A 142,888-nucleotide genomic window follows, 5' to 3' on the forward strand; every position below is an offset into this window, starting at 1 on the left:
GGCTCCTGTTCGTCGCAGGGTACTCATGACCTGCGGCGACCGAAGCAAAGGAGGGAGCGGCCCCGTCCTCGGGTCCCGCACGCCCTCGGGCCCCGCGCAAACGGCAGTACAGGTGTGAAGCTCCCCCTCTATACACGCCATCGCTGGAGCAGCGGTATCCACCGTCCTCCCTAATGGACGGCGGGGTGACGACGAAACCGCCTCATCATGATCTAACCTGGTACCTACGAACATCGAAGTAGCTACCTACGGGAGCAGCAACACTTGGCGTCCAGCGACCGCCCCCTCCGACATGCACGACGGCACGCGTTCAGGGTCGGCAGGACATCGGGCGCCTAAAGACCTCTCCCCTCCTCCCTGTCGTACTTTTTTACCATCTTACTCTTTACTCTTACAGACCTTTTACCCGATCCCATTTGTAACTCCGGCCGGCCCCTTGCGGTATAAAAGGAGGAACCTGGAGCCGGAGGAAGGGGATCGGGACCCAGATCAACAAACCCGCCTCTTCTCTAGTACACCATTGTACACTACCACTCTGGGGAAGAACATCAAAACCAAAAGAGACTTGGGACCTGTCCCTCTCTCACCAATCTGTAACCCCCTACTACAGTACCCCCGCGTGGGCAACACGAGCACCCTCGATACTGGACGTAGGGCTTCCCTTGCCCGAACCAGTCTAACTCCGTGTCTCCCGCGCAACCATCTGAGGCTCACGCGCATAAAAGAAATTTACTAGTCTAAAGTCTAGATCCGCTGATCTTGACAACGACAGAAATGATCTACTAAACTCCGATAAACATCTCTCAGATGCAAGTCCACTTTCGATATATCTCTGCATACTGTATACACGGATACAGAATCTGCTATATCCGTTTGTGAAATAAAGGGTAAATCCCCTCAACTCCATATCCAAATAAAAGCGGCAAGGAAAAATTTTTAAAGAGAATAATCCATGGATTCATGATTAAACCCCTCCTACTTCTTGTATTTTCATACAATTTTGATTAAGTGAGGGATCAAATAGAAATATGTAGTCAACTTTATTTGAAGGTAGTTTGGAGGATTTAAAATATGACTATTGCTTTCCAATTGGCTGTTTTTGCATTAATTGTGACTTCCTCAGTCTTAGTAATTAGTGTACCCCCTTGTATTTGCTTCTCCTGATGGTTGGTCAAATAATAAAAATGTTGTATTTTCCGGTACATCATTATGGATTGGATTAGTCTTTCCGGTAGCTATTCTGAATTCTCTCATTTCTTGAATTTGTTTAGTATTTAGTAGCCCGATATAAAATAAATAAAAAGAAAGGCCCTTTTTTTGAAAAAATTCTGATCTTGATACACATTAAAATGCTATTTTCATTCCGAATTATTATATTAGCTCTTCTCCTTCATTATTATGAAATTTTGTTGCCATTAGAATACAGACAATTAATAAAAAGAAAACTCTAATAGAAAATGAAACGGTCGACCCAGACATGGACGGTCGACCCAGGTGGATATACCGTATAAAATATAGGCCGTAGCGGGCGTAGTTCAATGTAGCGAGCGTAGTTCAGTGGTAAAACATCTCCTTGCCAAGGAGAAGATACGGGTTCGATTCTCGTGGCTCGCCACCTTAATTTAGTATTTAGTAAGGTACTATGATAAAAAATGAAGTCTAGTTGACTACTTAACTACTTCTATTAAATTAAGTAGTTGTTAGTCTAGTACTGTACCCCTTCCTATCTTATCCTACCGAGACAAACTAGAGACAAACGGTTTTTAAAGGGTATAGGCTATGCTTTTCTTTCATTTTTTTTCTGCCTGCCTGCAGAATAAAAAAAGAGTTGGGTTGGATATAGCCCTCTACCATATCTATACAAATAGAATAGTCCATTTATACAGACTACTAAGTGCGGAGACGGGAATCGAACCCAAGGTTATGAGCCTCATGAGCTACCAAACTGCTCTACTCCGCTCTGTAAAGCCGAAAACAGGTGGACGAAAAAGGTTGAATACAAGTCTCTACCATGTCTAGACAAACAAATGGAATAGTCTTTTTCTACAAAATGGAACGGGTAGCGGGAATCGAACCCGCATCGTTAGCTTGGAAGGCTAGGGGTTATAGTCGACGTTGGTTGATTTATTTTAACGTCTCTAATTCAAAGCCGAACATGAAATTTTGATTTCATTCGGCTCTTTTATGGATATTCTCACCACTTAACATCTATGTCAGCTTTTCTGTCTGAATGGAACCAAAGCTCTCTGCTTTCTAGATGATCCCTATAGAGTAGGAGATATAAATTCTCCTAAATATCTATCTAATCTACTTACTTCGTTCCCTAATTTCATTCAAGAGATCCTGAGGAAAAGAGTTGGGTTTCCACCGAGCTGAAACAATATACTCACGGTTCTAGTAAACCAAAACCATCATTTTTTAGCTATTGGGCTTCCATTTCCTTTTTAAACAAAACCAAAGAAGATTTAGTTATGATTGGAAATAAACTTTTTTGTATCTTCATCCATAGATCCTTTACTCATATTTATTCAATTGGAATACTTAAATGCAAAATTATGCTTCACGACTCTGTACTCATAATTGAATTTGTATTTCCCGAGACCAATGAGACCGTGGTGTTTGAGTATTTCTTCCAATGGGGATTTGGCCTCCCCGTGCATCCTTTTCTTCGCAGTCTCCTCTATTTCTATGGGATCAAGCTTTGCCACCTCAATCCCAAATCCATCCTCCAGATCTCGATTTTTATCCATCTTTGTGAGGCATTTCTAGGCATTGAGCCCCATTTTGATCTTTTCCGCTACTTCTTCCATGTCAAACCCAACCCCGGCAGTGAGAAGCCCAATGTCATGGGTGGAGCCGTAATCCAACTCCGAGAGAAAATCTCCCAGGAGTACATTTCGGTTCCAACTCCGACCACAAACAAGGGTTGGCACAATGAGTGGTTCTATACCACCAACCATGATCCTGCCGTCCCCTGTGACATCGATGTCCGCCCCAAGGTGAAGGATTGCTGGACCGAATCTATCTCAGAGGAGAGGATAGGTGTAACAACTCTACCTTAATTAGGTGTACTCAAACCTAAACAAGTGGTTAGTCACTAAGCAAAAGAGGTGAAATGTCCATTTTGACCCTAAGAAGCTCTTTTTGGAGTTTAAAATTAAACTTGAGATTTTATATGCAAACTTAAATTTTTGCCTAAATAAGAGTGGTAAAACTTTTAATTTTAAACAACTTTTGTTAAAGACACTTTGGCTAATTTGGAGTGGGAGAAGGTCAAAAACAAGAATCAAAACAGGAGTATTATAGAACCCTACAAACAACCAAAGTCCTGGAATTCAAGTTTTCCTTCAACTTTGCAACCTGTTATCTCACAATTTCACATCTAACCTCAAGTCAGGCCTTTAATAAAAGTTGTAGTCCCTTGAGTGTGTTCCAACTTTGTTACACTAAATCAGGTACAAATCGAAACCAAGCCTCCTCAAAATCTTGGTCAAAGTCGGGTAAAATAGTCAACTTAGCTCTCTGGGCATTCCAGCTCTAAGTCTGGGAACCGTCCAGAGTGCGCCTCTTGGCGAAGGTGTTCCTCCAAATTTTTGAACTAAACTCAAGAAAAACTCTTAATAGAATTTGAAGTCCTAAGATTGAAGAGCAACTCCTTCAATAGCACCTTGCTCTAATTCCACTCGGAAGCTGCCCAAAAGTTGAGTCAAAGGTAACCAAACTCCTGAAATTTCACCCACTCGGCTGAAATGCCTAAGTCTGAAAACTTTGGTTTTTTGCAAACTTTGGTTCAAGTTATCTCCAAATCCTTTCAAAATCTGAGCAAACACTTTTAATAAGGTTTGAACTACGACCATAGTTCTACCAGTTTGCTTAAGGGGTATTCGAATGTTTAGTTTGAAAATCTTGAGAGGAGAGCCCCCAAAGCCGGTCAAGTTTGCTGCCCGATGCTGCCTCGACGCAAGCGCCCGGGCATGTTCGCCCATGCGCCGCCCGCCGCGTGGCCGCCCTCTACCGGCAGCTCGCCGGCGTCCTATCCCCGGCGGGGGAGCGACAGGGCGGGAGGCTCGACGCCCAACCTACGCCCACGACAAGACGGGGCGAGCGCCGTGCTGGCCAATCGCCGGCCAAGCACATCCCTCACCCCTGCCGCACATCCGCTCTGCCCAGCTGGAGTTTTGCCCACTCGCCAGAAAAGTCACCACGCCACCGTCGTCCCACGCCTTCGCCCACTCACCCAACCAAAGCCTTGGCGCTCCGCTTCGCCCGCCCGACAGACCGGATGCACACGCCATGCTTCGCCCGTGGCCAACCACGGCAAGAGCGCGCCCGGAGCTCCGCTTCCCTGGCAAATGGTGCCTCTAGCCAATGGCCGCCTCGCCCGTGCACCTGCCTTCCCCCGGCCTTATCCTCCCGCACCCAAAGCCCCGCCTTGACCCTCTGTTCCACTTCTACCCTATAAAAGGGCCGAGCTCGCCGTTAGCGCCACCCCTTTGCCACCTCCCGCACGTCGTGCCCTTGCTTTTCCTCTGCACCGTTGCTAGGCTCCCATGGAGCTCCCACCTCCGCACCACCTCGCGCTCCGACAACTAATCCGCCCGCTTCGCCACCCCTCCGCGCATGTCCCCGAGCAGCTCATTGCCTTCCCGACGCCGCCGGTGTGCCGGAACGCCGCCCGCACCGCCACCCGCCAAGCGCAGTCACCGCCGCCGTGTTGAGACCCTCACCGACCATCTCCGTCGCCCCAACTCCACCAAGTCGAGCTCAGGTGAGCTCCTGAGCCTCTCCGGCAACTTGTTGCTCGATCCCCACTAGCGAATCGCTAGGGATTTTGCCGCCACCGCCGTGCGCACCCCTAGGGATGACATTGCGTCTTACCCGGTCTTTCCAGGGGCCTGGGCACAAAATTGAGGGAGCCCTACGCGTTTAACCATAGAAGTAGGGGGTAGAGTGCAAGTTTGCCATGGTTTTAGTTTAAAAATTGGTAGAAAAAGGGTTAAACTTTGTAAATACCCAGTAAATCATAGAAAAATCATAAAAATGCCAAATCACTTTTGTTGGAATCCTTCTTCTGTCTAGTTTTTGACAAAAATAAGTTTTATCATGTTACTATTGTAAATAATATCCTATGATTTTATTTCTTGCTTAGGCCTTTTAAATCATAGTAAATACAAGAAAAATACTAAATAGGTAAATCCAACTCTGTGATGAATGTTTCAATAATTAGAAGCTCAGAAAAATATTTAGGGCCCTGGAGTAGAACTTAAAGTTCCTGTTTTAGCCTTATATTTGGAATCTAGGGTTAAATCTTACTTTTTACATAAGTTTTAATCCAAAGCTGAGAAAAATATGAAACTACTTGGAGTAGCTCAGTTTTGAGATATAGTTTACATGAAAAAGATGGGTTGTGCTCAGAATCAGAAAGAAACCCACCTTCCTTGTTAAGCATGTTAATTAGAAAATAAATAGGGAACAAAGTTGTCCTTCTTCAAAAATCATGAGAAATTCACCAAAGCTCTAGTAACATACCTTCAATATACTGGTAAAATTTCCACCCCAGAATCACGATAGGTTTGGAGATAGAAATAGTTAAGCGCATGCTACCTTCAATAATGAAATGCGTGTAATTCTCTTTGTGGTGATCCAATGGATTCCATAATTTTACAGTAGCTTATTAATGACTTAAGTGAGGTGCTGTAATTTTCTTAGTACCTTTGGCTACTGTTTGTTTATGAAACCATTTTTGGTTAAATAATCGACTTAAAGGAATAAAAAGAAGCACAAATCCTAATACGCTAAATAAGTGATTTTGGAAGAGGTACATAAAAACATTCATAAGTAAGTAACTCTCCTAATGCACCTAAACCACCCCAACCACAACCTCCCCCTCTCTTTGTGCAACTCTAAGTTGTAAGGATCTAAATGTGTACACAGTCACCACCAAAGTCAACCTCAAGTTTAAACTGACCACCATTCTTTATGAAGTTAAAGAGAGTTACAACCTTGTCGAGGTGAATGTGGCCTATAGGCAACTTCCTTTCTACCTTAAGCCATGCCGTGCATCGTTTGGGTACACGCATGAATACAACTAAACTCTTGCACATGCGTGTCGTGTAGAAGCTAATCTTGCCGACGGAACCTACGAGCTCCACCCTACACCAGAGGAAGAACCCGCCGCGGAGCTTCATCACTTGGAGGGCGAGCCGGGGCTAGATCAAGACCCCAAGGAACCACTAACTTTTCCTGAAGGCAAGCCCCAGTGCATGATCTTCCTATTTTAAATTTATGCAAGTTGTTGATGCTTATGATTGTGCATTTACGTTTGTAGGAGTTTATTGAAACCGTAGATGCATAAACTTAGTACCCTGATCTGAATACTAGTTGCTAAGGTCGAGTAGCTGCAATGCTTAATAGGTCTTGGTAAAAGTCGAGTGATTTCCTGTCACTCGCGAGTTATAGGAGTTAAATGTTTACTTACGCTGCAACTATAAGGACGATGGACGGGGCCGGGCTCATGTTCGGTGCTTGATGGATTGCCCCGTCTATCTAAATGAAAATGGACTAAGGTTGAAACGTATCGGCATTCGTGATCAAGTATTTGAAAGTACTAATCTCATACCTAGTATGGGATGGGGAAGCCTAGCACCTGATTGAACTGGGGCGTGGCATACGCGGCATACCCTCAGGCTGTCCTTGGAACGTCGTTCCCATGATGCATCATGTGGGTGCAAGTGCGGTCATAGTACGGCAGAGGCTGGGATTGTGGAGCATTGCATGCCAAAGGAAGTTGGCCCTCACACGTGCCAAATGAAGCGACCCTTCGTGGTGCGCGGATGTTGTGAGATTAGCTTCTTCATGCATGGTTAATAAATTCGAATCAATTCGTCTGCCTCTCGCAGTTTGGGACTACTTGATCGCTATTCTGCACTAAGTAAAGATGGAACATGATGATGATATAAATCTTGATGCTTGTTCTTTAATTGTTTGGAAACTATGCTTGTTTAGTATAAGATGCTAATCTAGACTGGTTAATGAACGTAGAACTTGAGCTAAAATATTGAAAGTAAGGACCGACTATAGACGCTTTTGGCAAAGCAAACTCAAAGCAAAAAAGCCTTGCATGTCTAGGTTTTGGTGAAAGTAGTTATCACCCGACGGGTCAGTCTTACTGAGTATTAGTTGCTCAGCCTTGTTGTGGCTTAACTTTTCAGGTGATGTTAATAGTTTGGCTGCTGGCACCACTTGGCCTACCCAGCTCCCTCCGGGCTGGACAGTCGAGTGGGATCCCTCCTCGGACGGCGAGGGCAGGGATTATTGATGTCATGATCGGCTTCGTCATGATATCGTGTATCGACGTTTAGCTTCCGCTTGTTTTACTTCATCTGGTTGAACCTTACAAACTTGTTGAATTTTGAAAACTCTGATGTAATAATTTGTTGAACTACATTAATGTGATGGGAATGTTGTAATCTCTGTGCTACTCACCTTCGTGTGAGCAATGTTTCTCGATCCTGTGTAAGTGGTTTATCGGATGAAATCCGACGGTCGACCAAGTTGACTTGCTTAAAGTGCATGATCACGTGTCAGGCAACTTAAGTGCATTTTAGTCAGGTTAATTTGGGTGGTTCCACCATAGTGGTATCAGAGCTTGAAGCACGGTACGGAGAACAACAGACCTTAAAACACTTTTTCTGAATAAAATTTGCAAGAAACTAGTTAAAAAATTCGTAAGTTCGTTAAGGATGAGTTTAGTACGAGAAGCCCTAGGGGAATTTTGGATCATTTAAGGTGGCTAGTAATTATTGGTTATTTACTGACTTCCAGCACTTGTCGCGAGTATGCAAAGGGTGATGGGAATTCGATTCCAACGAGCCTATCATCACGGTTGTTTTCGCCCACGTCTATTATATGTGCGCAAGTTCCGTATGTTAACTCATGCGAAGGATGGTATAGTTCGATTCCAACGAGCCTATCATCACGGTTGTTCGCCCACATCTATCATACATGTGCACGATTCCGCATCACGAGAATGTGAAGGGTTATATGGTTCTATTCAAAGGAACATATTTCCACGGTTGTTGCGCTGTCCATGCAGCATTAAACGCATGGGTGTCATTTCTCTAGTGAACGGTAATGATTGGGGACGCTTTCATGAGTGCTGGCATGAAAGGTAAGGTTCAAGATGTGATGTGATTTTCTGCAGGTACACTAACCACGTTTACGTATGAAACGATGCCTAGCAACTCGACTAGTTATTATAATGAGAGTCGTATTGTTATCTTGCCACCGGCACTAACTATGTAAGTCCAAAGCTTTTTGGTGATTATTTTGGTTGTGAGGATGACTAGGACATGCATGAATTGGGAAATAAAAATTGCAACCTAAAGAAATAAATCCGAGCTCATGTATGTCGTAAAAGTAATGCACCGCGATAAGGATTTCCTAGCTGTCCTTTTTCCGCCATGCAAGTTTTGATAAAAAAATATTTTAGGTTGCTCCAAATGATAACTCCAGAAACTTTATATAAGAAAGTTGTGTTAAATATCCTAAATAACTTTCTGTAAAATTTTCATAAAATGCTACCACCTAGGTTGGAAGTTATGATCAGTTTTGTGACCCCCTGTTTGGCTGTTAACCCTGAGTGCTCACCAGCTGAAGTTTTACTGTTTCGACCACCACCGTAACAAATTTTTCTGCTAGGAGTCCCTTAATCAAAGTTTCTCAGAACTTAATAAAGAACTTGTTGGTAAAATTTCAGCTCCATTAGGTCGCTAGTTTTGGAGTTATGCTCAGTTTACTTTGGCTCAGGTTTGAAAAATTCCAGCATGTACCACTTAATGGAAATCTGAGCTTATCACCTTGTTAGGTTCTGTTCTAGCTCTACCTTTGAATACCAAACTTGTTACACACTACCTAAAGAACATGCTGGAAACATTTGAGAAATTTTGGATAAGTACTTGCTGAGTTATGAACTTTTCTCTAACTGTTAGAAATCTGTTTTGATTTCCGAGTGTTGATTCCGTTTCTCACTTGTCCTTTTGTTACAGATGGCTCACCCCATGTACATTGCGGTTGGTGTGGATGGCACCACCCACTCGAGGTGCCTCCACTACGAGGGTTTTCCGGCCATACTGTGGGACACCCTACGCTCCTTTGGGTACCCGTCACCGCCTGTTTACGCGGGACGCGCGTTCCAGGACCACGGGATTCCTCGGAGCTGCGTGCACGTGAAGGTGCCCCCACCCCCGGACCAGCCACAGTGGCCACTTTTGGAGGTTGTGTCTAAGGGACACACGTTGCAGGACACGTGGGAGTTTGCAGCTTTGCAGGCACTGACACAGTTTTGCAGGGCACACCCCCTGGAGATTGTGTTAGACCCTATTAGGTTGTTTCCTACCAGAGATAGGAGAGATCTGGATTGGTTGGACCACATGGAGCACATGGACTTGCTAGGTGTTTTGGACCCACAGTGCACGATCTTTGTTTCCGCTTGCTGCATGAATGTGGTTTACCGGATGATTGAGATGCAGAGCAGGGCAATGACCACTGTGATTGGGATGGCAATGGCCAACCAGGTTGCCCTCACTACCGTGCAGAATGGCATGGTGGACTTGTCACTTGAGTTAGTACAAAAGGATGTCCAGATTTTTCGGATATGCAGAACCGGATTTCTAGTTTGGAGGAGGATATAGTAGATATGGAGCATGATATGGAGATGTTGGCCGACCAGTTCTATGATGTGAACATGGAGCTGGCGAACGCCAACGAGCACCTACAGGAGCACCACGTTGAGCTTAATGCTATCCACGCCTTAGAGATGCAGCAGGATGAGCCTATGGCTCAGGAGGAGGAGCCCGAGGAGATCAAGGGCTTTTCGAGTATGGACTTTGAGGAGGCCGCTCTGCAACCTCGAGTTGGCAACGGTCACTCTCCTGCACTCAGCTTTGCCTCCGTAGGCAACCTTGACGACTTTTAGATGTATCGGCTTGTTGTCAGCAGTCTCTTTTGTTGTACACTTTGGCGACCTATATTTTTGGCTAGTGATGTAATAGGTTAGCTTGAGTTGAGTATTCGGGTGTTGAAAAAAAAAACTGATTCCATGTATGGATTTGCCATTGCTACCGATTAGTTGTAATGTCAGAAAAATTATGGCAGAAATTTAGTAGCTGTTTCTCCTCAGTTTTACCCCTGTATCCACTCATTTTTGATCCAAAGTTTGAATACCAAAGTTGTGCGGAAACTTGTTTTCTAACTGCTCGTAAATTTTCAGCTCCTTTGGATCTATGAAACTCGCATTAGAGCCAAAACCCCACTGCTCAGCTTGCTGAAAAATCAGCCCGGACAGCAACTTACTAAATCAACTAAACAACCCCTTTTCCTTCCTTTTCGGTCAATAAGCGTAAGATGGAAGTGGTTGTGTACGATGTGTCCTAACCCTCAAATAAGGATGAGAACCTTGTATACTTCGAAGAAGAGATATGCACCTACTCAATAAAAGATATGACTGTTGTTTTCGCACTATCGGCAAGACTAGCATTTAAAGATTCAACACATAATTTTTCCTTATGATTGGACAAGCTTTTGGGATTATGTGACTAATGGAAAGGTGAATCTTGCAAATGGTGCACCGCACCCGCTCCGGCTCTATTCCCAGTAGCAGCGAGCAGAGGCAAGTGCCTCCACCGCCTCCACCCACCCTAGAGGCGATCTTGGCTGCTCAAACTGAGCTGCTGAGGCACATTGCCCAGGGGCAACAGCAGCAGCCCCAGGGAGGAAGAGCTCATCAGCAACCTCATGTTGCTCGCTATGAGGACTTTCTAGGGACACAGCCTCCTCTATTCCACAAGACGGAGGATTTGCTCGATGCCGACACCTGGATTCGTGCCATCGAGTCCAAGTTCTCCCTCCTCACCACCCATTGCCCGGATGAGAACAAGGCTCGATTCGCCGCGTAGAAGCTGCATGGTTCTGCCCTCCTATGGTGGGATCACTACCACGCCATGCAGCCGGCCGACCACGTCGTCAGCTGGGAGGAGTTCAAGATGGCGTTCAGGGGCCATCATATCCCTAAGGGTCTCCTGGAGCGCAAGCTCAATGAATTCCTGGCTCTCACCCAGGGAGGCCGCGACGTCCTGCAATATGCGCAGGTTTTCAATGACCTGTGTCGTTATGCAGGCTACCATGCGGACTCCGATGAGAAGAAAAGGGACCACTTTCACAGAGGCTGGAGTCTGGAGCTCAAGGAAAGGCTGAATAACATCAAGGTGGATTCCTACAATGAACTGGTGAACATGGTAATTTCTCAGGAAGATTGCATGAAGGCCCTCAAGGCCGACCTGAAACGGAAGGCTCCAATGCTGGCACCACTTGGCCTACCCAGCTCCCTCCGGGCTGGACAGTCGAGTGGGATCCCTCCTCAAACGGCGAGGGTAGGGATTATTGATGTCATGATCAGCTTCGTCATGATATTGTGTATCAACATTTAGCTTCCACTTGTTTTACTTCGTCTGGTTGAACCTTGCAAACTTATTGAATTTTGAAAACTCTGATGTAATAATTTGTTGAACTACGTTAATGTGATGGGAATGTTGTAATCTCTGTGCTACTCACCTTCGTGTGACCAATGCTTCTCGATCCTGTGTAAGTGGTTTATCGGATGAAATTCGACGGTCGACCAAGTTGACTTGCTTAAAGTGTATGATCGCGTATCAGGCGACTTAAGTGCATTTTATTCAGGTTAATTTGGGTGGTTCCGCCAAAATAGGGCAGGTGCGGGAGCAAGTAGCCCTGATAAAGGACCACAAGGACTACATGCTCACCGGAGTTGGGGTTGTGATCATCTTCACGACGCACCGCATACAGCCGACGAAGGATCACGACCACCTAGCGTTCGAGTCCGCCGGTGACATCGACACCACGCGGGAGGCGCCCAAACTGGCGAGGAAGGAGGACCTCTACTACCGCTTGGAGAAGTTCTTCGCCAGTGGTACGAGGATGATGAACCTAGGGTGTCCGCCGCCCTTCAACCATGAGAATCCTCGTCCAGGTAAGTTTGTTCTTTTGGAATTTATTTTGCTAGGATAGCATATGCGCCCATTGGGTGTGATGAACATATGTCTGCCAACAAATATGTGCCTCTTGTTTGTTTGATTGGGGAAGGCCAGGCTTTCATCTCCATCGCTCCCCTCCCCAAGCATCCCAGGACCAAAGAAAGGTTGTCCGGGAGGCTAAAGGACCTGGAGGAGGAGAAGACGAGGAAGGTTGTTGTGAAGGCTGGCACTTATAGTGACAGCCCCCAGGCTTCCTCCTCGACCTAGGATGAGGCCCCACCAAGTGGTGGGAGGTGGCACAACAAGGCGCTGATGGTCCCATCGAAGAAACGGTGGCGGCTGTCATCTCAGGGGCATTCAGCCGGCGGCATAAGGCTGGACGAGCGTGCCCGCACCTTCGGCGGCTCATGGTGGCCGAGGACGATGACACAGATGAGGAGATCGTGCTATCATTGCAGCCTGCTACTATGGGGACTCTGCCTCGCGTGCCTTTACATTTCTGTGGGCAGAACCTGTGGCTGAACGCCCTTGGAATCGCTTCTCAGCCCCTGGATAGTTCATCCTTATGAAGATTTTGAACCTGAACACCCCTAGTATCTCTTCTCAGCCCTAATCCTATGTGTGTGGAACTGTTTTCAGCACTACTTGCTATTCTGTTATGATCTCCGGTGCTTGTGTTATGTGATGGGATATGAGGTAGGCTACACTAGCGCAAAATAAAAAAAATTCCTACTGTGTAAACCAGGAGAAATGTCGTATATGGATCACGGGATTACCACTCAACGCACTGGTACGGAAGATGTAGAATCACGTCAAGGCAACGAAGTCGATCAGCGTAGTCGAACACATAGTTGATCACATCGACGTCGAGCAGCTCCTTAGCAGCTCGTCCATGTGCAGCAAGGTCGTCCTCGTGCTGCGGCTCGTCGTCGGCTCATCGTCGACTCATCGTGGCTCGTCCAAGTGCTGCAGGTGCAACACCTCCAAGGTATCCACACGTGCAGGGAGGAAGCGTCGCAAGCTGGACTGCTAGGTCTGTGAGGTTCAACAGGGCGAGGGCGTGGGAGGTGCAGCAGATGTGTTTTTGGCCAAAGGGATTCAACCCTAGGGCACCCCACCCCTCTTTTATAGAGGTTCCTGATGGGCCTCTGGGTCCGAGGCCCATTAGTACTTCTAAACCTGATCCAACTCGGATCATATCCGAATTGGGCTTCTAGCCCCTTAAGTGTGTGACCCTATGGGTTCGGATATGTATAGACATGGCCCGATTACTCCTACTCAGCCCAATAGTCGGTAGCAGCCTCTAGCAAGATGTGCCAACTCCTATACGCACACGAAGATCATATCAGATGAACCGTCACAACATCATGTACATGCTATTCCCTTTGCCTCATGATATTTGGTCTAGCTTCAAGCCGACCGCTCTTTCTCGATCCTGTGATTCAGAATCCCTTTGTAGGTTAACTCTTAACCGTACATAGCATGGCCATGCATTTCCGGATCCGATCACTCGAGGGGCCCAAAGATATCACTCTCAATCAGAGAGGGACAAATCCCATCTTGATTGACCATGCCTCACAGCATGCTTCTTGACAAACCCGAAAGATACCTTTTTAACTACCCTGTTACGGTGTAGCATTTGATAGCCCCTAAGTAAGTCGATCCACATCTTGAGTACAGGGAACAATCTCAGGTCTAAGGATAAAGCGTACTTGTTGTGTAAAGAGAGAACTACTTCTCGCGTTGGGTCAGTCCTAGCACATGTCTCTACATATGCCTACATTATTAGTGTGACATCTCCATGTCCATGACTTGTGAAACATAGTCATCAACTAATACATGTACTAGTCTAATATTCATGTGTGTCCACACATGAACTCCGACTAGGGACAACTTTTAGAATAACCATACAAGTAAAGAGTTCCACATACAATTCACATAATTGCAGATCAATTCAAGTAGCCTTTAATGGATATTGAATGAACACAATATAAAAATCATGGATACAATCAGATATCATCATCTCTATGATTGCCTCTAGGGCATACCTCCAACATTATGAACTTATGTGGTTCTGACTTGTCAGTTAACTAATTGTGGTGGTGTCATAAACTTGTTTTGTTTGTAACTTAATTGTAGTGCACTTTCTGCGAATTTTGCTATATCATTTGGTAAATGGTTTTGTATGAACGTGGACATGCATGATATGGACATGTGTAACATCCAGAAACGGACACGTGGTGGTCCGAAATGGACATGTGGTCCAATAAGAAACTGACATGTGTACTAATCGGGAACTAACATGTGGCCAAAACAGAAAAAAACACGTGTCATAAACAGAAATATAAACGTGGACTGATCAGAAATTGACACGTGGACCTATAAGAAAATGACACGCGGAATAGCCGCAAAATGACACGTGGAACAATAATAAAATGACTCGTGGAACACTAAGGAATTGACACATGGATATGTAAAAAAGACACGCGAACCAATAGGAAAATGACATGTGGACACACCAGGAAAGCACATGTGGACAAACGGAAAATGATACGTGGACAAATGGGAAGATGACACGTGGACAGATTGAAAAGATGCCATGTGTCAATATGAGACGGAGACATGTGGGTGCTTAGAATAATGACATGTGGACTTGCATCATCTCGACACATGGCCTTATGCTAGCTAGCCACGTGGTGGTCCTCTTTGCAACATGTGCTGCTCGACACATCACTTGCCAGCGTGGACGGTGCCATGTCACCTGCAAGCGTGGACCAGGACATGTGGATCCAGATGTTCTATGATGTTTTTGCGGCACATCATAGAATGGAAAATGGTTCTGTGATGAAATTTTTTCCATCACGGATAAAATCAGTTTTGTGACGTATGTTTTCGGCCAGTTCGTCATGGCAGAACAAACTTGACGCTCAATTTTTGACAGATTGGAATTCATCACAAATTCATCGCAAAACTTCCTTTGTGAAAAATTTGTCCTTCATAGTGACGAAATCCATTCATCACCGAAGCTACGATTTCCACTAGTGTCTGCTTTGTCAGCAATTTTAGGCCTCCAAGCCCCTGTTTCTTCAACCCATCACTCTGTCTTGGCTGTTGATTCACTTTTTGCACGTCACCTTTCTGAGATGCCTCACATTCATACCGGATTGTATCATCTTCCCCCATACTTAAGTTAACAGGAATGTAGTTGGGTATCTTGTTTGCCTCCCCCTCACCAACATATGTTGTTTCCTCATCAACTATTTTACTCTAGTCAGGTGATATTTGTTGATGGGTCTCCCTCTTTTCTATATTTTTAGCTTTTTCTCCCTGTATGGCCACATCATTTTGGTCTTCTTGGCTGGACCAGTCAACCATGGGAGCTTCTTGTGTTCCCAAATTGAGACTGAGAAACTTGCTGGGATAATTACATCTAAGTTCTGTATTACGGTATCTTCAAGAATCACTGTCAGAGATATGTTTTCTGTGAGCTCTCCCCTTTGTTCAAGGATCCACTCCCCTCAGTCTCTTTCCCTGCTGACTTGGCAAATTTGGCCTCGATGACTGCAAGAGGATCAAATTTGTTCTTATGCAGGTTAGTACCGTACTCATCTATTGCCACAGTCATGTTTTCATTTATCTGCATATTCCACATATTTCTAATTTCCATCTGCTGAAATGACCCAAAGTTTAAGTGTTCTCCGCTAGGGGAAACAATGTCATTGAAACAGAGCCCCTAATCCTCACTTTCTTCTTCACTGCTTTCCCTCTCTTTGTCTTCGTGACAGCAATTTGTTTTAGGATCTGCAGGCATATCTAGCTTGTTCTTTCTTGTATCTGGCTCAGTGGTTTTTCCATCACTTTCTATGTCAATCTGTTCATTGCTTTCCCTGCCTCCAGCATGTTGTTTGCCCTGTTGTTGGTTCGAAGTACCCACCGCAGACTAAAGGTTGGTGCTGTTGTTCTGGTGTGAATGTCCTCTGCCATTCCATCTTGGTTTCTTGGGGGATGGATTCTCTTTATTTGACCTATCGGCTGTTCTTGTCCAGCTAGTTCCAGCAGGGTTAGTAACTCCTTTAGTAGGGACTTCTCTCTAAAAAGTGAAGTCATAGAAGTGCAGGTCTAAAAGATCCTCCACCATAGCCAGGACTTTAATCACATTCTTGCAGCCAATTTTGACCCTCACATACTCCCAACTCTTGAGGTTGGTTTTGTCAACTTCTAAGGGTATTCCTACCAATGAGCCAACATAACACACCCTCTTTTCAGTTCTTCTCTCAGTAGGTATCCTAAAGATCCTAAACCAAGCTGTACTGAGTTCAGCTTTGGCACTAGCATAGGGGTTCCAATACTCAACTCTAAAAGATACCCGTGGAACTATCCTCATTTGCATCCCCGTGAAGAAGGACAAGTCTTCCACCTTACTAGCTGATGGCAATTTCATTTGAAATTTGTTGTCAGAACCTTCTTTGCGTACCACCTCCATGCTGAACTAGGACCAGCCTTGGCTTTGAACTCCCCCTCCACTTGTCTTGTAGTTGCCTCTCCCTGTGTGATGGTGATAAGTGCAAAGTTAGCCGTATCCTTAGCTGTGTCACCATAGTCATCATCCTGTATGATGTGGAATCCCTGCCCTAGGGCTGCAAATCCACAAAAGGGTGCGATACACTCCCAAGGCATGATTTCTGGGCACACTCTTGGCAGGTGCCCTTCTTTCTTGCATCTAGGATAGATCACTGGTTTGAAACAATCTTCTGCCTTATGACCAGTCTTTCCACATTTGCCACAGATCCCCAAATTGATCTTAACTTCTGCAACCTTTCTTTCCTCTTCTTTCTTCAGTTGATATTCCCTTCTCCCAGAGTTTTCTGCTATCTCTGTGTCAAATACCTCTTTGTTAGCTGAGTGCAAAGATCCTTCTTGCTCAAAGTTTCCTTTCCCATGTTGTCTTTTTGCATTCTGTTCATTTGTTCTGTCCCCTTCCCCTAGTTTAGGTTGTTTCTAAGATCAAACTACTGCTCCCTGTTGAAGTTTTGATTCTGAATTCCCTCTGAATCTCTCTGTCTTCATTGTTGGTTTGAGGTCCTTCCTCCTCTAAAATTTCGTCTCCTATCCCCCCATTGACCAACATTTGCTTGGCCTTCGAAATTCTGTAACTCATCTCCTCTACTGCCTCCTGGGCCACGCACGAGTCGCTCCCCACTCCTAGGGGCTCTCTGTGCCCCAAAGCTCCCCTTGTCATTCATATGTTGAAATTGTTTCGGATTAGATTTCACCACTTGCACAATAGATCTAGTATCTCCTCCAAGGGTCAACCACTTTGAATCCACATCGCAAAGGGGAGAAGACATGGATTCACGACTGGTGTGAGGGGATTTTGTAGCCGGATCTCAAATTTCCTGGCACTTACCTATGAATTCGCTCTGTTTCCACAGGTGTTCGAGCATGATAGGGAGGTCCCTGTCAAAATCTCCCCAAACAGAGTCCTGAGGATTGCCGCCCGAAGGATTTGTTTGGCATGGATCTCGCCCCCCCCCCCCTGAACACAAAGGGTTCACCGGGTTAGGGTTAGGGTTTGGTTGCAGCGGCGGGGATGGTGGTTGATGTGGGACTAAAGGGGCGGAAGTGGAAGGGGATGAGGATGCGGATGCAGGAGCAGGGGGAGTGGTCGAGTTGATACCTAGTTCCACTCTCCTTTCATGGAGAGACCAGGACTCTAACCTCTATGGCCCAACCGTCGGAGGGGAGGTGGAGAGGGTGCGGGTCCGGCACATGTTAGGGGTTATTTCCCATGCGCGCGATCCATGGTGTGCATGCTCCGCGTGGGGTCCTCCTATCGGAGAAGATGCCAGATGCAGCGGCGCCGCCCTCTCGTGCCGGTGCGTCGGTGATGGGCTCTCGTACGGACAGAGATAAGCTATTTCATACCTAGACCTTCACCAAAATAATTCATGAAAGTCCGAGTTCGATCCCCTACGAGGACGGCTCGAGTGTTGCACCGGGATTTATTCCTAAATTTAATTCTGCAGTTTCTGGACGTATGCGTGGAGCCATAATGGTAGCTGTGACATGCCCATCATCTATGAAGTGTTGTGCGACTTCGTCATTTGTGTGCAACGGCGGAGCTAGGGGGCCATGCCCCCCCCCCCAATGTGGCAAAAAAAAATTTTACCCCCTTCTGTAGCTCCTGCAGTTTATGTGATTATGGACTAAAATATTGCTTAAATGGGCTTAGCAACAACGCCTTTTTATTTTGTTTGCGGCAGCCTGCTGCAGCCTGGAGACAATCGCACCACCACCGAGGGCTCTAAAGGGATCGCGACAGACTCCGACTCGGCGACTCATCATTTCATTTCTGTTCGTCGCTTTCTTGTCTCCCCAGGCCCCAATTTCCAAATCTCTAACCCTATCGGACATGGCGACGAGCTCACTAGCATCGGAGATCGACGCCTCATCGCCTAATCACGTGAGACACCGACAAAATCTCAAGACCAAGACACAGCGGCCGGTGGCCCCAAAGATCTTTATTTTATTTCTTGTAGTTTACACTGCCAAGGTAACTAGTGGCACTTCGACACTTCATTGATAATTTTGTTTGGTTAATTTTACTTTGATCTAGTTCGTTCAATAGCTCATAGATGCTAATTAAGCAATTATTTTTTTTGAAGGATAATCATGGTACTAAAAAGGAAGACACTTGATTCTTTTTTCCAAAGGAAAGATAGTGTGCCTAATGCACCTGAAAACCCTGAACAGATTGATGCTGACTCTGAGATAGATGAAGTTGCTAGCTAGCCTGCGGCACAGCAAGAGGAGGAAGAAAATGAAGAGGTTGCAGAGGAAATTCCAAGGCAATCACCATCTGAAGTTCAAAGAATCAATCCTGAAGGTGTTAGTGTCCTAGTGGTGGAACAAGATCCAAGTTTATGTCAACAAATTTGGGATTATCCTCCCGATGAACAAGACCAAGTTGTCAGAGCGTACATGAAGCATGGTCCATACCAATTTCTTAAGAATGAGTACCCTTCTTAGGGTTCGAAGAAACACCCACGCAGATTTCAAGCTCATTGGTTCAAATCTTTCCCTTGGTTAGAGTACTCACCTAAAAAAGATGCAGCCTTTTGCTTTCCATGCTTTCTATTTTCTAAAAAGCCAATTGGAAAAGTAGGATTAGACACTTTCGCAATGAAAGGGTTTAGAAGCTAGAAAAAAGTCAATAATGGAAAAGAATGTGCCTTCTTGACTCACATGGGAAAGGATTATGGTTCAGCTCATAAATACAATGTTCAGTGTTACGAGAATTTCAAGAATTAGCCATGTCATATTGAGCAAGCCGTTGAGAAGCAAACCAACGAAGATATCAAGAATAATAGACTCTGTCTTAGAACATCAATTAATGCAATCCGATGGTTAGCTTTCCAGGCTTGTCCCTTCAGAGGACATGATGAATCTACAGACTCGAAGAACCAAGGTAACTTTCTTGAAATGGTAAAATTTCTAGCTTCATATGATGATGAGGTCAAAGCAGTGGTTCTAGGTAATGCCCCATAGAATGCTAAATACACTTCAGCACAAATTCAGAAAGAAATCTTGGATCTTATGGCTTGTAATCTGCAGAAATCAATTCGTAATGAAATAGGAGATGCTAAGTTTGCTTGGTTGTTGATGAATCAAGAGATGAGTCAAGAAAAGAACAAATGGCAGTTGTTGTTCATTTTGTAGATAAAGAAGGCTTTATCCGAGAATGGTTTCTTGACCTTATTCATGTTTATGATACATGCTCTGCAACTCTTAAACAAGAATTGTGCTCTGATTTAGCTTACCATAAATTGGATGTTCAAAATATTCGTGGACAAGGATATGACGGTGCTAGTAACATGCGAGGAGAGTGGAATGGACTCCAAGCAAAGTTTATGGAAGAGTGTCCTTATGCATATTATGTTCATTGCTTTGCTCATCAATTACAATTAGCTCTTGTTGGTGCATCCAAAGAAGTAACTGAGGTTCATAATTTTTTTTGAACATTTAGCTTTTATTGTCAATACTGTTTTGTCTTCCAGCAAAAGAAACAATGACCTGCATGACAATCAAGTTGTTGAAATGGAGTATCTAATTGAGCTTAATGAGCTTGAAACCAAAAGTGGTGCTAACCAAATTGGAACCTTGCATCGTCCTGGTGATACTAGATGGAGCTCGCACTATGATTCAATTTGCAGTCTTTTGAAACTATACAAGCCTACATACTTGGTACTAAAAGGTATTGCTACCGCTAAAGGTTCAGGAACTACAGCTTCTGGACGAGCAAAGGCTGTTGGTGCTGTTACATTAAGGATGTCATTTGACTTTGTTTTTATGTTGCATGTTGTGAAAGAACTCATGGGTATCACAGACCTACTTTGCAAAAAGTTACAACAAAAATCTCACGATATAGTCAATGCTATGGATGATGTTGCCACTACCAAAAAGTTGCTCCAGAATTTAAGAGATAATGGTTGGAGTGGCCTTCTTAGTGATGTGACATCATTTTGCAATAAACAAGGAATACAAATTCCAAATATGAATGGCTTCTATGCAAACTATATTTGATCTTGTGCAGCGGATGAGCTAATAGTTGAGCATCACTACAGATATGACATTTTCATGGTTGTTGTTGATCAACAAATACATGAGTTGAATTCTATGTTTAGTGAAAAAGCTACAGAGCTTCTTGTTCTGTGTTCGTCTTTGGATCCTAGGGATTCATTCAGATCGTTTAAAATTGATGATATTTGTTTGCTAGCTTAAAAGTTCTATCCTGCTGATTTTACTGAATAGGAAAGAAATAACTTGAGACAACAATTACAACATTTCGAACTTAATGTGCCCACAAATCCAAAATTTCAGAATTTGTCAACTATTTCTGAGCTATGTCATCGGCTAGCGGAAACTGGAAAATCGGATGACTATCATTTGATCGACAGGTTATATAACATGCTGCTCCCATTTTACTTATCCTCTTACTATTATTACTTTTTTATCTAAATAGTACTGAGGTCCTGTTTGGCATGGCTCCACTCCTAAACTCCAGCAACTCCATCAAAAAATTCAGCCAAACACCCCAACTCCAAAACTTCATGGAGTTGCCAACTCCATGGAGCTGTAGTGCAAATGGAGGTGGAGTTTTGGAGCACCTCTTTTGCTGCTCCAGAAACCTCTCTTTTGAACCTCCTCGTGGAGTTGGTGGGTAATTACCCACCAATGCCACTGGTTACACAAAAAACGTTTCATTCTATTCTCCCGAGCCCCACTCGCCGCCAGAGCCCCGCCCGTCGCCGCCCCCGTGGCCGGCCGGCCCCGCCGCCCATCGCCCAACCCCCAGCCCCACCGCCCATCGCCCAGCCCACTGTGGCGGAACCGCCCAACTTAAACTAGTTTAAATGCGCCTAATCGCTGTCGATACAGCAATTATCCAAAACGCACTTAAAACAGTATAAGTCCGGTCGTCCATCGAGTGTCCCTAGGACTCCTCGAATGATCCACTTCACGTCTCATAGCCATACACCAGGATTGTTTCCACGATGGGAAAACATCAACAAATATTATATTTTTACATACATACATAAGATACGAGTTATTACAAGACGTAGTTTGAAACAAACTTAACAGTGCATGTCAGACAGAGATTCTAGGATTTAAACATAAATGGTTTCAGGTGGGAGATGAGCATTCAAAGATTTCTTCTAAGGGTATTGCGAGACTCGTAACAATACCCTAGTTTTTCAGGGCTTCCTCCTCAGTGGAGTCCTGCGGTGCCTCTGAAAACAGCCACAAGGGATAACCCTGAGTACGGGGTACTCAGCAAGACTTACCTGACTAACCAATATAATAGCCTTTCCTGGAACTATATGATAGCTTTTTGGGTGTACTGGCTAACACACTTTTTGCCAAAAGAGCTTACTACAAGTGCGTCCTTAACTTTATCTTTTATTCTAATTAAGTTATTACCTAACCATTCTGAATGATGACAAAAATGATTATTTACAAGCAACAAGGTATTAAGTCATACACCAAAACATTAGTGGAAAGATGTTGCATTCATGAATTTATACTACGATGCTCAACAGTGATCAAGTGCATTCATAACCGAGAATTGTGGCGATCTGGATCAAATTATATCCTGAAGGAGAGTACCTTGATTACCAGTTATGTACGACTGTCCAGGTAGTACGTAACGACCTTTCGATTAGCAAAACCAAGGATTGGGAATAAGACTACCCGGACCCAGGGACGCACCCCCACATAGGACCCCACGTCTGGCCTGATCTCCATGTGAGTTTTAGGCTACACCCCTGCCAATCTCCAGCACGTCAAGCACGGGTACGAAGTATTCCCGATCAGAGGGTTTACTAACCTACCGGGCTTTACTGGTCCCATAACAAGCAAGTAACCAGGTGTCATTCACTTGATCAAAGGTTAAGACAACGATCGGGCCTTAGCCAAATTAACCTAGCAGACAGAACTACATCCTTAGCTTATGTCCGCTTCTTCACTTTCAAGCTATCCTTCCATAATTTAGCATGTATGACCCAACATGTTACCTTAAGGTTCGGTAAACAAGTTACTTAAGCGACTAAGCATTTCTAGACATGGGTAGTTTACTAAATGTTTGAACAAGTGGCAAAGATGTCCTTAAAACAAGGTATGATAATGCACAAGAATGGGTTTCAATCAACTCCTAGACTTAGTGCATTCATAAAGAAAATAACCGATAATTGGACACATGAAATAATAACTCCAAAATAATTAGGTATAATGCACCGGGGCTTGCCTTGTTCTGCAAAAAAGTTAGCACTGTCTGAAGGATTGGCCTCGCAGGGGACCAACTCAATGATCTCTTCGAACTCCGAAGATCCTTCTAAAAATTCCGAGAAATCCCCTTCCGGTGCTTCGGTGTCTATGATAAAGCATATGCAGGGGTTAGTGATGCAACTTTTTGAATACAAGACTATACAACTTTCCTTCATGATAAAGTTGCAAGCCAACAAAGGGACTATACAATTTATCATGATGAAGTTGCAAGCCAACACACAAACCCGAAAAGATTAACCCACCATTTTTATTTGTTTTACTAACCTTACCTTAGGCTTTTTCTTTTATTTCTAGAAAATGTTGTAATTATCTTCTAGTCTTGAAACCTAATTTCCTATAAGTTAACAATAATTTGTGATTATGAAAATGTTATTCCATATTTTATGCATTTAATAAAGATTAAGTATTTATTTAAATACCTTAAAGAAAAGGCATTAAACAAATACCTAATTTTTTTATTATTTCCCTAGGGTATAAAAATTTTAATGCATAAATGAAAATAAAACAATCCTAACAAAATTGGTTTCACTAATTTTGGACACCCCTAGAAATTTCTGTGATTTAAATGGTGATAACCGAATTTAATCTATTATTCTACAAAAGGAAATCTAAATTTTCCCGGAAAAACCCCCGGCCTACTTTTCTCATGCATCCTTACCCTACCCTCTCTCTCTTACGCTGGGCCTGCGGCTCGGACCCACCCCCTTCTCCTATTCACTCTACCCGCCAGCCATTCCTCCTTGGCCAGGCCCTACTGGGCCGATTTCTTCTCCTTTCCTCTTTCCTTTTCTTGATTCGGCCCAGCGACCCAACTTCCTCCTTTCTTTCTTTCGCACAACTTTCGGCCTGCCCTACTGGCCCATCGGCCTGCTGGACTCTACAGGCCCCCAGCCTTTTCCCTTACTGGCCCTTTCCTCGCACCGGAGCTTGAGCCAACCAGACCCCGGCCCACCAGACTTCTCCGCCTAGCCGGCCTCCTTCCTCCCCTTTCTCCCCTGACGCATGGGCCCGCAGCCACCAGAGTCTTCTTCTTTCTCGCGCCAAAACCCGAGCGCGGCAGGAGGGTGGTGCGGCTCGCCGGCCGGCGCCCCACCGGCGACGGGGCTAGGCCGGGGAAGCATCCCCATGCCCTAGCGCACCCGTGCGCGGTGATAGCTCCCCGGGAGGTGGCCGGAGCCATCCTCTCGACGGCGGCGGGCGGCGGAGCTATCAGCCGGCCGTGACTAAGCACGACGACGGCGCAGCCTACTCTGGCGACTACTTCTAAAGCTTCCTGGCACCCCAAGCGCCTACCTACGGCTTACCACAAAGAAAAATAGAGACGGCAAGAAGGTGCTCACCGTGAGCAGGAGATGCGGCGGTGGCGAACGAAGATGATGGTGGTTTAGGGCACGCCGACGGAGGGGCTGGGCAACAAGATGCTAGGGTTGCTGGTGGGGTGTGAGTGGAGGTGTGGATGGAAGGAATCGACGAGAGATGCGGTGTGGTGGAGGAATTTTGCTCAACGGCGGCGGAGTGACAGAGAGGGGCGGCGGCGGCAAAAGAACAGACGGTAAACACGGCGGCGGGAGCGGTAGTTATTCAAGAGACTTACCGCGCGCATGGACGACACCGTGTCCTAGCCATAGACTCGCGTGGCGCGGAGGTGGCCTAGCTGTTGAGCTGGACAGCGGGGCAGGAGCGCCGGCGGCGACACGTCATGCTCTGCCCTGTTCCTTTTCCCCCTTTGCTTGCCTTCGTCACAAAATTCAGACCCTCCCCACGGCCAATCTTGCATCCGACGGTCCCAAGGTCCTATAAGCAAAGTTGCGGATAAACTTGAACTCTCCAAGTTTTATTTTTGCTCTTGCCCGAGATAAGCATCCCAACATGGTTGAATTTGAATTTCTTTTCTCTGCTTAACTGAAACACTATGAAACATTAAGTTCAGTTCGTCAGTTACCCTATATGGCCATATTTCCATCTGTTGATCCACTTTCAGTGACCCAAACTCATTCTTTTTAGTCCAACTTCCATCCATTCATGTTCTACAACTTTCAAAGATTCCATTTTGCCCATAAACACTTATACCCTTTGCACTACATTTTTCTGAAATTTGCTCCAAACTCAGCTATTTATCACTGTTTTCAGACTTAGGAAAATTGGCAGCTTCAGTGACTCAGCCGAGATTGGCAAAGTGCCAACTTTAGGCCCTAAATTAAATTTGTTCCCTTTGTAGTTCCTGATCAACAACACCCTGGTATACTTGTCCAAAGTCTATACTTCAATACTGTATAGTTACCTTGGTCCACTTATTTGGAAAATTTGGTAGAAAACAATTTCCAAAATGGACACTTGTGCTGTTTTTCTGAAATCCTATTTTCGGACGGTGAACAGTACACTTCTATTTTGATTTTCCTTTGGCTTTCTTGGGATGTTTTAGGACCAGGTTTTTATCTCCAATCTTGATCTCCAAGTTTTAGACACTCTTATCCTTCCATTCCATATTTTTCCAAATTTTTCTGAATTTCGAATTCAAAATTCAAATTTCGGTCAAATTTGACTCGAATTTGACTTTTAGCCAATTTCTTCTCTTTTTCTTCATAACTTGCCTTTAATTCTTCTGAATTGCTTTTGATGGCTAAAACACCAGGTGTTACACCCACCCCGCCGCCCGTCGCCGCCCAGCCCGCCGCCCGTGGAGGGTCTCCCGTGTGCGGCACAGTGCAGTGCAAAAGGGGAAGAAGAAGATGGGATAGAGAGGATGACAAGTGGGGCCTTAATTGGAGGGCAACAATGGCAATCCACACTGAAATCGATCTTTTTTGGAGCTGAGAGTACCCATCAATCCAAACACCCCATTTTTGTTCTAAAGTTTTGGAGCGGAGCTGGCTCCATGTGGAGTTCTGAAGTGGAGCAACTTCACTCGAAGTTGGATCCATGCCAAACAGGGCCTAAATATTTTCCTTTACAGGTTGATTCGTCTTGTTCTAACCCTACCAGTTTCAACTGCAACTACAGAGCGTGCATTCTCGATAATGAAACTTGTTAAGACAAGGCTTCGAAATAAAATGGGTGATGAATTTCTAAGAAATTGCTTGATAATCTACATTGAGAAGGAGATTGCAATGGAGTTCACAACAGACACATTTATTGATGACTTCAATGATATAAAGACCCGTAGAGTAAGACTAAAATGAAAAAGTAATTAGATCTGCATATTTAGTTGAAATATTCCTCTTCTGTTTATATATTTCTCAACATTTTAGTCGTAACAATCTATCGGTCATGTTTGACCGGTCCCTCTAAGTTGCATTTCTGGCTACATCACTGTTTGTGTGTGTATCTATATTGCATTTCTGACTACGTCACTGTTTGTGTATGTAGTTTGTAGGTCTAGCGGTGCATATGGATGTACGTGAGGCGTGTGTAGGCGAAGTGTGTGTTTGTGTGTACGTTGTACTACCATAGTTGTCCACGCTAAAAAAACTCGGCGTCGGTCGGGACTCGGACGAGACGGGCACGCACAACAAGAGCGTGCAGAACAGAAGCCACCAACCGCGTGCCACGAGATAACGAAAGCAGAGGTTCATGGCACGCGGACGCTTGTGGGATGGAGATCACCGCACTCTGCTCTGCATCGCCGTACCTCAACTCCCTCCGCTTCTCCCGGAATGAATCCGCTCGTTTAGTTGATCCCTCGCAGAATCCCGCGATCGCACGCGCGCCCGATTTGCAGATAAATGCGGCTGGCTTGGCAACAACCTCACCAGTCGCCATCTATCCACGCGCCTTACCAACTCATTTATCTCCCTCGTTCTCTCGAACTCCCCGCACCTGCAAAACCCAGCAAACAAACCGCAAAGCAACAATCTTTATGATAGCCGAGCGAGATCAGCGATGGCTTATCTGGGGTTCAGCTAACACGCAACCAACCAATCTATCTCCGTTCGCTTACCGCGATGGCATCTGCGGCGGAGGGAGGAGAACCGGCGGCGGCGGGGCCGGGGCGGCGGTACTGGCGGTGGAGCAAGGGGGACTTCTTCCCGGAGCCGTCGTTCCGGAGCTGGCGCACGTACGGCGGCGCGCTCCTGTCCACGGGGCCGCGCCTGCGTGACCGCGTCACCAGCCGCTCCTCGGAGGCCGTCGAGGCCGGGACGCTCCTCGCCCAGAGCGAGAACCCGCTCCGCCGCTGCCTCTCCTGGGTCGACCTCGCCTTCCTCGGCTTCGGCTCCGTCGTGGGGTCCGGGGTCTTCGTGCTCACCGGCCAGGAGGCGCGCTTCGACGCCGGCCCGGCCATCCCGCTCGCCTACGCCGCCGCCGGCTTCTCCGCGCTGCTCTCCTCCTTCTGCTACGCCGAGCTCGCTACCGAGATCCCCTCCGCGGGGGGCTCCTTCTCCTACCTCCGCGTCGAGCTCGGGGACCTCGCCGCGTTCCTCGCCGCGGGGAACATCCTGCTCGAGGCCGTCGTCGGCGCCGCGGGGCTCGGCCGCTCCTGGACCTCCTACCTTGCCGCCCTCATCGGCCGCGACAGCGACGCGCTCCGCATCCACGTCCCGGCGCTCGCCGACGGGTTCAACCTCCTGGACCCCATCGCCGTCGTAGTCCTCTGCGCCACCTCCGCGCTCGCCGTCTCCGGCGCGCGACTCACGTCCACCATCAACTCGATCGCGTCCGTCGTCGGCATCGCCATCATCGCCTTCGTACTCGGCGGCGGGTTCGCGCACTTCGACGCCGCCAACCTCGCGCCGTCCTTCTTCCCCTTCGGCGCCGCGGGGGTGTTCCGCGCCGCCGCCGTCGTGTACTGGTCCTACACGGGCTTCGACATGGTGGCCACCATGGCGGAGGAGACCAAGAACCCGGGGCGCGACGTGCCGCTGGGCCTCATCTCCTCCATGTCCGCCATCACCGTCGTCTACTGCGCCATGTCGCTGGCGCTCGTGGGGATGCAGCGTTACAGCGAGATCGACGCCAACGCCGCCTACTCGGTGGCGTTCGCCGCCGCAGGGATGAAGTGGGCGCGCTACGTCGTGGCGCTCGGCGCGCTCAAGGGCATGACCAGCGGCCTCCTCGTCGGCGCGCTCGGGCAGGCGCGCTACACCACCCAGATCGCGCGCACCCACATGATCCCGCCCTACTTCGCGCTCGTGCACCCGAAGACCGGAACGCCCATCTACGCCACCGCCGCCGTCACGCTCGGCGCCGCCTGCGTCGCGCTCTTCTCCAGCCTCGACGTGCTCGCCTCCGTCTCCTCCATCAGCACGCTCTTCATCTTCGCGCTCGTCGCCGTCGCGCTCCTCGTCCGCCGCTACTACGTCGCCGGCGCCACCTCGCCGGCGCAGCTGCGCACGTTCCTCGCCTTCCTGGGGCTGATCCTCGTCTCCTCCATCGGCATGTCCGTGTACTACAACTCCGGCTACGCGCGGCGGTGGCCGGGGTACGTGGTGTTCGGCGCGCTGTGGGTGGCCGGAACAGGGGGGTTGGCGCTGTGCGCGAAGCAGCAGCGGGCGCCCAAGGTCTACGGCGTGCCGCTCATGCCGTGGCTGCCAGCGATGTCGGTCGCCACCAACCTCTTCCTGATGGGCTCGCTCGGGTCCCTCGCGTACATGCGCTTCGGCATCTGCACGGCGGCGATGCTCGTCTACTACGTGCTCTTCGGCGTGCACGCCACGTACGACATGGCGCACTCTGAAGGGCAGGCAGCATCGGCGGCGGACGCTGCCGTCGACGGCGTGGAGCAGGGGAAGATAGTGCCGGTGTGAGGCAGAGGATGTAATTTCTTGGTTAATTTGGCACGACGTTTCATTTTTTATTGCATTTTGCATGCCATGACAGTGTGTGGATTTGTAGGATAGAATAGAATAGATTTCAGGCGAGGCAGGGTTCATAAATTTGCTTTGGTTAAATTTTAGTTCCTCATTCAGATTAGCTCACCTGTGAGCTGCAGCTCTGCAGAGAAGGATTTGTGCAGAAGACGTCAGATTTTCGTAATTCACCTAGTTCATTGGGCTCAGACCTCGTGATTCATGAACGTCTTGTTGTCATCAATTATTCAATGCACGCGTGCTTTGATTCAGCACAGTTTGTAGAAAAAAGCGCATATCTGAAAGCTATGTTTATAAATGTAATCCTGGTGGAGATTTGCAGAAAAGAGGATTCAATCATGCAAACGAAGTCTCAAACATTGACGGGAGTCGGGAGAAGATCTGCTGAAGCAGAGTAGTACTCATTATAGTCAACTCTTCATCTGGCAAGGTCCCTTCAATTGATCCTTTTTAACGAACCCTTCAATTGATGCTTCTAAACAAGCAAGCAAGCTTGCTAATTTTCCTAAAATTGGACACAGTGTGTGTTCCTAAAATTAGAGACAGTGTGTGGATTTGATGGATAGACTAGAGACAGCTTTCTTGAATTGCTCTAGGAATTGGGTTTCTTCATTCTGATTAGCTCACCTGTGAGCTGATTCAGATTAGTTCTTTTGCATCAGACCTCGTGATTCATGAATGACATGTTGTGGTCTCAATTATTCTATTGAGTTTATACAAAAGAGCAAATTGTGCTCATAATATAAAATTAAAAAGTAATGCAGATGGAAGTTGGCAGAAAGGAGAAGCCAATCATGGCACTAACATCCATGTTGACATGCGAAGACTAGTTACATCACCTATCCTTTATTCTAACGCAATGCAGGCATGCAGCTGAAGCAGAGACGCGGAGTGCTGACCATCATCATCAACAATTCAACAGCAGTCATCTGGTAAAGGAATCAATGGTACCAAAGTTTGGTACACAAGCATTCTACTTTTCCGTCCTAACAACAAAGCAAAAATGGCTAATTTTCCTTCCTAACAGCAAAGCAATGTTAGCCTTGTTTGGATTGGCCTGCCGGCCCTGATAATGTTAAGCGGGCCATATGAGCAGCACTGCAGCACCCCACCTTTGCAGTTCATTCCTCTCTGTTTTCTGTACCGCTGACTGACTTGAGCTCAGAAAAAGTGGCAAGTATTTTATTGCTAAATTTGCTTTACTATTATCCAGAGCTTTCACGTGTTTCTTATTTTATTGATTTAGCTGTTCCACTTCAGAATTGAGAACTAAGAAATATTTGTTCTTTTCTGAATGTCATGCTCCCTCCGTCCCACGGTACTATTCGGAGGCGTTTACTTCCCTTTACTTATTTTTAGCACGTGTCACATCGAATGTTTAGATACTAATTAGGAGTATTAAACGTAGATTATTTACAAAATCCATTACATAAGTGGAGGTTAAACGGCGAGAAGAATCTATTAAGCCTAATTAATCCATCATTAGCAAATGTTTACTGTAGCACCACATTGTCAAATCATGGACTAATTAGGCTTCATAGATTCGTCTCGCCGTTTAGCCTCCACTTATATAATGGGTTTTGTAAATAGTCTACGTTTAATACTCCTAATTAGTATGTAAACATTCGATGTGACGGGTGCTAAAAATAAGTCATAGGAACCAAACACCCCCTCGTTTTGGGTTTTATAGATATATAACTTTTACTTTTACTGTATCTAGATATAATATATATATATATAGGTAGGTGTATATCAAAAGCTATGTACATAGAAAACTTAAAATAAAATGGTAATTTGGGACGGAGGGAATATTTTCATGCCAGGCTTATTAATCGAGTTGCACGTGCCATGGATTACAGTAGTTACAGTTACAGACACGAGTAAATAATGGCAAGACTATCACAAAGGAAAAACAAATAATGGCTCACAAGATTACAGGCGAATATTAGTTACTTGAACAAATCCATTTATTTATTCCAATAACGCAGTACGTGTAACTGCAGCATATAGCCATACACTACTATCATCACCATCCCTCGTATGGACTCCGGCCGGTAAAGCTTCTTCACTCAATCCTGCCAAAAGCAAAATTGGGGGAAATGTTAATCCAATGTGTGACCGGTTAATTAGCTACCCATCTAATAACTTGCTAAAGACAAGGCTACATGCTATTGTTCGTATTTCTCTGCTTTTCTTTTAAAATGATCGACCGCAGTTGTCGATAAACAAAGGCTAGGGACATATTTGTACTTGAATTTGTTTCAGGTGGATCAAAGCTCACATGGTGTGTTTCTGGCTCAAAATAAGCTCACAATTACAGTAGATAATAATTTGTTGGTGTGTACTACTCACTCTGAGCAGTCGGTGTCTGGGGAGATGGTGTAGGACAACGGGACCCCACAGAGGCCGGTCAGCGTCTGCGTGGCGTAGAGGTCGGCGTCGACAAGGTTGTAAGCCGACTTGAGGCACTTGCACGTCGCCTGCCTCTCCGCCGCGGTGTCCGCGGCCGCGTAGATGGCCTTGACGCCCTTGCAGCACCGGTCGCCGGGCTCGTCTGCGTCGCCCTGCAGGAACTCCAGGCACAGCGACAGGTGGTTCATCACGCCGGAGCACGAGACGGCGGCCCGCACCGGCGGCACGGCCATCAGCTGATGGACTGCCAGCATCGCGAGCAGGAGGGCGGCGAAGGCCGAGGTCTTCTTCATGGCTGAAGGCTCATCTGTGTCGAGACTGCTATGAGGTAGTGTGTAGTATTTGTAGGTAGAGATTACGTGGAGCCGTGGAGGTTTCCGATTGCTGTTCATGTTTTGAGCATGGGACGGTGTTGATTGCGGGTGGTGCAGAGTTTTCTTCGTCACTGCTATGGTATTGGTTCTCAGCGAAAGGGAAACACGCTGTTTTGGTTTTGGTTTTGGTTTTCGGCATGAGTTTCTAGAAGAAACGGGTTTGGTAACTCGGGACTCTCTTGAATTAGGTGTTCTGCGGAGTACTGGCCAAATACCACTATCTTTTTAGGGGGGAAAAATATCCTGGATGAGATTTCAGAAACTCTAAAAATACGATTTTTAAAACCACAATTATTTGTTACATCCGGAGACCTGCTAGTTTTCTTAAAACAATGTAAACCCTGCAGCACAAATCATCTGGCTCGACGAAAATCCCTGGTGTTTGGATCTTTAGGATCTCCTAAAATTTATGTCACATCGAATATTCGGAGGCTAATTAGGAGGACTAAATATGAGCTAATTATAAAACTAATTACACAGATGGAGGCTAATTCACAAGACGAATCTATTAAGCCTAATTAATCCATCATTAGCACATGTTTACTGTAGCATCACATTGTCAAATCATGAACTAATTAGGCTTAATAGATTCGTCTCATGAATTAGTCTCCATCGGTACAATTAGTTTTGTAATTAGTCTATATTTAATACTCCTAATTAGTATCTAAACATTCAATGTGACAGAAATTTTAGGAGGGACTAAAGAAACAAACACCCCTTACTCCGATGGGCCTTGCTGCTAGTCCGCGCCCACGCATCACGAGTTCAGGACACGATTTCCAATAGCCCTAAAACTTTTTATTTTTTGGGAATTTTATTTCCGTAACTTTTGATTTTTTTAAAGTTATAAATTCATACACAAAACCTTTTAGGAAAAATGATGAGCATAACCTTTTCTTTTGACATTAAAACTTTATAGAGACTTTCTATTTATTGACACTTTTATGTACAACTTTACAATTATACATATAAATTTTTCATTGTTCACTTGTCAAAGAACTCTTTAAAAAAATTACATAATTACTTTTTGAACTACTTTTTGCGCAAAACATGTCTATATTAGAGGAACTTGTTCAACTAACCTTTTTACAAAATTTGTTCATTCAGAACAAGTCAGTCAACTAAGTTTTATTAGAACAACTTGATAAACTATTTTATGTACAAATTTGTTCAAATAACTTTTCATTTGGGCTCTATCCATCTAAAAGAAAAAAGAAAGAAAGAAAAGGTACAGAGGAGAAAAATGAATGAAAAAACAAAACGAGAAAATGGGCAAGGAGGCTTCCGTCACGCGCCAGCAGCCAAGCTAATGTGCAACAGTGTCTTCCACCTGCATCCTCCTATGGATCTTATTAGGGGAGTTCAAGAGAACTCCCAAGTCCCAAGCTCGATTTTCCCCTTTAGAATAACTTTGTTCTGATCACTACCCTTTGTGATACATGTCCTAGTAGAGTTTGGCCTTTTTAGGAAAACAGAGGGGACTGGTAGATTGAAAATCAGCCAAGATCCATTTTCCCTTCTTTGGACAAAATTTGACTAAATTTGAAATTTTGAATGAATTTCATCTGAGCAAAAAACGAAATTGTTGGTATACATCAATACATATGTTTATTTGGATCACCGATTGAACCAAAATTCTCACCTGTTTTCAGCCGAATTTTTTGAACCCTACATACCTGTTCAGACTCTGTTTTTAAGGCTTGTTTCCCTTTCTCTCAAGCTTACTTTGCTAGCTCGGAATTTTCCTGTTGGACGACAGCAGATAGTTCCTTTCTCCCTTTTGCAAAAAAGAAAGATAGTCTCTTTTGCTTCCTAGATTTCCTTATGAAGGATCCATATCGTGCTGGAAAAATTATCATGAAAGGTTTACGTTGGTAAATTCAGTTAAAAAGTGTATCACCACACCAATGCTGCAGTAAAACAAAACAAAATAGACCAAATCGATTTGCAGGCATTAAGAAGACGGAGGATCCCTACAGCATCGAGATGTATCACATCAAGGTTTCGCTGATTGACAAATGAGATGTGCTAAAAACTTTTACTCATTTTCTAGTGATGCATCAGTCGGTTGATTGCTCAGATAACTTTAGCATTAATTTACCTACATATGCGATAGATCTTCGATTATGTTATCTTCTGTTTTACACTTGGCAATGTCTTTTGTACAGCAGTATTGATACCGCGGTAGGTGTCTGCGGAACCTGCAATTTTGTGGGTTCGTTTACGAAGTTGAGCAATTGACTAACCAGGGAAGCAGCGGCTACATGAAAATGCAATGTAGTTTGGATCTAAACACCTGAGTGAGAACGGCCCATGCATAACTTGAACACAAGCAAGATTCACACATATAACACGAACATGTTTATAGTATATAGAGGAGCCACTGATGGCTCACACACGATTACAGTCGACTACTGATTCGTCATCACCAAATCCTTTTATTCTAACAATAAAGCAGTGCTGCTGCTGCATATTAGAGCGCTGATCATCATCCATCATGCATCATATGGGTTCTGGTAAGCAACAAACGGTGTCCCTTCACTCAATCCTGCAAAACCAAAGAGGGGAAACATTAATTAGTTCTGATGTAATGTTTGATTAGCATGCATGGTGTGCTGGTAAATATGTGTGTGGTGTTGTGTACTCACGTGTTGCAGTCGATGTCGGGGGTGATGGGGTAGGACAGCGAGAGCCCGCACTCCTCCGGCAGCGCCCTCGCGGCGGAGAGCTGGGCGTGGACCTGGCGGTACGCCGTCTTGAGGCACTCGCAGGTGGCCCGCCTGTCGGCGGTGGTGTCGGCGGCCGCGTAGAGGGCCCTCACGCCGGCGCAGCACTGGCCGGATGGGCTGGCGTCGCCGCCCTGCAGGAAGGACAGGCACGGCTCCATGTCGTTGAGCACGTCGGGGCACGCGATGTCGGCGCGCGCCAGCTGCTGCTGGACCGCCAGCGCCGCGAGCAGGACGACGGCGATGGCCGAGATCGTCTTCATGGCTAGTTCCTGGGGTTAGCTCTTCCGGTCCTTCGGTGGGATGGCTGGGTGACTACGAGTGAGAGGACGGTTGATTGGTGTGTGATGCTGGTGCTACTGCCAGTACATGGTATTTATAGTACGAGATCGGTCATCAGGAGGTTTCCGATGGTTGTTCAAGTTTGAGAGCGTGGGAAGTGTTGAATGTTGGTGGAGCAGCTGTGTTCTTTCTCAGTTGCTCACTGATCAGTTCCCATTTTTTCAGTAAAACGCAACAGTCTCCAATTAGTTCAGAAGCATCATGCATGAGGTCAGAGTTGAATGCTGTTGGTGGAGGAGAGTTCTTGCTCACTGATTCAGTGCAGATGCATGAGTTTCTAGAAGAGACGACGACGGTGTGGTAGGTTTTGATCGCTAAGCTTCTCTTGAATCAGGTATTCCGTTGGAGGACGTCGAGGTTCTTGGGAAGATAGCCAAGATAAAACAGCGAGACTTGAGGCATTCTCAGGTTGCATTGGTTGGCAACAGACATTTCCAGGTGCTCTGGTCTGTGTGTAGGAGCTCCCTCGCTCTCGCTGGCCCCTGCATCCCCGGCTCATGCCGCCCACGTCGCCCATACCGGCGGCGTGTCCCGGATTTGCTCTGCCCACGCCATTGTGCCGCTCCCGCCTCTTCCAGTAGCAAGAGGATGACTTCAAAACAACCGTATCCAGATTTGAGCGTTTGGAAAGAAAATGGAATTCCGTCAAGGCAATAAGGCCTAAAGCAGATGGCTTAAAGAAACATGAAGTACATGGGCTTTGCTAAGCCCAATCCGCAGATGCGTTCTAGAACATGTTGGGCTCGAGGCATCGGCCCATATTTATCCAATAGGCCTGTGTGCGCGTAAGCTCTCACATCTTTTTTTTTTCCTAAAGAAATATGTTGGGCTTTGTCTGCTGGGCTAAAGTAGTCCGATGAGGCAACGGTATGGCCAAACATTTCTTCTATTTAAAAAGAGACATCATAGACATGTTCAATGATGTTGCTCACACATTTTCTTTTCAAGAAACAGTGTACAGATTGAGACCTTATACACACGCATTCCCCACACATAATTCTTCTTACATTATGCTTTTACAGCCTTCTAGTAAGTAGTAACTAGTATACTTCAAAGCGCGCGTGTATAACTCAGTTATGGTGAAGTCTTTCTCTAATGGGTATGTTTTCATGAAACTACTTCGTACCTACAAAAGAAGTATGTTTTCTTTACTTGTATCTATTTGCATATTGCCTATAATGGCGATTGCTACATAAGAAATCAGAAAGAACCGACATGAGGAAGGCCTGTTCAAGCCATGGAGGTGGTGACCAAGGAGTTTTTGGGCAAGAATGAGTAGTGGTTTCATCATAGACTATGTGCTTGATGAAGTACATAGTTTTTTTTTTGTTTATTTCATATTCCGATATGATACAAAAGGCTGGAACTATATCCTTTTAACTATAAAATGGTTAATTCCACAGAACACGCTAATTCTGGACCGGGCGTGACGTACTTCTAGCTTTGCAGCTCCCGTCAGCCAAAGGTGGCGAAGTGGTAGTACAAGTTACACCAAGCCGCGGCGGCGCCAATAGCCATGCCGGTAGGCGGTAGGTGTGCTGGGCTGCAGCTAGCCTTGCCGGCGACAGGGGACCTGGTCGCCGGGGCATCGAGGTGGAAGATGAGACGACGCCGATCAGGATGGCTTCGCTGCTCTGTCCTCTGAACAGGACTCCGATCGATTCGCTAATTGCTATGAACCCGACAGCTGTGACATGAAGCGAGAGCATTCAATCTTTTCTAGGATTCCAGTTCCCTGAGGCTGCTGACACGCAAGAACGCGAAGGATTTATAAGGTTTGTTCGGTTCCAGGCTAGCAGCACACCGCAACCCAACCTGGTGTAGTGTGTGTTGGATGATGTTGTGACACCAACGGACTGTAGTCCATCCAGGATCCGGCCTATCCTGTACACCGGATTAGAATAGGGCTCTATGTGTTAGCTTAGTCCACATATATGTGACATGAGTGCACGCGTAATCCAACCATTGTATTCCACCGTAACTATTCAATCTATCAGTGTGTAGCCTTCCAGGAATGCTGGACGAAGTGATGATGGGATGTGCTCGTCTGAATTTATCTCAGCAAAATCAGTAATTTATTGTGCTTTTTGGTTTTAACTCCATGTTTTAACTAGCATAGGCAGAGCAGGGTTTCATTGCTTTTGTGTTCAGTAAAATATGGTTTTGAAGAAAATTTTATTGTTTTGGTCGCAAAAGTTCTAATAATGTTTCCTCGAATAGGTGTGGAACTTGCACCATTTCCGTTTTGCGTAGAGAACTGAAAGTGATGCCTGTTTCCGGCCGGTAACTCTCATGGTGTCCATCAAGAATGAATTCAAGAGGACAGGCTGCTTGAGGTGTCTGTTTAGCTGGCTTTGTACCGGTGGCAGCCGGCAAAAGTAAGGCAAGTACACGTACTACACCAAGTTTATAGCCGCAAGGACATCCAAGAACTTGGGCGATGTGTTCTCTTAGCTGGAGATGGCGTTTACTCTTGTGAGTTGAGTTCCCATACCACTGGTATTCAGGCAAACCAGAAAATGATTTTGCGTTCCTTACAATAGACCGCACAGGGTGTCCAAAACTTCAAGTAATGCTGCAGGTGACATTTGGTTTTTTGTCAGGGCTACGTATGAGGGTATGAATGAGTGACGTGCCGTTCGGTTTCCTTGTGCTGTTAGGATGCACAGGTGTGCACTACTGCATCTTTTAAGGCTGCCACCTTGTATAACGGTGCTAACCTCCCGGCGTAGGAAATGGTTGAAATGTTGCATCACCAGCAAAAGTTACGGCGACTGCATTGGTGATGCTTATCGACAGACTTGAATCTGTTTCAGTGGAACAGAGTTTGATCCGAAAGATGATGTCTATGTAGGCAGACCATTTTTTTTTCTGAACATTCTTGGTGAAAACACATGCACCACAAGTTCAGGAAAAAGAACATTTTTCAGACATAATTACGTGCCGAAAAACTATCTTTCTCAGATGTAAGTTAACTATATGTGCTGTAAATTCTATCTGAGGCAACTGGTTATCACCGGTTATGGAGATATATTGTCTGATAAACTTGAAATTTTGGGGGTGAAGTGACTAGAATTTTGAATATTCAAATTCGATTATTTCCCTTACACTACCCAATGATTAATATTTTAGAAGTTAGAACTCACCGGTAGCCGATGATGTATCGCCAAGTCACTGGTAGTCTAGTACTAGCACTGATGCGAACTTGTAGCCTACCCTACCATCATGCTGAATGCTGATGTGTCTCCGAATCTGTGTGCACCAGGATCGATTTCATTCTTCCAACAAGATCTCCCCAATCGAGCCGGGATCTTAGCCCTCCTCTGCCCCCTGGCGCCAAGAACAATGCCTGTCAAAACTCAAATCCACCCATTTCACAGTTGAGTTTCACCTCCAAATACAACCTGAACTGAAACATCAAACATGGCAAGCATGCTATAAGAGGCACAACCCTCTTCAAATGCAAGTCCCCCTCCCTCCCCCCGGTTGCTGCACCGGAGACGAAGCGACAGCAAACGCGGCCTCGTGCTCGACGACGACGACGCCCGTTTGCATATAGAGTCGCCGCGCGCGCTCCCGGTGCTCCCGCCACCGCCACCGCCACCGCGCGCCCCGAGCCTCGCCGTCCATGCGCGCGCGAGCTCCTGCGTCTCCTCGGCGTCCCTACTGATGGCTCTTTCCTCGCCGGCGCGGCGCCCTCGGCAACCCCTCCTCCTACTGGCTCTGCTCCTCGCCGCGCTCTCCTCGCCCTGCGCCCGCGCCGCGGCCTCGGAGCGACGCCGCGTGCTGGCGCCGGCGGCGTTGCCACCGGCCCTTGCCCCCGGGCGAGCGTGGCAGGAGTTCCACGTGGCGCCGCCTACGGCGCCGCGGCTGGGCGCTGGCGTGTCCAAGAACGGCGAGGCCGCGCCACGGCCAACCAGGGAATGGCGGCGGCGGGTGCGCCGAGGCCGCGGCGGGGGCACCGGCGCGTGGACGTTCTCGGCGATGCTGCCCCGGGGGTTCGTGCCGCCGTCGGGCTCGTCCACGTGCCACAACGACATGCCGGCCACCGCCGCCGACGCCCAGTTCTTCGCCTGCAGCGGCGCCGGGACCCCGTGACGATCCATGACGGCGACGCGCGGCCGTGTCTCTGCCTGCCTGCTTCGACCAACAAGGATCCAAAGTCCAAGAACGGTTCCTGAAATCGCAGGATTCTCTTCTCTCTGCTCGTTCCTGAGGGGTTGTTGCAGGCAATTGTAAATTCGGTGAGGCTTAAAGAACTTTTCTTCTCCAGAGTTCGTGAAATAGTCCAGGCTCTATATCGGATCAACGGATCGGAAGCGAGCTTGAGTTCCTATTCCTAGTGAGTTGCCGTTGTTTCCATTTGTTTCCTCTTCCTGCCCCTGTTCTTGAACATGTGCCAAGACGAAACATCCATTCAATTTGCACGCAGAGTGTTTGGACATTTCTTCTCTCTTTAGCTACCCTGCTTCCTCTGTTTCGGTTTAGTCCCATTTTCTGTTTTCTCCTCATTTCCATGGCACGGTAAAGAAATCGCTTACTCGCGAAGCTCTTTGACAGATCAGAGGAGAGAACAGTGTTATTGTTCTTGAGACGACAACTGTAAAGCTTTGCATTTGATGTTACTCCTTGCTTCTTCTTCTTTTCCTCTCAAACACGTAGGAAAACTGCACGTCTTGAATCAGCAACGAAATTTGGGCTACAAACATGAGTTCTTTGGTTACTGGACGTTTCTTGCTTTAACTTGTCACAACTCACAAGAACTGCAACGCAGAGGGTTCGGAGCAAAAGCACTCAAGCCCTCGATCTGCCATTTAGCTCACGAGCTATCCTTTTCTTTCTTGAAACTACAGCAGCTGACCCTGCAATTTTATGGCATCATTAAACTAGGCTTAGAGTGCATGTTAAGCTCGGTGTTTCTTGGAGGCGGTTGATGCTTTTGGTGCAGGGGACTGTGGTGGTGTTCAGGCGTGCGGATTAAGAATAGGCTAAGAGGGTGGGATTACAATTTACAACAACCAAATCAGCCGGCATGTGGTCTTCGCATGATCTAGGGGGATCATTTCAGGCTGGTGATTGGCGAGTTCCCATGAACGTGATCTAAAGCAATTGTATTTTTATCGCCGTTCCGTGGCGTCTACTCCATGCACCCTCGCGCGCCGAACGCCCTTTAACAACAACGTCGCGCCGCCTCGATCTCGTGGTGTTACCGTCCATATGTGATTATGAAAGTTTCGATTCATTCCCAAGCTAAGCTTGGTTAGCTCTTACATGACTGGGCGACCGAAACTGGAAACAAAAGGGTTGGTGCCATCATGTGGAATGTGGACCATGATCAGGACGTAATTAGTTGGCCATTGACTGGATTTGTTTAACTACTGTCCTCTCCTGCTGATAAAAAAGAGGTGGTACCAAATATCCAACCACTAGTTTGTATTTTTTTTTCCAGTGATCTTCTAAAATAACAAAAAAATTCTGATTATAAAGACACAATAGCTAAGCTCACCGCTTAAACACTACACTAAGGGAAATTTGATGTCTAAGTATCAAATCCGTCACACAAGTCCCCTAAGTTCCCTTGTTGGGTTTGAGTAGTTTATTGGTTAACATGCAATTGCCATGTGAAGGATCAAGGATACAGTTGGTTTTGATAAATTGCAAGAAACCAAAAAGGAATACTAGTGTTTCTGTCTCCGTCTCTTTGCTTAGTAGCAATTAAAACAAGTAACAACTACACAATACATGCTACATCAAGGTTTGCAACACTAGAGTGACATGCAATAATTTAATTTCTAAAAATATAAATTTCTTAAAGTAAATTATACAATAAAACTGAAGACAAGAAATAACCGATTAGATTAGAAGACACAAATTTATCTTGTGGTATCGGTGGCCTATCAATCATACCTAATCTACATTAAGATGAATTCAACCCACTATCAAGTCACAATTCGATCTTCAACTGGATCGATTAATAGAACCACATAATATCCCAATTTTCACTAGAGTTGCACTTCAAACGCTCTGGTGAGAAATACACCACAACTCTTATAATCACAATTGGCCCCTTTCACAAGCTTCATGACGGGTTTCCTCCATCTCCAAACCATCTAGGAGGTGGTAACCTCCGCGAGTAACAAGTTCATCCATACACGTATCTTTGCATCTGCTAGTTCATTCTTAAATTATAGGCTGACAGACGCCGGGGTTGGGACCACCCGCGTTAGGGTCAAGCCGGCCTCACCTGGGCTGCACCGTCTGTCGCCATCATGGAGCTGGAGCCGGCTGGCCACCCGCACCACTAGTGGCCACGCCGGTCGCCTGCAACGTCAGGACCGGGATCGAGCCCGGGGTGGCAGGCGCAGCGGCGTGCCAGAGAGGTGGGAGAGAGGAGAGAGAGAGGGAGGAGATAAGGTTGGTTGGTTGAGAGGGAAGGGTGGGAGGAGAGTTCGGCCAATAGGAACGCTCGGTTTCGGAGTTGTGGATCGACGATGTGGCAAATGTGTTTCTTCTCTGAAGTTATCACACATTTTTAGACTACTAAACGATCTCAAATGAAAAGTTGTTAACTACAAAGTTTAAAATCTCATCGAGCTCTACAATTTTAATATAAAGTTTGTATTCGTCCAAGATCGTATGCAAAAATTTGTATTAAAAAAATACAGCCTTCAAACTTAATCATTCTCATTCTTAGCTTTGTTTCTATTTACGGAGCCCAACAACACTTGCGCCGTCATCATCATCATACATCTTGACACCGCTCCCATCGTAGGTCGCCTTCTACTGCGACAATGGGACTCCGAACGGCGGTATGCTACTCGGAGTTGTGGCCGCCCCCGCTTACGTCGGAACGCACGAGTTCCATGTGTGGGTCCCACGTAATAAACAGATGGCATCAAACCACCCACAAATATCTTCTACTGTTGTACTTGCAAAGAGAGGACTATTGGGGATAACACACCAACATATTGTGAAGCAAAGCCAACATATTAGGAACAAATGAATAATAACATAAGAGCAACTAAGTATCAACGGATAAGCATTTCTGCTAGTAATTTCCTTATATCTCGACTAAACATCATATTTGGGTCTTTGGGTGGCTGAACCAAGCCCCATGCCATTTAAACCACCCCCAAGGTCGAGCTCCACGTCATGATGTGGAGCATGTGGAGCTCGACCTTGACGTCTTAAACTTCATCACCCTATTTTTTATATATTTTCCACGGGCGAACTACCTCAATCTTTACATGGTCGAACTAACACCGAATGAGTTACGATGAACAACATGCTATTTAAATATATAATAATTCATTAAAAATATTATTGTTTTTTTAAAGAAAAGGATTTAGCTTGGTCACGTTGAACACCATGCCATCTAAATATGTATGATTAATGCACAGAGCATCGTATCAACTTAGTCAGTGAATTTAATAACCGTGATTTTTTCTTATCGAACTAAAATATACTAACAAGTATCATCACCATTCAACATTCATGAATTTTACTCGATCACCTCTGAAAATTAGCAAAAAGTTAAATTAAATCGTCCTAACACGCGCGTCTTGATCTAGCAGTTCGCGGGCCGTGGGTTCGTGGGATACTCCCGAGTCCTAAGCGAGGGCCCGTGACCGTGAGAGCGCTCCATACACCCACCACCTGCTCGACCAAAAACCCAAACGCGCCTCCCGCGCCATGCCGCCGCGCCCGGCGGCGCTCCGCCGCCTCCTCCCCACCCACCTCCACCACCCCGCCGCTCGCCCCGCCCCGCGTCGGCCGCCTCCTCCGTCCCCACCGGCCGACCAGGGCCCGCTCCCCGACCCCTACGCCCTCCTCGTCCACGACCCCATCGACCTCCTCTCCTCCCTGTGGCGACGCGCGTTCGCGCACCCGCTCCCGTCCCCGTTCCCCAACCTCTCCGGCTACGCCTCCCGCCTCGACCTCTGGCTCCTCTCCTACCAGCGCGCCTGCGCCCACGCCACGGGCACCTTCCCGCCGCGCCAAGCCGTCCCGCTGCCCACCCTCCACTGCCTCCTCCGCCTCCGCGCCGCCGCGCTCCGCCGCCACCCCGCCTTCCCCTGGGGCGCCTCCACGCACCTCCTCCTCCGCTCCCCCGCCGACCCGCCCTCCACCGTCCCCATCTCCCGCCGCAAGCTCGAGGCCCGCTTCGCGGACGCGCCGCCGCCGTTCCAGGACCGCGTCGTCCAGGAGCTCCTCCTCCTCCTCCTCGAGCCCGCCTTCGAGCCGCGCTTCTCCCCAAAGTCCCACGCGTTCCGTCCCGGACGCGGGCCCCACTCCGCCATCCGCTCCGTCCGCTCCCATTTCGCTGCTTACCTCTGGTTCGTCTCCGCGGACCTCACCTCGGTGGTCGATGGACTCTCGCCGGAAACCATCCTTTCATGTGTCCAGAAGGCTGTCTCCGACCGCAAGGTGCTGTCGTTGCTCAAGTCTGCCCTCAACGCCCCTGTTCGGCCTGGGTCTGTGCCGCCACCAGATAAGGACCTCGACGGGCTGGCCAAGAAGAGGCTGAAAAGGAAGGTGCTCAGGAAGAGCAGGAAGAAGAAGGTGCTTAACGAGAATGAGCCGAAGCCTGACCCTTATTGGTTGAGGCTGTTCTTTGGGTTTGCTCCTGAACAGGCATGCCATGTGCCGAATTATGGGCATTGTGGTATAATTAGTCCTTTGCTTGCTAATGTGTGCCTTAACGAGCTGGATTGGTGGATGGAGGAGAAGATTAATGAGTACTTTTGCCCGTCCAAGCATGATTCGATTTGGAAGGAGGCAGGTGATGAGGGGTGCCACAATCCCGCTTGGCCTGAGTTTGTTCCATCGGCTGGGAAGGAGAAGACAAGGAAGATGGATTTCCTTCGATTTGGTTCGCATGTCTTGATTGGGATCAGGGGGCCAAGGGAGGACGCAGTTGAGATAAGGAGACAACTGATGGAATTTTGTGAGAGAACATTTGGTTTAAGGCCAGAGAATTCGATGGTGGAAATCGAGCACATCACAAGGGGGATTGAATTCTTGGATCATGTGATCACGCGCAGGGTCATCTACCCGACCTTGCGATATACTGCCAGTGGAGGTAACATTGTCAGTGAGAAGGGTGTCGGAACATTGTTGTCTGTAACAGCGAGCTTGCAGAGGTGCATTAGGCATTTTAGGAAACTTGAGCTTGTAAAGGGGGACAGGGATCCTGAGCCATTGCCATGTTCACCAATGTTGTATTCTGGGCAGGCACACACTAACTCGCAGATGAACAAGTTTCTCGAGACCATGGCTGATTGGTACAGGTATGCAGATAACCGGAAGAAGATTGTAGGGTTCTGTGCATATGTCATAAGGAGCTCACTGGCAAAGCTCTATGCGGCAAGGTATAGACTGAAGTCTCGAGCTAAGGTCTACAAGATCGCTTCACGGGATCTTAGCCGTCCTTTGAGAGAAAACACAAGGAATGATGCACCGGAATATTCTGATCTTTTGAGGATGGGACTGGTTGATTTTATTGAGGGTGTACAATTTGCACGCATGTCATCAATTCCATCGTGCGATTACACACCTTTCCCTAGAAACTGGGTACCACACCATGAACTTGTATTGCAAGAGTACATTAAGCTGCAAGATCCAAAGTTCTTTTTTGAACTTCACAAGACTATCAAACGTCAGGAAATAAGTTCACCACAGGATGATGTATCAAAGATGGTGTGGTATTATAAAGTTCATGGTGTTTATGATGACAAAGGATCTTTGATGAGAGCCAAAGAATTGAGAAATGGTGAAGTTGTCAATGGGTACAAGCAACTTCTATTGGATACATAGTCTGTGACTCCTATGTTCCTGATTGTTAATAGAAATATTGATGGGTATGCAATGGTGCATCAGGCAGATTCTTCTATATTTTTTGTTGTACGAGTGACCCTATTCTCATGGGTATCTATGAACAGCATTTCAGCTAAAGAAATGCACCAAAATCATTTATTATGGCATATAAGAGTATAAATTTGAATGCTTACAGCAGCGGTTCACCTTATATCAAGGTAAACTCATCTGCTCTCATGTCATGCCAACTTTACAGTTTATTTTTATATTCCTGCTTCTAACAGTGGAGCACTTCTGAAGCTTCTAGATGCCACTTACAATAGCATTCTTTTGGATGAACTTCTCTATAGAATTATACAGAAAATGAGAAAAAGATAGCCCAGTTCACGGATTTCTCTTAAAAGTTTTTAGAGCAAATATATACGAAATTCCTGTGTTTTTTTCCTTCTTACCATATTCCATTAGACATGACATCTACTTTGTTTACTAATACTATTTCTGTGTCTTTGTATTCTTATACTTCAAATTGTTGAAAGCTTTGAGTGAGGTACTGACATAGTAAAATTTCAGACTTCCACACATTGGTCAATTCAATTGTATTAGGTGTAGGGGTGAAGCACACCGCACTGGACAGGTGCAATCATGCAAGTTCCTGTGTTTCTTGGTACACTTCTGGAGAAAATAGAAATTACATTTGCCTTCCTAATTTTTCTGCTTAAATTATCATTACATTTTACTAAGTCTTTTCAAACTCTTAAGAACTCAGTAGTGCATAGTTTCTTTAGTATTTATATGCTTTTTTTGGACCTCTAAACTAAATCTCTTTTGACTTTTTGAGGACCATTCACTGATAGAAAGCTCATGCTCAAAAGCTAAGCAATAATCAATTGAATAATTAACAAAGCAAATCTTAACCTGATTTCTGCATTCCTGTCAGGATTCTCAAACTAAGGACTGTGAAATGAAATGTGGAATGTTCTCACTGGGATCATTCCAGTCAGTTTTTCAGAAAGTTTCCGACTTTTGGTTTCTGTCTTTTCTCCTACACATCCCTTAGTATTGATTCAGTTTCTCCTTTGTTGGCTAGACTCTATGTTATTCATCATGACTAGACTCATTGTTATTCAGCATGACTAATTAGTTCATATTTGAATATCTGTACAGGAGAAAACTAGGAATTGACGTAATTGTGCATGAACTTGCTAATTTTTTATTATACATTTTGTGTACAGTAATCCTTGTTGTGGCCAACTAATTCTCATCTTAACTCCTGATCTTGTTATACTTAATTGATGTTACACTAGTATTCTTTCTTTCACTATTTCATGTGGTTACAGTGGATCTTGTTGGAGAGCATAATTACCCTTCGAAACAATAACCTTTCATGATTGCTATTGTGGAAATATCGCTGATGAGTTTGCTAGTACATTTCTAGCCACCAGTATTTTAGGATGACAGCAGCATCCATTTCAAGTGCAACTATTGTTCTTATTTTATCCTTTCCAAACGAATTCTTTGTCCTCCTTTTTCATTTGTATTTTCTTTTAGAAAAATCTGGAAGATTTTACCATCTTAGACATGGTTAGTCTGCAAACTCCTTTTCCATCATTGCATTTTTTAGCTGCATGCCAACTTCTGTAGTTGCATGTAATATTACTGTTCCTAAATTACTCATTCAATTGACCATGATGTGTATATCCTTTTCTTGTTATTGTTGGTTGGATGATAACAAAATATGCTCTTGTTTAAGTTATCACTGTGCAACCCTGTGTCTCTCTAGCAGCATGGGCATGTTATAATGATTGTCTCAATCGTATGGTAGTTCTGATGGTGGTCACAGCTATCATATCGTTCCTTCTATTCTTTTTATTATTTTGAAAATATTTTTTCTTTAGTTAAACCTGTTGTGAGTTGGAGACTTGGATGTCTAATATTCTTGACCAAAGTATTCCATCCTAAAAGGATCTTATTTAAGTAGTAATAAACCTCCCCAGTCTGCATTCCTCAGGAGGACAGAAAAAGAGATCCATCAACCAACCAGTTCATTAGTTTGTATCTGGCTCTGCACCCACTGAAAGATAACATACAAACATAAAGTCCTAAGTAACATTTTGCAAAAGCTACTTTGGTGTTCATGACAAGTAAGGAACTCCTATAAACTGATTGTACCTTGTTTTGTTATGTTAACTGCTTGGAAGCTCTTTGTGATATCATTGATGGTTTCATGCTGATTTTGACATTTTGGGCCCCCACATAGCGAAGTAGGTAGAAGTTGGTTGGTGCTAAATGCTAGATGTAGGACACGAAACAATGCTTTGTGTTCTTCTTGGCAATCTGTAACCTTATATAGTTTTGCACCTTGTAGTTTATTTTGTGGCCCAGGAACTAGGGAAGTGGTATCTATCTTGATGTACATATCTTGTATCTGTTCCAGTTGCAAAGTAGGAGCATTCAGGCTAAGAGAGTTCTAGTAATTAAGGGATGCTACATTAAAATGTCTGGATGGTTTAGCTGATCTAGAAAACTAGGTGCCCTACTTGTACTAACGAGATTAGTTGTCTACTGGGTTTGTGATGCATTAAGCATGTCATGAAAATATGATTTGCCAGGGGTTATACCTCTTCGTTCTGTTAACAGGGGATTTGGTTTGTGAACCTTGTAATTTTGGAATCCAGTTCACAATAGTGCTTCATGGCTCGTGAACCTTTAGTTTTTGGTTTACTAAACCCAATTTGTAATAGCACGCTGTGATATGAAAAAACGATTGTTTAATGTCAATAATTCCAAAAACCACTTGCTAGTACCAAGAGTCAACTAACAGATTATGATAAGACATGTATAACTTAATGTCTTCATTCTGGACTAAAGTGACAGTAACAGATCATAGTAGGGTTCATTATTTGTTTCCTTTGGCTATCCTGTGAGAGCACCCAACAGATTCATGTTGTAGTTGGACCCCTCCATTGATGCTTTACCAGTGCCTCAGTTATTCCCTACCACATAAGCCCTCATTGGCCTACACCAACTTGGAGGTGGGGTTGCTTATCAAGTACCACGAATGGTATGATTTTTGCGGGTCATGGGTTTCCTTTATTGTAGGTCATATTGCAACTGACAGCATGTGGTGAGCCTGTTTCTTCCTGTACAGGATCATTTGCCTACAACCACTGGAAGAAGGTAAGTGCCACATCCTATTCATATGCTACAGGAAATGCTACTTGATGTTTGCCAGTGCTATGCTACAATGCTACTGTCACTGCAAAAAGATTGTTACTGAAATGAAAATACCTTGCTGCGCATATGGTGTAGGTGTAGAACACCTTTTTTCATTGGGGAGCATATATGATCATTCTCTTCCTGTCCTTTCACAGATTCATTGATTGAGGAGTATTAAAACTTCACAAAGTTTTCTTCAAATTTTCTAGTGTTTAAACTAATAGTACAAGTGGATCACATTCAGTTAGCATGGGCTTCCATAGAATTCCTATCTTTCAAGTAAGGCAGATGGTTGCCCTAGAATCTATCCTCCTTATCTGTTGACTTTTTCCCCCTTTTTATGTTTCCCCCTCTTTACAAATTCTGAAGACAAATATCTATATGTATAGCCCAAATGGATGTTAAGAAGATTCACCAATAGGATTTATCTTGCCTTTGTTTCTTCAAGTTTATGCAGGCAAATAATCTGCACACACTATTTATATTCACGTCCCATCCTGTTCCCGCATGTTTCTTTTCCTTCTTGAATGTGGGGGTGTCATAAGTTGCTGTTGTTAGTTTGCCATCGGATTGTTTAAGCATACAGTATCTTGGTTATAAGTTGGGAAGCATTTTTCATATGGTTGGAACGCATATGTCAGCTACTACCTGTACTGGATGGCCCCTTGCAATTATTCAGATCAAGGATTTTGTCCTGGCTGCAAAGCTTTCACATGTGTCGACAGCCGACTCTTTTTCCGTTAGCTTATCGTGCTGGTCTTTTATTCTATTTTTCATACATATCTTCAGTGATACACCCGTCCGTTTTTTCCCTTCTTCATTTGCGTTATGGATTTGTTTTCGTATGCTATCCTCAGTGCTGGAGTCCCCGTTGCCATGCCAAATATCCTTGCGTGCTGATCGATCTGCTGTGGTTCAGTTCTTTTTTTCTTTTTTCTTTTTCTTGTGCGGAGGGCTCGGGTTCTGTCTTTCTCATGGCAATATTGATGTGAATAAAGTTGCATTTGTTCTGAAGAATATGACATATTCGCGATGCGAGAAGAAGAGCCCTATCTTTTTTCCCCCCTCTTGATGATAGTCCTTGATTCTCTCCAGTTTGGTCTATTGGGATAATCATGAATCCGTATAGAGAACAGTGAGGTAACCTTGAAAAGTTCCTCCTTTTCTTTCGGTCACTGGAGATTGAGGAAAAAGGGAAGTCCTTTGTTGAAACTTTTTCTCCAGATAATTCAGGTCAGAAGCATTTGATCACGAATTCTTGGTAAATGTTAGTTTAGCAGTTAATCTAGAGCAATGTGGAATTAAATGTCGCGTCAGTTCTTGAACCGGACCGGAGAAATTGACCAGAATGTTGAATTGATGTGATGCTTACATTAGTACATGATGGAGTAGTACAGTATGCTAGTACGACCCCTTCTTTAAGTTTAAATTGACTTCTAATCCACTGACCAAATTTAATTTCTACCATTACGGATTCAGAACAGTAATCACGCTCCAGATGTCAATTTTTTCGGTCTGCTACGATCCATTCTCCTTACGTTCTTGCCTTTTGTTTTATATTTCAGAAATTTTTGTAAAGGCGTTTGTCTTTTTCCTCAAGAAGAAGAAAGAAAAACAAGGAAAGAGTATATCTTCTTCGTGAGCAATTACGCGCATGCCTTTTTATCTGAACTCACGTGCGTCAGCACTTATTAGAGGCCCGAGACGTTGTGATCCCCTGCAGCAGCGAAATTTTATAACCCTCGTGCGGCAGGATCACACGTGACGCCATCGCGCCCGAGCAGCATGGGACAACACGAACTAGCTAAAATATTGTTTGATCCTTGTCGTGAAAAACTTGCGTCCAGATCAAATAGGACAAAAGTGCAAATGTAATTAGGTCCCGTTCCTAAAATTCCTGTCATTTAATGTTTAGATACTAATTAAAGTATTAAACATAGACTAATTATAAAATCAATTGCACAGATAGAGGCTAATTTGCGAGATGAATCTATTGAGCCTAATTAGTTCATGATTTGATAATGTGGTGCTACAGTAAACATGTGCTAATGATGGATTAATTAGGCTTAATGGATTTATCTCAGAAATTAGCTACCATCTGTGTAATTAGTTTTATAATTAGCTCATGTTTAGTTCTCTTAATTATCCTCTGAATATTCGATGTGACATGAATTTTAGTCCGGACTAAAGATCCAAACACCCCCTTATTATCGAATTGGGTGTATAAGTGGGCACCAACGATTTAAAACCTTATGATCTTACTTATCCTACAGCTGAAATCATAGTTCACGAGCTCTATCTAATTCTCTTTTATATAAATTTCATCTTTTAGAGATGACTTCGCAAAAAAAATAAATTAAATTTATTGGTAATAAAGATTTACAAGATGGCAAATTAAATCATGAACTCTACCAAAGCGATATATACATTCGCATTTTTGAATTCTAATAAATCTGTTGCGATGATTACGATTCTAGATATGATTTTGTTAATCACATGTGGTGCTATTCAATCTCCCATTGGAGATCAAGATTCTATAAAAAGTAAGATGTACAACCAGACAATTCGCGGCACAATAACTCCATATGTTTGCAGGATAATGTCATACCATTGCACCAAAGTTTATTGACCTTATATCGAGCATTTGCTGTGCTCATTTTCTCTCCTGGAAGCTGCAACTTTGTGGAGCACGACAATCGGCTAATCTAGTTATAGCGTTATTAGATTATCATAAAATAGAACCCACAAATCAAGTAATGGTTTAACACAACAACTAACAAACTCTTATTTTGACAAGGTTTTGGGCACATCGTATTTCAATTTTCGCCGGTGCACAACTAAGTACCACATTGGTTAAGAGATTATCGATGATTAAACTCTTCAATGCCGTCCTTAATTTCATATAGAACAACAAAAAACAAAAGATTCTTTAAAAAACGCAACACGATCTCTCATTACATATCACAGTCAAACACACCTTTACTATCGGCGTCTCCACCAATTTAGCTTAGAGCTAGTAGAACTAATTTTTTTTCATTGAACAGTGCAAAAGATAAAAGGCTAGCTAGGAGTGGAGAGATAAGCTCTACAATATTCAAAACCGCCTGCTGCACACTCTTACCGGCACTTAATCCTCCCAAATAGCCACGTGGCATATTCTTCCCTGTTCCACCGTATACGTACACCAGTGACCAGTCAAAAGTCCTAGAAAAATCCTAGAGCTCACACAGCAGCCATAGAAGATCCACACCGTCCGCGTCGCAAGCCCGTGCCAAGGCCGCTCATCCCGACGCCGCCGTGCCACACTCCCCACGCCCCCCTTCCAAGTCGCGAAACATTTCTTTCCAAAAAAGAAATCGATTTCCTTATCCAAATTAAATTATTTTCTAGCTGAGAGAAAATACGGGAGCGGAAGGAAAAAAAATTGGAGGAAAAGGGCGGAGGCTTTTGCCTCGGGCTCCTATTTATAGCCAACCGCCCCGAAAGCGATCTCGCCTCGGCTCCTCGCGTTTTTCTATTTCGCCCCCTCCACTGTTCCAATAATAATAAGGAAGATTCTCGATTCGGCTTCCTCGCGAATTCTTCCGGCCAGCGGCGGCGATCGGCCTCGATTCGGCCCGGCTCGGCGGAGCGGAGATGGTTGCCGTGGCGGCGGAGGGCCCGATCCGCGGCGCGGACGCCGTGCCGGCGGCGGAGAGGGAGGCGGCCGCGGCTGAGGCGGCGGCGGCGGCCAAGGGCGGCGACGGGGAGGCCGGGAAGGAGGAGGTGAGGGAGTACGAGAGTGACATGAGGAAGCTGGAGGACCTGCTCTCGAAGCTGAACCCCTCGGCGGAGGAGTTCGTGCCGCTCTCGCGCCGCCGCGGGGATGGCGGCGCCCGCCGCCTCTCGGCCGACGCGCCCGTGTTCGTGTCGCCGGCGATCGACTACTACGCGCGACACCACCAGCTCCCGCCGCCGCCGCCGCAGCAGCAGCCGATGCACGTGCTGCAGCTCGTGGGCGGCGGTGGCATGGGCGGCGCCGGGGGGAGGGACTCCAGCAGCGACGGATCCGCCAACGGCCAGCCGAATCGACGGGTAATCACTGAATTGCAGAGTCCGATTTGTTGCGGGTCTCTCCGCGGGTAGGGGTTAGCAGTGGACTGTTTCTGGGTCGATCGGTAGGTTTGGAGGTTTCCTGATGTTGATGGCTTTGGATTTTTAGCTACTCAAGTGCGATCGACTCGAGAGCTGATCTTTTACTGGGAGGGTTTTAGGTCTAGACTGGTTGTCATATAAAATTTAATCAACCTGGTACCATTAGTTGATTTTGATATTTCCCTATTATAGATTCCTGTCGGTTGATTATTCTCGGATCCTTGCTCTGCACATGTTTTTTCAGTAATTGGATTCACTTGATCGTTTCGTTCTCTTTATTTGTTTCTTTTGTTGTAGTTATATTTTCCCAACATATTGTTTGCCAGTGCTATGAATTGGGTAAATGGGTAGTACAGTACAGTGAGGGTAGTGTCTTGAGAATAATCAGCTGCATTTGACCTGTGTGGTTATAGAGAAGGAATGGCTTCATTCAGGGGAGGAGAAGGATGATGGGAGGCCGCCCTCGTCGAGCTGATAGGGAGGCCAGTGTGCAGCGAACAGTCTATGTCTCTGACATTGATCAGCATGTGAGAATATCATAGAGTTCTGTTTTGTATATTTTGTTATAAGAATATCATAGAGTTCTGTTTGGTATATTTGTTTTCCTTTTTTTTGATATATTGGGATTTGCAGGTAACTGAACAGAAACTCGCCGAAGTTTTTTCAACCTGTGGGCAGGTGCGTTCTAAGATTCCTAATATCAACTCCACTTGAGGTCATTAATTTTTTGTTGCCTATATCCTGAAAACAAAAAATAATTGACCAAATATTTGTTTTTGTCTCTCCTGGAGGTTCAATTTTTTTCCTGCATCTTAGAAATTAATAGTTTAAAGTTGTTTTTTGACATATGCTTTGTTTGATGTTATCTACCTTGTCAGAATACTGACATTTTTGCCTATAATGTGTCGTAACAATTGAACTCTTGAGATCTGTAATTTCTAGGGTAGCTGAACGAAGAATGAAGTTGCATTATGACTTAAAAACAAGTAAATCAGTTACTTGCCATTTGCACTGAATTCCAATATTTAGGTTTGCCTTGATTTCTTTCTTGTTTTCTCCATGAAACTTCTAGGGTTTCATTCCCTGAATGTATCATGCATGGTTGTTTGAAAAGAGAGGCAGTATGGGTTCTTGAAGTATTCCTGGGTGGCTACTAATCCTAGAAAAGATCAACTTTGTAAACTAATCCCTAGTTCTTCCTAAGATTGGTTAGACACTTGAATTGTTAAGGAAAGATGGAAGGTTGAAATAGTTGGTGATCAGGTTGATAAGCGTGGAATTGATCGTCTTCATATACCATTCCAATATGGTGGTTAGCATAAAGCAGGGGGCACATGGGTGATGTTCTTCCCCTGTCAAACTTGCATAATTGATATTTGTAAGCAGATGGCTTTCTCGGACTACGTATTAGGCCACACCCTACTAAGTTAGTCATAGTGATGCTTACTAGTTTTGAGGATATGAAAGATACATGAGACCATTGTTCCATTAGTGATGCGGCTGTTGTGATGTTGCTAGCAAATGGTCTGTTCTCTGTTGTGATGTTGCTAGCTAGTAATTTACCACATTCTGTTAGGTACGGAACAGACGACCATAGAGAATTGCTGTCTGCGCTGTTTTAGTTATAACTGATTCAGTTCATATTTGCAAACTTAATGCATGTACTAATTTTTCTATAGCTCTTGCACTCATTTTTAGTTATTAAAGATCAGTAGTATCTTTCATGAAACATGATTAATATCCTTATGCAGAGTTTAAACTTAAAAGACATATGATATAACCTGGTAGCTCATACATGGATTTATCATTGCTCCCCCTGTCCTCTCTTGCTTTAAAATACTTCATAATGTGGATGGTGTTGGGTGTTTCTTGAATTTTTACTAACTTCGTTTCACATTTATCTCTCTATGGTTTACTTCTTATGACACATCTTCTCTTGTAGGTGGTAGATTGCCGTATCTGTGGTGATCCTAACTCAGTGCTGCGTTTTGCCTTTATCGAGTTTGCAGATGATGGTAGTAGCTTCAATACACCAATTGTTATTTGATAGTCCTATGTTTGTGTAAGCAGCAGTCCTGAATGAAGCTGCTTTTTCTGCAGTTGGTGCAAGAACAGCACTAACACTTGGTGGAACCGTTCTTGGTTTTTATCCTGTCAAAGTTTTGCCATCAAAGACAGCAATTTTACCTGTGAACCCCAAATTTCTTCCTCGAGTAAGTAGACAGATATAAATTATATCATCTATTGATGTTAAATCTGTAACAAAACAAGCAAATCTCCTTTTCCTTCAGACTGAGGATGAGAAAGAAATGGTATCCAGGACTGTATATTGTACTAACATTGACAAGAAGGTATGCTGTATGGTATAATTATTTCTTATTTCTGTTCGCATCTTATTGTAATTGTATCCTGGAACAGTGCACATGAAATATTTCTAATAGCTAATCTTCACAGTTGGGCATTCTTGTGAATATGTGCTAAGTTTTCTTATCACCACCATTCAACATGATCTGTTAAAGATGTTTGAAATGAGAGAGATGTGTGAATTGATACCAGTGAATCCAGTGTATTTGTTACAATTGGCCAATATTTTGTGTGTAGTAACAAATATTAATCAATGAGTAGTTCTCGTCTGAAGTCAATTTATGATCTCATCTTTCTTTCAAAATGGCAATCCTTTATCCATAAGCTTCAGAAGCTTTTGCACCTTGATGTTTAAGATAGCACTTGACCAGTCAATGAAGCTGTATTAGGTTCACTGTTTTTTTTGGGATAAAAACTCTGTTCACTTTGAAGATGAAATGTTGCATACTGTGTAGTAGCTGTCACTTGTGAATTTTGCTGTTGAGTTTACATTTTTGTGTGGCTGGAGTTGGAATCATGTTGATGCTTGCTAATTCTTTCTGATTTTGAAAGTCCCGTGAGAAAACAGTTTCACCATAAAATTTGAAAAACAGTCAAATTCAAAAGTGGGTTCTAGGAGTTGGTTATGAGCTGATATTTGACTCAGTTCGTACTGAGGATAACACCATTATTTTTTTTAGAATCCCAATGGTTGAGGATATTTGTCAAAGTGGTACCTGAGATGTTGTGATATTTAGAATTTTAGATCCAAGAGTTATATATCTATGTTGTGATTGTATTGTGCCATACCTGAGTATATATTTGTATTATTTTCTTTGTCTAAGTATTTGAAATCTGAATGGTAGTAGGGTAAATATAAATGGTGAAATTGAGGAAAAAAAAATTCAAATGCTAAGTTCTAGGTGTCGTTTTTAGGTTTTATTTTTTTTCTGTTCAAATGTTAAATATAATGATTGTAGTACGACTTATTTCCTTTATTGTGTAGGTTGCAGAAGATGTAGTGAAACAATTCTTTGAGGGAACATGCGGTGAAGTATGTTACCTACTTACCTCTATGTTTTCGTTGTAGGAATGTGTTTCTTTTACATGGCTAAGCATAAATAATTTGGTTAATAGTTATGTTCCTTTTTTACTTAGGTTTCTCGTCTGAGGCTACTTGGTGATTATGTGCACTCCACGTGCATTGCCTTTGTTGAGTTTGTCCAAGTAAGTAAAACAGGAGACTTCAGTATGCTAATTGTCATCAAGAATAAATCAGTTTCTATATCAGAAATGATGCCAATAACATTGGAAAGAACAACACAAACACTTTCTCATGTGAACGAATTCCTGTTAGAAAGGTAAACGTGACAATATTTTGTTTGTCAAACCCATCCAATGGGTAATTTCGGTGTAGCCATTTTGTCTTTAAACTAAGCTTTTCAATCCTTCCACATCTGGTTTTCTCATGATTGGAGGATTCACTTTCTGATTTATCTCAGATTCTATTTCTTCAGTCTTACATAGTTCATGTTTGGATTATTTATTTGCTTTGCAATTGACATTATTTGCTAAGCATTTAAGTTATTCGAGTAAAATAAGGCTGTTAACATGCGTTTGATTTTTTTTCTTGTTGCGCTGACAAGGCTTTCTACTATAGTACAAAGCCCTTATAGATTCTCACCATGTAGAACCAATGTTGTGCTATATGTACTTTCCATTTCCTCATGGGTAAGTTGATTGCTATTAGATATATCACTAATTCACAACACTGATATTATAGATCCATATGCATCTTTCTGCTCCTAGCTGTATCTCACCTTTTTCCTACTGCTTTTATTCTGGCAGCTGTCAGTCTTCTGCTAACTTGCTAGATATTCTGCATCCTCTTTTACAACACATGTATCGTTACAAGCATAATTTCAAGATTGCTTGAATTATTTATGCTAGATAGTCCTAATCATTAGAGCATTCTATGCCTAGTCTCACAAGCTTTTGAGCAAAATACAGATGAGTCAAATTACATATGTTTGTGGTAGTTTCTGATTTACAGAAATACTAATATACAAGTGCCTGAATGACAAATTGTGGGCTTACTTTTAACTGGAGATGTGCTTAATTAAGCCAACTTTGCTCACCATGTTGCAAAGCAATTACCTTGCAAGTCGTGCACTAACAAACTAGGAGCTTCCTTAATGTTTATGATCCCTTCAGCTATCTAAAATGGTGCTATAATCATTTACTTTGCATGCAGGGAATTGAAATACATGCTTGTAGGCTGAAAATTTTTGAACGAAACATGTAGTTGGACTGGTCACCCATGGACTTAACCTCAACCAGTCATTTGTGTCAATGGTGTTGCCAGATCTAATAACACTGCCACGTTTTAACCTGGGCTAGTCATCTGTGTTGGTGATAATCTTGCATTATATGTTTAGACCTAATCAAATTATAACTTATGAAAGTCTTTTTTAGAAATATGGTAAAAAATGTATGGTTGGTCAAAATTAAAATAGTTCATCTGCACGCATCCAAAAACAACCTTTATTTTTTAGTGTTCCCTGAAGGCATGACGCTAGACAGGTGGCTCTGTCTTTGTCTACCTCCTGCAATCAGGCAGGCCTGGTTTGCTGTGTAGAGTAGTGTTGCCTAGTGCCTAGGAAGGCTAGTGACATCTTAGGTAACAATTACTCGATACCAGATGAAGTGAATTTGTTGCCTAATGCCTATCTGGTGCCTAGGAGGGCTAGTGACATCTTAGGTAACAATTACTTGTTTATCAGATGAAGTGAATTTCATAAAGATAAATGGTACTTATTTGGGTGGCATTTGCAAAGGAAGTGTAGTTACCAGAAGAATTTACATTGATTTTCTCAATTATGTGGGCTGTACATTGCTGAATTTTCATTTAATAAGAAATGCTTCTTTTGATACAAAACAAGGATGCAAAAATTATTTGTTCATTTTTTTGGAGCTTGGCCAATTTATAAATTCCGTTTCTGCAGGCAGATAGTGCTATTCTAGCTCTGAACTGCAGTGGCATGATTCTTGGCACGCTTCCCGTCAGGCAAGAACATACTTTCTGCATGAGTTCGAAGTTCCTACCATGCTAAGGGTGCCGTGTTTTCCATCCTGTGCTTACTGTATACTGTGCTATTGGTTTTTCAGGGTGAGTCCGTCAAAGACCCCAGTCCGCCCTCGTTCGCCCCGTGTGACGTCGTACTGAATCCCGTGTGACGTCGTACTGAATCCGGCTTATGTGAAGCCGTCGTCCAGGGCAGCAGCAAATTTCCAGGCAACAAAGCGAGTCGCGCAGCCTTAGAGACTGTCGCGTTGCGGATCAGCAATTGTCGTTGAAGAGAGTTGTCGTTGATTAAACCCTAGTTGTCTAGTTGAAAGCCCCTCGCTTATGTTTCTCAGACCCATCTGTATGGTTGCTGGGAGCTCTATTTTGACCTCCTTTTTCTTTCTTTGACCTAAAGGTTGATTATGTATGATGCTATGGCAGCCTTGACAGTCATTCGAACAAATAATGTCTATGGCTTCTGTTATTCGCCTTTGCCTGATCATCTTAATCTCTTCGGATGTAGATCGTTCACAAAATTGCTAGTAGTCTGGGTGGTAGTAGTTCACTATCTTGAGGCGGACAGCAGGCCTATTGGCTTGGCCCGTGTCTGATGCCCAATTTGTGACCTGATGCTGATGGCCGAACTCAGGCTTTCACCCTTTTTGCATTTCTAACGTTTTAATTTGTGGGAGCTCTGTGCATATAGTCGATGCCAAATGTAAGTGAGGGAAGCGACGCAATCTTTTAGCCTTTTAGGCATCAATCCTGTTTGGTGTGAGAAATGAAGAGAGATGGTGATACAGTTTTTCTCAGCGCAGAAACACGTATAAATAAATCTAGAGTATGAAAATGTCACCTGGAAAATGTAAATTGCAGTCGACAACACGTAAGCCATCTTCTAACGGTTTCGATTTAAACGGTCTTTTTCTTTTTTTTTAATAACGAATAAGTTTTATGGGTTGGGTTTGTGTGGTGACGGGTTGGATACTTGGATTTCTATGTTGATTGGGTAAATAAAATGTATTTTTCGTATCTTAGTAATGCAAAAGTGTGACATTCATCCCTCATGTTTCATTTGATGCAAATCATTCTCTTAATTAAATCGGTGCTTTTATCATTCCTACTTTAGTTTAACAATAATTTAGTATCATATAATATAGATTTTGGTCATCTCTAAATCACTTTTTTAGCAGCTCCAGGGCCCGTTCGACTCGTGCAGTCAAGGCAAGTCGAACATAACTTGTGTTCAATAGCTGCTGTGTGAACATTGATTGGTGGGATCTACGTATCTCTATCTAATATTAAAATGCAGTTGTTTCTTCCAACCATCGTGATTGTTTTGAAAAAAAATTCTTCAACTTTTTCGTACTCAACCCACGGTTCTTGGAATAGTTCTTAATGATGGAAGGCTGGAACTCTCCCGTCGTGGTCGGCCAGGACTCGTAGGCAGCAGAAACAATAGGGAGGCCACCCTCCGCCGCCCGCTCACCTTGCCCCATGCACGCCGCTTATTATTGCTGCTCCCCTCTATGTCCATCTGCTTCAGCCATGAGCCCATGGTGCATTGATCCTCAACGTGGTGACGAGTACAGGAGTAGCTCGTGAGGCTACACGTCATGCTTGAGCTCACCCTCAAGGCCCTTGCATGGACATGCTGCACTAGCAACCACAAGAAGACTTGGAGACGAGTAGTTGAGAGAGGGAATGAGAGAGATGCAGGTGGAGCCAATGCTTGGCATGGGTGCTCTGCAGTGCAGCTGCCATTTGCCTATTTGAATGATGAAGGAGCACAGAAGAAATCAAGAGAGAGGTAGGGATGGTGCTTGGTACGATCGCCTCTTAGATGTGCTTCGTGTTTTGGGCAAAAAAAAATTTAAACTGTGAAGTACATTTAACTATAAAAATTAGATACAAATGAATAAGAAGAGAATTAAATAGCAATAAAACTAATCCAAAGAATAAAAAAAAATTGTAGTTCAAGGATCTTTCCATAGATAAAAAGTTAGGAACCGAAGGATTTTTTAGAACACTCGAACTTAATGTGCGAATAATTAAGAATTTGAGCGAGAGCTCTATATTGAATCTTTTTGAAAATTAGATACCAAAAGAGATGGACCATATCCTCCATGGTGAAGTGATGCCACTCTTGATCGAAGCACCTACAAAATGCTCCTTGATGCAGCTCATGTGGACGGCTGAGTAAGGCGAAAGTTGAGTGAGCAAAAGTGGTGGCAAGGCCATGACAATCAACGATAGCAATTGTGTTTAGCCAATGGCGGTGACTTTACGCTCAACAAATGACAGCTGAATATCATCAAAATAAGACAACTTGTGAATAGCAACAGTTGGATGCTAGATTTTTTTTCCCTCCGTTGCAACGCACGGGCATATTTGTAAAATAAGAGCCTATTTGGCAGAGCTCCACGCAGCTCCAGATCCTCAAAAACAACAGCTCCACCACAGAGCAGCTCCAGCGTGGATCTATGCTCTCACCGTGGAGCTGAGGAAAAGTGTTTGGCTGAGACAACGGCTCCAGATCCAGAAACAGAGTTTTTGGTTGGATTGTCCACTAATGCCCTTGGTGTTTTCCCAATTTTTTCTCATTTTTTTTCTCTTCACGTGGTGTTTTCCCAGAAATAGAGATTTTCGCTGTACGTGGTGTTTTCTCAATATAACTTTGTTCCAAGCAACATAATTTAACCATTGTTGTCATATGACATAAAATTAACCTTGTTCATACATAAATTAATTGTCCATACATAGAAAATTAATTGCTCATGGCATCGGAGGATCGTGAGCCGTCACCCTCTACTTCATGATCATGAAGAAGCTTCAGGCTGCTGCTGAACCCAGGAATGGTAGTCTCTCAGCAGCTGCTCCCCCAGCATGGGAACAAGCTTGTCCAACAGGCCTTGCATCAACCTGCAATAAAATTTAGTGCAAATGTCAAATCGAAGGATCACTAGTAACTGTGAAAATTGATCTCCTCACAGTAACATTAGCCAGCATAATATGAGATGTATTATGCTGTCTACTCGGTAAAGCGTCTAGACAGAGTCTTTCAGAGACAGTTTTTATTAAGATAAGATTCGGGTGGGAACTGGTGTTCACTTTCAGAGTTTGTTCTTTGTGAACTTTTATTTAAGAATCTGAAGAATGTTGCAAAGGCCTACGTACAGGTTGTCTGGTTTCTCCACTGCTGACAATGGAAGCATGCTGAACGGCTTAGTGTAGACCTGTCAATTTATAATCAACAGATGAGCTTTTACCTTTCTTTGAAGTTGATAAAGAATAAAGAAATTTTACAAAAGAATTTGCTCGTATATAGATGTTATATGCTACACAATTTGCTGAAGTACCGAATGCAGTAAGCACATCATACAGAATGCTCCAAGAACTGTGAACTAGATCTGGAATGGTTGATGCACATCTGAAGAATGCTCTCAAAATGCACCTCAGGGGGTGTCAATTTGCTCCAAGGTATACGGTTACTCATAAATACTGCAAGAATTCAGTAGATTCGGAAACTCAAAATGATGGTTGAAGAACAGACACATCATACATTTTGCAGGATAGCTAACCGATGGCATTGTTTCGCAGTTGCACGACAGCATCTCGATGGTGCAGTCAGTGCTCGTCGGGGCGACGCGGAGGTCGAGCACCGGAGCGGAACTGTTTTGAGGATCTAGAGCTGCGTGAAGCTCTACCAAATAGGCTAAAAAACCGCTTTTGCGTTGCTTTCTCTCGCTAGAACTGACGGAGTGGCAGTTGCGCTGCTCCCGCCGCATCTGCCGTGCTGCTGATTTTTTAATGCGCCTCGCGTCGAACCGAGTTTCGTGGTCGATTTTCAAGTCTCACAACGAAATGTCCTGTCATTATGTGTATGGTTCGATTTGAACTGCTCACTGTTCTTCATAAAAAAAAAACTGCTCACTGTTCGATTTTTTCACGCACTGGAGCTTGCCTTAGCCACGTTTTATGTCAAAATAGGTGTAGGTACGAGTCGGTTCCGTTAATTTTCTAATTTTTTTTATGGATAGCTATTTTAGAGGATTTACAATTTTTTATAAATTATATATTTTTTATCTTATTACATCGCTAAATGGTAATTAGATAGATAATTATGTGGCATAAATCACTATTAGATAGCACTAAATCATTGTTAAGTCGAGGTGGGGATGATTAGTGCACTGATATTTAGTTATTGGATCGTCGCACTAATTAAAATATGAGGGACGAATGCCACACTTTCATAAGAAAAGTGAGAAAATTTCTTATTTTGCCCTAGTAAAGATGATGTTTCCTTATTTGACCCTGAAAATTTTAAACTTCCTTATCTGACACTGAGTTGAACTTTCGTTACGTATTTGACACTGCCGTCTATTCCGTTAGTTAACTCGTGTGAACAGTAACTTATAAATTCTTCCTCCCTATTTTCTTGACCAAAATGCTATCCAAATCAATAGATGGAGATGAACCAAGTTTGCATAAAAACAAATATATACCATTTAACATCTTAAAACTAAAATTCACCGAATTATGCTACTTTAAAATATTATCTAAATTTTTTGAGCACAAAAGCTTTCAAAAAATGTCTAATATTTTTATTGTGGGATGAGGTGAGTTATAAAATTATTACCTATCATAAGTGACACGAAGACATTTGTATTTATTAACAAAAAAGTACTTTTTATTAAAAACTTGAAATATCTCTTTGTCACTTATGATATATAATAATTTTATAAATTACTTCATCCCACAATCCAAATATTAGTTATTTTTAAAGAATCTTTGGAAAGTTTTTTATACCCTAGGAATTCAGATAATCATTAAAAAGATCAAATTTGGTGAATTTTAGTTTTAAGGTTTATTAAGTGCTACATATTTGTTCTTATGCAAAATGGGGTCTTCTCCCTCTATTGTATCACTATTAAAAGTTTCATGAATTTTAGAAATGATTTGGATGTTGTTTTGGTCAATAAAAGAGGGAGAGAGAATCATGGGTTACTGTTTACCGTAGTTAACTGACGACGGAATAGACAATCATGTCAAATAAGTAACGAAATTTCAATCCAGACAATGTCAAATAAGTAACGAAAGTTCAACCTAGTGTTAGATAAGAAAGTTCAAATTTTTCAACGTCAAATAAGAAAGTCTTATTTTTACTAGGACCAAATAAGAAATTTTCTCAGGAAAATACACTTTTTCAAAAAAAAAAGGCGGACACTTTAATGACCTGTTGGTTCACCAAAACACTACCACCACGACAAAAAGGGGTCCATGACTATCATCTCCTTCCAGAATTGCATTATCTTGCGTGTATAGGCTTACCAACTAGCGGAGTAGCATCTAGCCTGTGTTAAATCATCTGGAAAACTTTTAAGGTAATTTTATAAAATAATATAATGTGAACACAAGCTCCAACTTTTATCATGGGGTCTAAATCAACCCACTGCCTTTTTTTATAAGAAAAAAACTTGTTAAACTGCCACGACCCGACACCCTGATGTGTGGACCCCACCCGTTCACCAACTGACACCTACTCCGTACCATACGCTTCGCTTCGCGGTGCACGACGCGCGAACCGTCGGATCACGGAAGAAAACCCTAAAGAACACATCGGCGTTCCGTCACGCGGGCGCTGCCGCTACCAACCAAACCAAACACGCCGGTCGGTCGATCGCCGATGGCCTCCTCGCTCCGCCATTTCGCCGGCCCCAGCTGCTTCACCGCCACCGCCGCCGCGTCGTCCGGCGCCAGCGGCTTCCTGCGCCGCTACGCCCCCAATTTCTGCGCCTTCGCGGCGCTCCGCCCGATCAGGCCGGCCGCCGCCGCTGCCTTCTCCGCCGCGGCTGGCGCGGCAAATCCCTGCGCCCCTCCGGCGGCCGAGCACGAGCAGCACCAGCTCCGCCACGATAGCGATCAACCGACCCCGTCGCCGGCGCCGGCGGCCCCCGCCCCCGCGGCGCTGCGGGTGGGGATCGTGGGGTTCGGGAACTTCGGGCAGTTCATCGCGGGCGGCATCCAGCGGCAGGGCCATGCCGTGCTGGCGGCCTCCAGATCTGACTACTCCGCCTACTGCGCGGACCACGGGATCCGCTTCTTTGGGAGCGTCGACGCGCTCTGCGAGGAGCGCCCGGACGTGCTGCTCATCTGCAGCTCCATCCTGTCCACGGAGAGCGTCGTCAGCGCCATCCCGTTCCACAAGCTCCGCCCCGACACCATCGTCGCCGACGTGCTCTCCGTCAAGCAGTTCCCCCGCAACCTCCTCCTCGAGGTAAATTTGCAGTTGCAGAGCCGGATAAATTAAGCGCTGTAATTAACATCTAACAAATTTCAACACCTACAGACCTACTACCAACCAATGCAATATTGCAATGCAGTAGTGAGACGAAACTGTTGGTAGCTGGCTGAGGAGGTACGTAGGAGTAGGTGGCAAGCTTGAGTGGCGGAGAACACTATGTCAAATCCCCCTGGCCAGAATTCGTAGCTTATGGATGGATTCCTCTGTACTGACTACGACGTTGGCCTGGTCTTTCAGAAAAAAAGACTACAGCGTTGGCCTGAATGCCTGCTGTTGGAACTTCAACTGCACTTTCAAAAAAAATAATAAAGACTGTGTGGTCCATTGCTGTGGATTGAGGATTACTGTTTTGTTGATGTAATGCCAACTTGTTAGATTCTTCCACCGGGGTTTGGGATAGTCTGCACGCACCCGATGTTTGGGCCGGAGAGTGGTAAACATGGCTGGGGCAAGCTACCTTTTGTTTACAACAAGGTCAGGGTCGCGGAAGGAGGAGATCAAGCAACCAAGTGTGATCAGTTCTTGAGCATATTTGAACAGGAGGTAATTCTATTGGGACCATGAGCATTTTATTTCTTTGATGTTCACAATGGATAGTACTTTTGTGTGAGAAGTAGCAACTGACTAGAGTTAACATATGAAGCTTTTGTTTCATTTTGTTCTAAATGATTCTGGTAGGGATGTAGGATGGTAGAGATGTCATGTGCGGAGCATGATCGCTACGCCGCGGGAAGTCAGTTCATCACGCACACAATTGGGAGGCTAGTGACATTACGTATCTAAAATATTTATACAATAACTCGTCATTATGCAACCGCTAGCTGACTAACATTGTTGACTACAGAGTTTTGTCACAATTGAATCTGAAGTCAACCCCAATAAATACCAAAGGTTATGAGAGCTTGCTACAACTTGTAAGTATTGAATGTCATGGTCTTGTCCACTATTGATTGCCAAGAGCTTATTTGTGACCTTGTTGCCTATACCCTTTGCAGACACATAACACCGTAAGTGATAGTTTCGATCTATACTACGGGCTCTTCATGTATAATGTTAATGCCACGGAGCAGGCAAGTAAACTCTCCCGTCTTCTCATGATGCACCATCATTATCCTTCACCTACGTTACTATAGAGTATACGTAACATTTGCTAATAGTATGTGCGCCTAAAGGCTCCAACATCACGCCTTTCATAATTTTACGCACAGCTTGACAATTTGGAGAGGGCATTTGAGAAGGTGAGACAAATGTTGTATGGTCGGCTCCATGATTTACTACGAAAGCAAATCGTGGAGAGGGTCCCTATGCCGGTGGTTTCTTCAAGAAAATTGGAAAATGGCAGGTCTAATTCTTTTGCGGGCCTCTCTTATCGCCTCTAACTACAAAAGAGAAGAAACATGTATCCTCCGATCCGTTGCTTTTGTAGCCTCTACTACTACACGTCAACCGGTCGCTTCCATCCCAAGTCAATGCTAAATCCATGCCTCTCCCTATTGTTGTTTTGTTGTGAAAGTTGTATGTGTGCAATTAACATAGTTGTTAGCATCAGTGGGAGAGTAAGATCATTGCTACACTTTAGTTGTTATGACTCCTGATCTCTCCCCTTCCTTTCAGACCGCCTGCCTAATGTAATAATACAATTCAAGAGATGTGATTAGAAATGTTCATTGTAGATTGAGAGGACACGAGGGATGAGGCAGAAAGGATATCTTGTTTTATAGAAATAGTATATTATTGTTATAAATAATGAACATGTTGCAGCCACTATAGTTTGACAAAAGAATCATGCTACGTAGTGTAAAAGTAGTTATTGTTGTGTACAATTTATAGGGGTGAGTGTGTGCATGTGAGCATTTACATTTGTGATATGCTTTTTATAGAAAAAGTTCGCATTGTATTTGTGTGCCATAACAACAATAATATCTTGCAAACATGGTGCGACAAAACGACATTGACGTTGTGGAGGTGTGCACCATGATCAACCATCAAGTTATCGCACCATTGTCTCAAGGAACACATGAGATGGATGCACAATTGTGTGATGAAACTAAGAGGTGGAGGTGTGGGACAAAGTTATTTTGTTTGTTTGTGTCGGGGGTGGGAGGCAAGAGGCATGGTGAAAAATGATAATCTGATCTATACTTTGCCATGTAGAGATCTATATCCTAAACTCTTTTATTGTTCTTACAAGTGTCAGGACTAGGAAGACTCATTCCAGTACAAAGTGGTCACGAGGGAAACAATACTTGGGGTGTCATAGTAAAGTTAGCAAACTAGTTATAATAGTCTAGCTACACATTCTTCAAAACTAGTATGTTTCCACAGGTAAACAGGGATATTGAACGCTCCCTGTGTATTGAAGTATGTTATAGACTGTCTACTAAGTTGTAGCGAGCTTTTCTTTCCCTCCATTCATTCTTCCTGCCATGCAGGATAGGTTGCGATGTTTGTGCGGGCGACCGGTAGAAAAATATTCCATAGGCAATATTATATTCCATTCAGCCACCTATACCATTGTATAAGTAGTCCATACAAAGAATATAATAAAAGTCACCCATAGCACTATGGGCTGCTCATAGGGCATTTAAAAATTATATTTGTATACTGCAGCTAATGGGGTAGATGATTCTTTTTTATTGATACTGTGTCAAACAATCCCAAAAAAGAACGGTGTGTGTGCGTCTCTAAGTCCAACGAATGGATATAGGCCTCTGGGCTGTAACCCAAACCAGGCACAGAGCCAACCAACCAGACCAGCCCAACTAATAACCGAAAACGAAACAGAGCTGGTGTGGGACTGATCTGAAACATTGAACCCACTGAGCTCGCACTTGCACTATTGCAGGGAACAAGTCAAATATGTAGCATGACCTTTGAAATTTACATCACCACGCGTCTTCTTCCCCGACAAAATTTAAAGTACTCCTGTACAAGACACAGCAGAGGCCGGCGGTGAATCAATCAGACGCGGAGCGACCGATCACGATCACATCACATGATCGAGCAAGCACCAGTCGGGTTCTCATCGCTGAAGTAGTTCCGCACGGCGGCCGGCACGACGCCGGGCTGCTCGTGGTAGTTCCCGTAGAGCTCAGAGTCGTAGTACCCGTGCACGTGGTAGTTGTACGAGCTGGCCTTGCCCTGGGGGTACTGCGCCACCGGCATCCTGGCCGCCGACGAGACGCCGCCGCGCGGCACGCTGCTGAAGTAGTGGTGGTGCTGCGCCAGCGCCTGCGCGGGCTTGGCCTGGTAATGGTTGGGGTAGTAGGCCGCCGCCGGCTGCGCGTAGGCGTGGTGGTACGCCGGGTTGTTGTAGGCGGACGGCCACAGCACGGCGAGCCTGCCGGAGCGCCGCGCCGCGCGGAGCACCTTCTTCTGGCTCACCGACCCCATCACCGTCACCTTGCCGTGCATCCTGTCTATGCTCACGCTGTGCACTCCTGATCAAGGAAGAAATGAAGCGATTGTAAGGCTGAGGGATTCTAGTGTTGTTGACCGATGGATCTGGGTGAACAATTTGGTGGTGTACCTTCAAGCTTTTCCAGGGACCTCCTGACCTTGCCCTCGCAGCCGTCGCAGTCGATGTTCACACGCATCTCCACGATCTGCACGCATGCAAGTTTCAGAAGCATATACGAGAACGAACACGAGAACTTCTCAAGAAATTTGCATCAAACCAGCAAAATGATGAGATGCTACAGCAGAACAAACTTACCGTCATGGCAGCTGCTCTTTGGGTAGAAGACGCAAATCGAAGCTAGTTAATTGAGAACTGCGACCTTGCCGATGGCAAAGTATACTCACTTCGGGGAGTTCACTAGGACAGTGTACTGGTGTGTATATATGCACAAGGAACACTACTGGATCGGAGTTGCAGCCGGAGATAAGCCAATAGAAGAAGCTGTGTCGATCAAGTCACCGAAGTCAAGTCAAGATGCTTGGTGATGATGCGTGCGTTGATGACGTGCGCGTAAACAATAATGCCAGGATATTGGCGGCTAATTTCCGCGTTGCTGTAGCCCGCTGAGCCCGAAAAAGCGATGGTGCAACGAATAGTTGATCTACGACATGCAACTGTGGCCTATACTGGCCTCAATTGCCGTGACGTCGCTGGCCGTGCTGATCCCAGTATTTCTTCCCTACGAGAATGACTGGAAGTTGCCTGCCATTACTTGGATGCTTCGGTCATTGACAACGACCAGTGAAGTATAAACTATAAAAACTAAGTTGAATCGACGCAGCAGGGATAGTGTTGGTTAAGATAGATATCTGCGCAAATTGAGCAAGTAGGCAAACAAAAATATCAGGTCGCTCTTACTGCGAGATACCAGCAAAGTTTTTTTTTTCTTTTCCAAATTATCAAAAGGAGTCAGCAAAACCTATTGATGATGTTTTGGAACACACCCGCAAAGACAATGATATTGTCGACAGACACAAACTATATTGGTCTATTCATTCACTAGTAGAGAACTCACCTTCAGTCTCCCGATCGGTAGGGTGCATATCTCCCGAAAATCCATCCGGAATAAACCAATAGAAACAAAAGGGAGGTCTTTAGTCCTGGGTCCTTCAACCGGGAGTAAACCCAACCGGGACTAAAGTCTTACTTAAATTTTAGGCGCACGCCATGCAGGCGCCTGTATGGCGCCTGCATCACGTACGTACCCCCAACCCTTTTGTTAACCTTTAGCAATTGAGACTTTTTTTATAATGAAATCAACTAGTATTTAAACAAATGAAATTAGTAATTATACAATTACTATATACATACACAATTCTTAGTATATATATACAATTCTTAGCATACTATACAAATCGATCTTAGCGTGTATTATATATACAAATCAAACTATATATCTACAATCTTCCCGTCTAGGTGTTGCTCAGAGCGTCTAAATTGCCGCTACTCTTTCCTTCTTCAAGAGTCCTTGTTGAATATTTAACGTCTATAATTTGGAAATATGTGAATGTTACACGAACAATTAAATATAAGGAGTTAAAAAATAATTAACGAGCGGCGTCATCTTTAGTCCATTAGGTCCCATAAAACTGTGCATGTGCTCACAGATATAGTAGCCACATAGATTATTCCTAGGTTTCTGTCTTAAGCACTTCAGTGGGGAAAAAATAAGTTATGAAATATTCGTGTTATACAATGTAAAAAATGTGCAGACTTCATACGTACCGGGAAGTCTGTGTTCCATGTAATTTTTTCTTTGAATGGACCTTTGTGTGTCCACATGAATTATTTTCATGTGCTGCGGATTAGAATAATGAATGATATAGTGTAACCGGGATAAAATTTAGGAAACCAACTTTTGCATAGAGATAAAGATCCAGAATTCTTACAAGCCTAGCATATCTTGCATGTCTCGATACTCCATTAGATCTTTCCTCAACAAATCGAAGACAGTGACGTGACTTCTTTCAGGCTCAATTATAATGAGGATCCAGTGAAAGCTGCGTACATAAATGTTCATACATATTAGAGTTAACTAACATTAATCAGGTAAGAAAAAAGAAAATGAAAGTAGACGGCATACACACACTTACTTGAAGTTGTATGGAAGTAGTATGAAATCCTTGAATTTTTGTTTGTCTAGGAAATTGTATACTTCCACCAAAGTTTTTTTCAGCGATACCTGTATCTATTTTTGGTTAATTGCGGATGGATCCATGAAGCCAATATGTAGGTACGCTTCTCATCGGCACGTCTGAATTAGCATCCTACATAAAATGGAAGACGAAGTTAGTACGGTGACGCACGTAAAAAAAATAATGATATGAGCCAAAATTTACATGTAGACAAACGAACACTTACAAAACCCAGGCGCTGATCAGAGAGATGTCCAGGGCATCATGATGGTACACTTCGTATATATCCTTGAATTCTAGCCACAGAACTTTCTCGTCTTCGCCGTAAAAATCTATCAGTTTTACCTTAAGGCCGAACATCTCCCTTGAGTCGGCGGACACCTTCACGTACCATTGATGGAATTCGTACATCTTTGTTGATAGCTTTCGTACCAACTCAGGCCTTACTAGAGACTTGCCTAGCTCAAAGGTCCATCTCGGTTCAACTGGCGATGCAGCTGGCGGCTCAACTTGCCCTAAACATTCATCAAGTTTTCTTCCATGAATTTCAATACTTGTGCTTGTTGATCTAAGAGCATTGCTGCTATCTTTTGAGCGTCTTTTTCTGGTAGATGCCCGAGGTCGGGGACAGCACCACTGGAAGATGATTTTCCTCTCCTTTTGTCCCTCTCATCAGCCTTGACTAAAGCCCATTCGGAGTTTGATAGTAGTGGTATCCTCTTCTTGGCTTCTACTTCCATCCTGATAAAAAAATTTAAATCTCTTTGATTTACTGGCCGTGGCTCCATCTCCCTTGCTTTTTTTTTCTTCAGCTTGTTTCTTGAACCACTCACTGGCCTCTGCTTGGATTTTGGCCCACTGTTTCGCATGAGTCATTGCCTCCCAACGTTCCTTACGAGTCACTTCAGGCTCCTTCTTTTCTTCTTTCTCTATCTTGGCTTGGGAGGCGGTGGTCGCGACTTCTTAAGTGGTGCTGCAGGTTCCTTCATCGGGGCTGCTCTTAGTCCCGATGATAGTGATCGGGGAGGGGTGTTGTTATTGTCGTCGTCACTCCCACCACCAGGATGTGGTGCAGATGAACACCTTGATCGAGTAGAAAGCGACGGTCCTGGAACAGGTTGTGCAGGAGACTACGGTCTTGAGCTTTGAGGAGAAGGTCGCTGCTGGGGATCTGTGGGGAGCGGTCTTGAGCTCTGAGGAGATGCCTCCGTGCCGGGAATGATGATGTAGCGTTTGCGCCATAGAATGATCCCATGAAGCGCATCTCCTAGTGTCCTTTCCCCGTCGCCTCCCAGGAGGTCGAGCTCTAGGACTTCATATTGGCTATCAACAAGCTGCTCTACGCCGACGTTGGTGTAGCTAGGTGGAATCTCCACGCCATGGCTTGTCTGCCCTGCCAGGATTGGTAACGCACTCCCGTACACCACCTGTACATATAGCAGAAGTAAACAAGTTATTAAACTCTGATCCCAAGGCGTGGATCAATTGAGAAGATTGCATAAATATTAGGTCTTGTTCCATCTTCTTTCATCTGGGAATTTCTGTGCCATAACCACCTCGCCCTAGATGATGATGATACTACTTCTGACCAGCATTTGTAGTGTTGGTCTGGATCTTTTTGTAATGGCCTCGGATGAAAATCCTTCGCGTCAATCTTAATCCGAGTCCCTGATCACCTGTCTCAGTTTCCAAGCCTAAGTGTTCAACCTCCAGATCTCCCGACCCTTCGATCCGACCCCTCGCCGTGGTCTCCCCAGTTCCGACCCCGCCGACCCCCAACCCACCGTCGGATCTTCCTAAGCCATCCCTCAACGTCGCCCTTCAGTTCGAGCCGTGGACCACCAGGACTGACCGATGGGCCCACGAGATCTTTTCCCCCCAGATCTCCCGCAACAGGCGCACTCGAGTTGTATGCCCGCTTCAGAGTTCCTCTGCCACGTGGCTCAACTCCTCTGACGCCCGCCGCTCCGCCTCGTCGCCGGCCACGACCGGATGGATTCTCGCGCCCCCTTCCCCAATCGCGACGGAAGCTCCTCTGCTACCCTTTCTGCAGCACCTTGCCGCCCGCGCCCATCATCACATCGCCAGATCCCGGCTGCAGAGCCCGATGCCGCCCGTCTTTTCCGTCACCTCGCCACAGTCGCGCCTCCCCGATCCTCGCTACGTGACGATGCCTCCTCTGCCAACCCAGACCGCGGCAGCGACAGTTCCTTTTCCGCCTTGTCAGAAGCTCCGCCCCGACAATCTGTTGCTCCGCGCTCGCCCGTGCGACCGCAGCCGCCTGTCTTCTCACCTGTGCGCCCTCGATCCTAGCGCCGTTTCCCGGGTCACTTCCATCAGCTCCACCGCACGACGACGCCCACCTCCGCCAAATCTCAACCACCGGCAAACCCGCGCCTGCGCCATCCTGACGTCAGCGCCCAATGACCGCCGGTGTCATCCCCGAAAACCTGCTCCACCGCCCTCGTCGCTCAATCACCACCCCGGCAGAGCACTCCATCATTTCTTCCCCGGCCTTTGCGCCGCTCCCCCCCTTCCCTCTTCCGTGCAGCTATAAAATGGGATGCCGGAGTCCCACCGGAGTTCCCCTTTGCCAGCGCTGCCCTCTCTCTTACTCCCTGTTCGAGCTCGCAGCGCCACCACCTAAGTCCGAGGAACTCTCCTCTCTGCTCAAACACCACCTTTCCCCAATCCACCAGCCACTGCTTTCAGTGCTGCCCAAGAGTTTGCTTGTGATCCACAAGAAGCACCGCCGCCGCCGGAATACCACCGGACATCCTCTCCGCTATCCCAAGCACTTAGTCCTTCCGCTCAAGTCTTCTATGTAAGACGAAGGTAAGCTGCCGACCCTTGTTCGCCTCGTCCGACCCCTCCTATCCGCCCGACCCCGGTTCCGTCTCGCCCGACCCTGTCTGTTCCGCCGACCCTTCTCCGCCTCGCCTGAGGGCTCGGCTGTATCTTTTTCTTTGAACGGAGGGTGTAGGTGTAAAACTTGGGAACCTTTCAGCGTTAAGTCTGAGGACCCCTAGCACATCTATTCCTCTAGATTAAGGATCAGATCATAAGTTCCTCCCCATCCGACCCTTGTATCTTGATCTCCATCAACTCCATTGAACCTCCCCACCCTCCTGTAACTTGCCGCAAGTTTCTGGGCTCAAACTTGCAAGTGTTGCTGTTGAAATAACCGTCTAAATGCTAACCCATGCATTGCATTCGTGTAGAGCTACCTCTCGCCGACGGCTTCTACGAGCTGCACTCGGCGCCAGAAGAAGAAGGTGTAGCTGAGCTCCTGCCTCCAGAAGCCGAAGCCGCCCAAGCAGACGAGCAGTTTTCCTCCTCCTTGCTTGAAGGCAAGCCCCGGATGCATGAATCCCCTATATTTTACCAAACTTGCACATGCCTTCTTTAACATGCTTGTGCATTTACGTATAGGAGTTGTTTGGAACCATAGATGCATAACTTAGCTCCCTTGATTTGAACACTAGCTGTTGGACCGAGTAGATGCTTGCTTAAACAGGAAACGGTAAAAGCCGAGTGATTCCCTGTCACTCGCGAGTTGTAGGAGTTGGATGTTTACCCTTCTGTTACAACTATAAGGACGATGGACGGGGCAGGGTTTTGAGTAACTCTTTGGTGGTTGGCTGATCGCCCCGTCAGTCTTTGAAACTTGTTAAGGCCCAACAGTGGTGGTGTTCGTGATCAAGTGTTTGAAAGTACTAATCTCATACCTAATATGGGATGGGGAAGCCTAGTACCTGATCGAACTAGGGCGTGGCTTATACCCCTGCTGTCCCTGGAACGAGGTTCCCATGGTGCATCATGTGGGTGCAAGTGCGGTCACAGTACGGTAGAGGCTGGGACTGTGGAGCATTGCATGCTAAGGGAAGTTTGGACCTGACATGCGCCTGGGAATTGATGGGGACGGCCGACACAGGAAGCGACCCTTGTGGTGCGCGGATGTCGTGAGATTAGGTTCGCCATGCATGGTTAAGAAACTCGAATCGATTCGTCTGCCTCTCACAGTTTGAGACTGCTTGATCGCTATGTCACCCTGAGTAAATGAGGAATCTGATGATGACATGGTTTTGTTGATGATGCATTTACCCTTGGTTGGTTCTATGTTTGCTCAGAATAGGTTGCAAACTTAGACTGGATAATGAACTTAGAACCGGAGCTAAAACTTGAAAGTTGGGATACACCTAGCGCTTTTGGCAACACAAACCCCTCAGCCAAAAAGTCTTGCATGTCTAGAAGAGGTAGTTTAGCGCGCTCCCTGTCGGTTAAGTCTTGTTGAGCTTAGTAGCTCAGCCTTGTTGTGGCTCTTCTTTTTCAGGTGAAGTTGCTGTCTCTGAGCCTCCCTCTGCTGGCACTTGGCCGCCCCAACTCCCTCTGGGTTGGACGGTTGAGTGGGATCCCTTCTCGGACGGCGAGGAGAGGGATCATTGATGTCCCGGTTGGCCTCACCAGGGATGTCCGACCGCGACGAGTTAGCTTCCGCTAGTGGTTTTACCTTTTGTGGTTTTTCTCCTGATCTTGTAAACTCTGATGTTGTTTTATAACCAAACTAAATGGTTAATTTGTTAACTCGGTGGACTTGTTGTATTCTCTGGAACCGCTCACCTTCGTGTGGATTTGCTATTCGGTCCTGTTCAAGTGGTTAAATCGGATGAAATCCGACGGCACTTCGTGTTTACTTGGTTTAGGCGTGAGTGTCGCGTATGATGCGGCTGAATCATGTTTAATCAAGCAAATCCGAAGTGGATCCACCACACTTTTTCACACCGTCTTCGCTCCTCTTGTATTCGACAAATGCCTCCCAGTGGTCCCTCAACTTTGGCCACACATCGAAATCTAGAGTTCGGTCCTTTTTAAGGTAGTTGGCATCCAACATCTTCTTGAATATCTGGAGTTGTGTAGCCATCTTCTTCAGCATCCACGCTTTCACATCCTTTTTAATATATCCTTCGGGAAATGTGTAATGTCTCGTGACATCTTCCCATAGCATATTCTTTTGTGTATCCGGGAGCGCGTACGGATTAGTGCTTTTGCCCTTCCATGCCCTGATGTTGATAGGCACGTTGTCCCTTACGATTGCCCCGATCTGACTCACGTACTTCTTTGCTACTTTTTCAGGAGCAACCGGCCTGCCCTCTTCTGTGACTTCCGTGATGACAAGCCTCCCATCCATCACCCTTGTACGACCTCGGGTCTTCTGACATTTTGTCGATCCAGAGGGCTAACAGTTCAAGATTCGTTAATTAGTATATAGTAATAACGATGGGGTAAAATAATGGAAATTATATATACCTCGTCGGAACCTTCCACCACGGTAAGGTTTTGCAGGGCCTCGGGCTCTTTGCCATCACCGGAACCTTCCGCCACGACAAGATTTTGCTGGGGCTCAGGCTCTTCATTGCCATAGCCGGACATGTTGAGGAACATGTCCGCCTGGGTGCCCTCTGCATCGATGTATGATATGGGAAGGTTGGAGCCACTACCATACCAGCAATAATCTGCTCCATTAGATATCTTGTGGTCTCGTCGTCTGCCATCTCAACTACTGATTGAAACGTACATGAAAGCATACATGACAATCATGAATCATAGAATAACCCTGAAATAGGCAACTCACACGAAACGAAACTTACATGAAATTGCCTTAGTTAAATGTACGTTAAGGTATATACATGAAATCATAGAATAACATGAATCCCATAAAGTTCGGAATGTTTATACAAATTTCTACAAATTAGTAGTAATTTGTAAGAATTTATACCAACTTTATACAAATTTCTAGAAATTTATTGGAATTTCTAGAAAATTTCTACTAATTCCTACTAATTTTAAGAATTCCTACAGAAATTGTTCTTATTTCTAAATATTTCTACTAAATTTCTTCAAATTAGTAGTAATTTGTAAGAATTTCTACAAAATTTATACAAATTTCTAGAAATTTATTGGAATTTCTAGAAAATTTCTACTAATTTTAATAACTCATACCAAATTTCTTCTGATTTCTAAGTATTTCTACTAAATTCCTACTAGTAATTTGTAATAATTTCTACCAAATTCATACAAATTTCTACTAATTATACTAAGTTTCAACTAATTTTCTATTGATTTTTTTACTAATAGCAGAACTAATCTATTGATTTTCTACTAATATCTATTGATTTCTAATTAAAAAATAAAAAAGGCGCTTGCGTGAGCAAGGGCTGTTCGTTTCCAGCGCCAGTGCCGGTGGGGATCGGTGCCTAGCTACTGGGGCGACAAGGCCGTACGGCGGCTAAGGCAGCGGAGTGGCAATGTGCACGCTGGCAGAGGTGGGGACGGAGCGAGGTGGCCACGGCGACGAGGGGTGGAGGTGGCCGGCGACGAGGGACGGAGGCGGCGCGACGGAGGCCGTGATGAGGCGGCACAACGGATGAGGGCATGGCGGCGACGGAGGCGGTGGCGTTGACGGAGGCGGCGACGAGGCGGCACGACGAAGGCGGAGGCGATGAGGTCGAGGGGGCGCGATGGAGGAGGAGGCGGGTCGGGACGATGGAGGAGGAGGCGGTCTGGGCATGGGCGAGGTGGCCGGGGCGGCGGGTCGATGGCGGTCGGGGCGATGGGCGACGAGGACAACGGCAGCCGGCGAGGGAGGGCGCGGATCTTTGTGACGGTGAAAATTTTGCCTAAGTGTAACTAGCGTGGGAGGGGGGAGGTAGAAGAGGCTACAATTGCTTTTATCCCCTCCCCTTTTATCCTGGTTCGTAATTGAATCCAAGACTAAAGGCCCTTTTGTCCCGGGTGCCAGTACCAACCGGGACAAAAGGTCCCCCCTTTTATCCGAGTTGCAAACTGTAACCGGGATAAAAGGGTACGTTCCCGGTGGGAATCGAAAACTACCATTTTATCCCGGTTATAGTTTTCAACCAGGATAGGGGGTCTTTTATCTCAGTTGCTATTGGCACCCGGGATAAAAGGGCCTTTTGTCCCGGTTGCTGTTGGCACCCGAGACAAAAGGGCCTTTTCCCACACTTTCGTCTCCCGCCTATTTTTTGAAAATGGATTTTATTTATGTTTTCACTGCATTCAGGATGCAAAAACAAAAAAACTTTACATATTTTGAACATACAAAAATATATTAAATTAGCAAGTATATTGACAATAAGTGTGGATGAGTCATTAATTCTATACCAGTTCCTTTAGCTTCTAAAATAATTATTTTACTCCATCGCTATGATCAAGAAATTATCAAATTAAATAATTTCAATGCACGAAAAATTCAATTTATGTATGTGGTTAACTTTGTTCATGTTTATCTAATAAACCTTCACCTCAACTAATTTAAGCACACATGAAATCATACATATGTCAAATTAAAAATTGTATCAAGTAGTACATAAAGCTGAAGTAAATTTAGCGCATTACAATACAACGTTATAAAATTTCTTCTTCATGAAAGTTCCTTGATCATAATCGCGGTATAAGTACGAAGCCTTTTCTTTGGATAGCAGGATGCTTGGGTCAACTTCAACAGCGAATAGAGGCATGCCATCAAACTGATCATAATCATTTGATTGGTTTGTTTTATCCTCGACTCCCATGATTTTTTTTTACCTGGAAGAATTATGTGGCGCTTTGGCTCCCATGGCTCTTTTAGATTTCTCTTGGGTTTGCTGACATGTCCTTCACATAAAAAATCTGATGCACATCATTGGCAAGTACGAATGGTTCATCACTGTATCCAGTCTTGCTCAGATCCACTATTGTCATTCCGTCCTAATCTTTGGTTACGGCAGTTAGCTTCACCCAATTGCAAAGAAATAGAGGGATGTAGAGCGGTCCGTATTCGAGTTCCCACATCTCCTGTATGAAACCATAATACGACTCCTTGCCATTGTTTCTATCTATGGCATCTATGCAGACACCACTATTCTGGTTTGTGCTTTTCTGGTCCTGGGCTCTCGTGTAAAATGTATAACCATTTATCTCATAGCCTTGGAATTTCATGATTGTGCTACCAGGTCCCCTGGCTAACCAAGCGAGCTGTGGGTGAATCTTAGAGTTACCCATAAGTTGTTGGCGCAACCAGGAGGGAAAAATTTTCATGTGATGACGTGTAAGCCAAGCATCGGATTTCGTCGGGTTTTTGGAAACTACCATCTGTGTGTTGCTCGATATACGGAGCCACAAAGGATGACTATTGCAGAACAGTGTAGTGTGCCTTGTTGAACAAATCAGTATCATTGCTCAAACTTTATTTCCTTCTAAGGGTGCCCATTCCCCGCAGTCTCCCCTCATGGCGTGAAGTTGGAACCCCAATCGAGTCAATTGAGTCAATAAAATCAACACAAAACTCGATCACCTCCTCTATTCCATATCCCTTGGCGATGCTTTCTTCTGGACAGGCACGATTAAGAACTTAGTTTTTTAGACTGACATGAACCTCTCGAAAGGCCACATATTGTGCAAGTATACAGGTCCGAGAATACCAATCTCTTTTACTAGGTGAACCAGGAAGTGCGTCATAATATTGAAGAAGGATGGTAGAAATACCAACTCAAAACTCACAAGATATTGCACCACATCGTTCTGTAGCTTTAATAGCTTGGATGGATCGATTGCCTTCTGCGAAATCGCATTGATAAACGTGCATAGCTTTAGGAGCGACAATCAGATATTTTCTGATAGAACACCCCTCACTGCAACCGGAAGCAACTGGGACATCAACATGTGGCAGTCATGGGTCTTGAGATTTGTAAACTTTTTTTGTTTTATATTTATTAATCCCTTTATATTCGAGAAGAATCCAGATGGGATTTTCGTACTATTCAAGCATTTAAACATGCTATTCTTCTCTTACTTGCTTAGAGTGTAACTGGCAGGATGTAAGTAGTGTTGTCCGTTATCTCTCTTTTCCGGAGGTAGGTCATCTCGTTGCCCCATGGCTTTCAGGTCCTATCGTGCTTCCAATGTATCTTTCAAGGTCCCATAAACACCCATGAAGCCTAGCATGTTCACGCAAAGATTCTTCATTAGGTGCATCACATCTATTGCGTTGCGGACCTCTAAGATTTCCCGATAAGGTAGCTCACAAAATATTGACTTTTTCTTCCACATGGGTGCATGTCCGTTATCATCGTTCTGAACAGGTTGGCTACCCTGACCCTTTCCAAAGACTACATTTACATCCTTTATCATCTCGAAGACATGCTTTCCATTACGGTGTGCAGGTTTTTTACGATCGTCTGGCGCCCCTTTGAAATGCATTCTGCTCTTTCTCAGCTGGTGGTGAGATAGGGAGAAATCGACGATGACCCATATAGACGACCTTCTTACAATGCTTCAAATACATGCTGTTTGTGTTGTTTAAACAGTGAGTGCAGGTCCCATATCCCTTGTTTGTCTGCCCCGAAAGGTTACTCAGTGCAGGCCAATCATTGATGGTTACGAACAAAAATGCTCATAGATTAAAGATCTCTTGTTTATCCTCATCCCACACACGTACACCTTCTTCCTTCCAAAGCTGTAAAAGTTCATCAACCAACGGTCTTAGGTACACGTCAATGTTGTTGCCGGGTTGTTTTGGGCCTTGGATAAGTGCTGGCATCATAATGAACTTCCGCTTCATGCACAGCCAAGGAGGAAGGTTGAACATACATAGGGTCACACAAGTACTATGACCACTACTCAACTCACTAAATGGATTGAATCCATCAGTACTTAAACTAAACCTTATGTTCCTTACTTTACTTTCAAAGTCCGGGAATGCTCTATCAATTGATCTCCACTGACCCCATCTGCGGGGTGTCTCAGCATCTCATCTTCCATACGTTCTTCTTTGTGCCATCGTATGAACTTAGCATTCCCCTTGTTTCTGAACAAGCGCTTCAAGCGTGGTATTATAGGGAAATACCACATGATCTTCATGGGAACTCTCTTCTTGGGAGACTGCCCCTCAACATCACCTGGATCATCTCGCCTGATCTTATACCGTAGTGCTTTGCACACGGGACAAGCATCCATTTTCTCATTTTTATCACCACGATAGAGGATACAGTCATTAGGGCATGCGTGTATCTTCTAAACCTCCAATCCGAGAGGGCAAATAATCTATTTAGCTTCATATGTTGTAGACGGTAATTCATTATTCTCTGGAACAATCTTCTTGGCAATGTTCAACATCCCCTGAAATGGCTTATCGGACACACTATTTTTTGCCTTCCATTGCACAAATTCTAGTGTCGTACCTAGTTTTTTATGGCGCTGCTGGCAATCTGGGTACAACAATTTTTGGTGATCATCTATCATGCGCTGCAACTTTGCTGCTTCCTTCTCAGTTTCGCAATCTCTTTGTGCATCTCGTAGCACCTGACCAAGGTCATCAGTAGGGCCATTTTCTGCAAACTCATCTTCATCAGCCTCGCTCATTGTAGTATCTGTAAAGTTTCGCCTGCAGCCCAGTCCGAAATGTTGTCATCATCCTCCTCCTCTTCGCCGTCTTCCATTACAACCCCTCTTTCACCGTGCTTGGTCCAAACCAAATAGTTAGGCATGAAACCGTATCTAAATAAGTGGCTGTGAATAGTCCCCCAGGAATCCTTTGAATAGTCCTTCTTGTTACTGCATTGGAAGCATGGACAACATACGAACCCATTCTTTGGCTTGTTCGCTTTGGCCACTTCGAGAAAATAATGCAAGCCATCAATAAACACCTTGCTCCGTCTGCCTGCATTATATATCCATTGCCGATCCATCTGCATGGTATTACGCATGAAAATAGATTACGCGTGAAAATAGATTACACTTGAAAATTGATTACACATGAAAATTGATTCACTATTGAAAGCATGTCAAACGTTGTAGTGCAAATAATGCTGAAAGTTTTTATATAGATAGAAATACACATATTTAAATTACAGATACAAACAACATGATACACTACGATAAGCCATCCACTGATTATTATCTAGGAGAACTTTGAGCATCCTTGGGCGGTGAAGACGAAGGTTCCGCTGACCCAGCCTCATCCTGTGGTTTATTTGTGCCTCCTGAAACGGTAGTACTAAGTGGACGTGAAACACCCGGGACTGACGGTGGAGCATAATGACCACCAAAAGGAGGTTCCTAACCCGCCGCAATAGCATCTTCATGAAGTTTCTGCAAATAACGAAGCATTGCTTTCTCCAATGTGCTCATTTTCTTCGGCTTATCCTGAGGGCTAACTATGGTTTTCCCCTTGCCACAAGAGGAACGACGATCGCCCCCACCATCACCACTTCCACCAGTAGCAGAGGCCATCTATGTACAGAAATTCATACCTTAGCACTGCAGAACTTGTTGAACTTGAAGACCATGATCATCTGCCGAGCATGTTCTCAACTGGGCGGCACCGTACTTCATCATGGAAGAGTTTTGATTCTATGAAAAAGGGGACATGGTCTTCCATGATGTCTGTATCTGCTCTTTCTCGTAGAATCGGAGCTCCTCCTTGACGTCCGTTGCTGCTCGGCGGAGAACATGCAAACCGAGATGGACACGGTAATGCAAGTTCGACAAGTATGGATTTGAAAAACCATATTGAATTTGACAAGATAAACCATCTAGACAAGGGTAGCATCATTCTTAAACCACTACAAGGATACATACTATGTATGACACATCAATCTCCCTCACATTCTAGCTCAAAATCATCTCCATTTTCTACTTTACATTCTAGCAAATAAACTATCCATCTCCATTCTACACATCAAGTTGTTTTAGCTAATACGAATCGTATATAGCAAGCAAACTATCCATCACATTCTAGCTCAAAAACATGTATAAATACAAATCGTCTTCATTCTCCCTCTTTCTAACAAACAAACTCATTTTTCTTCCTCTCTAAAGAATAAATCAAAGCATAACACGAGGATGAAGTAGCAAACCTTCACAACACTTTGGATGATTAAAATACCCACGAAAATAAGGGAAAAAACTTCGAGCAGCACCTCCGTTGCTTCGGCACCACCGGAGAGTAGGTGAAGCTTAGCTCTCTGTCTTTGTGGTGGACTGGTTCGGGCTGGAGGAGGAAGAAAGGCTCTCTGTCTTGGTATATAATGAGGGATGAGTTTTTATCCCGGTTGAAAACTCCAACTGGGATAAAAAGGAACACCTTTTATCCCGGTTGAAAGTTTATTCCTGACTGGAGGCTCCAACCGGGACAAAAGGGACACGCCACCGACGCTCGGGAACTAGCTGTTACAACTGGGACTAAAGGGGGACCTTTAGTCCCGGTTGCAAATACCAACCGGGAGTAAATGTTCGCCCATTCCAGCCTACCGTGGTGCATAACCTTTTCTCTCAAGTCTAGATTAAACCGGAACTAAAGGGGGAGAATCGAAAGTCAGTTCTCTACTAGTGATTGGGCCTTAGTGGCAACAATGACCATTAAAAATTAAAATCTTTTGTGGCTACTTTGCATTTTAGCCATATGCGCCCGATATCTGATACCTTAGGTGGTGTTTGGATTAGTAGTTCATGGACTAAACTTTAGCCCCTAAAATTTTGTCCTGCTGGGCCGTTCGGATCCATGAATTAAAATGGGCTAAAATCAATAAATGTTATTGAAAAAGACACTATTACCCTCTTTTCCTGCCCCTGGCGCATACACCTTTTTCCCCAACCTTTGCACTCACCGCCCTTCTTCCTCCTCCAAATCCGCAACGCGCACGGCGACCAGAAGCCACCGCCGCTGCCGACGGTTTTGCTCTTCATTATCTCGAAAAAGGAGAAAATACCTTCGCAACAGGTTTTGCTAGGGAATAATTGGATTCAGGATCGGAACTATCAACCTCCAGCACCTAGGATTCATTTCCCAGCACTTCACTGAATTCCTACTTCTTTGGCGGGGGCAACCAGAGAAGCCCAGCTACGTCCAGACATTCAAGACAGCATCTATTGGAAGTTAACCGAAGATGGAGCATGCACGACAGGATCAGCATATTGAGCAAAATTTCTAGCATCTGTACAAACTACCTTTCACACATTCAAACGTGGGCGTCACAAAAGTGCAGGTTAGCTAGCCCTTCAAAATAGAATCGGAACACTTGAAGTTCGTGGATGCACTACTGAACCATCGATCTTTAAAGCGCGTTTGGATCCGGTGGCAAACCTCTCGTCTCGCCTTGTTTGCACAGAAGTTGGAGCAGTTGATGAGTTTGGTTCCTTGACGTGCTGCCTAGGGACCTGTGCAAGCGAGTTTTTACTTGCTGAAAGCAAGCCAGCCGGAACCGCTCTCCGCCGGCGGCGAGCCTTGCCTGGCAAAGCGAGGTTAGACGAAGCTTATGTCCAAAACCAAACGTGCCCTTGGTATCCGTCACAGGCCGGCCGCAAAATTATGCATCTGCGCGGCCGCCTCCATCATCCCGGACATCTTCGATCGGACCCCGTGGCACCGGGCCCACAAGAGGTATCCCACACCCAAACCTCAGCACAGCACCGACGATTCACCAATTCATTTCTCCTGCGGCCCACCTATCCTTTCTCTCCTGTTCTCTCTCTCGCGCTAGAGAACTCCGGCAGCCTCATGGCACCCCAACATCCTCACGCGCGCGCGTCGCAGATTCCCTAAGCGGCGGGCGCGCGCGCTGCCTCGAGCGCGCCTCCGGAGGCGAGCTGCTTCGGATCGAGGCGTGCTGCGGCCGATCCAGATGGTTTGGAGCAGATTGAAGCGGCTGGAGGAGTTCCTCACGGAGGATCTCGACATGGGGCGGAGTTCAAATCCAGAGCTCTGGAGATGAAGGAGCTCGAATCGCCTCTGCCTCAATCGCGCACCGGCAGCCCTCTCGTCGATCTGGTTCCCTGCCGCCTCCGCATCGATGTGCTGCAAGTGCCACATTTCTGCAGGGCTGCGAGGTCGTCGTGGCCGAGCAACTGGTGGGCAAGGCCACGGCGATTGAAGAGGAACCTGGGTGCCTCCATGAGCCGGGCGAGCACAACGCTACGCTGCCACTCGTCGGTCTCCGGCCAAAATTGGTGAGGGGAATATGTTCAAAAAGCCTCCAATTTCGTTTCCCCTTGGCATTCCTCTCCGATTTGGTGCATGGGAGTCAGAACCATTGGTGCTCCTATTTTAACTCTTCTTCTGGCTGTGCCCGTGAGATGGTGGTTGAAACGATCAATCGTGCAATTCTAACTCTTAGCTCTACAGATACTACCCCTTTTGCCTCATTGTTCCCTTTGATGCTTGGTCTGTGGCTTTAGTGCTTTGTTAGACGGGTGATTATGAACGGATGGGTAATATATGGATGCAAATATGGTTTCTGTTTTGCTAAGTGATAATCTAATCAATGGCCTAGACTGTTCTAAATGATTGATTTGATTGGAGGAGCACAGCATCTCATCAAGCTCTTTCTCAATTATTAGACCAGAATTAGTTGATACTTTATTCAGCCATGTGATTCTTTAATTACGTCCAACTTGGCATCAAGGAGATATTACTACTTCCCCCCTTGTTACTACCATTTCCTAACCAGATGGGTCAGACCTGAGTGTTCATCTAAAGTTCAGAGAATAGTAGTGTTTTTACAAACTGGTAGTAAGCAGGAAGGTCGTGAAAGGGCCTCTAGCCTAGTGGTTTGAGCACCATTTGGGAGCGAATTAAACATGTCTGAAATAAAAATATTATATAACTTGCTAGAAGTGTTCTGTTCACATATAGATGCCATGCATTTTTTATGTACATTAAATTTGATGTGATATTAGTCAGAACTAGTGTATGATTTATAAGAGCTTCTCAACTGTAGTTTTCTAGTTTGATGTGCTTCAGTTTTTTGGAACTAAACTACTGGACATGATTCTGCATGCTGAAAGCAGTTAGAACTATTTTTTACTTGTAGACTTTGTATTTTTGTTGGTGATAGCTGTTTAGTTCTGTTCTTATTTGTCTCCATTGGTAATCTGAGTACACAGCTGTGTAACTGTGAGTTCTTATTTGTTAGCAAAATGTGTTGGTTTCCTGTGGCTTATCAATGCTTTTTGTCTGTTATGAATGTTTGATGACTTCGCACTGATGTTCTCCAATATGTAAATTGAAATATACATATTTGAAGCTATGGAGCTTGCATAGGCCTTGATGGTCTACCTCCTACCTAGATTAATCTTTGTTGGAGAGGGGTGGGGTTTTTTCTTCTTTCGTTTTGTGTTGATTGTTTTCTAAATGCATTACTGTATATATGTACTACTTATCCACTAGACAGGTCCAATTTTGAAATCTATGCAGTACAGCTGAGGCTCATCTGATTGTTTTTTTTCTATAGTTACGCATTTTATCATTTTAACTTAGGCAAAGTTATTGTTTTAGATAGGCAAAGTACTGTTCTTAACTAAGCAAATATGATTTTATTCAATTAAGCAAATTACTGTTGTCTCTAGTTTGGCATTTCACCTGTTTAATTTAGGCACATTTATTCTTTCAGCTAGGCAAAAGTACTATACTAACTAGGCAGATCTTATTTTTTAATTAAGCAAAACATTGCCTTGTCTAGTTAGACATTTTTACTTGTTCCAGTTAGGTAGAATTTTCCTGCACTTGGGAATTCTTATTCTTATGCTTTGGTAGTTTTCATTTCATTGCCATGTTCTATCCTGACATGGAAATGTTCTTCCCTGTTGTCAACCTAGCACACAGGAAATCATCAAGTGTTCTTCCCTGTTCAGTCCTAACATGGCAACATAAGCTGGAGATATCATTCAGTTGCTGGAATGGGAAGCCACTGCCAATGTACGAACAACCACCACTACATCATCTCAGACAAGGTGAGTGCACTTTGCAATCTGGTTTCGACTCCTTGGCTTCCGCCATATTCATTGCCTAATACTATACTGAACCTCTGCCATCCATTGCACTGCATCAGAATAGATAGCCTGTGTGGAGTGTGTTGCACATGTACGATGATGCCAAGTAAAAGCAATTAATATGAGCTACTGTAAGTTCTGACAACTAGGAGTGTGTTGCTACTCCAATTAACTTCATGACAGTGCAATATAGAGTATACTGCCTGATGCTATGTGCATGAAATTTAATGGTGTTAGAAAATGCAACGTTTTCCTGCAGGAGCAAAAGGTGGGATTGACCATCAAACTTAAGCTGCAGCCAAGGCTGGTGGAGGGCTAGGTACATATAACTCATTTAAACATCTCTTCCTTATGCTTAAAATGCTTTTGCTAGTTCACTTATGTTTCAAATGCTTCAGATGCACGTTAGGTTTCAAAAGCTTGTTTAGAAACACATAATCTGTATTGTAGTCTTGGTCAGATAAATATGCACTTTGCTTTAGATTGGTGTGCCTTCACTTATGTAGTTATTTACTTTTCACATGTCATAGAATCTGTTTTTGTATTTTTTGTTGCAACTCATTATATATCTTGTAACACACACAGACTATGTGCTTCTACAAAGGGGCATTTTGTATAATCTGTACAATGCTGTCACAAGGGGTTGTTTTGGTTTTACTCATAACCGGTATGCATATGGGGTGGTCCAGTTTAGAATCTAAGCAATTTACTAAGCAATTTAGCGTATACATGCCAAGAATTTTATATGAAATTGGAAGCAATTTCATATGAGCCACTATGCAATTGTGCTTATGAGCCACTATGTAGTATTTGGCTATCCTGTTAGTACCTCTACGTCTGTTAGTTCTGAATAATCGAAGTTAGAGATATTAGCAATTCTACAATGAAGCATTGTAGGTTGTGCAACATACATGCTGTCACACTGTAGTCTTTTTTTTTCATTACATTGCAGGTCATGTGCATGGAAGCAAATATCAAGTACCAAACAGAGAAGCAAATGTGTTTGCTGTTGTCCTAGTAGTACACATTGCAAATACGAGTGTATTAGTTACGGACAACGCATTTTTTCCTGTGCTTCTGGTGTGCACATTTTTCCTGATTGTGTAGTTATGAAAAATGAATGCTAGTGTGATGCAGGCAATAACATGGTAGGATCATTTCTGAGATGAAACGTGCAGGCATCAATATTTTTTTGTCGTATCCATTACGGGGAGCTGGCAAGTGGCAGCGCTGAGGGAGGTTGGGGGAGTGCATGCACCGAGGACAGCTTTTACCCGAATAGGAATGCTTGGGGACTGCTCGTTTAATTATTGCCTAAAAGGGTCAGGCCGTACTAGCGGCCTAATTTACGGCGCTTCCAATATAAAATAGATTTTAAATACTGGAAGTTTATAAGGAAAAAAACTATCGGAGGAATCTTGGCGGATTTGGATTCGTTGCTGACAAGTTGGATTGGCTAGTATTGGAGGTAGATTGGTTGCTATGCTTATTTATGTGCGGATTTTATTTTGGACTTCGCCCACTATCCGGTTTACAAGTATATGACTTAAATGGACATTATTTTCTTTATAAAAATATGAATGTGTTTATTTTACTATTCATGGGGATGTTGTAAATGTGTACATACTTCAACGGATTGTTATTCAGGACAAGGAAGATATATTGAAAATGTGACATTATTGTTTTTTTTATAGTTTTCTAGTTATAGCTTGATTACTTTTTTATGAAGCTAAATAATGTATGTAGCTATACATAGCATTTGAATACAAACCGGAAATTTAAATTTTTATGTTTCCAAACTAACTATTTTGAAAAGTGTTGATGGCCAAAATGCGTCTAGATCCACTACAAGAAATCTTTTGACCGATAAAAATTTGATGATGAATGTCATCATAAATTTATGATTTTTTTTGCTGAGAACATCATCAGTTCTCATCAAATATTGCATCCGACCAAATTTAGTGATGAAGTTACGAGATGTTAAAAAAGTTGCCATCGAAACCAAATAGAAAACACCACCATCGAAACCAAATAGAAAACACCACTTATTGTTACACGGTGATTTTGTGATGATTTCAAGGTTTGCAAAAATACCATAAACTGATTAGGATCCAACATGTAAGATTAAGTTGAAAAATAGGATGGAAAAATAAGGTGAAAGGGTGCTCATCTCGGTGTCGAACCTGTTATCCATCGATTGGGAACTGTTGAGCCAATAGCTATGCTGGAGCCGTTTGTCAGTTTGTATCTTTAAAATTTTTTATTATAGTAGTAGATGAGCCGTGCATACCCACATCTAAGTATATCATGAGTTGCTGCAATATATTTTGATACTTGATGTGGGAAAAACCCACCTAGAGAAAATCGGCATGCTTGGGGTGAGAAAAGCCCCCGCTCCCTGGGCAAATTGGCATGCATATCTGCGGCTCAGTAGTGTAGTGGCTCGGTGGAAATGGCACATGGAGTTAGAATGGAAAAGGAAACAAACTCCAATCAGGTGAGCTTCTAGTTCCAATTGTTGTAGCCCCTTGTCCCCATTGTCCTTGACTACGGGTTATCCTACTGTAGATCTGGGTTGAAGAAATTACATTTCAATTTTATGATGTTGTTACGTTTTAATTTGGATTGGTGGTATGAATTGATAGGTTCTACGGTCGCTTGGAGTCATTGATAGCTTCAGAACGGGGTCGCCTGCCCATGCCATTACCTTTATGGATCCTAAATATGAGTGATTGTTGATTCAAAATTAATTGTCGATCCTTGCAAAGATTGGCCATGTATAGATGTCATTGACAAAGATCCAAATCGGTTGTCTCAAGCCCGAAGTGTGGATCCAAAGTTTTCCAATAACAACGTAGAAACCACTTCTAGTATGCCTATACTCGACAGGCGGTGCAACAAGTTCAAACCGGAGATGTTAAAGCCAAAAATAACTTGAAATTGGTGTTTGGAAAACTATTGAATCCAAAGGCCATAGCAAGCATAAAAAGAAAAAGCCGAAGCCAAATGAGAAGCTTTCGGCTAGTTCCAAAGACAAAAGAATGTCAATATGTTAGTTGGCCTAAAAATTCCAAGCACTCAAAATCTTATCCAAGGCAAAATTTCCATGGTCAGAATCAACAATGGAATAATTTTCCTACATCAATGTTGTTTCCTTCACATGGATCACCTACACCAATGCCGTGGGGTTCATATTGTAGCATATCTTATTCTTATCCATCATGTTATAATTCATGTATGCCACCTTTTCCTAGATATTTGTGTCCAAATTATATTACCTACAAGGAGCCGGCAATTAATGAGCCACCACAAATAGATAATGACAATTTTGATAAGGAATCAGTCTACGTACCGAAATAAATGTAAGGTGATTAAACAAGTCTACAGTGTCAAGAAAGATGGTAGATTGAAAAAAACTTAGATTTGATACTAGACACAAAAAGCTGACTATTGAAGAAAAATTAGCTAGTTCTATTGATCCAATTGTCCCCAATAATGAGCATGATTTGGATAATATAGCTGAACAGAAATAAAGTTCGGTTGGGGGCAAGATGATATCAAAGTGTCTAGTTTTACCAAAACTAGTCCAACCAGTGTTGAAACCTATCCAACTGGTTTTGATAGGAATTATAGAAAAAACTGATTTTACGAAAAACCAGTCCAACCGGTGTTGAAACCGGTCCAACCGATTTTGCTACGAATTATAGAAAAACTGAAAATTTCAGATCAAACAACATGGTGATAAGGAAGAAGCTAAGATTTGATGATCTGTTACATAATATCAGAAAATAGCCTCCCAAAATCAAAACAATCAGTTTGAGAGCAATCAAAGGAGGAATTTTTGGTCATCAAGAGCAAAGAAGCATCAACGGTCATCTTATTGGTCTTCATAATTTTCTCCATCGATGCTTGTACCATAGAGTGCATATCTAAGTATAAGTAATTATAATCCATATTTTTGTACAATCCTTGATTCTCATTTTATGATTATTAATATTATGCTTATACTTTACCAAGGAGCCATAAATTATATGATCGGCTACCATGGCCGCATCAAAATTTCTATTATTAAGTATGCTTAGATGTTTCAAAGCTGAAAGTAACTGTTTCATAAATATTCATATGATGTTGTACTCGTTAGAATATTATTTTGGCTACATTAGTATCCATATAAGGTGTAAAAATCATCATGTGTGTGATGTATTGTTCATCATCGTTCTTAGATAATTTTGATCATTAAGAATGTTTTGTGATGTGCAAGCTTTACCAAAAAATAGGGGGCCATGCGTGGATGATCAAAATTGAAAGATTTGGGCTAACCGATCTCTAAACCGGTTAGACCAGTTTGATTGAAAATGCTCAAATAGTAAATAGGATTTCACCATTGTGTATCTCTCATCGAGACAATCAAAATGCATATGTAGAACATCCGATTTGGAGTTCGGATGAGAGAGTTATACTCTCGGGAAGATCTGCATGCGAGGAAAGACGTCAGACCGGTTTGCAAACAAGTCAGCCTGGTTTGGTCTGTGTAGTCTAAGTTAGGAGTTATATTTTAACATGAGATTTGTAAGGATTTTCAACTCCTAACGGGGCAAGACCGCCCATCCTTATAAATATAAAGGGCTACGGCCAATTGAGGCCATCCCAATCGATAAAAAACTAATTTATTACTTTTTATCCTTTACTTTTCCACTTTCCCCTACTTTTCCAACCCATGCGCTGTCTTCTCTTGTCTCAATGGTATGATAATTAAGACGTCCTACCTGGCGTGCTGAGCCTAGGGCAACTCAAGGTGTACCTGGTGCGACGGGCCCTCCCGGGCGTGCGTTTGTTGGCCCTTCATCGAGCTCCCCAATGAAATCGGTCTAACCGGCTTGTCAAATCTGACTGACTGGTTTGGCATAGAGGTACTGCAAGGAGCTCCTCTGAGCGCTGCACGAGTATTTGGCGCAGCACATTTTCATATTAACAGTGACTTTCCCGTGAGTATTTCAATGGATTGACATGGGAAGTGTAACTATAGATTTGTTAACCGAGGCTTTGGACTTGGCCTTGCCGATGAATTCGACAAGAAAAATAGCAATGTAACACAAGAGGGAAGATCAGCTATGACATTGCCATCCTATATGACCTGAAAGACCATCTTGATGGCTTATGGAAAATTTTTATTTACCAAAAAATTATACTGAACAAAAGAATTTCTTTCACGACATCACCCCGCAAACATGAGAAGGCCCGGAGACATGGCCTACGGCTACCATTGTATGATTAAAACTCTCTGATAGAAATTCACCTTATTACAAGACAAATAAAATTGGATTTCTTTAAATAGAAAAACTATATTTCTATATAAGGTATTCTCTTTTCATGGATTCATGTTTCACGTCACAAAATATAACGATAAAAATGACGATGATGTGGTCAAGACCATTCGGAAAAAGAAAATGAACTGTTTGAATTTTTTTAAAGTAAAAAAGGAGTCTAAATGTTAGCATGAAAAAATCTAGCTACCCGCACAAATAATAAAATCCAAGCTTAGTGAGATGCTTTGGGTTGAGCAGGGGGTATCTTATTGGAATAAATATCTTTATTAAATATAACATGCCAATAGTTTGTGGTCTTTATATTATTACAGAATTACAGAATGCTTAAACAGCCAAGAAGTTCCACTTGATCTTTACATCAAGCCTTATTCGAAAAGAAAACATGAACGAAAGCCAAGGTGTGAATCATAAAGAAACACATCCACATGCTGGTGCCTTTACAGCACTCTGCAGCGAGCGAAGCAGAGCACCCTAGCCAGTGTTCTGCATGCCGGCGGCGATGCCCTTCATGGTGAGGATGAGCGTGTCCTCCAGCCCCGGCCCGTACTCGCTCGCCGGGTTGAGCTTCACAATCCCGCGCGGCTGGTTCTCGTCGGCGAACTCCTTGGACAGCGGCGGCTGCGGCGTCACCTTGAAGTTCGGGTCCCTTATCCTCTTCAGGGTGTAGGCCTGCCACACGTTAAGAATGGTGATGTAGGGGTCGCGCAGCCGCAGCTGCTGCTTCAGGCCGGGATCGCTTTCAAGGATTTCCTTGTGCCCAGCAACCTGCACAAAGATGGTGAGTAGTCAGGATTTCCTTGTGCCCAGCAATCTGCACAAAGATGAAATTCATTCATATGAGTTTTAATTTATTACCTGCAGGATAAGCTTCTCTGTTTCCACGTAGTTGTTCCTGAGCTGCTCCCCGAATGGCTTGAGTTCGTCGGCGACGAGCAGCTGGTCGTAGAGGCCGGCGATGGTGGGGTCTCCCTTGGCTAAGACCATCTCGAGCAGGTCCAGGGTGACCCTGAAGAATGGCCACTCGTTGTACATCTCCTTGAGCATCTGGAAGTTCTTGATATCCTTCTTCATGGCGTGCTTGAACGCGGCGCCGAACCCGAGCCACACCGGGAGGTGGAACCTCGTCTGCGTCCACGAGAAGATCCACGGGATCGCGCGGAGCGACTCGATGCCGCCCTTCGGCTTCCTCTTCGCCGGCCGGCTGCCGATGTTCAACCTGCCGTACTCCGTCTCCGGGGTAGCCGACCGGAAGTACTCCACGAACCGGGGCTCCCTCATGACGACGGAGCGGTACTCATCGGTGGCGACGGCGGCGATCTCGTCCATGAGCGCGCGCCACTCAGGCTTGGGGGAGACCGGCGGGTGCATGCCGTGCTCGAGCGTGGCGGCGGTGAAGCGCTGCAGCGTCCGGAAGCAGAGGTGCTCTTCGCCGAAGGAGGTTTCGATGACCTCGCCCTGCACCGTCACACGGAGGGACCCGTTGATGGTGTCCGGCGGCTGGGACAGGATGGCGAGGTGAGTCGGCCCGCCGCCCCTGCCGACGGTGCCGCCGCGGCCGTGGAACATGGTCAGCTTCACGCCGTAGCGCTTCGCCACCTTCGCCATCGCCTCCTGCGCCTTGTACAGGTGCCACGCCGCCGACAGCCGGCCGGCGTCCTTGCCGGAGTCCGAGTAGCCGACCATCACCTGCTGCTTGCCGCCGATCCGGTTCATGTACCAGTCCAGGGAGAAGAGCCGCTCTATGGACGCCGGCGCCGACTGCAAGTCGGCGAGCTTCTCGAACAGCGGGACCACGGGCAGCGGCTGCTTCACGTGGCACTCACGCTGCAGGAGCTCGACGGCGAGCACGTCGGAGGGCGCCGTCGCCATGGAGATGATGTACGGGCCGAAGCTGTCGCGGGGCAGCTCGGCGAGGACGTGGAAACATCCGAGCACGTCGGCGATCTCCTCGGTCTGGGGCATGTCCTTGCTCAGCAGTGGCCGCTTGCCGCGGAGCTCGGAGAGCAGCCACTCCTGGCGCTTCTCCTCGGACCACTCGCGGTAGGACCCGATGCCGAGGTGCGTGGTGATCGCGTCGATCACGTCGGTGTGACGCTCCGACTCCTGACGGATGTCCAGCTTCACCATGGAGAGCCCGAACGTCGAGACCTGCCGCATGAAGTCGAGCAGGCTCCCGTCGGCGATGGTCTTGTCACCACAGTCACACAGGGATTTGTAGCACAGCTCAAGGGGCTCCAGGAACTGACCAAATTTGAAGGGTTCCACAGTGACATTAGTTAAACTATATTATGATAAGGAGCATGACATTAACAAATAACAATGTTTATGGAACCCTCAAAATAACAAGAGGAGCATGATGCCGGATTACCTCTTCAACATTCTTAAAGGCCGAGTCCTCCGGAATGTCAGAAAATCCACTAGTTAGCAGATGGCGCGAGCGTTCGCGTGTGCTGTACAATTTGTCCCTCACATAACCAAGCACCACGCGATACGGTTCATTTGCAGGAAGTTGCCTCCAGAATTCTGCACCAACGAATTCTCTTCAGAAAATTGGCAAACTGACAAGGCTGATTCTTGTTAACATCATAGAGACTCCTCTTGAAGCCTCCACATGAAGGCACCTAGGATTCTAAGTGGGCACTTTAAAAAAAGAAAAAATACTAGAAATTTTCAAAAAAGCAAAACATCTAGCCATCTATCTATTCAGTATACTTAAATCATCCAATTCGTTGAACTATTATGTTCCTGCCATTATGAAAATAGTTTAAAGTAACCTCAGTATATATCTAAATTACCTACATATGCCATTACATAAAATAAACTAAAGTACACCTAATCTTTGTCTAAATTACCCACTTATACCATTATTAAGAATAGTTTAAAATAACCCACTAAATTTGTTTCAAATTGCCCACCACTTACATTATAAAAAAATAACTTAAAGTAAACCCTTAAGTTTACATCTAAATTACTCACATATTCCATGTTTAAAAATATATCCCAAGATACACCAATATATTATTCTAATCATTAAGGTATATACGCATGATGTATGTCACCATTTATAAATATATAGAGGAAGTGATAAGAATACATATTTTCATGTTAAAAATATATCTCAAACTTAGGTTCCATTAAACAAATTTAAGAGTGTATCTACGGTGCAAGTGAAACAAGATATTATAAATATAGATGAAAATGTTATAGAGTAATTACTACTAAAATCTTTTATAATCCGATGAAGATAATAAATATTAGAATATTAAAAAAATGAGAGTGAGTTCAAGGTAACAGTTTTGAGTGTTTAGCTATGTGCTCTTATTTTTTTTTAATTGGAGAATCTACATTAATCCCCATGAGACGCAATAGGAAAAAGATAAATCCAAGAAATTATCACAAAAATTGAAACATCCACGTATCAATCTGGTAGACAATCTATCATTATGAAAAATATTCTAAAGTAAACCCCTTAGTCTATATCTAAATTACCCACATCTACCATTATAAAAATAATCTAAGGTAACTCCATAATCTTTATCTAAATTACCCTTGCATGTCATCATAAAAAATAAATTAAAATACTCTTCTAAATTTGTATCTAAGTTACCGGCAACCTAAAGTAATTATCTGTGTGGTCATTATACAAAATGTCCAAAAGTAACCCAATATATGATACTAGACATTTCTATCATTTTTAATATAGAAATACAAAGTGAATGTATATATGCATGATGGGTGTTACCATGTAGAACATTTATACATGTATGAGAGGAAGTGATGAAAACTACATGATTTTCATGTTAAGTACAATATATGGAGTGAGATGCAAAGTGAAAAAAGGTACGAATATGAATGAAAAAATATATAGAGTAATTACTAATTAAAAGTTAATCACAACCCAACAAAGACAAATGCACGTCTATATGAGTATTGGTGTTAGAATATTAAATAAACGAGAGGGTCATAGGTAAAAAGTTTGATTACTTACTAGGGTGTCTAATTTTTAAATTACTTCATAATACAATGGCTTCTAAAATTATTAATCCATGCAGGAGCACGGATTGATGGTCTAGTTATTCAAATTTGAATAGACTAGTAGAGACTTTGCAAAAGCTTGTATGGAAAAATATTCTATGATTAGGTGATACAAACAAACATATCGATTAAATATGTATATATCTTCAAAAAGGACTGCAAATTGAGGCTAAAATTAGTTTGTTTGAGTTACCAATATAATGCTTGGAAATTTTCTGTGAAGAAGCGTGAAGTTCTTCCGCTCGAGCACGGAGTTCGTCATTGCAGCGCCACATAGAGAGCTACAAATATATCAGATGAGACTAGCAACAATAGGTAATACTAGATGAGCATTAGGAAGCATGAATCAAACACATTTCTACAATACCTCGAACATCAATTCTTCTATCTGAGAGAAGTACAAGTTTGACGCCATCATTCTTGCAAGCAAGCATACATCCCTTGTCACCTCTGGCGTAACTCTTGGATTTCCTACAGAAACCAAACGTATGGAGACTTGAAGGGGAAAACAAATGCTAGGAACACTAAAAATACTCATCACTCATTACTTAGACGCAATCCGAATACTTTTTTCTAGAGAAAACTAGAGTATCACATCAAGGAAATTAAAAAGAATTAATTGATAATCCACTGCCACAAAAATGTGTTCCGGAATCAGAAGATCATTCGCATCTGCAAAGGAGGATTTACCATCGCGGTCGCCACCCATCCAAGAAGAGAACTGAATGAGAGGAGCATTGTAGGGGAGACGCTCATCAATCCCGATGTTCTTTAGAGCTGTATCCACACGTCGCAAAAACTTTGGGACACCCTTCCATATAGTTTCATGAAAATAGCTCATCCCGTAACGCATTTCATCCTGTGGGGTTGGTTGTGCTCTCCGAATTTCGTCTGTTCTAAAACATGCTTGGATCTGCGAAGAGCAAACACCAGGCATTAGAACGAATTGAAATTCCCGAAGCATTAAAAAACAGGATCTTCACCCTGCCCTAGTTCAAGTGGACTGGATCATGATGAAATAAAATATGTGAAAGGTAACACTAGTAATTTAGCAGATTTCCAGTAAAAGAATTCAAAAATCTCTATTGAAGTACTCATATAATGAAAACCGTATGGCACAGTGGAAAGAAGACAATGTAATAACACGACAGAACCATAGCCATAGGATAAAATTTTTACTGTTCTAATGGCAGGGTAGTAATAATTGTGTAAACAAAAAAATAGTACTATTGTGTGTTTCTTATTTGGAATTGAAGGAATCAATAAAAAAATTGTCAGAAACTTTGAAGATATTTTATACCAATTGCAGTGAGCTAGTTCCTTTGAGCAAGCACGAGTTCACTTTAATCTTACTACCAACCTTTGGTACCAATACTTTTCACCAGCTAATAGAACGATTTGATATTTGAACAATCTTACTATATAAATTGGAAGCTCCTTTCAAAGTTGCAAGGTGCCACCTAGGATACTCTAAAAAAGAGAGAAATTCTAGAAATTCTCACAAAATTAGATGTTTCTGGCCATCAATATGGTAGACTCTAATCACAATTGATGATAATAGCCATTGGATCTATTACGTTTTTTAAAAAAATTACCCACCCATGCTATTATGAAAAGAGTTTGTAACCTCCTAAATCTACATATAAATTCCTCCAAATGAGCCGTATCATGTGATGCTTGGTTATGTAAGATAAATTGTACTACTCATGCAAACGTTCGCGCCATCTGCTGACTACTTGATTTTCTGACATTCCGGAGGACTCGGCCTTTAGCAATGTTGCAGAGGTAATTCGACATCATGCTCCTTTGTGATTTAAGTGTTCCATAAATAAATTTTCTTTGGAAGCTTCTCATCATAGTATGATCATCTTACCATTACTAATTGAAAGCTCCTTTTGAGGCCTTCACATGAAGCCACCTAGGATCCTAGGTGGACACTCTAGAAAAATACAGAAATTCTAGAAATTCTATCAAAAAAGAAAAATATCTAGCCATCAATTAGGTAGACTCAAATTATCATAGACATTAAATCTATTATATTTTCTAAAAATTACCCACCCTAACATTATAAAAATGTCTAAAGAAACCCCCTAAATCTATATCTAAATTACTCACCACTACCATTTTATAAAATAAACTAAATTACCCCTAATCTTCATCTAAATTTTCCACTTATGCTATTATAATTTTTTAAAATAATTCCATAAATTTGCATTTAAATTGCCCACCACTAACAATATAAATTAAAATTAAAATTAAAGTAACCCCTTAAATTCGCATCTATATTACCCACATATCCCATTATCGAAAATAACATGAGGTAAACCTAAATCTAAATTCAAATTATATCCATTAAAATATATCCTCACGGTACACCAATATATGATTCTAAATTATCTATTTCTTACATTGTTTATATAGAAAATAATAATTAAGGTATATACGCACATGATGTGTATCGCTGTTTATAAATATATAGAGGATGTGTGTCGCCATTTAAAATATATTTCCATGTTAAAAATATAGATCAAACTTAGGGTCTATTAAACAAATTCAAGCATATACCTACAATGCAAAGTGAAAAATAAAGATTATAATGTGGATGAAAGCTTTATAGAGTAATCACTAACTAAAGTCTACCATAATCGGATGAACATAATAAGTACATACCTATATAAGTATTGTATTAGAATATTTAATAAACTAGAAAGCGCTTAAGGTAACAATTTTGATTGTTAGCTATGTGCCCTTATTCTTTAATTGGAGACTTCGTATCAATTCTCATGACACGCACTAGCAAAAAAAGATAAATCCTACAAATTCTCACATAAAAGTGAAACATTTAGGCATCAATCGTGTAGACTCTAATAATCATAGTCATTGGTCTATTATATTTTCTACAAAATTATCCAACACTATAATTATGAAAATATTGTCCAAATTCTCCCTAAACCTATATCTAAATTATCCATCTCTACCATTATAAAAAAATAATCCAATGTAACCCCATAATCTTCGTCGAATTATCCATTCATGTTATTGTGAGAAATAACTTAAAATATCTTCTCAATTTGTATTTAAATTAACACATACGTGGTTATTAAAAATAACCTAAAGTAAGTACCTAAATCTACAGAAATATCCAAAATAAAAAAAATATGATTCTAAATTACCTATTCTACCATTATTAATATAGAAATACTAAGTTAAGGTATATATGCATGATGGGTGTCACCACATGTAGGCGATTTATAATTGTATCAATGTATGGGAGGAAGAGATGAAAAATATTGATTTTCATGTTAAACACAATGTATGGAGGTGCGATGCAAAGTGAAAAGGTATGAACATGGATGAAAAAGTGTATAGATTAAATAACTGGACAAAGATAAGTACACATCTATATGAAATTTGTGTTAGAATATTAAATAAATGAGTGTGTCCTAGCTAAATAATTTTGATTATTAGATAGAGGGTCTAGTTTTTAAATAGTTTTCTAATACAATGGCTCTTAAAAATGTTGACGTACGAAGAATTTTTGGGCCCACTAACTTACACGTGTCATGCTGAATGTCATGAGCTCACAAGTCCACATATTGTGTTCTATACTATCTTTATCGGAAGAAGAATTTAACGACAAAAAGAGATGGGCAGTCACTCTTCAGCCTCACATGCATGGGAGAAATGTCAGAATGGCCTGTCTGGTACCCTGGCATGGCACTTGTATGATGCAACCGAGCAAGAACAAGAGTGAAAAGGAGGGCCTTAATGGTGATAACAACACTGCCGTAATATCGATTGCAATAACATGATCGTTTTCTTGGAATTCATTAGGTAAACAAAGTCAGAGCCTCAAATTTGCAGGAATTATCTTGATTCACTATGCAAAAGTTTTGATGTTCACTAGTGTTGAAATGTAAGTACCTCCCTCTGCAGAGCCTCGTCGAGCTCCTGCTTATCGTCCTCCGTGATGTCCTTGGCATACAGCTGCGTGAGGCAGTTCCGGATCCTGCGTGCAAGGACAAGACGAACATTTCCGTTCCGTAATAATGAAGAAATGGATTGGAATTGTTCACGGATTTGGATGCAGAATAATGACCCGTGTACCTGGCGTGCTTCTGGAGGAGCGACCTTCGGACGGACTGCGTGGGGTGGGCGGTGAAGACGAGGTCGACGGTCTGGTTCTTGAGCGCGTCGAAGACCTCCTCCTTGGACTTTCCGAGCTCTGTGACGAGGCGCTTGAGCGTCTCCTCGATGTCAGACTCGGTGGCAGCGAAGCCCTCGTCGGCGAAGTCCCCGCGCTTGAGCTTGTTCCGGCGGAGGTGGGCGAGCTGCACCTCCTCCGCGAGGTTTGTTAGGTTGAGCATGTTCGAGAAGGAGCTCGCCACGACGATGGCGTCATTGGGGGACAGCTTGGTGAGCCTGGACCCGAGCTCGCTCAGCTTCGCGGCGTCGCGATCGCGCTCGTACTCCGCCGCCACCTCGTAGCACTCCTGGACCTGCAAGCAGAAGCGTGCAGGGCCTGGTGGTCAGTCGCCGGCCGACCGGGAGAGGCGGCGAACTGGATCGAATTGAAGGACGATTACGAATTCACGGATGTTTGGGCCGTGGAGGTCCTGGAAGATGTCGAGGAAGCGGTCGATGAGGAGGGCGTCGTACTCGACGAGCTTGTCGTCCTCGGAGACCTTGCCGGGTGCCAGGAGCCGGAGCTGCGCGTCGATGGAGTGGTGCTTCTCCACGGGCTTGGACGCCATGGCGTGGTGGGAAGCGAAGCGAAGCTAGATGACTGGAGTGGAGCTAGATGGCTGTGGCGGTGGCACGAGGTCGAGCGAGGCGCGCGGGTGGGTTTAAATAACGGATGGGGCTTCTAAAAAAAACAAAATAACGGATGGGGAGTCGGCGAGTGTGTGCACGGGATTGCACGCCTCATGGCGGATGGAAAGGGGGCTTTTTTTTTTTTCAAGCGGAGGGCATGTGACCGGCGGCGAATCACGAATGCAAGGGGAGGGCCGAGGGGCAGCGCTGCGGAGCGATGTGCTCGTTGCCTGGTTTTCGTCTGGGTTGTGCTGTCGACGTACTTGTCACTGCTCAATCGCCTTCTTCTTCCTCGAATCCTTCTCTTGGCTATAATTAATTTGCTTGGTGTGGAGGGACTTGGACTCAAGCATGTGCTATATAGGACAACATGCATGATCAGTGACATTTGTGGCAACGCCGTGGAGGATCACATATACATTATCGCTCTAGGTGTCCGTTTGCGCAACGGTTTAGGCTCATCACGGATGGATGCACAGCCAGCCACATACCCCCTCTCCTGCTGGTTCTGGGAGACGAAACCCACCTGTGACCGAGCCCATGGCCGAACTACACACACTGCTGCTCATTTGCCGTTGGCAACTCTGGAAGCACATGCACGGTGCTGTCTTCCTCTTCCCCTACCCGTCAGCTCCCGCCCGGTGGCTCACTGACTGTGAAAAAGCAAGACGGAAGCGAGGCTCCCGGCCTTGCGACAGGCTTGTTCCCAGGTTTTTTTCAGGGAAAACATAACGCTTCTCTATTATTGCATATTATCTTTCGGACCACACATCGGCTTCATACGTGGCAATTTAATAGAGACCGGCTTCACAGGACTTATTTGATGCGGAAACACTACGATTGGCGCTGAGGGCACTGATGCGCTCGTTTTCGTACGGATTGTGCTGTGGACATACTTTGTCACTGCTCACTCGCCTTCTTGCTTCCTTGAATCCTTGTCTTGGCTATAATTTGCTTGGTGTGGAGGGACTTGGACTCAAGCATGTGCTATAGGACAACATGGATGATCAGTGACATTTGTGGCAACGCCGTGGAGGATCACATATTCACATTATCGCTCCAGGTGTCCATTTGCGCAACGGTTTAGGCTCATCACGGATGGATGCACAGCCAGCCACAAACCCCCTCTCCTGCTGGTTCTGGGAGACGAAACCCACCTGTGACTGAGCCCATAGCCGAACTACACACACTGCTGCTCCTTTGCCGTTGGCAACTCTTGAAGCACATGCACGATGTTGTCTTCCTCTTCCCCTACCCGTCAGCTCCCGCCCGGTGGCTCACTGACTCTGAAAAGCAAGCTCGCTCCCGGCCTTGCGATGGGCTTGTTCCCAGTTTATTTTTATTTTTATTTTTGAAAAAACATGACGCTTCTCTATTATTACATTATCTTTCGGATTATATATCGGCTCCATGTGTGGCTATTTAATAGAGACCGTCTTCACAGGACTTTGTTTGTTGCAGCATTACTACGATTGGCGCCGAGGGCATTGATGTGTTCGTTTTCGTCTGGATTGTGTTGTGGACGTACTTGTCACTGCTCACTTGCCTCCTTCTGCTTCCTCGAATCCTTATCTTGGTTATAATTTGCTTGGTGTGAAGGGTGTATCAGACTCAAACATCTGCTAAATGACGACATGCATGCATGATCCGTGACATCTGTGGCAACGCCGTGGAGGATCACATATTCGCATTATCTCTCCAGCTGCCCGTTTGCGCAACGGTTTAGGCTCATCACGGATGGATGCTCAGCCAGCTACCCCCTCTCCTGCCTGTTCTGGGAGACGAACCCACCTGTGACCGAGCCCATGGCCGAACTACACACATTGCTGCTCTTTTGCCGTTGGCAACTCTGGAAGCACATGCATGATGTTGTCTTCCGTGCCGCTAGTCCATGCCTGTCCACCACTCCACCCTGCTTGCATCGAGCAAAACTGAAGCAAGGCTGTGGCAATGCTGCTTTGTAATTCTCCTTCCTCATCTCTACGTAAAGAGAATTTAGTATTTGAATCCCAATTTGCACTACTTGGGACTTAATATATGTTAAGCCAAATAGTACATACCAGATACAACTAGGAAAATGTCCATTTTACTACCATCACCAATCTACTTTATCTGTCCTCTTAACCCCTAAATAAAACTTAGGCTCGATTTATTCCCCCAAACTACTTTAAATGGTCCAATATACCTCTAATGAGATTTGATCTTTTTTGTTTCTCCACGTACGAATCGAGTTTTAAGTTCAAATTCTGCAACGTGACTTAAATATGATGCCCAATATTAGAATAAATTCATGATTACTTTTCATGCAGTTTTGTATCCATAGGATTAGTTTTGTATTAATGTTCCAGATCTATGAAAATAACCATAAAAAATAATGTACTTTTCTAACATAAGACACCATATTATCTATCCACTAACATGTTTATATGTTTGTATCTCTCTTCCAAATTAAAGTCTTGTTAGTGCCTCCCAAAACATATCTAGTTATTTTCCGTTCACAATTTTTATTCGTCCAACATTATCCTCTCTTATTCATTATTCCAAAATAATTAGGTACTGTACTAAAAATCAGTCTTGTTCGGTAGTACTGCAATTCACTGCTCACTTGCCTTCTTGCTTCCTCGAATCCTTGTCTTTTCCTGTTATCTCTTTTGTCAGTTCACAAGGGCATTGTTGTCTCTTGTTGAAACTTAAACATAGTTCTCTTTCAAGGAGAGATGGCCAAGTTAATGAAGAACAATGGTGTAAAAAAAAAGGGCAAGCAAGCAATTATAAAACAGAGTGGGCCAAAAAAGTATAAAAGTATGTTTTTGCTTTTCTGTGTTTTTGTTTCATGGGGCCCAAGTAAAGCAAAAAAGCCTACAAATGCCAACTGCATCCATTGTTCGTCCTGGTCATGTCTCATCTCTCTCTCTCTCTCACTCACTCACTCATCAAGATTGCTACATGAAGTCAATGAGCCCCTTTGAAATTTTTAATGGGCCTGCTGAATTTTTCTTTTTATTTTTTGTTCATTTATTTTCTATATATGTTATATTTTTTCTATTTATTTTCTTTTATTTTTTATTTCCTTTTATATTTGTATATTAACTTGTTCTACATATTTGTTCGTGCATAAGAATAATTTGTTCGCCCATGTAAAAAATATTTGTTCACATATGTATCCATTTTGTTTACATAGACTAATTTTTCCGTGATCTTATAATATTTATTTGCATTGTACACTAAATCGTTTGATAGTAAAAATATTTTGTTCACGTTGGATTCTATTTGTTTGGATCATACAATCGTTTGTTCCTAATGTTGGGTATTTTGTTTGTTGTATACAATCATTTGTTGTGCATATAATAATTTGTTCCTGATGTTTAATTTGCTTTAGTTTTTTTACTAACAAATGCTCACGATGTTGAATCTTTTTGGTCGCACTATACTATTATTTATGCACCATGTTTAATATTTTATTCACTTAAAATCATTTGTTCCTGTTCTTTAAGTATTTGTTCGATGTAGTTGAAATGTTCTAGCTTCATAAAAATTGTTTGTAAGAAAATCCATTCAAAGATAATGAAGCGTGGTCTTATTTTGAAGGTCCTGTCATGAAGAACATAACAGTACCATCGAAATTCAATTCGTATGTGCCTTGTTTATTATTTATGGCTTTGTTTAATTATAAAACTACATGCATTCATTGGGGTCTAGATAGAGTAATCTTATTTGTCTATGGACTCATTTCGTATGAATGTATAGCAATGCAAAGGCAATCGCAGGTGGTCGTCAGGGTCGCCGACCCCAATGCAGGACTGCAGCTTCGCCCCAAGCATGCACCAGATTTTTCTTCTCTCTGCGCATGCATTGTTCCTGTTGATAAAGCCTGGTGGTCCAAAAAATAGTAAATAATACTGGTGCATACGCTTTTGTATGCTTCATGTGTCAATTGGCGATTTTGTCGCCTGAAGCGGTAGATAACCACACCCTCCCGTCATCCTCTCCTACTCGCCTCGATCTCGCGCCCCCGCTAGTGACAACCATCGCTACTAGAAAGACATCAATCCTACATAAAAATCTCAAAACCAATTGTACCCGCATTAATCCTAGTCTAAATTTCGTACTCCTTTATTTAAAGCTTTTTAGCCCCGGTTAGTGTTACAAACCAGGATTAAAGGACCCCCATAGACTTCAGAAGGAAAGCATCCCACCCTCAATCGCATGTGCTGTATAGGTGAGATGGTAAGCAAACTACGTGCGAGACAAGAGGTCGCAGGTTTGAATCCTATGCACCGCGCATGCGCATATTTCGCATGAAAAATCGCATGACTTATGACTTGATTGAGTTACCTAGGGCTTAAAGGGCGTGCCCCCAGTGGTGCAGTCCTGAACCTCTTATGCTCTATGCTCAGCTATGTGTGCAGAGGACAACTGTTAGCAAATAATTCAAAAATAAGATCTAACACGAGACACCGATTTACCGATTTACCGATTTAACGTAGAAAAATCCTTATTGGGAAAAAACCACAGAAGACAATCACTCTTGTGGAGAATTTACAAGCAGGGATGTTACATAGTTCATCTAAGATTTTTTACCCTACGGTCTACATAGGGTTTATATAGGAGTGGAACATAACTCACGTAGGAGTAGGACTCTATCTCTAAAGTAGGTTTTGTAATAGACTAGGAATCAAATCCACTTGTGTTAGTACCTAGACTGGAGTTCAGATCATATTTTAACAACCCCATTTAGCTCTACCTTCCCCTCGCTCTCGCCCACGCTGCATTGGCCACCGCCTACCCTGCCTGAAGGCCAGCCGAGCCGAGGCCCAAGCTCCTCCGCCACCCAGCCCTCCACTCGAGCCACGCTTGCAAGCCCTCCACACAACAAGTGTCTGTCGACCAAAGCTCGTGCGCCCACCTCACCCGGTCGATCTCTACCATCCAACGTCCTAGGGCTCTCCTACCAGTCTACCACCTCCAGTCACTCCGGCGCCACCTGGAGACCACTCTGACGCCACGCTAATTGAAGATGGTCCAAGCACCTTTCAGTGAGAGGACGGTGAAGAAAATAAAATGGTAAACCCATGACAGTTTGGTCCTATGTGGCAGTGAGCGAACAAAAAGATGGAGGCAACCCCAATTGGCCTTTATTTGGGTGCTACGAAATATGGATTAATATGGATTAGTAGGGAAATAAATAAAGATTAATAATTTTACATGTTAGAGCATGGTTAATAACAAGGAGGCGACTCAACAGAGAGGGCTCTCCCGATAAGCAATCGGCAAGAGCCCCTCCCCTCCCTCCATCCCAGGCCCCCCGCGGCTCCTTATTTGTTCGCACTCAAAAGATAAAAAAAGGGTCTCCCACCTTCTCCACGGCCGCCTTCTCTGAGCGATAAGCCTCATGGAGGTGACGCTGCCCTCCCGCCCACACAGATCCGCCCCACCGCTAGCCTCCACCTTGCTAGCATCGCCTCCGACACCAACAAGGACCGCGCTGCTCCTCCCCTCTCCCCTTCCACCTCTCCTCCCACACCTCACCAGATCCTCCCCAACTCCCCCGCCTCCCCAGCCGCTCCTACCGGCTCGGGAGGCGTCATCGCCGCCGGATCCACCGCCCAAACGATCGCCGCTGCCGTTAACCACTGCGGTCCCGATGCTCCCGCCACCGACCTGGCCCAACCGGCCTCCTCCACCACCGCGGTAGCGGCGGCGCCCGCCGTTTTGCCCACACCCTACCACCACCGCTGGTTTGGCAGCCGCTCCCAGCCATCCCTCTAGGTCCAACGGGCATGGAGTCCCTCCCCACCCTGAAATCCCAAACCCGAACCATAGCCCTGCCAGCCTCCACCACCGCCCGCCACCGCCGCCGGCCGCTCCGCCCAACAACCGCTGGAGATGGAGGAGATTGCCGGAGGAGGGATCACCGGTGGTGTTACTTCCTTCCACATCTTTGTTATTTCTATGTTTTTTTTCCCTTTCTTGTCTTCTTGATCCCATGGCTTCATGGGTTCTTCCAAATCGGGAGGGTTCTCAAGTTAAGCTAAAACGAGAGCCCTCATGTTTTAGCTTTTGCGTAATAATAAAGCCAACAACGGGTTGTGTGTTATTGCCAATATCATATACGGTCAACTAATAGCACATTCATATAGACACAGTTTGGAGGTGCCGGTTCTATAGCATGCAATGCAAGTGGGTGTCCTAGGAAGCTAATTCCATTTTCCTGCTGCTAGCTAGGTCGCATCGAATCTGTGCTAGCTGTGATGGGTGGCGGCGGACGGTGAGGGTCGACCGGCCGGCCGGAGCAAAAGGAAAAGGCGGCCGGTGATGGACGGATGGAGTGGTACGGTGGTGGCCTATTCCTCCTGGGTCAGCTCGATCGCTTTAGTAAAGATAAAGCTAGAGCCCTACTCTCTATAGCTGACTGACAACACATCGCAGCAGTAGCGTCAACTCCTCCCTGATGCAATCTCCATCGTGCTTCATACGTACTATACTTGGAATGCATATATTCTCTTCCGATGGAACAATTAATCGCATGCTTGCTTTCGGTTGCTCACCGATCCATCTGTCGCTCTCATGCATCTTTAATTTCTCTAGCTCCATCCATCGATAACTTTAGTTATTCTCCAGTCTATTCCATTCTCTTCTATTCATAGCACGCGCGCAGAAGGCCCAGCCTTCGTCCCGGCAATACGCGTCGCCAATACTACATCGGAACGAACCAGGATCGGATCGATCGAGAGCAGTAACCAGCAAAGGTCTGATGGAGATGAGCCGCGCGGCTCTGGACGACGTGATCCGGCGGCTCCTGGACGCGCGGCGGTGGCGCCCGGCGGGGAAGCAGCAGCAGCAGCTGCTGGCGGAGGGGGAGATCCGGCAGCTCTGCGCCGGCGCCAAGGCCGTGTTCCTGCGGCAGCCAAACCTCCTGGAGCTGGACGCGCCCATCAACGTCTGCGGCGACGTGCACGGCCAGTTCCGCGACCTCGTCCGGATCCTGCAGGAGCTTGGCGGCCTCCCGCCGCGGAGCAAGTACCTGTTCCTGGGCGACTACGTGGACCGCGGCGACCAAAGCCTGGAGACCATCTGCCTGCTGCTGGCCTACAAGGTCCGGTACCCGGAGCATGTGTTCCTCCTCCGCGGCAACCACGAGTGCGCCTCCATCAACCGCATCTACGGCTTCTACGACGAGTGCAAGCGCCGCTACACCGTCCGCCTCTGGCGCACCTTCACCGACTGCTTCAACTGCCTCCCCGCCGCCGCGCTCGTCGACGACCGCATCCTCTGCGTCCACGGCGGCATCTCGCCGCACCTCCGCAGCCTCGACCAGATCCGGGACCTGCCCAGGCCCTGCGACGTCCCAGACGAGGGCCTGCTCTGCGACCTGCTCTGGTCGGACCCGGCCGCCGGCGTCCGGGGCTGGGCGCCCAACGACGACAGGGGCGTCTCATGCACCTTCGGCGCCGACGTGCTCAAGGCCTTCCTCCGCACCCACGACCTAGACCTCCTCTGCAGGGCGCACCAGGTGGTCGAGGACGGATACGAGTTCTTCGCAGACCGCCAACTCGTCACCGTCTTCTCCGCGCCAAACTACTGCGGCGAATTCGACAACGCCGGCGCCATCATGTCCATCGACGCGGACCTCGTATGCTCCTTCCACATCATCAAGCCGGCGGCGGGCGACACAACCACCAACAGGGGCATCGCCGCCGCCTGGGGCCGCAGCAGCGCCGCCTCAGCGTCGTCGTCCTCGTCTTCCGGCAGAAGCACAAAAAAGGGGTTGATGCGCTACTGGTAGTTAGCTTTGCCACCTAGGCCACAGATACCCAGATCCATCCAGTGGCCCGCCACATCGCCTGGGCCACAGCCCACTCTAACAAAAGTTTCTTTTAATTTGGTCACGGACTTTTCCACAGCATAGAGACATCAGACATGGGCCTCCGAATTGCTCAAGGCAAATAGCCAATAGATCATATCTCAGCCTCCCACCTCTGTCTATATGCCAGTATAACATATCTGATCATCATTATATTATAATAAAAAAGAGACCTATTCGCAAAAAATAAAGAGACCATTCATGGCTATTATTAAACCGCTACCTGTTCTTTGCGAAATTCTCTAAGTTATCTACGGATGTGGTCTACAAAGTACAACATGCTCCTGTTATGGTGTCCTGATCCTCCTAAAACAAGACCCAAAACTGAATCCACTGCATGACCCTGAAAAGAATTCGCAAACAAGATTGTGTGTATGCTTATAAAAATAATATCATTTTGCTAAGCCAAAATGAAATTGCCCAGCAAACCACACTTGCCCCTTGAAGCCAGGACACAAATATATAAATGATATTATTATGTTTTTCAAAAGCTTATTCATCTAGAAAGGTATCATCTTCGAGCTAGTTCCGTGTGCCCTTGACAACCTTTGTTCAGCGACAAGCCCAGTGGGTGGTTCTTCCGATCCAAGCGGGAGAACCTTTTCTTTTTTGCGATTGCAAGGATCAGTATGCACTTTTATTTTCTCCGATGGCATTCTTGTAAGAATTGTAATGTGAAATATATAAAACCTGATTTTTTTGGTTGGGGTGAAAGGCCCTGCATGGTGCTTTGATTTTTTTTTGGTTGATATGTTTTGTTTTGTTTTTTTTCTACTCGCATGCTCAACATATTTGTCAAAATAATTCTACATTTAAAAATACGAACTCAACAATAAAATATTGAAATAGTAACAAAACAAAAAATTTAAAATAACATATTGGATCTCACTTAATTTCAAAGAATACCATGGTTCGATTTAAATTTGAAATGTGTTTAGCATCCCATCTTGTAACATCCCTAAATTCGAAAGCATTTAAAAATGAGGGTCTTTTAATTTTTTTCTAAATAAACTTGAAATTAATCTTGTGTTACCCTCATTATTCAAAACTCTTTAGAATATATTCATCTAAGAATAAATACTACATCATTGTGCATTTGAGTGCTTTAGGATTTAGAAAGAATTCAAAGCTCATGACCCTTCCTCAAGTTTGAACCTAGCTCAAATTTGAATTCAAATTCTATCAAAAACCCCTTTCAAGCAAATATCAAACATCACTATTCTAAACCAGGCCGACAAAATCCCTTTCAGCCCAACCAACCTTTCCAGCCCGATCCGCTTTCACCTTTCTCCTCCCTTTCCGCACGGTCCAAACAGGCCGCTAGGCCTGCCAGCCTCGCGGCCCACCTATCTGGTCCAGCCAGCCCGGCCCATGATGCCGCGTCGTCATCCTCTTCCTCTCCCCTTTTTCCACCTCGCGCCACCTGTGCATCCCCCTTTTCTCTCAACGCCGCCGCCCCGATGCGCTTCTCCCGACCACCCCTTGCCTCGTCCCACGCGTGCTGCATTGCCACGGGCACACCTTGCCCACACCCCATGTCAGAGCATCCCCTCCTCCTCTCACAACCCCGCCCAGCCAACCTCGCACATGTGACGCCTTGGCCTTGCCACAGCGACCGCCAAGCTGATCCCCTCACCCCGGCCATCTCCTGCCACTCTGAGGAGCACCCTGCACCCGCCTCTAACCACCGCACCACCACGTGCTCTCGCCCTTACTCGGAATCCCTTCCCCTTGCTCCTCTGCACACGCCAGAGTGCCATACCCGTGCACAGAGCACCATCGCCATTGATGGATAGCGAGCTTACCCACCAGCACGCACCAGAGTGCCATACCCGTGTACAGAGCACCGCCGCTCACCTCAACCCTATCCGTCGGCCTGAGCCACACCACCGGCTCACCGCAGGGCTATAAATAGCCCCCTCCTAACACCCCTCCAGCACACACCATCACCTCTTCTCCCTCCCATCGGAACTAGGAAACCGGGTTGAAGTCGAGCGCGACGTGAGCCCATAGCCACCCTCATAGCGCCGCTCAGATAGCTGCTCCACGCAGGCCCATCGCCGCCGCCTACCCCTACTGTCGTCGCTTGCCGTCAACACCCTCTAGGCCGAAACCCTATCTCCGGTGAGCTCCGACATCACCCCTGTGGTATTCCTCCCCCCTCTCAGTCCTCCCCCGCCTCTGAAACCCACGCGCTCCACTCATTGGAGTGCCGCCATCTCATCCCCACTCCGCCGCTCACCGCCTGTGAGCCTCTATCACAAACAACAACCCACACGCACTCACACAGCACCCCTAGGCCCACCCTGAGCATCAAAACCCTAGGCCAAGGCCCCTACACAAAATGCCCAAAATACCCGACCCGCCGCTGCCACTCCGGCGAGCTCCACTGGTCACCACTGCCCCTTTCTCACCCTAAGATCTACCCCATCCGCTTCGTCATGATCACCCGAGCTCGAAACCTTAGCCTTTGCCCCAAACCCCAGCCTATAGTCGCCGGTATGGGGAGCTCCGATGAGCTCCCTTGCTCCGCCGTCGTGCTCCGACGCTCAACCCGAGCAGTGCGTGCACGTGGGTCCCACATGGCACTCATGTGGCGCCCACGATGGTGCTAGCCCCGCGCGTCAACCGCACAGGCCCACAGCCCCGTCAGCCTCTCAAACTCCTCGTGCGCCCGGTCCAGTGAACCGCTCTCACACCTGCATCCCGGTCCACGCGTCCACGCGCCCAACCCACATAACAACACCATGCGCGTAGTCCATGCTGAACCCGCTGACCTAGCCCCACCCGTCAGCCTCACAGCCAAGCTAAAAATGCTAGGTACACCCTAGCTAAATGCACACAAAACATTATTTTGCCCATTTCGTTTACCCAAAAATCCCACCAAAATTCTCAAAAATACTAGATAGATTTTCAAACCTATAAGAACCATCCAATCTTCTTTTGCACATTATTAAAGTCCTAAACCAAATAAAACTATTATCACCCAATAGAAAAGCTCCATAAAGTGTACCCCAAATTCCCTCTTTTACATTTCTTAGCTCCAAAAATACCCAGTAAATTCCTAAACATATCGATGAGTTCACATCTTGAAACTCATATCATGAACCCCCAAAACCAAAGGGCCACCCAAATAAACCTATAGAAATCCTATTGTTTTCATATTAGAAATCATGCCAAATTTCCAAATAATTCCTAGAAGCCTAGAAAATCCTTAGCTCATACCCGGAACCCCTTAGCATGGAAACCACTATTAAGTCATCCCCTAACCCTAGAACTCACATCAAGAAGCCCACATGAAATATAAGAAATCACAAGGAACTTAGGGAAAGCCGTCATAAATCCCTTTGAGCTTTGGATTACTATTGTTTGGCGATTGATTGCATGCTTATCTCTTTGATTATTTAGTTCCTTAAGCTCTCTCTCCGAGAAGCTCGTGTTCTACCTCGGAGTTAGATTTTCGTCGTAAAGACTCAAAGGCTCCGCTCAACAAGCCAGGCAAGTCTTAACAGCAACCCTTGATCATGCTTTTATCTTATATTTTTTAATACTAAAATTAACCTAGATAATAATATGATATTGCATAGTTTCATAACCTCTTAAAATATAAGGTTAGGCATGTCCCAAGAAGCAAGCCTCCATTTCTCCCCTCCTTGCTAAAAAACCCTAAGAAAAGTGTGACATCCTGGCCCAAGGCTTAATAGAATTGATAGAATATTCATACCAACAAGTTGCAACTTCTTTTCCGGAATCTCATCCTCAAAGAACTCCGGGGTTAAGCGTGCTTGGCCCGAAGCAATTTCAGGATGGGTGACCGACCGGGAAGTTCTTCCCGGGTGCGCACGAGTGAGGACAAAGTGCATAGAAAAGACTTGTGTTGGTCTGTGAGGGAATTCTTGATATCCTAGAGAGCTGCCAGGTGTAAGCGGGCCCGGCCCCGGGGGGACGGGACGCCACAAAAAGCCTTGTACCCAAGGCTTATTAGACTTCACATTTTCTGTTTCCAACTTTATCCTTCCAAGGATACACAAATGGTGTGAATTTAGGTAAAGAAAACAACTATAAAACTTGACTAGTAACCAGCTAAGGAGGAATGGGAGGTAAGTTGGGTAGCCTCGCAGGGAGCTCCTATCCAACATTATCTCAGTCATATAAGGGCTGGTTCATTGAGCAAGTCTTTCCAGCCTATATGTGCAACCATATGAGCCAAAAAGGTACAGCCTTCGGGAGTACCTATTTATGTGAGGACTTGATTCACACCCCACTACAGAGTCTAGTAAACCATCCCAAGGGGTCGTGGCAGGCAACGGATGGACTGGAGTAGGACCTTCGCATAGTCCTAGGTCTGGCCGGCATAGGTCATTGGTTGAGGTTTGGAGGACCTATTTTTATATCATGATATGATGCATCTTTTCCTAGGTTTGTCCTTGAGTGGACGTTGAATGGCCCCTGCTTAGGCCCCAGTGGACGTACTCATGCTTCTTGTTTTTTGACCAGTAAACACCCACTACGGGAGAAATAGATATCCATTCTTGGACAATAAGCTCGGATGAAATAGGACCAGGTCCAATGGCCACATTTCTTGGGGGCTCTTTAGTATCGGGTATTTCACCAAATACTAAAGATGGAGACAATTAGTCTCGTTTTCGTAGTATCGGCTAGAAAACCGGTAGGACAGGTGTGGGGGCCTTACTCTGAAGGTCCCGCAGATCATATGTATTAGTCCCTGGATCAGTAGGCTAATATAGTTATCATCAAAGTTCAATATTATAAGCAATAAAAGGTGCTTAAATTAATAATCAATCAATTCACCTTAACACAGCGAAGGGAAGCGTAGGTGCCCATCCACTAACAAGATGGTTAACAACACCCGGAGGCCTAAACCTGCATAAAGAAAGCAAGGCTAAGTATGCTTATGGTTGGTACTCAGCAAATCCTAGCTAAAATATATTAAATGCAGGGGAGATCAAGGAAAGGGTATGAGGTTTGATTTTAATAATAAACCTATTTTATGCAAGATGAGGTGAGTTTTGGGAAAAATGAGAAAGAAGTAAGCATATTTTAAGTTGTTGGCCTTGGAGGGGGAATCTTACCTCCCCAACCGTCTTGGGGGCAGCTTCGTACATCTTGCAGAACATTGTACGATTCATCAGACCAAAACAAAAGTACATGATGATGTCGCGGTTCTCAACACCGTCCAGCCCGTTGTGGTTCTTGAAAAAGCAGTTGGCGTACTCCCGGATGGTTTCTCCTATCCTCTAGCAGACTTGGCTGAGTCTCTCTATGTTGCCAGGTCTATTGTAAGTAGCTTGGTAGTTTTGGGTGAATGCTCTAGCGAGCTGACCCCAACTGTCGATGATGTTTGGTGGGAGATTCTCCAGCCACACGAGCGGAGTGGGACCCATCACTACCGGGAAGTACGCGACCACCTGGTCGTAGGTGCTGTTGGCGGCTTTCACCGTTGTACTGTACGTCTTGAGCCAGATGGTGGGGTCGGAGTGACCATCATACTTTTCATTGATGGCCAGCTTGAATGTGGTCGTCGAGTCAACAACCTTGAGGCATAGAGTGAAGGTGGCGAAGCCATCGATCGCTGTTTCATCATCATAGTCATCGTCGAGGTAGTACTTGACAAGATGAGCCCTGGGGCATCCACCGTAGTCACGCTTAGGTGTGTTGTAAGCATCTTCACGGGCGCCTTACATGTAGTTGTAGTCGGTGTGGCAGCGCATCTCATCCTCTTGGCGACGGTGGTCCTCGTGCTCAGCATTGCGGTTGGGCACTGAAGCGCCACAGTCACGGTCGTACTCTTCACGCTCGTGGTGGCAATTGTTGAGGTTTGGGTGGATGTCATGGTGCTAACAGAGGTCACACAACTCATCATGGAGATCATGTTGCTGTCCTAGTCAACTGCGGTCCTCATCATCGCCTCTCCCATTGCAGCGGCGGTTGTCATTGTTGTCGGGTTGATGGCTGTTGTTGGCATTGCCATTGATAGAAGGGTTGGTGTTGCTGTTGGCAGGTGGATTGGTGTTGTTGTTGGTGTGTGGGTTGGCGTTCTGATCCACCACTTCTTCATAGATTGGCTCCATCCAACCTCCCGCATGATCGCCTCGCCGGTGGTCGGACATGCTATGCCTGGATTGGCTCCGAGAGTGCCGGGTAGCTGTGGACCGAGAGTGTGCGGGTTGGTTGATCTGCTCCTCGATCTAGGTGTTGGCGACTTGGAGTCGTGCCTGGATCCATCAGATTTGGTATGAATTTGGAAGATTTTCCAAGTCGGCGAAGGAAGCCCTAGGTTTGCCTGGGGTGTGGTAAAGATGTTGTGGCCAGCCTGCTCGATGTCGGCTAGTAGATTGTGGGAGCATATGGGGCACCTACATCTATCCCGAGCACCGCCTTAGTCAGCATTGTCACAGTTCTTGCGCGGCTGTTGGCGCTGAATGCCTGCTTCATCTGCGTTGATAGTAGGTTGCTACTGGGTGTTGGGTTGTTCCCGTTGGTATCGTGCTGCTTGGTTTTAGTTCCTAGCATTACGGCCCTGTTCATGAGATTCTATCTCGCCATCTCGGGGTGGCTCATTAGCGGAGACCACGAAAGCTTCTCGATCAGGTGTGGAGGATTTGCTCTCATCATTGCTGTCATAGGGATTTGGTGTCAAGACGATGCAAGGCACCTGGAATTCACCACAGTCAGAAAACTGGGCGGGTTCGGGCAGGTCTCCTGATTGGATCTGGAAAGCCTGGTCGAGCTTGGCTGAGTACTCGGTAGCCGAGTTCCACAGACTGAAGGGGACGCGGGACAGATCCTGCGTGGACCTTGTTGAACATAGCACCACCTCAGACAAGTTTATGCACTTAGCAATAGTGCTGCTGATGCGATCTAGCCCCATGATCAGGTCGGAGGGCATGGGTGGGTGGGCGACAGAGAGTAGATGTGGAACTTTCTTGAAGAGAGAGAGAGAGTTCACTGACTTGTTGTGCAAGCGGCGTGACAATCCTTGGGTGAAGAACTTGTCCCACCGGAGCAGATCTGACGGAAGCTGAGCTGGTGTTGGATGCCGAGGTTGCAGAAGACGCTGAGTCGGCGTAAGAAGCGGTCGCATCAGAATCCGCCGCCATGGTCCCAAAACGAATCAAGATTGGGTTGGCGAGGAAATCCTTCATCCTCTCTGGGAAAACAACAGTAGGACGGGATGGCATCAAGGTCGCCAAGAGGATCTCGCAACCTTCCCTACCTGGTGCACCAACTATCAAATTTATAAGCCCAGCAGTCCACCAGGGGGTTGACCAAGTGGTTGATTTGTAGGTGAGGGAGATTGTGAAACCAAGAACTCGAAGGTGATCATGAGAACATGAAGGGACACACGGGTTTTAGATAGGTCCAAGCCTCCGGAGAGTAATACCCTACGTCCTGTATTTTTGTTTTTTATATTGCTGATTTGAGATTGGATGTACACCCAGGGGGTGCCCTTGGCCACCTTATATAGGCTGACGACCAAGAATTACAAGTCAGTTTGAATCTAATTTACTCAGTAGTTACATGGAAAGTAATCTCAATCGGACTACAAAACGCGTTCCATGACGTGCACTCCAAGTAACTTCATGTCCTCAGCCTGCTCACCCTGATCGAGCGGGCCCACTTGTCAGATCCAGCCAATATCCTGGTCGGTAGAGACCCATGGGGTACCCATATCCCTCACCAAAGGTTGTAAGTAGCCGTGGCTGCATCCCCTGAGTACTTATTTTGTTAATGTTTGAGTGTACGAATCTTGTCTATCTGTGCAGGAAGATGTGCATTTGTGCTACTCTGCTCCTCCTCCCGGATCAGAAGACATTTGTGAAGTTGAGGATGAAGAAGAAGTAGTCAAGGCCTCCAGCAGCTCTGATTCTAATGCTGCGGAGGGCTTTGAAATCAAGTCCTGGCCATCTGATAAGGCCAGATTGTCCTCTGCATTGTCGAAGTGTGCTGCTGAAGACGATCTGGAGGCTGCACTTCCTCCGCCGCCAAGGAAGAAGCAGTCCATCGCTGCGAAGCAGGTCATGAGGAAGGCTATTAATACGGAAGACATACCCCCAGTGGTAATAACTTATGAGGAATAGCAAGATCCTGAGGATCGAGTACTCTCAGTAAGTAAATCCAATACCACCATGTCTACTCAATATGGTATTGGTGATTTGCAGGTAGTCGGGGAGGTGACTGAGGTAGAGAAGATGACTACTGATTTCACGCAACACAGACTGCCGATCATCGAGGAGGTGATCGAGATCGAAGACGATCCAAAACCTCCTATCTTTGAGGTGGACCTTGTTGACATGAGAGGTACTCGAAGAATAGAGGTGGTGACAAAGGCTGGCGATGATTGAGCTGCGATCTTGCAAGCCGCGCCAAAGAAGCTGTCTCTGATGATTAGGCCCCTCGACCTGACAGGGGAACCATCCTTGAATATGAGGAGATATTCAAGGTATGCCTTTGCTCCTTATGAGTACTAATTGTAGCTCATGAATGACTTGTTTTATTTCTTTGAAACTTATCCATATGCAAGAAATCCTCTGACGTGAAACTTGGAGGGCCTAGCCTGAAGTCGGCGACTGATAGCAGTAGCCTCATAGCAGTGTTGATGCAGGATGTGATATATTCATTGACTGACGCTGTAGGGCCAGCCCCCAAGCAACAAGTGCCTGAAGATGTGGAGGCAACTACCTCTAGCACCATGGTTACTTTCGTAGCCCCAGAGCTAGAGGTGGAAATTGAAGCAGTGGAAGTGTTGAGGGTCATGGCTGCCGGCCCATCTTGCGAGCCAGGTCCATCGACAAGTCGTGCTGTTGTTCCACTCAGCCCAGCGGACTCTGAAGCTCATGCGGATCCATTGGTAGCTAGGGAGATCAATCTTGAAGACATCCAGTTGATTGATGATCCATTGCTGGACGCAGAAATGGTGGCCAGAATGATGGAGATGCACCGTCGCATCGGAGCTTATGCAGAGGTAAGCTTTATCCTACTTCTTCCATAACTTGTAATTAGTATCCTTTAGCCTAACATAAGTACTTATTCTGTGATGCAGGATGTCATTAGACGCTCCCAACGGAAGTCCCAGATGCTGCAAGGCTATGGGGACTCAGTACTCCATGCTGAGGCCCTTGCAAAGGAACTGGTGAAAGAGAGGGAGTACTCCCCCAGACTGCTGATGAAGTACAACGGATAAGCCGCTGAGTACCGAGATCGTTTCCAGCAGTTGGAGGAGGAAAAGGACCGTCTCAAAGGTTGCAACAAGTTGTTGAACCAGTAGATGAAAGGTAATTGATCTTCTTCCTTGGTCTACAAGTACCGATTTTGCAAACTTGTAATATTGATCCTTTCATGTATTTATTTGTGCAGTGCTCGAGAAATCAAAAGAAGATCTCCAAGGCCAAGTCATCGAATGGAAGAACTCCTACTACCGGGTGACGGACCAACATGATAAGCTGACTGCATTATACGAGAACCTGAATCATCACCTGAAGAAGGAGAAGAAGATGTGCGAAGATAATAAGGTCAACTTGGTCAATGCCATGAAGACCCTCCAGGATTGTGAAGCCGAGTTGGAAGCTGCAAGACTTGTTTTGAAGGAAATTTCTGAAGCAGCCCAGCCGATGGCGGACATGGTGGAGCCCCCAGTTGAGGGTGTAGAACCCCGCCCTCTATCTGAAATACTCAAGGACGTGCCAGCAAAATTCACCGGCTATATTCAGAAGACGGCGAGGCTGTCTCCAAGCAGCTGCTGAGCTTCGTCAAGTCCTTCTATCCTTCAGCTGATCTGACGCCTATGGCAGACAGTATAGTAGATGATTGTTTGGATGAGCTCTTCGAGTAGTACCTGCAAGATATGGATCCCATCGCTGAAGAAGTAGAAAATCATTTAGATCTTGAGGAGTCTTGTACAAAAAGCAAACATTAGTTCTTGTACTGTAAACATGATATGAATGTTCTGAAATGTAAAAAATTCTGTGTTTTGTTACAATTTTTATTGTTTTTGACTTGTGTGTGTTTTAGTGCCTCTTACGATCTACCCTGATAATTACCCGTATGGTAGATGTAAGTATCTGCGCACAAGGCTTGTTTGATGAGCCTCTTCAGAAACACGATGTAGAGTACCTAGGATGCGACTCCTTTCTGCAGAGTACTAGTACTCTAGGTATTTGGGTAGTTAGACCTCTGAGGCGAGTAGTCTCTTCAGGATTTCTTCGACTAGAGCCTATCTCGACAACCTCTCTAGGTTGTATTGATGTTGCACTCCTAGAAACCCTAGAACTACAAACTTGTTGTCACAAGCCGCAACTAGGCAGACTTGTCTAGCAGACAGTAATTTAGGTAGTTTAGTTAACTTCTAAATTGCTGACGACTTCTTTTCTGCAAGCCACTAAGGGATAGATTTGTCCAATGAGTTGACTAACTCATGAATTTTACTACGGACTTGTCTTTGCAAGCCAATTTTGGACAATTTTACTGCCGACTAACTCGAAAATTTTTGCAGACTTGTCATTGCAAGCCGTATTTGGGCGGTTTTGCACTAGGGAGCTGGATAGCTCTGTGAACTTGCTTCTGCAAGTTGCAATTTAGGTAGCAATAAGTACTCGTATTACGACAAAAAATATAACTGCTTTATTGAATTGTAATTCTACAATTAAGGTCGATGGCTGGTGTACATGAATATGTAGACTAGGGATAAAATCAATAGAGTTTCTCGATTTTCCACAAGTTGTCAATGTCTTCATCAGAGAGGTGTTGGAGCCTATACGACCCAAGTCTAGTGACCTTGGAGATGATGAACAGACCCTCCCGTGGTGAGTTTAGCTTGTGCAGCTCCGTGGTGTCTTGGATACACTTAAGGACCATATCGCCTATATTGAACGAACGTTCTTTGACGTTGCGATCATGATAGCAGTAGATCCCTTCAAGGTACCTTGCGGACTGGACGAGTGATGCACAACGAGCTTCTTCAAGGCTGTCTAAGTCTATATACCTTGTTTCTTCTGCTACACCCTCCTCGTACCGCTCGACTGTTGGAGATTTCCACATGACGTCTGCAGGAAAGATAAATTCGGATCCATAGACCAGGAAGTAAGGCGATTGCCTTGTAGGATTGCATGGCTGGGTACGGAGCCCCCAGAGGACATTGGGTAGTTCTTTGAGCCACCTGCCCTTTTCTTGAGGACCTCTAGTACCATCCCATTGGCGCACTCAACCTGGCCATTGGCTTGCGGATGAGTGATAGAGACGTACCGGATGGCAATCCTGCTGTTCTTACAATATTCACAGAACTCTTGATTGTTCAAATTGGAGTCTAGGTCTGTGACAATGAGATTGGGGAAGTCGTAGCGGTGGACGATTTCATCAAGGAAGTTGAGTACACTGTTTGCCTTGGGGCAGGTTACTGGCTTCACCTCAATCCACTTGGTAAACTTGTCAATTGCCACCAGTACTCGGTTGAATTCTCCCGGCTCCGTGGGTAGTGAGTTAATCATGTCAAGCCCCCTGCAAGCTAAGGGCTAAGAGGATGGTATGGTGATGAATTTGTAGGCAGGGACATGCTGTTGTTTGGTGAAGAATTGGCATCCTTGGCATCGGAGGACTAATTCCTCGGCGTCAGCGAGAGTTGTAGACCAATAGAACCCTACCCTAAAAGCTTTCCCCATGATCTTTCATGAGGATGCGTGGTTTCCACAAATGCCTTTGTGAATTTCCTCCAGTATGTCCTTGCCATCTTGTCGTGAGACGCACTTCATGAGTACTGCTGATGATGCGCCTCTTCTGTGAAGCTTGTCTCCGACTAGAACGCAGTTCATCGTGAGACTTGCTCAGCCTCTGTTTTATCTTGAGGCAACTTGTGCTCTTTGATGTAGTCGATGAAACGAGCTCTCCAGTCTACGTTGGTCATCATAACCTTCCGGTCTTGTGTGACATAACCTCGAACGGTTGTTGTCGATGGTGTCGGCTCTGCTATGGATGGCTTGTGCAGCTCACGGATGAAAACCCCAGCGGGAAGTTCAGCACTAGTAGATCCAATCTTGGATGGGACATCCGCGGCAACATTGTTGTCGCGAGCTACATGGTGGAACTCCAGATAGAAGAATTTGTTCTCTAGCTTGCGTACTTCCAAGCAGTACGCATCCATGTTCTCTTTGTGGTGGTCCTACTCATTGTTGGCTTGATTGATTACTACCAATGAGTCGCTGTAGACCAACAATTGCTTGATTCCTAGCGAGATTGTTAGGCGGAGCCTATGCAGAAGCGCTTCATATTCAGCTTCGTTATTGGATACTTCCCAGAAGATTTGCAAGATGTATTTGAGTTGTTCGCCTTTGTGAGATATCAAGAGTAGTCCTACACCAGTGCCCTCGAGCTTGAGTGATCCATTAAAATACATGACCCAATGCTCTGGATGCTCTACTGGTGTTGGCAGTTGATTCTCCCGCCACTCTGCCATGAAATCGACTAGGGCCTGGGACTTGATTACAAATCTCGACTTGAACTCCAATGATAATGCTCCGATTTCTATCGCCCATTTAGATATTCTACTCGTTGCATCTCGATTGTGAAGAATTTCTCTCGGAGGAAATCGGTGATGACGGAGATGTTGTGCTCCTTGAAGTAGTGTCGTAGCTTCCGCGAGGTGAGTAGTATTGCGTAAAGTAATTTCTGAACTAGTAGGTATCTAGCCTGTGAATCTGATAACACCTTGCTGATGAAGTAGACGGGCCTCTATACTTTGTATACATGGCCTGGTTATGGTCTTTCAACCACAATCGCCGTACTGATGACATTAGTAGTTGCAGTGATGTAAAGCAGCAAATCTTCATTGGGGTTTGGCACTGTGAGGACTGGTGGCTTTGATAGGAAGTCCTTTAATTGTTGCAGGGCTTGATGTGCCTCCTCAATCCACTAGAATTTATCTTGCTGCTTGAGTAGTTTGAAGAAGGGTAGGCCCCATTCTCCAAGCCTTGAGATGAATCTGTTGAGAGCCGCAATGCATCCAGTTAGCTTCTGGATATCCTTTATGCACGACGGGGCATGCATGTTGGTGATGGCGGAGATCTTCTCGGGCTTAACTTCAATTCCTTGGTGACTAATGATGAATCTAAGTAGTTTCCTAGTAGGGTACGCCAAAAATGCACTTTGTTGGGTTTAGTTTCCACCGGAATTCTTGCAAGCTTGCGAAGGTTTCTTCCAGATCCGCAATCAGGTTGTTAGGATTTCTAGTCTTTATGACCACGTCGTCCACGTATGCCTCTATGTTGTGGTGTAGCTGCTTCTCAAAGCACACCTAGATTGCCCATTGATAAGTAGCGCTTGCGTTCATCAACCCGAAGGACATTGTTGTGTAGCAGAAACTCCATATTGGGTGATGAACACAGTTTTGATTTGGTCTTCTTCCTGAGAGCTATCTAGTGATACCCTGAGTAGCAATCGAGGAAGCAGAGTAGGGCACACCCAGCTGTGGAGTCGATGACTTGATGAATCCTAGGGAGCCAGAAGGGATCCTTTAGACAGTGCTTGTCAAGGTCTGTGTAGTCGACACACATCCTCCACTCGTTGTTATTTTTTCGCACTAGGACGAGACTAGCAAGCCACTCTAGATGATAGATTTCTTTTATGAAGCCCACCGCTCGTAGTTTGACTAATTCTTTCTTGATTGCTTCTCTTCTGTCTTGGGCGAATCATCGTAGGTGTTGCCTTTTTGGTGTAGCTTTTGGATCCACGTTAGCGAGTGCTACTCCCTGGGCACCCCCAGCATATTCACTTGTTTCCACGCGAAGATGTCTCGGTTGGCCCGGAGGAACCTGATGAGTGCGTTTTCCTATTAAGGATCTAGCTCTGAGCCAATCAGGGCTGTCTTGGAGCTATCACCAGTCTCAAGGTCAATGGGTTTGATGTCTACTTCACTTGCTGGCTTGACCTTGGTTGCCCCTAACTTCTTTTCTGGGATCTCGAGTTCTGATGGGGACAGTTTCTTGGATGCGGCGAAGACTTGCATCATCGAATTTGGTATTTGTGTAGTTGCTGCTAGCTCCATGGCTTCTGTGTCACAGTCATATGATCTCTTCAAGTCTCCACAGAGAGAGAGTACTCCCTAGGGTCCTGGTATCTTGAGTACTAAGTACACGTAGTGTGGGATGGCCATGAATTTCGCGAATGCTAGTATTCCGAGGACAACATGGTACGATGTGTCAAAGTCTGCTACCTCGAACTGGATGTATTCTGTCTGGTAGTGTTCTTTGGTCCCAAAGCTAAATAGCAAAACCACCTGTCCAAGGGGTACAGCCGCGTTGCCTGGGACGATCCCATAGAACGGAGAGTTCGTTGGGTGAGCAATGGAGATGTCGAGGCCCATTTTCTTCAGTGTCTTGGCGAATAGTACATTGAGACCGCTACTGCCATCGATGAGTACTTTAGTAAGTCTGGAGCCAGCGACAGCAGGATCCAGGACGAGGGGATATTGGCAATTGGCACCTCCAGGAGAAGGTAATTGGCACCTTGGACTATTTGAGGAATGTTGGTGTTGTTGGTTCAATGGACATAATCTCTCGAAGGGTTAGCTTCTGGGACCGCTTAGTAGTGGTACCCGGTGTGCCGCCAAAGATGACATTGTCGGTGTTGGATAGGTTCTGGAATTTAACATTGTCACCATCATTTCGTCTTTCTTAGCCTTTGTCTTTAGTGCAAGATGGTTCCGGCAGGTCCTTCATGACTATGCATAGACTAAAACAATCTATCACCGTGTGTTTGTGGTATGGGTGCCATGGGCGCTATTTCTTCATGAGCTCATTGAATGAAGGCCTGTCTTGATTCCTGCTACAACCTTTCTTGGATGACTGTGACATTGCCGCAACAAGATTGTCTAGCTTTCGCTTGCGGTTGTGACCTCCCGAGTAGTTATTTCGGTTGTCATTGTTGGGGCGATCGTTGCGGTTCTTGTCGTTGCGTTGGCTATTGTTCTGATTATTGTTGTGCTGGCCCTTGTTGCGATTAGACAAGAACCTCTCGATCTCCCTGTCTTCTTCATGTGCCCACACCTGTACCATGATCTTGAGAGATTTGACATTAGCGGGGCATCTTTTGCTGAAGTCCTGAAACATCCGGCGGTCGTAAAGACCATTCTGGAAGCAATCTATAATGTCGTGCTCCAAGATGTCCACAATTGTGGCTTTCTTGTCGAAGAAGCAACATAAGTAACTCCGCAGGATCTCGCCTTCTTATTGTTTAACTTGAGACAAGTCAATCCTGTTGCCAGGATGCTGCATTGCCCCTACGTAGTTGTTGGTGAATACCAACATGAGGTCCTTCCACATGTCGATGGAGTTCTTATCTAATGATTCGAGCCATGTGAGTAGCACCGCATCCATGCAGATGGGGAAGTAGATGACTTTGGTGTCGTCGTTTCCTTTAGTTGCTTGCACTGACAGCGAGTAGCATCGAAGCCATTGGACTAGGTCCTGTTTGCCATCGTACTTGGTGATACATGGGGGTTTGAACTTTTTGGGTAGAATTGTCCTCCTCACATGTCTGGAGAAGGCGGAGAACCTGTCAGAATCATCCCCTAGGTGTTCGACTTCTTGTTCACGCTCACGGTGTCATTGCAAAGGTCTTCTATTGGGCGTTCAAGCTTTAGGTTAGCTCCATGATGGCCACGGCCTCCCGAGGGTCCCACCTGACTACTCTCTACTCCAGCTTGGCTTGATCTAGTGCCTCCAATTTGACTTGGTCTGGATGGAGAGATTATATAGCTGCCGCCATGTTGACTACGTTGGGAAGGGGAGCGTTGAACTGAATGTATCGGGTTCTAGTGATCGAGTTGTTGGTATGCGTGCTCTGCCAATTCAGCCAATTGTCTAGTGTACTTGTCTGTGGCATTGTGCGGATATGAGATTAGTGGATGCGATGGTGGCGAGGGGAGTACCATTGTGACGCGATTGAACTACTTCAAACGCGTAATCCAAGTTCATGATTGGTAGGTTTGCTGCAAGGCGGTGGTGGTGCTCTACTCTTGCAGGCATTTCTTGCTCACCCTCGAGTTCTTTGAGCTTCAGTCTCCTCTCCGGCAATGTTGGCGGTGAGCTGATCCAATGAGACATCATCCGGGTCACATTCATGCCGTAAATTTCTATCTGGTTGCTCTTCTTCCTCTCCCTCTTGTCCAGCAACAAGAGTGAAGAGTTCTTGTTCTGGACAGTAGCTCCCCGAGCTTGAAGTGATGACCTCTGTGGTGCTGCCTTCCTCGTAGATGGGTGACAGAGGAGATCCCTCCTTGTACTGGAGGGTGTAAAAGGTAGGCGATAAGGCATGAATCGTCGTCCTTAGTGATAGGAGGTGGCTTCATATGGAGCCAGTAGATGAATTTGCCTTGGGAAGTTGATGTGATCACCAGGCCCTGCTGCGGACCTGATAAAGGGGTCTCCTTGTTCGAGTCTAAGTAGTAGTCAAAGTCCTCGATCGTATCTATATCGGATTGTGATCTGGACAGGGTAGCAAAATAAATAATGACCGCGTTGCAGAGGCCAAACAGGAATCGACTTGGGTGGTAGTCCGACTTGCATGATGGCTTATGCGCCGGGTCGTGAAGGTCAATCTGAGTGGCGGGAGAAGTCGATTTGTACTTGGACTTATCCCCTAGCCTCTGGCTAAGTTAGAAATTGAAAATTCATAGAAATTCTCGACGAGATCCTCCAGAGCTTGATGCTGGAGCTTCATGGTTTGCTACTTCTTCCTCAGGATCGCCGCAATGTGGCGGTGGAAGTTTCCAGCACCGTTTGTGAAGCAAACCCACGAGCCGAAGATGAACGTCGCGCCCGCTTCGAACGCGATGATTGGCTTGATGATGATTTGCACCATCAAGCTCGCCAGTGGATTCTCAGCAAGAGCCCCTACCTAGCGCGCTAGTTGTCAGTGTTTAGACCTAGCAACCTACCGAGGGGGGGTGCCCGAGGTAGTGTTTTAGTTAGTGGGGCTCATCGAGATTAGGAGCTCAAAGGTGAACACAGACATACAATGTACACAGGTTTAGGCCGCTAGATTGCGTAATACCTTACATCCTCCGTGTTGGTTGGATTGAATTGCTTTGGAGGGGGTCCCTACTGTAACGACCCTAGGCAAATCTTCGAGTAAATCTTAATCCGGGTCCCCCAAATCCCTCTGTCTCAGCTCTTCTCGAGTAGGGGTGCTCCACCTCCGGTCCTAAGTCCCGACCCCTGAGACCCCGACCCACCCCGTCAGTTCCTTCTGAGTTCCCCAAGGCAGTGTCCCTTCAGTCTTAAGCAGAGGAGAAACCGAGAATGACCGGTGGATGGACGGGTGGACCCGCAAATCTTTTTCCCAGATCTCCCGAGGCAGACGCACTCGAGCGGCCTTCACCGTTTCAGAGCCCTCTCGCCGTGTGGCTCAGCTTCTCCGATGCCCGCTGCTTCGCCCAGTCACCGGCCGCGACCGAATGGTTTCCCACGCCCTTCTCCCCAATCACCGCAGAAGCCCCTCTGCACCCCTTTCTGCAGCGCCTCGTCTTGCTCGCTCCCTCGCCAACCGCGCCTTGGTGCTTCAACGCCGCTATGGCAGAGCTTTGTCACCTGCTGCGTCCAAACTGCCTGGTAGCTCGCGCCCATCATCACCTCGCTGGATCCCCTGCTGCAAGGCCCGATGCCTTCCGGCTTTTCCGCCGCCTCTCCACCGTCGCGCCGCCCCGAACGCGCTACGCGACGATTCCTCTATCGGCAACCCTGACTCCGGTCGCGACAGTTCTTTTCCGCCTTGCTAGAACTGTGCCCGGCAAACCGCTGCTTCGCGCTCGCCCGCGCAGCTGCAGCCCACCTATCTTGTCACCTGTGCAACCTCACTTGCCGCGTCGTTCCCCCTGTCACACCCATCAGATCCGCCGCACGATGACGCCCACCTCCGCCAAATCTCAACCACCGGCAAAACCGCGCCTGCGCCACCTTGTCTCTAGTGCCCAATAGCCGAGGACACTATCTCCGAAGTCCTGTTCTACCGCCCATCACCGCCCAGTCGCCGCCATGGCAGCGCACTCCATCCTTTTCTTCCGGTCTTCGTACTACTCCAACTCCCTCTCTCTCCGCGCAGCTATAAAAGGGGATGCCAGAGTCCTACTAGAGTCCCCTTTTTCTTTGTTTCCTCGCTGCCTTGTTTCCCCTGTTTCGTGCTTGAGCGCCGCCACCTAAGTTCTTGAGAAACTCTCTTTCTGCTCGACACCCGCACCTCCCCAATCCACCCAGCCGCCTGCTCCTCCGCGCTGTGCTAGAGCTTCCTTGTTGTTCACGAGAAGCTCCGCCGCCGCTGGAGCACCGCCGGATATCGCCGCCACCAAAGCCTTAGTGCTTAAGATCTTCCGCCCACGTATACTCCTTCCCGACCCCAAAAGGCTTCACCTATAAACCGAAGGTAAGCTACTGACCCCTTACCGGTACGCCCGACCCTAGCTGTTCGCCCGACCCTCTTTCCGTCTCGCCCGACCCTATCTGTTAGCCGACCCCTATCTGCCTCACCCGAGGACTCGGATGTATCTTTTTCCTTGGCCCGAGGGTATCTGTGTAAGATTTCGGGGACTCCTCTGTATTAGATCTGTGGACCCAAACACAGTTATTCCTTAAGGTTTAAGGGTCAGATCATAAGTTTCTCCCAATCTGACCCTTGGTCTTGTTCTCTCTCCACTGAAGCTTGAAACACCACACTCTTTCTGTAGCTTTGCTACAAGTTTTTGGGTTAAGACTTGCATGTGTTGCTGTTGAAATAACCGTCTAAACTCTAATCCCTACATTGCATGCGTGTAGAGTTTCGTCTTGCTGACGGCGTCTACGAACTACACCTGGTGCTAGAAGACGAAGCTGTAGCTGAGCTACCAGTTCCAGAAGCCAAAGTCGCACCAGCTGAAGACCCGCTTCCCTCCCCTCTGCTTGAAGGCAAGCCCCAGAGCATGAATCCCAAAGTTTTCCCCAAACTTGCGTATGCCTTCTTTCTTGTGGTTGTGCATTTACGTATAGGAGTTATTTGCAACCTTAGATGCATGACATAGTTCCCTGATCTGAACACTAGCTGTTGGACCGAGTAGTCACTATGCTTAAATAGGAAAGCAGTAAAAGTTGAGTGATTTCTTATCACTCGCGAGTTATAGGAATTGTTTGTTTCCCTTCTATTATAACTATAAGGACGATAGACGGGGCAGGGTTTTGGTTAACTCTTTGGTGGTCGGCTGATCGTCCCGTCTGTCTATGGAACTTGTTAAGGCCCGACAGTGGTGGTGTTCGTGATCAAGTGTTTGAAAGTACTAATCTCATACCTATTATGGGATGGGGAAGCCTAGTACCTGATTGAACTAGGGTGTGGCTTATACCCCTGCTATCCCTGGAACGAGGTTCCCATGGTGCATCATGTGGGTGCAAGTGCGGTCATAGTACGGTAGAGGCCGAGACTGTGGAGCGTTGCATGCCAAGGGAAGTTTGGACCTGACATGTGCCTGGGAATTGATGGGGACGGCCGACACAGGAAGCGACCCTGGTGGTGCGCGGATGTCGTGAGGTTAGGTTCACCATGCATGGTTAAGAAACCCGAATCAATTCGTCTGCCTCTCACAGTTTGAGACTGCTTGATCGCTATGCTACACTGAGTAATGAAGGAGTCTGATGATGACATGGTCTTGATGAGGAGTTTATATACATAAGGTTGGATCCATGTTTGCTTAGAATAAGATGCCAACGTAGACTAGTTAATGAACGAAGAATCTAAGCTAAAACTTGAAAGCAAGGACCTAACGTAGTCGCTTTTGGCAAATAAACCCCACAGCCAAAGAGCCTTGCATGTCTATGCGTGGTGGAGTAGTTTTCCCACCGGTCGGTTAAGTCTTGTTGAGCTTAGCAGCTCAGTCTTGTTGTGGCTTTCTTTTCAGGTGAAGTCGCAGCTCCTGAGTTTGCTCCCGTTGGCACTTGGCCGCCCCAGCTCCCTCTGGGTTGGACGGTTGAGTGGAACCCTTCCTCGGACGGCGAGGAGAGGGATCTCTGATGTCCCGATAGGCCTCATTAGGGATATCCGACCCCGGCGCTAGCTTCCGCTACTTTACCTTTCCGCTGCTTTTGAATCTTGTAAAACTCTGATTTTCGTTGTGATGTCAAACTAAATGGTCAAACTTGTTTAACTCAGTGGATCTGTTGTATTCTCTGAAACCACTCACCTTCGTGTGAGTTTGCTAAACTCGGTTCTGTTAGGTGGTTTAATCGGATGAAATCCGATGGCACTTCAAATTATCTTGACTAAGGCATGAGTGTCGCGTGTTAGGCAACCGAACTGTGCTTTAATCAAGGTAATCCGAAGTGGATCCGCCACACCTGCCTCACCTTATATTGCCGGGAGTAGAGTAACAGGTCAGTTGATTTACAAGAATATTAGTCGAATTCGACTAGGCGAGTCCTACTTTGATTGCTATGAGTACTTTTCATAATCCTCGACTAGTTCTTATCTTGCCACGTAGATTATGCCATCCTGCGCCATAGCCTCCATGTCAGATACATCTCGGTGTACAGCCCTGTATTTAGGATTGTCCAAACCTTCTCGTGGGCCCATAGATGTATGTAGGGTATGTTGGGATACGAGGTAGGCTACACTAGCGCAATTCAAAATTCTACCGCGTATAACCAAGAAGAACTGCCGTATAAGAATCACGGGATTACCACTCGATGCACTACTGGTGCGGAAGATGTAGATATGCGTCGATGCAGTGAAGACGATCACGTAGTCGTACGTAGTCGATCAACGCCCAGCAGCTCCTCAGCAGCTCGTCCACGTGCAGCAAGATCGCCTCCGATGCCGCGGCTCGTCGTCGGCTCGTCGGTGGCTCGTCGGCGGCTCGTCCAAGTGCTGCAGGCGCAACACCTCCAAGGTATCCACACGTGCAGGGAGGAAGCGTCGCAAGCCGGACTGCTAGATCCGCGAGTTGCAACAGGCGAGGGCGTGGGAGGCGCGGCAGGTGTGTTTTGCCAAAAAGGTGTAAACCCTAGGGCGCCCCCACCCCTCTATTTATAGAGGTTCCTGACGGGCCTCTGGATCTGAGGCCCATTAGTACTTCTAAACCTAATCCAACTCGGATCTGATCCGAATTGGGCTTCCAGCCCCTTAAGTGTGTGACCCTATAGGTTCGGATACGTATAGACATGGCCCGAGTACTCCTACTCGGTCCAATAGTCGGTAGCGGCCTCTAGCAAGACGTGCCAACTCCTATACGCACACGAAGATCATATCAGACGAACCATCACAACATAATATACATGCTATTCCCTTTGCCTCACGATATTTGGTCTAGCTTCAAGCCGACCGCTCTTTCTCGATCCCTTTGTAGGTTAACTCTTAACCGTACGTAGCATGGCCATGCATTTTCGGATCCGATCACTCGAGGGGCCCAGAGATATCACTCTCAATCAGAGAGGGGCAAATCCCATCTTGATTGACCATGTCTCATAGCATGCTTCTTGACAAACCCGAAAACTACCTTTATAACTACCCTGTTACGGCGTAGCGTTTGATAGCCCCTAAGTAGGCGATCCACATCTAGAATACATGCGACAATCGCATGTCTAAGGACAAAGCGTATATGTTGTTTTAAAGAGAGAACTACTTCTCGTGTTGGGTCAGTCCTAACACATGTCTCCACATGTGTCCACATTATTAGTTCAACATCTCCATGTCCATGACTTGTGAAACATAGTCATCAACTAAGACATGTGCTAGTCTAATATTCATGTGTGTCCTCACATGAACTCCGACTAGGGACAACTTTAGAATAACCATACAAGTAAAGAGTTTCACATACAATTCACATAATTGCAAATCAATTCAAGTAGCCTTTAATGGATATTCAATGAACACAATATACAAATCATGGATACAAATGGAATATCATCATCTCTATGATTGCCTCTAGGGCATACCTCCAACAGTCTCCCACTTGCACTAGAGCAATCTAGAAGGTACCTAATACCCATAGCTCTTACATGCGCATCATGCTTAGCCTGCGGGAGTGGTTTTGTCAACGGATCAGAAATGTTCAGATCCGTGTGTATATTGCATATCTTGATCTCACCCCGGTTAACGAAGTCTCGAATGAAATGAAATCGCCGCATTACGTGTTTGTTCTTCTGGTGGTTCCTTGGATCCTTTGCTTGTGCAATTGCCCCATTATTATCACAGTAGAGATTCAATGGGCTGGACGCATTCGGGAACACACCAAGCTCAATGAGGAAATTCCTTATCCAAACACCTTCCTTCGCGGCTTCCGAAGCCGCGATGTACTCGGCTTCTGTCGTAGAATCGGCCACCGTCTCCTGCTTGGAACTCTTCCAACTAACAGCACCACCATTCAGTGTGAACACAAATCCTGATTGTGACTTTGAATCATCTCTGTCGGTTTGGAAACTAGCATCGGTGTAACCTGTTAAAACGAGCTCCTCCTCACCTCCATAGACGAGGAACATATCTTTAGTCCTTCTCAAGTACTTAAGAATGTTTTTCACCGCTGTCCAGTGACTCTCACCTGGATCAGATTTGTGTCTGCTTGTCATACTTAGCGCATATGAAACATCTGGGCGAGTACTTATCATTGCATACATGATAGATCCAATAGCCGAGGCATATGGCACTCTACTCATGCGATCCCGCTCATCAGCAATCGAAGGACACTGAGTCTTGCTGAGATGTATGCCATGTGACGTAGGCAAGAACCCTTTCTTTGCCTCTTCCATGCTGAACCGCTTCAACACTTTGTCAATGTAAGTATCTTGGCTTAAACCTATAAGCCTTCTTGATCTATCTCTATAGATCTTAATGCCCAGAATATATGCCGCTTCCCCTAAGTCCTTCATCGAAAAACTATTTTTCAGTGAAGTCTTTACGGACTCAAGCATAGGAATGTTATTTCCAATCAGTAATATGTCATCCACATATAAGATTAGAAATACTACAAAGCTCCCACTAACCTTCTTGTAAACACAAGACTCTTCTTCGTTCTTGGTGAAATCAAACCCTTTGACCACTTCATCAAAACGAATGTTCCAACTCCTAGATGCTTGCTTCAATCCATAAATGGATCTCTGAAGCTTGCATACCTTTCCAGCATTTTTCGGATCGACAAAACCCTCGGGCTGTATCATATACACGTCCTCAGTTAGGTTTCCATTCAGGAAAGCTGTCTTGACATCCATCTGCCATATCTCATAATCGAAATATGCAGCTATAGCTAGAATAATCCGAATGGACTTAAGCATCACTACGGGCGAGAAGGTCTCGTCGTAGTCAACTCCTTGAACTTGTCGAAAACCTTTTGTGACAAGTCGTGCTTTATAGATGTGAACATTTCCATCCATGTCCTTTTTCTTCTTATAGATCCACTTGCACTCTATGGCTTTAACACCATCAGGCGGGTCAACCAAGTTCCAAACTTGATTGTCTCCCATGGACTCTATTTCGGATTGCGTGGCACTCTGCCATTTTTCGGAGTCTGGGTCCATCATTGCTTCTGCATATGTCGCAGGCTCATCATTGTCCAACAATAATATTTCCCACATTTCGCGGAGCCTTGCCGACCTTCGTGGTTGTGGTGATGCTTCTCTTGCCATGGGTATCTCAACTTGTTCTGCTACGTTAGCATCACTCATTGATTCTTGCCCGATTGGCTCATCTTGAACTTCTTCAAGATGCACTGTCTTTCCACTCTTTTCTCCTTTGAGAAACTCTTTCTCTAGGAAAACCCCATTCCGAGCGACAAACACTTTGCCTTCTGATCGGTTATAGAAATAATATCCCAAAGTTTCCTTTGGATATCCCACGAAAATGCACTTATCCGACTTGGGTGTGATCTTGTCCGACTGAAGTCGCTTGACAAACACTTCACATCCCCAAATCTTTAGAAAAGACAAACTAGGAACCTTTCCAGTCCATATCTCATATGGTGTCTTAACTACGGATTTAGATGGTACCCTATTAAGTGTGAAAGCTGCTGTTTCTAGAGCGTATCCCCAAAATGACAACAGTAGGTCCGACTTGCTCATCATTGATTGAACCATGTCTAACAAAGTTCGATTACGTCGCTCGGACACACCGTTTCTCTGAGGTGTTCCAGGCGGCGTAAGTTGTGGAACAATTCCGCAACTCTTTAGATGATTGCTAAACTCGTGGCTCAAATACTCGCCTCCACGATCAGATCGTAAGGCCTTAATTTTCTTGCCACGCTGATTTTCAACTTCATTCTGAAATTTTCTTGAACTTTTCAAAGGTTTCAGACTTGTGCCTCATCAAGTAGACATAGCCATATCTACTAAAATCATCAGTGAAAGTTATGAAGTATTGGAATCCTCCTCTAGCCGTCGTGCTCATTGGTCCGCATACATCACTACGTATGAGTTCCAACAAGTCTACTGCTCTCTCAGGAAATCCTATGAAAGGCGTCTTGGTCATCTTGCCTAGCAAGCAAGCCTCACATGTCTCGTATGATTCAAAATCAAACGAAGTTAGAAGTCCATCAGAATGGAGCTTCTTCATGCGCTTATCACTTATATGACCCAAACGACAATGCCACAAGTAGGTAGGACTCAAATCATTAGGCTGAGGCCTTTTAGCACTTACATTACAGACAGGTGAACCATCAAGATTTAAAACAAATAATCCATTCACAATGGGTACAAAAGCCATAAACATATTATTCTTAGAGATCACACAACCATTGTTTTCACTCGCAAATGAATAACCATCCTTCATCAAGCATGAAGGAGACAAAATGTTTCGACTTAAACTAGGAACAAAATAACAATTATTCAACTCCATAATAAATCCTGACGGGAGGTGGAGTTGCATCGTCCCGACGGTCAAAGCAGCAACTCTTGCATTATTGCCCACGCGGAAATCAACTTCTCCTCTTTCCACGCTTCTACTTCTTATCATTCCCTGCATCGAATTGCAAATATGAGCAACCGATCCGGTATCAAATACCCAAGAATTAATAATTGTATCAGCGAGAAATATGTTGTCTATAACATTAACAACAAGCGTACCTGAGGTAGAAGTACTCTTACTTCCGCCATTCTTCAACGAAGCTAGGTACTGCTTGCAGTTTCTTTTCCAGTGACCAAGTTCATGACAGTAAAAGCACTCTTTGTCTGGAGCAGGTCCAGGTCCAGGTCCAGCTTTAACCTTGGGCGCTGGGTTTGGCTTGGACGTTCCAGCCTTGCCCTTCTTCTTCCAAGAATTGCCCTTCTTCTTAAAGCTAGGCTTGTTCTATACAACCATCGCATGGCTGGTACTAGCGCTTTTCTTGATGTCTACCTCTGCTGTCTTGAGCATACCACATAGTTCATTCAAACCCTTCTCCGTCCCATGCATATGGTAGTTCGAGATGAAGTTCCCATAGCTAGGCGGAAGAGATGAAAGAATAAAGTCAGTGGCCAACTCTTTGCCCATTGGGAAGCCCAGCTTCTCCAATCGCTGAGTGTAACCAACCATCTTGATTACATGTGGTCCTACTGCTGCGCCTTCTGCTAACTTGCACTCCAGAAAGGCTTTGGACACATTGAACCTTTCGGTCCTAGCCTGTGTCTGGAACATGTCCTTGAGCGCCACGATCATATCGTGTGCCTCATGATTTGTTTCGAACTGCATCTGCAGCTCGGGTTCCATGCAAGCAAGCATAAGGCAGCTTACCTCAAGATTAGCATCAAATGCCTTCTTGTAAGCAGCCTTAACGGCAGCAGATGCATCATCAGCAGGTACTGGTGGTAGTGGGGTGTCTAGAACATCTTCCTTTTTATCGGCCCTGAGAACAATTCTCAGGTTACGGATCCAATCCGAGTACTTTGTTCCATTCAACTTGTCCTTCTCAAGGACTGAACGCAAAGCAAACGATGTGGTGGTGTTGCTAGGTGCCATTTAATCTACAACAAAAGTAATGCAAAATGCACTAAGACAAACGTATCCATGATAGAGAAAATTACATTAAACTATTTTAACAGAATCTACTCCCACTAAAATCAATATCCCTCTATTAAAACTTAGTGATTCAGGATCCACAACTAACAAGTCTACTAGTGAGCTTTAGCATCACCACTAGTAAACGAGGTAGATCGGTAAGCAACTTTTGCTAATCATATCACATATGACTCCTGTTGTTGGGTGACATCTCGATGTCTCGGCGCCCAACCTTTATGCCCCAAGGTCCTTAACCGTTAAGATAACCTTGTTAAGCAAACCAACGCTTATGCGTGTAAGTGTCCGACACAAACCCGTCTAGTCAAGGAAAACTAGTGGTACCCTAATTTCATAGACCCACCACTAATTGTACAAGACATGGGACGGTGCAAGTTTTAGTTGGGAGGGCATACTAACTTAAACTTTGTGAGGGATCGTTCTACTTCTAACATCACAGCATGCAGAAAGTAAAACATAAACAGAATAGCATTCACACAGCTGTGATACAGTATGGCCCGTTTTCATATGGTGATCTCCATCTCCATAGAACCTGTTCACCATGGTGATCTCCATCTCCATGTTCCATGTGCGCCATCCTCCTGGTGATGAGTCCTCCAAGAACTAGAGCATGCTATTACACCTAATAGCTAGTTAAGAATCTAGTAATGAAGATTACATAGTTGCTTGGATCATCACAGATTGGTACGCAGACCATTAAATACAATAAAGTGACAACACATATGGCTCGTGCCGTGTTGCCGTACGCGCGACACGCAGGTCACGAATGAGTTACACACATGCATCACATACACAAGGGGGCCATACTGATCACAAGATACATACATACATCCTGCAAAATAGAGTTAGGCGTCCTAACGTTCCAAACTTCGGAGGCCCGAAACTCCATCTTCCAAGCCGAATTTGGGAAATCTAATTTCGCCGAAAACGGCGAAGCGGTTGAATTTTATGTGTAACTTTTTCTGTAGATCAATTTTCATATAAAATTCGCCCCAATCCGAGATCGTACCGAAAGTTACGGCTGATTTACCGAAGCATACGCATACGGCAAAAATCCCGACCCCGACAGTAGATCTCATCTACTATTGCACATCTAATGCGCTTGGCGTATGACCTTGGATCTCGATTCGACCAATCATATTGATCTTCGCTCACTGCAACTGGATTTACGTGTATCACTTAACTCCGATGGCGGAAACCGACCGGTAGGAGTATGTCGTTACACTACCATTGCAGCAAGGGCATGAAACCAGGACATAGATCAAACAGAAAACTCGCATATCTCCATATGCATACATCCCGAATCCAAAACTAAGCAGCTACGGTTCTGATACCACTGTTGGGATACGAGGTAGGCTACACTAGCGGAATTCAAAATTCTACCGCGTATAACTAGGAAGAACTGCCGTATAAGAATCACGGGATTACCACTCGACGCACTACTGGTGCGGAAGATGTAGATATGCGTCGATGCAGTGAAGACGATCACGTAGTCGTACGTAGTCGATCAACGCCCAGCAGCTCCTCAGCAGCTCGTCAACGTGCAGCAAGATCGCCTCCGATGCCGCGGCTCGTCGGTGGCTCGTCGGCGGCTCGTCCAAGTGCTGCAGGCGCAACACCTCCAAGGTATCCACACGTGCAGGGAGGAAGTGTCGCAAGCCGGACTGCTAGATCCACGAGTTGCAACAGGCGAGGGCGTGGGAGGCGCGGCAGGTGTGTTTCGCCAAAAAGGTGTAAACCCTAGGGCGCCCCCACCCCTCTATTTATAGAGGTTCCTGACGGGCCTCTGGATCCGAGGCCCATTAGTACTTCTAAACCTAATCCAACTCAGATCTGATCCGAATTGGGCTTCCAGCCCCTTAAGTGTGTGACCCTATAGGTTTGGATACGTATAGACATGGCCCAAGTACTCCTACTCGGCCCAATAGTCGGTAGCGGCCTCTAGCAAGACGTGCCAACTCCTATACGCACACGAAGATCATATCAGACGAACCATCACAACATAATATACATGCTATTCCCTTTGCCTCATGATATTTGGTCTAGCTTCAAGCCGACCGCTCTTTCTCGATCCCTTTGTAGGTTAACTCTTAACCGTACGTAGCATGGCCATGCATTTTCGGATCCGATCACTCGAGGGGCCCAGAGATATCACTCTCAATCAGAGAGGGGCAAATCCTATCTTGATTGACCATGTCTCATAGCATGCTTCTTGACAAACCCAAAAACTACCTTTATAACTACCCTGTTACGGCGTAGCGTTTGATAGCCCCTAAGTAGGTCGATCCACATCTAGAATACATGCGACAATCTCAAGTCTAAGGACAAAGCGTATATGTTGTTTTAAAGAGAGAACTACTTCTCGTGTTGGGTCAGTCCTAACACATGTCTCCACATGTGTCCACATTATTAGTTCAACATCTCCATGTCCATGACTTGTGAAACATAGTCATCAACTAATACATGTGCTAGTCTAATATTCATGTGTGTCCTCACATGAACTCCGACTAGGGACAACTTTAGAATAACCATACAAGTAAAGAGTTTCACATACAATTCACATAATTGCAAATCAATTTAAGTAGCCTTTAATGGATATTCAATGAACACAATATACAAATCATGGATACAAATGGAATATCATCATCTCTATGATTGCCTCTAGGGCATACCTCCAACAGGGTAGTGTCTGTTGACGGCAGTTAGCACACCAATTTGTGAACCACAAGCGCACGGATTAGTTGTAGCTCTTCCATCGGAGTACTCCCCCAAGGTTTATCAATCCGTGGAACTTATAGCACAAGATCTATTTCAACTAGCATTGTTAGTATAAACTAGGTGTTGATAAGTGATTCAAATCCAATCTACTAAGCATGTATAGACAAAAAATAGATAGAGCAAAGGTAACCAATCTAGAGCAACCTAGACTATGTATATGTTGTAATTCTGAGCATAGATAGCAAAGCAACATTGATATGATCTTAGTAAAAAGCATCTTTTTTAATCTACACCTCCGGTCCGGCTCCCAAAACACCCCATCTTACACAAGAAAGATCCTATCATGATCACCTCTATCAGTGCTAGCAGGTTAAGGGCACGATCAAATGAACATGTCATACTCATCGGTTGATCAGGCATGCAAATCCGGTCACCATGACCAATAGAATACCCTAAGCAATCTATCATTGATTCATAGATTGAAAAGCAAGCAAACCCGAAAGAGTATAAAACCATCGAAGGAGATATTTGGATCGCTAGGAACATGAACACATCTATTGCTTCACCATGAATGATTGTACATCACAAGATCACCACCAGGATCCTACCTTGATCTTGATGACTCCTAGCTCTAGAACTCTGGCGTGATCTTCCTCGCAGGGTGATCACGATGGCTAGGGCTTAGCTATGCTAATCCCTAGACAATTGTATGGCCCTCGTCTTTCCAAAGTGGTGTCCCTCAAGCTCCTTCTGCTTCTCTGCTGCTTCATGTCGAGGATGTCATTTTGGATATGGGGCTTGGTGGATTTTGGGGTATTTATAGTCTGGAGAGTGCGTGGCAAAAATTGGAAGGCGAGGGGGCGAAGGAAACCCCCTGGGCCGATCGGCCTGGATGGGTCCAGGCCGATTGGCCTGGGCCTTTCCTTTGGCCCCTCACGTCCTGCTTCGTTCCCAAGTCATTTCAGGTGCTTTGGAATCTTCTTTTTACTTGCATGTGGGACTAGCACAATGATAGCTTCGGGATGAGATTGATCTTTGGTAACTTTTCAAATCTCCTCTTGATCCTAATTAATCCCGAACTGATCCTTGCATTCACAAACTTAGCCCTTAAGTTATCTTGGAGGATTGCTTGCCAAAAATGAGCTCGAGATGGGGCTAGGATACCCTGAGCTGATCGGCCTAGGCCCCTGTAGGCTGATCGGCCTAGGCTCTTCCTGGGCCCGCTGGCCTTCATCTTTGTATGGTCTGTTGCTTGTTTTAGCCTTTATCCAAAAATGTACCTTTAGGTTCAATTTTCTACAAAAATAGAATATCCTCCAAAATATGTTGCACATGTGAAAATGACTGGTTTATTACGTGTGATCAATAGTTTTGGTATTAAATTCATGTCATTATTGAAGATAAACAGGGGTAAAAGTGTGCAATAATGAGTGTCAACAGTGTCCTCTTGCCAATCTTTCGTTCAGCGATGAACCCATCGTGTGGTTCTTCCAATCCAAGTGGGAGAAATTTTTTTCTTTTTGTGATTGCAAGGACCCCACTACTAGAAAACTAAGCATTCATCCCGAGGCTCAGCACCGGTTACATTTTTGCCCGGTACTAATGTGAGCATTAGTACCAAGCCTAACGGCTAGTTCCATAGGGTAGCCCCGTGAGGCCCTTTAGTACCGATTGGGTACTAAAGGGTGCACATTAGCACGGGTTGATGTCCCAACCCGGTACTAGTGTGCCACCCTCCTCCTTTAGTACTGGTTGATGCCCCAACCCGGTACTAATGTGCCACCCCCCCCTTTAGTACCGTGTGGGAGCACCAACTGATACTAATGTGGACCCTTTTGTACCAGTTGGTGTCCCCAACCAATACTAAATTTCAACCTATAAGTCCACCTCCTTCTTCCTCCTACCCGAGCCATTCACCACAGCTCGAGCTTCACCCTATCCATGGCGCCATAGGAGAGGTGCTACTGGATTAAAGACCATTTCTTGGGGATTTCACTCATTCAAGTGTTCTAAGGTTACAAACTTCATCCTCATTGATACATGGTTAATATACTAAGTTTTATGCTATAGAACTAGAGTAACTTGTGATTTTTAGAATAAGGTACAATGGAGAAAATTTTCATTTATATGAATATGTTATTTAGAGCTCATATTTGTGATTTTTAGAATAAGCTACAAATTTTTTGGATGCTATATTTCGTATTAGTCAAAGATATTGATATGTGGTTAGAGAAATAATTTCATAGTTTAGTATTTTTCAAATATGAGTTAAATATATTATGGAAAATCATATAGATACTAAGATGAAATAGAGGTACGTAATTAGTCATTTTTAGAATAAGCTACAATGGAGAATTTTTTCATTTGTATGTTATGTTTGAGCTACTAGTTCGGTACTCCTCTCCGATCCGGCGTACAAATACGCACCACCCCAGTAACGCGCTCCAGGCCACAAGCTTTTGCATCTCCGAGCTCTCAGCCCTCCAACACTTCCCCCACAAAGCTCTATCCCCCAGCTATCTTTTACAACGCATTCCTTTGACGTATTGTAGAAAGTCACTACCGTCGTTAGACCAAAGCCAGCCTATGATATGTGACATCGACATTTCAGTTTGTTGTAGTGTATCATATTGTTTGGGTTTGAAATTTAAATTTTTATATTTCTATCTAAACTTTCAGCAACATTTCAGTTTAATGGTATTTGTTTTCATGTTTGTTATCTTTCATTTATAATTGTATGAATGATCAGAATATCTTTGGTTCGGTAATATTTTGTAGATGGATCGGCAATGGATGTACAACGCAGACAAACGTTCCATAGAGTACATTAATGTCTTGCGTGGTTTTCTAGATAAGTGAATCCAACAAACCGCCGTCCAGTTTCATTTGTTGTCCATGCATAAATTGAAAAAATGAGAAGGATTACTCATCCAGAAAGACTATTCATGCTCACATATACAATTCTGGATTTATGCCTAACTATTTTTTTTGGACCAAGCATGGGGAAAGAGGAGTTGTGATGGATGATGATGATGAAGAAGACAACATTCCTGCCTGGATTCAAGGAGGTGCCTTTGTAGATGCTCCAATGGGCGAGGCTGAAGAAGAGATGGGCGAGACAGAAGCTCCTATCGATGATCTAGGTCAGGTGTTGTGAGATGCAAAGGAAAACTCCGAAAATGTGAAGGAGTCAAAAAAGTTCGAGCATATGTTAGATGATCATTAGAAATTTTTGTACCCAGATTGCAAATAGGAGCATAAAAAGTTGGGTACCACACTGGAAATGCTGCAATGGAAGGCAAAAAATGGAGTTTCTGACAAGGGTTTTGATGAGTTAATGAAAATCATGAAGTACATCCTTCCCGAGGGAAACAAATTGCCATCCTCAACGTACAAAGAAAAAAAAGCTTGTTTGCCCTCTGGGTTGAGGTACAAAAGATACATGCATGTCCTAATGACTGTATTGTCTATCGCGGTGAGGAATACGAGAAATTGGAGGCTTGTCCTGTGTGCGAAGCGATGTGTTATAAGATCAGAAGAGATGACCCTGGTGATGTTGAGGGGCAGGCCATCAAGAACAAAGTTTCTGTGAAGGTAATGTGGTATTTTCCTATAGTACCATGGTTGAAGCGTATGTTCAGAAACAAGGCACATGCAAAGTTGATGTGTTGGCATAAAGAAGAACGGAAGCAAGATGAAATGATCAGACACCCCGCTAATGGGTCCCAGTGGAGAACAGTTGATACAGAATTTCTTGAGTTTGAAAATGATGCAAGGAACATACGGTTTGGTTTAAGTACAGATGGATTCAATCCATTCGGTGAGTTCAGTAGTGGTCATAGCACTTGGCCTATAACCTTATGTATGTTCAAACTTCCGCCTTGGATGTGCATGAAGTGGAAGTTCATTATGATGCCGGTAATTATCCAAGGCCCAAAACAACCTAGCAATGACATTGGTGTTTACCTAAGACCGTTGGTTGATGAACTTCTACTGTTATGGATGGAAGAAGGTGTAGTGTGTGGGATGAGGACAAAAATGAGACTTTTAATGTACGAGCATTGTGGTTTGTAACTGTTGGCGCTGAAAATCGGCCGATGACCCTCAGCGTCGGACACACGATCCGGGAGAATCTGCTTAACTCCTATTCGGGTTATTGCCCTGGTGCGGTTCGTGTGGCGTGGCAGTCAATCTTACCTGTTGATTGACAAGGAAAGAAAAGTATTAAATTCTAGGAGCTTTGATCGGCTAAAGTTCCGATCTGTCTTGAAAAGCGTATCAGCAAATCGGCCGATTTACTGTAGAGATGACCGGCTATAGAACAACCGATGATCACATAGCGATTGTAAAGAAACAACTAGAGCAATTTAAACAACACTACAGATGCAACACTTCAAACAGATCTAATCAGCTATATGACAATAAATAAGAATAACAGTAATGAAGTTGATTATTCGAATCTCAAGCTGGATAACTGGTGATAAAACTAGAGCAATAGATAAAACATATAATTCTAGTTAATATCGACTACCAATCGGCTAGCCTCTATCAATTCCCTCTGCCAGTCGGCCGAAACACTTGTGGTGGAACACATCGGCTCAACTCAACTAAAGCACGGTTAAGTCACTTAACACGTGAATCTCATGCCTTAATCAAGTTAACTCGACGGTCTGTCGGATTTCATCCGATTTAACCACTTAACAGGACCGAGTTAGCATAGCTCATACGAAGGTGAGTGGTTCCAGAGAATACAATAGATCCATAATTAGTTCAACAATTCATTACACACTGGTTTGAAATCAGAGTTTTTCAAGGTTCGAAAAACAACTAAAGTTAAAATATAGCGGAAGCTAGCGCCGGGGGTCGGATGTCCCTGATGAGGCCAAACAGGACATCAGTGATCCCACTCCTCACCGTCCGAGGAAGGATCCCACTCGACCGTCCACCCAGGAGGAAGCTGGGGCGGCCAAGTGCCAACAGCAGCACGCTCGGAAGTTTCAACTTCACCTGAAAAGAGATGCCACGACAAGGCTGAGCTTCTAAGCTCAACAAGACTTAACCGACCGGTGGGAAAAACTACTCCACCACTTCTAGACATGCAAGGCTCTTTGGTTGAGGGGTTTTGTTTGCCAAAAGCGTCTATGTTAGGTCCTTACTTTCAAAGTTTCAGCTCAGATTCTAAGTTCATTAACCAGTCTATATTGGCAACTTATACTAAACAAGCATAGACCCAAACATTATGTGTATAAACTCAACAGCAAGTTCATGTCATCATCAGATTCCTTCTTTACTCAGTGTAGCATAGCGATCAAGCAGTCTCAAATTGTAAGAGGCAGACGAATCAATTCGAGTTCCTTAACCATGCCTGGCGAACCTAACCTCACGACATCCACGCACCACCGAGGGTCGCTTCCTGTGTCGACCGTCCCCATCAATTCCCTAACCCGTGTCGGGCCCACTTCCCTTGGTGCAAGGTTCCACAGACCCGGCCTCTGCCATTTTGTGACCACACTTGCCACCACATGCTACCGCAGGGGAAAGTCCATTCCAGAGACAGTGGATCGAATTGCTCACGTCCAGGTTCAATCAGGTAATAGGCTTCCCCATCCCATAATGGGTATGAGATTAGTACTTTGAAACACTTGATCATGAACACCACCACTGTCGGGCCTTAAACAGATTCAAGTAAACAGACGGGGCGATCAGCTGACCACCAAAAGAGTTCACCAAGCCCTGCCCCATCCATCATCCTTATAGTTGTAACCAGTAGGAGAACAACCAACTCCTATAACTCGCAAGTGACAGGAAATCACTTGACTTTTACCAAGTTCTATTGAGCATGACAACTACGCGAACTCAACGAACTAGTGTTCAGATCAAGGGAACTAGTTCATGCATCTATGGTTTCAAACAACTCCTATACGTAAATGCGCATACATATGAAGGAAGGCATGCGCAAGTTTAGAAAGTTGAGTTCATGCTCCGAGGCTTGCCTTCGAGCGGGGTGGAGGCAAACTGGTCCTCAGCGGTTTCTACTTCAGCTCCGTCGGTCGGCAGCTCAGCGACTGCTCTGTCTTCTGGCGCCGGATGCAGTTCGTAGGTGCCGTCGGCGAGATTTAGCTCTACACAAATGCAATGCAGAAGTTAGCACTTAGACGGTTGTTTCAACAACACTTGCACGTTCAGCTTAGACACTTGTAGCAAAGCTACAGGAAAGGCGAATGAGTCCAGCTTCAGTTGGTGGAGCACAGGATAAAAGGGTCGAATGGGGAGAAACTTATGAGCTGACCCTTAGACTTTAAGGAATAACTGTACCGGGGTCTTCAGACTTAACACAGAGAAGTCCCCGAATTTTTTTACACAGATACCCTTGGATCAAAGAAAAAGATACAGCCGAGCCCTTGGGCGAAGCGGATAAGGGTCGGCGAAACAGGCAGGGTCGGGCGAGACGGAAAAAAGGGTCGGGCGAACCAGACAGGGTCGCAGTTTGCCTTTAGGCCTATTGGTGAAGTCTTGGGGTCGGGAAGGAACAGACTTAGGTGGAAAGACTTGGATGGTGGCGAGGTTTGACGGTGCTCCGGCGGCGGCGGTGCTTCTTGTGGACAACAAGCAAGCTCTAGCACCATGCGGAGGATCAGGCGGCTGGTGGGTTGGGGAGAAGCGGGTTTGAGCGGAGAGGGGAACTTATCAAGAGCTTTAGCGGCAGTGCTCAAGTGCGAGCAGAGTAGGGCGTGGCGAAATAGGGATGGCGAAGGAAACTCCGGTGGGGGCTCTGGTACTCCTCTTTATAGCTGCGTGGAAGAGAGAGAGTTGAGTAGCGCGAAGATCGGGAAGAAAAGGATGGAGTGCGCTACCTTGGCGGCGATTGAGCGGTGATGGGCGGCGAAGCAGAGCTTCGGGGACAGGGTCTTTGGCCATTGGGCATTGGAGACAAGGCCGGCGCAGGCGCGGTTTTGCCGGGATTAAGAGTTGGCGAAGGCGAGCAGGGTCTGGTCGCGTCAAGCGGCGGATTGTGGGCGGCGACTTAACTAGCATGTGACAGGAAGGAAGGCACTACAAGCGAGGTGACAGGGCGAGCGAGCGCAAAACAGCGGCTTGCCGGGGCACATCACTGGTGAGGCGGAAAAAGGAGTTGTCCCTGCCGGAGCCATGGTTGGCGGGGGCGGTATCGTCATGGAACGCGCTCGTGGGCGGTGCGACTGTGGAGAGGCGGAAAAGCCGGAAAGCATCGGGGCGCGCGGCCGGGGATTGGGGCGAGGTGATGGGTGCGGGATG

At 45.1% G+C, this 142,888-nt stretch overlaps 11 protein-coding genes, 1 long non-coding RNA gene and 1 other non-coding gene across 13 annotated transcripts; 8 read left to right on the forward strand and 5 right to left on the reverse strand.

The window, feature by feature from the left end:
* Positions 1-1,543: 1,543 nt before the first annotated feature.
* Positions 1,544-1,614, forward strand: TRNAG-GCC. Its single transcript has one exon. It is a non-coding gene; the product is annotated as a tRNA-Gly (tRNA).
* A 24,908-nt stretch (positions 1,615-26,522) lies between these two features.
* Positions 26,523-28,905, forward strand: LOC101775668 (cationic amino acid transporter 8, vacuolar). The gene has a single exon (XM_004965493.3). The coding sequence runs from the start codon at positions 26,837-26,839 to the stop codon at positions 28,634-28,636; it is 1,800 nt and encodes a 599-aa protein (XP_004965550.1). The 5' UTR covers positions 26,523-26,836; the 3' UTR covers positions 28,637-28,905.
* A 1,603-nt stretch (positions 28,906-30,508) lies between these two features.
* LOC101775262 (non-specific lipid-transfer protein 1) lies at positions 30,509-31,413 on the reverse strand. The gene is made up of 2 exons (XM_004965492.1): positions 31,052-31,413; positions 30,509-30,774 (listed from the first exon to the last, which is right to left on the reverse strand). The coding sequence occupies exons 1-2, from the start codon at positions 31,402-31,404 to the stop codon at positions 30,765-30,767; spliced, it is 363 nt and encodes a 120-aa protein (XP_004965549.1). The 5' UTR covers positions 31,405-31,413; the 3' UTR covers positions 30,509-30,764.
* A 2,390-nt stretch (positions 31,414-33,803) lies between these two features.
* LOC101776075 (non-specific lipid-transfer protein 1) lies at positions 33,804-34,566 on the reverse strand. Its single transcript, XM_004965494.3, has 2 exons — positions 34,134-34,566; positions 33,804-34,033 (listed from the first exon to the last, which is right to left on the reverse strand). The coding sequence occupies exons 1-2, from the start codon at positions 34,472-34,474 to the stop codon at positions 34,024-34,026; spliced, it is 351 nt and encodes a 116-aa protein (XP_004965551.1). The 5' UTR covers positions 34,475-34,566; the 3' UTR covers positions 33,804-34,023.
* A 3,286-nt stretch (positions 34,567-37,852) lies between these two features.
* LOC101786056 lies at positions 37,853-38,997 on the forward strand. The gene has a single exon (XM_004967022.4). It carries the CDS (start codon positions 38,223-38,225, stop codon positions 38,649-38,651), a length of 429 nt encoding a protein of 142 aa, XP_004967079.1. The 5' UTR covers positions 37,853-38,222; the 3' UTR covers positions 38,652-38,997.
* Positions 38,998-42,192: 3,195 nt separating this feature from the next.
* Positions 42,193-44,562, forward strand: LOC101786461 (nuclear intron maturase 1, mitochondrial). The gene has a single exon (XM_014805044.2). It carries the CDS (start codon positions 42,246-42,248, stop codon positions 44,367-44,369), a length of 2,124 nt encoding a protein of 707 aa, XP_014660530.2. The 5' UTR covers positions 42,193-42,245; the 3' UTR covers positions 44,370-44,562.
* A 6,516-nt stretch (positions 44,563-51,078) lies between these two features.
* LOC101776478 (polyadenylate-binding protein-interacting protein 8) lies at positions 51,079-57,631 on the forward strand. The gene is made up of 10 exons (XM_004965495.2): positions 51,079-51,659; positions 52,133-52,246; positions 52,353-52,397; positions 53,662-53,734; positions 53,820-53,932; positions 54,011-54,070; positions 55,069-55,116; positions 55,221-55,289; positions 57,068-57,129; positions 57,231-57,631. Exons 1-10 carry the CDS (start codon positions 51,222-51,224, stop codon positions 57,286-57,288), a joined length of 1,080 nt encoding a protein of 359 aa, XP_004965552.1. The 5' UTR covers positions 51,079-51,221; the 3' UTR covers positions 57,289-57,631.
* Positions 57,632-59,933: 2,302 nt separating this feature from the next.
* On the reverse strand, positions 59,934-60,917 carry LOC101786854. Its single transcript, XM_014805045.2, has 3 exons — positions 60,711-60,917; positions 60,307-60,365; positions 59,934-60,051 (listed from the first exon to the last, which is right to left on the reverse strand). The coding sequence occupies exons 1-3, from the start codon at positions 60,915-60,917 to the stop codon at positions 59,949-59,951; spliced, it is 369 nt and encodes a 122-aa protein (XP_014660531.1). The 3' UTR covers positions 59,934-59,948.
* A 1,787-nt stretch (positions 60,918-62,704) lies between these two features.
* LOC101776886 (arogenate dehydrogenase 2, chloroplastic) lies at positions 62,705-65,213 on the forward strand. Its single transcript, XM_004965496.3, has 6 exons — positions 62,705-63,406; positions 63,809-63,976; positions 64,112-64,194; positions 64,278-64,347; positions 64,429-64,503; positions 64,642-65,213. Exons 1-6 carry the CDS (start codon positions 62,816-62,818, stop codon positions 64,810-64,812), a joined length of 1,158 nt encoding a protein of 385 aa, XP_004965553.1. The 5' UTR covers positions 62,705-62,815; the 3' UTR covers positions 64,813-65,213.
* Positions 65,214-66,044: 831 nt separating this feature from the next.
* LOC101777290 (heavy metal-associated isoprenylated plant protein 28) lies at positions 66,045-67,309 on the reverse strand. Its single transcript, XM_004965498.2, has 3 exons — positions 67,149-67,309; positions 66,963-67,038; positions 66,045-66,873 (listed from the first exon to the last, which is right to left on the reverse strand). The coding sequence occupies exons 1-3, from the start codon at positions 67,152-67,154 to the stop codon at positions 66,425-66,427; spliced, it is 531 nt and encodes a 176-aa protein (XP_004965555.1). The 5' UTR covers positions 67,155-67,309; the 3' UTR covers positions 66,045-66,424.
* Positions 67,310-82,439: 15,130 nt separating this feature from the next.
* LOC101777994 lies at positions 82,440-86,527 on the forward strand. Its single transcript, XR_215070.3, has 5 exons — positions 82,440-83,032; positions 84,680-84,814; positions 84,913-84,984; positions 85,113-85,172; positions 85,806-86,527. It is a non-coding gene; the product is annotated as an uncharacterized LOC101777994 (long non-coding RNA).
* Positions 86,528-90,409: 3,882 nt separating this feature from the next.
* LOC101778256 (phosphoenolpyruvate carboxylase 1-like) lies at positions 90,410-99,032 on the reverse strand. Its single transcript, NM_001280829.1, is given in 9 exon segments — positions 90,410-90,945; positions 91,036-92,421; positions 92,549-92,703; positions 94,409-94,496; positions 94,583-94,686; positions 94,906-95,128; positions 98,140-98,224; positions 98,323-98,714; positions 98,802-99,032. Coding segments are annotated over 9 exon segments (2,895 nt in total). The 5' UTR covers positions 98,970-99,032; the 3' UTR covers positions 90,410-90,651.
* Positions 99,033-105,014: 5,982 nt separating this feature from the next.
* Positions 105,015-107,315, forward strand: LOC101778653 (serine/threonine-protein phosphatase PP1 isozyme 1). The gene has a single exon (XM_004965500.4). It carries the CDS (start codon positions 105,785-105,787, stop codon positions 106,814-106,816), a length of 1,032 nt encoding a protein of 343 aa, XP_004965557.1. The 5' UTR covers positions 105,015-105,784; the 3' UTR covers positions 106,817-107,315.
* The last annotated feature ends 35,573 nt before the right edge of the window (positions 107,316-142,888 follow it).

The sequence above is a fragment of the Setaria italica genome, chromosome IV, assembly GCF_000263155.2.
Source record: "Setaria italica strain Yugu1 chromosome IV, Setaria_italica_v2.0, whole genome shotgun sequence".
NCBI lineage: Eukaryota > Viridiplantae > Streptophyta > Magnoliopsida > Poales > Poaceae > Setaria > Setaria italica.

Coding starts and splice junctions, on each gene's coding strand:
- LOC101775668 (XM_004965493.3), top strand. CDS start 26,837: ATGGCATCTGCGGCGGAGGGAGGAGAACCGGCGGCGGCGGGGCCGGGG.
- LOC101775262 (XM_004965492.1), bottom strand. CDS start 31,404: ATGAAGAAGACCTCGGCCTTCGCCGCCCTCCTGCTCGCGATGCTGGCA.
- LOC101776075 (XM_004965494.3), bottom strand. CDS start 34,474: ATGAAGACGATCTCGGCCATCGCCGTCGTCCTGCTCGCGGCGCTGGCG.
- LOC101786056 (XM_004967022.4), top strand. CDS start 38,223: ATGGCTCTTTCCTCGCCGGCGCGGCGCCCTCGGCAACCCCTCCTCCTA.
- LOC101786461 (XM_014805044.2), top strand. CDS start 42,246: ATGCCGCCGCGCCCGGCGGCGCTCCGCCGCCTCCTCCCCACCCACCTC.
- LOC101776478 (XM_004965495.2), top strand. CDS start 51,222: ATGGTTGCCGTGGCGGCGGAGGGCCCGATCCGCGGCGCGGACGCCGTG. Junction 54,071..55,068: donor GTACTAACATTGACAAGAAG/GTATGCTGTATG, acceptor TTTATTGTGTAG/GTTGCAGAAGATGTAGTGAA. Junction 55,290..57,067: donor CCTTTGTTGAGTTTGTCCAA/GTAAGTAAAACA, acceptor CCGTTTCTGCAG/GCAGATAGTGCTATTCTAGC.
- LOC101786854 (XM_014805045.2), bottom strand. CDS start 60,917: ATGCGGCGGGAGCAGCGCAACTGCCACTCCGTCAGTTCTAGCGAGAGA. Junction 60,366..60,710: donor ACTGCGAAACAATGCCATCG/GTTAGCTATCCT, acceptor ATAAATTGACAG/GTCTACACTAAGCCGTTCAG. Junction 60,052..60,306: donor GTGGAGAAACCAGACAACCT/GTACGTAGGCCT, acceptor ATTTTATTGCAG/GTTGATGCAAGGCCTGTTGG.
- LOC101776886 (XM_004965496.3), top strand. CDS start 62,816: ATGGCCTCCTCGCTCCGCCATTTCGCCGGCCCCAGCTGCTTCACCGCC. Junction 63,977..64,111: donor TGAGCATATTTGAACAGGAG/GTAATTCTATTG, acceptor TGATTCTGGTAG/GGATGTAGGATGGTAGAGAT. Junction 64,504..64,641: donor ATGTTAATGCCACGGAGCAG/GCAAGTAAACTC, acceptor TTTTACGCACAG/CTTGACAATTTGGAGAGGGC.
- LOC101777290 (XM_004965498.2), bottom strand. Junction 66,874..66,962: donor GTCCCTGGAAAAGCTTGAAG/GTACACCACCAA, acceptor TTCCTTGATCAG/GAGTGCACAGCGTGAGCATA.
- LOC101778653 (XM_004965500.4), top strand. CDS start 105,785: ATGGAGATGAGCCGCGCGGCTCTGGACGACGTGATCCGGCGGCTCCTG.